The sequence below is a fragment of the Alligator mississippiensis genome, chromosome 4, assembly GCF_030867095.1.
Source record: "Alligator mississippiensis isolate rAllMis1 chromosome 4, rAllMis1, whole genome shotgun sequence".
Classification (NCBI taxonomy): domain Eukaryota; kingdom Metazoa; phylum Chordata; order Crocodylia; family Alligatoridae; genus Alligator; species Alligator mississippiensis.
In genome coordinates, this window is record NC_081827.1 from 193,127,715 (window position 1) to 193,242,365 (window position 114,651).

Here is a 114,651-nt window from a genome sequence, read left to right on the forward strand (position 1 = left end):
CTGGATGGAATGAATAGCAAAGAAGCCAGAAGCTGGTATGCATGGAAGAAAGGCAGTCAGTGAAGATGTAAATTGAGGAGTCAGTGGGTGAGAGACAGGCTTGGGGGAAGAGGAATGAATGTAGCTGGTAAATAGTGGAGAGGTACCTGGGGAGTCAGATGTTTGGATTTATGATGTGTTATAACCTGCCTATGTCTATATTTAGTTCATGATTTTTTATATCCAGGAGGTTGATGAAGTGAAGTTCCTAGGCTTGTCTGTGAAAAGTATTTTGTAAATTCCTTTCGGGGATTAGAACTGAGAGTGGAGAGAGAGTGGTTTTCTTGTGAGAAATGTGCCCCCACATTTCCTGTCTTTGAATGCACACCAGAAATCGATTCTTCTGGTGTGCCGTTGTTGTTTGGTCTCTCCTACATATTTTCCATCAGGGCATGTGGTGCATTGGGTGAGATACATCTACACCTCCAGAAAAGTAATGTAGGATCCAGGAATGCTGATGGTTCAGTTGTGGGGTGTAGTAATTGTGGGGGTGATGGAGATATGTTGGCAGGTTTTACATTTCATGTCATGGCATGGTCTAGATCCATGTAATGTGTTTTGGGCCATGGGAAGTTTGCTTGCTTCTGGTGATGAGGTTAGCCAGGTTCGTTGCTTGTTTGCAGGCTAGCATGGGTAGTTCTGGGAAGATCTCTTTGAGAATCTGGTCTCCTTCTTGTATAGGTTGCAGTTGTTTGAGGATTTTTTGTATGGGTTCGAGGAAGGGGTGATATGTTATAACCAGTAGTGTGCAACTCGTGGGGGTTTTCCTTCTGTACTGCAGCAATCTTCATGTGGTATCCAGGTGGCTCTTTTAAATGTGTGATCTATCTTCCTGGAGGAGTGTCCTTGTAGAGTGAAAGCCTTTTTGAGATTAGTGAGGTGGCAATCCCAAGTGTTCTCCTCAATGGAAACTCAGTAGTATCTGAGGGCTTGGCTTTATATCACAGCTTTTCTTAGTGTGTTTAGGGTGATGGCTGGTTCTGTGTGTTGCTGCCATGCACTGCAGCGGGGGGCGGGAGGGGGCCTTAGAAGGCCGTCAGGTGGGTACTTGTGACGCTTGGAGTGGAATTAATTAGGCGGATGCTTACCGGTTACAAAGCAAGATTATTTACTCACGCTGTCAAGGTGGTGAACAACGGAGGTCAGAGGTACTTGGTTAGTTACAGCTTAAGAGTTCGTAGGTCGGTCTGCGTAAGTGTTCGGAAATGGTTGGGCAGAAATGGTCGGGCCGGCAGTCGTTGATTTACGTCTGAGATTGGGTCGAGACGGGGGGGAACTGACAAGTGATCAAATTGTCAGTTAGTCTGACACGTATGTTCAAAGGTCTCCAAGGTGTGTACGGAGGTCTCCCCTTCTTCATCTTTGCAGAAGTGTATGTGGGTTTTATTTGTGTAATAGCCAATTGGTTTTCGCCACATCATAAATTTAATTAGAATCACCAATTATATAGCGGTTTTCGCTAGGGTGTTATTTTAGGGCTACTCCCTGTATTACTCTGACCAGTTATAATGATTTATGTAAAGCACAGAAGGTTAAAGTTTAATTTCTGTTAGTGGCGCAGCAATAAATTTATTTGTTGGCATGCATAGCAAAGGAGGCTGTTACTATCATTTTGTTAACCCTTAGTTAACCTAGTGCAAAATAAAACTGCTTTAAATAGTATCTCTTGCTTGTGGCATGGGCACTTACTTAATTGGGTTGTGACACTGTGCAGATATGCATGTTGGTCTGTGGGCTTCTGGTATAACATGGTTTGGATTTTACCATTCTGGATACTGATCATTGTTTCTAAAAGGGAGATGTTGGTGCTGGAGTATTCAAGAGATAGTTGGATGGAGGGGTGATGATAGTTGAATTTGATGGAACTCAATCAGAGATTGCAGGTTTTCAGTCTAAATGATGAAGATGTCATCAATATATCTTAAGTATAGCAAGGGTTTGATGGTGCAGTCCTTGAGAAATTCTTCTTCCAGGTGGCTCATAAGAAGTTTGGCAGACTATGGGGCCATTTTGGTCCCTTGAACCTATACAAACCTATATGAAACCTACACGAAAATTCCCTCAAACCTATATGAAAAATCCTCAAACAATTGCAACCCATGCTAGACGGAGACCCAATTCTTAAAGAGATCTTCCCAGAACTATCCATCCTAGCCTTCAAACAAGCACCAAACCTCACTAACCTCATCATCAGAAGCAAACTTCCTACAACACAAAACGCATTGAATGGATCCAGACCATGCCATGAAAAGAAATGCAAAACCTGCCAACATATCTCCACCACCCCCACAATTACTGCACCCTACAACAAGACCATCAACATTCCTGGATCTTACATTACATTTCTGGAGGTGCAGCTGTATCTCATCCAATGCACCAAAAGCCCTGATAGAAAATACATAGGAAAGACCAAACAACAACTGCGCACCAGAATGAATGCACACCAGAAATCTATTAAAGACAAAAATACCCAATTACCTGTGGGGGCACATTTCTCACAAGAAAACCACTCTCTCTCCACTCTCTCAGTTCTAATCTTCAAAGGGAATTTACAATACACTTTTCACAGATGAGCCTAGGAACTTAATTTCATTCGACCTCCTGGATACAAAACATCATGGACTAAATATAGACATTGGATTTATGACACACTATAACCTGCCTAACATCTGACTCCCTGGGTACCTCTCCACTATTTACCAGCTACATTCATTCTTCTTCCTCCCCGCTTCCCCCAAGTCTGTCTCTCACCCACTGACTCCTCAATTTACATCTTCACTGACTGCCTGTCTTGCATGCATACCAGCTTCTGGCTTCTTTGCTATTCATTCCATCCAGGAAGAGTGCACACCAACTGCAGATGCTTCCTCAGCCTGACAAAGGGTATTTAAATCCAAAAGCTTGCTAAAAAGAATTTTTCCAACTATATGAGTTGGTCTAATAAAAGATTTACCCAAGGAACCCTGTATGCCTATGTCCTTAGACCAGCATGACTACAACCTACACCTCTATTTACTGCTGTAATTTAAATTCCAGTGCTTATGATAATCTTTAAATAGTTGAGAGAAAAATCTATTGGGAAGTTGTAAATAAAAGTAACAGCAGTTTTGGCATGAAAGGGGTAATGTAGCATAAGGCCAAGTTAAACAGCACAGATGTGTATATGTGTATACACAGTATATGTAGATGTGATCTGTAACTGAGTGCAGCTGACACTTGCATTAAAATGTTATGATTTTGTATTTTGAAGTATCTATTATTATGCAATTTTTCCAGCACCGAAAGAAATGTTCCTTGGCTGACCTAGCTGGGAAACCATTCTGCCCGATATAATTATTAGTGGTAATCATCATCATGGAAATACTGTGTGTGAACTGCATCTTTAAAGTAACAATTTGATACACCCACTATCATCCCTGCAGGGACTTTTTTTTAAACTTATTTTTGCCACCCACCAATTTTCAGTGATATATCTGGATAAGGAGAAGTGACTGCTGCACTATTCAGTAGCAACAGGCCTTAAGAGCATCAGCGATGAAATTCTCAAGGGTCTTTATGTCCTGGATGGAAATGGAATCATTACTGTATTTTTGAACTACTGCTAACGTCATTGACACCCACCTACAGTCAGTCCACTAGAAATATAAGTAGAGAGATCAGACTGTTCACAAATTACAGACAGACTAACCAGGAACAGGGCAAGTCAGAGACAAACTCATTGGTAAGTTTCATTTAAGGAGCGGGTGAAGGAGAGTGAATGTGTGTGTTGCATCAGTTTTTTATTTATTCCTATATATAATTGTTGTTTAGTATATCTTCTGCATTTAGCTTCCTTCTTCCAGTCTTTAAAATTTAACTAGCTGGGCTTCAAATTATATTCCTTCATATTCCAAATGGTACAAAAAGACATATCACTGTCACTAAACATTTGGCTATTTAGAGGATTTTTTATATTGGAAGTCCAGAGCTAATCCTCCCTTTAAAGAAGTGATCTAGTGTCCTGATAACAGATTGCAGTGGTTGAAGCTTTGTTCCTCAAGGTGTGTTATAGCTAAGATGAACAAGAACAAACCCCACTCCAACCTAGTAGCTCCTCCTTGCCCTCCATTGATTATTTTTTATTTAAAATAATTTATTTGGATTAACATTTGCTTCATTTCTGAGTAGTGAAAGTTAAGTATGATTCATGAATCTGTTTGGTTTTTTTACCTCCCTATGTGCAGCCTGCTCCTCTCTTCAATATGTGGAAAACAGTATTCCTGATTTTCTTCACTATGTTGACTCTGCGGGGCTTGGTAAAGGGGGCTCCTCTGAGACCAGAAGAAAAGTGGAAACCTTTGGACAACCCCAGGAACAGAGATCTGGTAAGGAAGCATTGCAGAATACACTGGAGAAAAGCCTAAGCTTTGTTTGCCTTTCACGTATTTATGTGCTTCTTTATAAGAATTACTAATTTCCCTTTTATAGTTAAAAAAAAAAAAAAAAAAATGTAAAGTGAAGTGGGCCCATACTTCTGGGCTAATAATTCTGTACTTTGTACAGATCAAAATTATCAGCTACTTGAACATACTACAATTTAAACTCACTTTTTATCTAAGGAAACATTTTCAGTGTAATACACTGTACATTATATTCTCTATATTAATCTAAAGTAAACATTAATTTTACAAGAGCTGTATTTTAATTTATAAAAATACAGTTTATGTTATCAAATAAAATAGCATGATTTGGTATTTTTCTTCTAATCCTGAATTTATGTATTTTGTGGACACAATACTGTTTGAGTTAAATGATGAACAATGGCATTGACTGTACTCATAAAGATCTGAAAGCCAACTAATTTACATCTAAGAATATTCAATTATTAAGGAGCAAAAGTTCTGTTAAACGGATTTGAGCTGGCCCTTGTTCTGGTTGCTTAAGATGGATTTAATTATATGTAAAGCAAATTTTAGTTAGTATTTATTACAATGCATATATGGTCTCCTTCTAAACAAATGTAAAAATGGTTAATTATTAATCTATCTACTTCAGATAACTTTTAGGGAAAGGTTAAACAAAACTGTTCGGAAATCTGGGAGTACTTTAAATTGACTTTGGTGCAGGTGTCAGTGTGTGCCTTTTGTTAAAAAATAGTTGCAAATTTAGTAATCGGTTTCTTGAAAAAAACTGTAAGGAACACATCGGTTTGAAGGATTTCTAATACCGTAGTCTACTTAAATTTAAAAACTTGGACGCAAACAGTGTGAAAAAAGAACTAATAAAAAGTGGGTTACCTGTAAGAACAGTTTAAATTGACCAAATCCATAATGTGTTAGAGATCTGAGGCACTACTGAAGTGCTTTGAAACAGTCTGATATCATTTTCCTAATATGGGAACCAAAAACTGTTAAATATAATTGACTAGTACTTTGTGTCCAAAATATGCACGCTGTGGATATACACGACTGAGGGTATTGGGAATGGGAAGAGCCTTGTTCCTCCAGTTTATCACTGGCTGGTGGGTTGGTCTTTTTTTTTAACAGGTGTGTGCATCACAAGACACAAAAGGCCCAAAGGTCTGATTACACTTGCTCATAATGGAAGTGCCTTATTCCTCAAGTAGTTCCATTAATTTTAATGTCAGAATTTGGCAGGAATTGCTGCCTATTTAGCATGTCTCTGCAGAAGGGCCAAGAGTAAGTGCACTGAGTGACTAAACTGCTATAAGGTGAAGCTCTTCCAGTTCAGGACTGAAGCAAATGATTGGGGTAGAGTAGAAAAGCCTGAACTGCCAGTGTGACCATGTTGGACCTGCTTGCAGATAAAATGGAGGATTTCATTCTACGTTTTCTCCATTCTTATCTAGCTCCTTCTACAACCATCATATTTACTCAGTCTTATTGGAAATTATTAATTTGGAGGTGTGTGGGGGCTATCCTTTTTCTAAATGGAAATTGTGTTCAGTTTTTCAGAACACTCCAAGCTTATTTTTCTGGGAGAGATCTCAGGAAGTTTCCAGGAACTTTCTCTTTGAACAATGATGGATCAAAGCCTGTTACTTTCTACTCGGATCCCATTGCTTCTGCATTTGCAGATTATGAAGAAAGGAAAAATTCTTTCCCAAAGTATCTCAGAGGCTGAAAGAAACTGCTTAAAAAGGTAACTATTAAAACCAAATAAACAAGACTAAAAACAAAATCCCAGTGGTGTTTTCAGTTGCACGTGATTACAGATTTGGATTCAGGTAATTTCCATATCTAAGTGAAGTATAACAAAATTTTTTTTTTGGTTAGAGATAAATGGCATTGTAACCCTTGGTCAAGATTGATTTAAGTGTATTTAGGTAGACACTTCTGTGGCTTTACTTACTTACTAGAATAAAAGGAGTATCTTTGATGAGAAGAAATATGAAGTCAGCTGTGTGTATAGTATTTCTGTTTGCCCTTAGATTTCATATGCTTTTCCAGTTTAAAAAAAAAAAAAAAAAGCTGGAAGATTACTGACTAGTAAAATGGGGGGAGGGCGAAGTGTTGCGAAAACAATTATAAACCTAGCACAACCTACACTTCAAACTGACGTCAAATACCTCCCATGATCTAAGCACAGTAAGAAAAAAAGTCTAGATATAAAAATAGGAAAATATTATAGTAATAGACATTATTTTGTCATCTTAAGTATTTTTCTTATTTCTGCAATTACATTCTAAAGTTGCGGAAAAAGGTTAATACATATTTCACTATATCAGATATTAGCAACCTTTTACTAAGAGCGTGCAACAGATTCTAGCCCAGCTGCTCACCCCCTGCTGCAGTTCCAGCTGCCCCTGCCCTGTGTGGAGAGCTACTCTCTCACCCCGCAATGCAGCCTCCAGTGAAAAATGTGCCACTGCAAAGCATGGCACACTGCAATTTGGAGTGGCTAATTTAGTGGTGATAGTAAGCAGAGACTGCAGTGGAGGCAAGAGAGCATCCCTCTGCGCAGAGCAGGGAGACAGAGGTGGGAGCATGGGATCAGCCTGCTGTTTGTAAAAGCGAGTGAATGGGGTACTTGGGACTGCTAGGAGCAGCAGGTGATTGGTGCACTGTTAGTAAAACATCAGTCCAATCCAATCTTTTCACAAGTTGGATCCCACATTTGTACTTAACTATTGCTTAACTTAAGAAATCTCAGAGTAGCTGGAGATACTGCAGGTACCTTTAAAGAAGCTTTTGCAGGCTGGCAATATGAGCATTTAAAAAACAAAACAAAACACTTTTAATGTTTACATTTCCTGCGTTCAATTAGTTCTTTAAATTTCATAATCTTTCCACTCTGTCAGTCTTGAGGGCACATACAAGGTGCAGAGAACAGCAGAAGCAGTACCTTTCCAGCATATGTGCGGGCAGGATACTGGGCATCACAGAGAGATACTTCACAGGAGTCGCTTGCCTAATGTTCTGCATGTTCAGAGCATAGAGTAAAACAGTGGCAGATCCCAGGGAGGAGTGGCCACAAGCAAAGGAAAACCAATCCAGTCACAGTGGCTCTACTGCCACTCCATGGCTTCAGGACAGGACGAATCTGTCCCTTACTTTTACCCCTACAACAAAGATTGTGTTCCCATTAAAGAAAAAGAATGTTAACTGCTTTCTTAACAGAGAATATGCTAATAACTTTTTATTAAGTCACAAATTTAAAGTCCATTAAGGTCTGTAAAAGTCAGCAGGACTATGAATGTCAGTTGGCATCATTGGCCTTAGGATAATGCTCCACGGGAATTTACATATTTTTGCTTTACTATGCTTAGTCTTACTATACTTTTTTCTTTTAGGTGATTACTTGGACTTCAGGTGAACTTGAAGAATACTTGGCAAAATATGACTACCTTGGGCTTTTTAACTATTATCTGACTTTTTCAGCATACCAGATTTACATACACAAGTCTCACATCTGGCTGTAACTGCCACACTTTCTTATTTTTAGCTAGTAGGGGACATAGGACCAAAGTTTGTCTTACAGAATTTTACTTGTTCAAATGTAAATAAATGAAAAGTTCAGTCCAACTAGTGTTTGCAACTGATCTCAAATACCTTTGTCAAGGAATGTAAATAAATGTTATCTTTATTATAACTAAGTTCTAGAAAACTTTTCCTGAATGGAATTCTAGTGAGAATATTTCCTCACAATTCTTTATATTGTGTTTGGTGGAACTTTTAACAAAACTGAGCTTCAATTGTTACAGAAACTTACAGAAACCTGCCTGTCTGTTCTGTGATGGTACAGAACCTCCCACAATAGGTCCTGGTTCAGGACTGGGGTCACTATAATACAAATAATGAACAAACTTTGACACACAAAAACAAAGATATACTAATCTAATGTGAGACTGGAAGGCAACTTGGGTCACAGTAACTATGAAATAATAGAAGTTAAACTTCTAAGGGGAGGAAGGAAGGAGAGCAGCAGAATAAGGACACTGCACTTCAGAAAAGCAGGCTTGAACAAATTCTGGGAACAGGGGGGTAGGATCTCCTGCAAGGCATGTCTGAGCGGATAGGAATCCAGGAGAGCTGGCTGTACTTTAAGAACGACTTTTTATAAGGGCACAGGAGCAAGCTATCCCAATGAGATGGAAGTGCACCAGGAGACCAGCCTGGCTAGACAGCAATCTGTTTAAGGGGTTGAAACACAAAAAGCATGAATGACGTGTGCCCCTGGCAGCTGCGGGGGGGCGGGGGGGGGGGGCACGGCAGCACTGGGAGAGTGGTGGCAGTAAGCAGGGGATTTTTGTAGGGGGTGCATGTGCACCCATGTGCACCCCCTACGCATCACCGCTGACAAAAGATAATCCTATAAAAAGTGGAAACTTGATCACAGTATTAGGGAAAGTTATAAGATTATCAGATATACATGCAGAGAGAAAATGAGGAAGGTTAAGGCACAATTTGAGATGCAACTGGTAAGGAACATCAATGGCAATAAAAAGAGATTCTATAAATATATGAAAAGTAAGAGGAAGACCAGAGAAACCAGAGGCTTCTTACAGAATGTGAAAGGCAATCTAGTTACAGGAGATGCAGAGAAGACTGAAGTTTTTAATGCTGCTTTTACTTCAGTCTTCATAAATAGGGGCAGCTACCAGATGATGGGTTCAGTTGGCAGCTAAGATAGGGAAGTTGACAAACAGCCTAGAGTAATAAAAGAACAGATTACAGGTTACTTAGAAAAGCTGAATGCTTTCAGATCATTAGGACCAGATAGGATGCATCCAAGGGTACTGAGGGAATTAGCTGAGGTAATTTCAGAGCTACTATCTTCTTTGAGAACTTGTGGAGGTTGAGTTAAGGTCCTGGATGATTAGAAAAGGGCAAGTATAACACTCATCTTTAAGAAAGGGAAGAGGGAGAATCTGGGGAATTACAGACCTGTCAGTTTGACGTTGGTATGTGGAAAGACAAGAGAGCAGGTTCTCAAGGAATCTCCTGTGAAGCCCCTAGAGGAGACCAAGATGATCAGGAGCAGCCAGCATGTATTCACCAAATAAAAGTCATGCTTGACCAACCTGATTTCCTTTTATAAGCTGATAGGTTCTATGAATGAAAGGACAGCAGTGGATGCAATACACTTTGACTTTAGCAAGACTTTTCACATTCCCATGACATTCTCATTAACAAGTTAAGGAAATACAAAGTAGACAAAAATAGTGTAAGGTGGATACATAACTGTCTGGACAATCATACTCAACAAGTAGTCATCAATGGCTCAATGTCTATTTGGGAGGAGGAATCAATGGGGTTCCTCAGCGAGCTGTCCTGGGTTTGGTATTGTTTAACATCTTCATTAACCACGTGGATAGTGGGACTGAGTGCACATTTAGCAAATCTGTGGATGATACCAAGTTGAGAAGATTTGCAGATACTCTGAAAGATAGGGCTAAAGAAGGCCTAGATAGACTGGAGAAATGGCCTGCAATCAGTTGGATGATATTCTAAAAGGACAAGTGCAAAGTCCTGCACGTGGGTCAGAATAACCACATGCACAAATACAGACTCAGGAATGACTGGCTAGGCTGCAGTACAGCAGAGAAGGGTACAGTACATGGCAAGATAAATATAAGCCCACGATGTGCTCTTGTTGCAAAAAAAAAGCTGACAGCATTCTGGGTTGTATTAACAAGAGTGTCACTGGGTAATCAGGGGAAGTGACTCTTCCACTCCATTCAGTACTGAGGAGACCTCACCTGGAGTACTGTGTCCAGTTTTGGGCCCCATGCTTCAAGAAGGATGTGGACAGTTTGGAAAGAGTCCAGTGCAAACCAGCAAAAATGATTAAGGGTCTAGGAGGCAAGACTTCTGAAGATAGGCAGAAAGAACTAGAGTAATTTAGTTTGGAAAAAAGAATATTGAGAAGGGATTTGATGAGTTTTCAAATACCTGGAGGGTGATAACGGAAAGAATGGAGATGGGCTTTTCTCTGTGGCTGAGGGGACAGTGCTAGGAGCAATGGCCTCAAACTTCAAGAGGGGTAATTTAAGTTGGAGACTTGGAGGGAATTTCTGACTATGAGGGTGGTAAAGCATTGGAACAAGCTACCTAGAGAAACTGTGGTTTTTCCATCCTTGGAAGTTTTTAAAAGCAGGTTAGACAGGCACTTGTCTGGGATGGTTTATTATCAAGGATGATCCTGCCTTGAGCAAAGGACTGAACTAAATGACCTTGTAAGCAGTGGCGACGTGTAGGGGGTGCATGGGGGTACATGTGCACCCACTTAGAGCGCTGGTGCACCCCCTCACAGCAGAGTTCCTTGCTTAGACGACAGGCAGGCCGGAGTGCTGGTGCCCCGCCTGAGAGCCCTGGCTGGGGAGTGGGGGTGCCAGAAGTGCCGCTGGCACTTCCAGGTGCGTCCCTGGCTCTTCTGGGCATCCCGCTGGCACTTCTGGGCAGCGTTCCCTCTTAGAGTCAGCTTAGAGGAAATGCTGCTTCCGGGTTGGTGCGTGTGACCAGCTGTGGGGGACCCCCCCGGTTGCTGACTGGCTGCTGGGGGGGCAAGTGCCCCCCTGACTCAGGAGGCACCAGTTGCCCATGCTTGTAAGGCCCCTTCCAAGCCTACTTTCCTATGATAAAAATGTTTAGGAAATGTATTGAGGTCATCCTGTCAGGAACTTTTGCATTTATGTTAGCAGTTACTTTTTACTAGGAGAGCAAGGAAGGCCTTATTTGTGCTTATCTCCAGGAACATGAAGAGCCCCATTAACTCCAGTTAAAAGATGAAATCCTGACCTCTTTGAACCATAGCCAAATCTTTTTGACTTAGAATCAGCATCTTAGCAGATGTGTGAAAGGGTAAGCACGTGCATAAGTCTTTGTAGAATCGAGGCCTGAGATTTTTGCCTTTGTTTTCAGAGTGGGAATTGAATAAGAAGGTAAGATTTCTATGACTGATTTAATATTGACATTGTGATTACTGTAGGCCACTGGTTTCAACGGATAGTTCTCACACACCTAAGCTAGCTGTTACTGGTTGAAGAGCTTTCATTTGATGAATTAGCACGTGGTAATAGTCTGGATGCAGCCAGACTGTGTAATGCAGCCCTGATTAATGAACAGGCAAGTAACTAGCATATTTCGAAGTGCCTGGATACACTGTCAGCTCAACATTTGGGATGCTGGAGAGGAGCAAGGAAAAACCCTGGTCATACACAGCGTGCCAGGCAAGATGGACCTACAGCAGGGGTAGGCAACCCCCAGCCTGGCTGCCGGAGTGAGAGACAGGCATTTTGCTTGGCACTCCCGCCTCGAGGTGGACGGTGGGGAAGGCCCCTTGCAGCTTTCCCACCGTCTGCCCCTGACACCAACATCTTACAAGTGGATGTTTTGGGCACTCTGCCCAAAGGTGTTGCCGACCCCTGACCTATGGCCTGACTCAGCAAATGATCCGTGTGCTCAGGGCCGTGACTTCGTCTTTGCTGCACCGGGCGGATGCTCTGGAGGTGGCCGCGGCTCTGGCCCCGCCAGGTCCTGGACACGGGGCTCCCGCCTCGAGATCCACCAGCTTGCTTTTTTTTTTCCTTTCTTTCTTTCTCCTCTTTTCTTTTCACCAAATTGTAAGAGGAACAGCAGGTGCCTGGCCTGGCCTGCAAGGAATCGGTGGTCAGACAGCTGCTAAATGTTAATGTACTGCTGAAATAGGAAAAATATAGACAGCATAAAATACTGCTGTCTTCTGTGCTTCTCACCCTCACTCGTTAGATGTTCAATTATGCATCTAGCTGCGGTGTTTGTGTGTGTGGCCCCCGCCCCCGCCCCCCAGGCCCTGGGCCCCGCGCGGAACCGTGGCGCGGCGGCGCCGGGCGCGGCCGGACCCGAGAGCGCGGGACCAGCGTCCGTCCCGCTCGGCGGCCCCCTGCGCCCGCGCCGGCGCCATGTCGGACTTCAGCCCCGAGCTGATCGACTACCTGGAGGGCAAGATCTCCTTCGAGGAGTTCGAGAGGCGCCGCGAGGAGCGGAAGAAGCGGCAGCGCAAGGTGAGGCCCGGGCCGGGGCGGGGGGCAGGCCTCAGGCGGCTCCGCGTCCCCTGCCCTCCCCGGCGCCCGGGTGCGGAGGAGCGGGGCTGCCTGAGCCGGGGGGCCGTGCGGGTCCAAGGGACCCAAGCTGCTGATGCCCGCCGGGGGAGGCGGGTGAGACCGTCTCCCTGAGGGGGCTGGGCCCCGGCGCCAAAGTCCGTAGTTAGGTCTCTGCTTAACTTCATGTTTGTTTTAATGAGCCGTGGAGTTGTCTGTGTCAGGAGAGACCAAGATACGACCCACTGGCTGGATCCGTCCTGCAGAATCATACGTTCTGATCCATGGGGCTCCCCACGGGTCTGGACATTTGGTGGCATGGCAAGCAATGCCAGTGTTAATTGCGGTGGCTTCCAGCAGTTAATGCTGCCACTGCTCATCCTGCCACCAAATTTCCAGACCCGTGGGGAGCCCCGCGGTCCAGATCCAGAGGACAGAGCATTGTCACTTCTTCTGCGCTTGAGATTTGTCAGTGGGAGGAGTGATGGCTACTGCAGCTCCAGGAGCCATAACGATGAGTGCTGCTGCTGCCAAATTCCAGCCTCATGGGGCAAATGATGAAACTTCAGTCTCCAGATCTGGCCCACGAACCATTCCTGTGCCTCTCTGGCCTGTGCATTGGGTACCATTGGGCTGTGCTCAATAACTCCAGACAGATTTGAGGGTCAGTGGAAGTGGAACTTGTTGGAGCAGCTTAGTTAAGTTGTGACTGTGATATGAAGACACCTGGCAGGCCCTGATCTACTTTTCTCTATCTTCTGCTATCAAGTGGACGTGTCTACACCAGCAGCCAACTGCGTCGTTGCTACTTTGCAGTCCTGTCACCGCATAGTTATTTTTAGCTGCTACTGTGCAGTAGCGTCCCCATCACAATTTTTGCCCAGTGACTCTGTCACTGTAACAACAAGCTATGGCGCAGTAGCTCGTTGTTACAACAACATAGTGTCTCACATAGACGTGCCCGGTGTGTATGTTTGGTACAAGGAAACAGGTGCGTGCAGGCCTCCTTGCAGTGAGCTGTAGAGTGCACAGCTTACTGAAAAACAATTTTTACGTAAGAGAAAGCATTAGACCCTGCCTGACCCTTATCATACTTCCCAGTCTCTGCTTGTACTGGACTGTTTGCAGAGGTAGAATACATTATAAGTGAGGCATTATCAAAGAGGGCTGAGCTCAGGTTGTTTTAGGATGTACCTTAACTTTGTATTTCTTTGTTTTCAGAGATTTGAGGGCATTTTTAAACTCTGTTTTGGCAATGTGTGAAATAGCACGTTAATACTTTAATGCTGTATTAATATTTTCTCCCCTTACCAGCGACTTAGCATTCAAGCGAATAGCTATTTCAGATAAGGGAGGCAAACTTCTGTGAAAGGATTCATGATGTTTGCTTATAATTTTGTTGTTTTTTTTTGTGTGTGTGTGGGGGGGGGGGTCTTGGAGTTGGCATCATATAATCTTATTTCAGTGTGTTTGAAAGGAAGTTGGATACTTCAGGACTCATCAGTCAAGACAAAATTAGGACCAGAGTAAGCAGTAACAATATGACTCTGTTAGCAAAAATCAAAGTATATTATAACCAATGAACATTGGTACCAATTCCATTAAAGCTTTACCACCTCTAATACAAAAACATTGGAATCCAAATGAATCTAAATACCAGTCAGAACCATAGATAATAATTAAAATAGATCAGTGTTCTATTGCAAGCCTTGTGAATAATATTGTTGATTTCTGCAGGATGAAGAAAATTCACCTACTGAGGACAATACAGAAAACCTTGATGCTCCATCTTCATCTAGAAAAGGATCTAGTAAATCCCAGTGTCTCAATGATACAGAAGGTATGTGCCAGTGTGTTCATCTAAGTGAAGAAATTAGAAAAAAAATCTGTCTCTGGTTATTATAACCAATACTTTGCTGGGACTCTTCACTCTTTGATACTGTCTGTAACAAATAGCTGTTGCACTGAAATATAGAGTATAGGTCTGTTCTTATTGATATTAAGAACAGCACAAGCTCAAAAGGGTTCAGAAGGGCCACCTGCATGATCGAAAGTCTGGGGGACAGGCCCTGTGAGGAGAGACTTCAGGATCTGGGACTGTTCAGCCTGAGCAAAAGGCTGAGAGGCAATTTGATAGCTGCCTACAAATGTGTCAGGGGAGAACACCAGGACCTGGGTGAACAACTTTTCAGAAAAGCCCCACCCCGGGAAGACATGGACCAGTGAACACAAGCTAGTCGAGGAAAAGTTTTGGCTGGACATAAGGAAAAACTTCTTTTCTGTACGGATAACTAGAATCTGGAACACTTCCAGCAGAGATGGTGCAGTCCCCATCTCTGGCAGTCTTTAAGAGGAGGCTGGACAAATACCTTGTTAAGCTTGTTTGAGCCCAATTGCCTCCTGCCCATGACAGGAGGCCAGACTTGATGATCTTATAGGTCCCTTCCAGTCCTTCTTTCTATGATTCTATGATATTAAGGCTTGTCATCCCAGAAGAGCTTTATGTTTGTTCTGTGCCTCCAGCGGAAAAGGATCTGTTAGTTGCATGAAAAAGGTTTTTTCTTCTTGGCAACTTAAATACGGGTTTTCATATCTCCTGGAGTTCCAGAGCTGTGGAAGTAGGAAAAACTTCAAACTTTCAAATTTGTCTCAAGTGTTTCAGCTTTCTTCCCTTTCTGAGAGACCTTTGTTTTCTTGGAAGTTTCAGGTTTGTCCAGAGTTTCTGACTCTCTAGTATAGCAATGTTTGATTTATTTTCTGTGCCCTCTGAAAGAAGTACTATAACTGAGGGGCCTGGTTTGCTCAGTTTCCCTCTAACCTGCTAAAGGGGAGACTTTTTTTTGTTCCTTTCTCAAGGACAGTCTCTTTCCCAGTGAGACCTTCCTTTTCTCAACAGTTCTGGCTACTAGCTTATTTACTGGTTCTCCTGCAGAAACTGCCTGGCAAAGGAAGGGTAGTATTAGCATCAGCTCCTTCAGATACACTGATAGTAGATATAAGAAATATGGCTTCTAGGATAGTAAAAGACAGCAGGTCCATAAAAGCAGAAAGAATACCTGCCAGTTCTGCCTTTCTAGCCAGTCCTAGTATTAACAGCCCCAGCTTCTCAGGTACTGGAATTTAGGCTGACACTTGGACCTTGCAGCCTGCTTCTGGCTCCATCCCATTGCAGACTATGCTTCTGAGGCTGCCAGAGGGCACCTTGTGTGATTTCAATATGAGGGCCTTGTCACATGTTACACTTTAGTATGTGTTAACTGCAAGGAGAAAATAATTGTTGCGTAGTAAAGTTCAGACTTCTGGTGAGGAATATCTCCGGATTGCATTACCTAACCCAAGTTCAGCTAATGTCCAGCTGCTTCACAGAGAAAATACAAACAGGAAACTCTGGGGTGATGCCAAAGTTGGTACTGACAAACAGCTGTTTTTCACTCCCAACTCTCCCACCATTGTAGACTGGATTCAAGACTCCTGTATGGTGTGGGGCTAGAACCAACAAATAGCTCTTTGTTGCTCCCAGCTCCTGTAGCACACTGGAGTCTTCAATGGCTTCAATGCTTAGGATGTGTTTAATTTAGGTCATTGTAATTCACAGTAATGCATAGTAACTCTGACTCATAGTAATGCTTACTGTGATCTAAATCAGTAGTGCTCAACCTTTTTCCCCAGCAGGCTGGATGGGTAGTACCTGGTTCTCCTGTGGGCCAGATCTGAGCTGTGGTTCCAATCCAGTGCCTTGGGCCTGTGGGTCAGTGGGGCCCTATCTAGCCCCATAGAAGTGGCGGGGGGGGGCAGCCTAGCCTAGCCTAGGCTCACAGGTGAGGGAAAGGGGCTTCATTTGGCCCTGAGTGTGGGAGTGCGTAAAGGGAATATGACTCTGACCTGTGGGAGGGGGCCCACATGACCTGGCTATGGGAGGGGCGTGGCTTGGCCCAAACCCAGCCCCAGGGCTTCACCCAGCTCCACAGAGAGGAACGGGGTATGACACGACCCCAACCTGGCTTTGCTGTGGAGAATAATGGATGTCACCTGGCCCTGCAAGGGGGTGTGTGGTAGGGCTGTGTGACACTTCAGTTGCTGATTTGATTTGGCAGAGATTCAGCCTGATTCGGCTGTCGAATCTCCAGATCAAATCAGGAGACCCTTTAAGAGATTTCGGAGAGATTTGACAATTCGGACATAGACACAGCTTTATGTTTTTTCTACTACAAGGTACCAGGCGGCTCGTGAACGCTGAGATGTTGGGGTGGATAGAGCATTCCACAGGAGCGCGGCGGGGTCCTCAGCGATGGACCTGGAAGTGGACCAGAAGCACTTCCCCAGCTCAGTGACTGGTGCTTCCTGGGCCTGGGTGGGGTGGGGCGTGGTTCAGTCCCCCGCGTACATGGTGGCAGACCCGGGAGTATTTCTTGTCCACTTCCGGGTCCGCCACCGAGCATGCGGGGGACCCCCCCCTCCTCACCGTACTCCTTTTGGATGCTCCATCTGCTTCATCATCTCACTGTTTACAAGTCATGCCTGGTACCTCGAGGCTTGTAGAAAAAACGTTTAAAGCTATGTCTATGGCCGAATAGCTGATTCTCCGAATTGGCATCGAATCTTCAGATTCAGATTTGGCTGAATCGAATCGGGACAGTGATCCGAATCAACAAACCGAATCACTGTCTCCCAATTTGGGCCGAATCTGAATTGAATACGGCCCGCTTTGCACACCCCTAGTATGTGGGCCGTCCCTGCAGGGAAAAAGGGGGTGTGGCTCAGGTCAGAGGGGTGCGGTGTGGCTCTGACCATGTGTGCAGGGCTTGGGGTTTGGAAATCTGGCAGGAGGGAGGGTGACTGTATTTATGGTCACTGCTTCCACTGACAAATTTCCTGACCCAAGGCCAGCCCCGCGGGCCGAATTCTAAGGCTCTGCAGGCCTCATTTGGTCCACAGGCTGGAGGTTGAGCATTCCTGATCTAGATAAAATACATGGTAAATGGTAACTTTCAACAAGGCCCTCATTCTTTGGGTCAATAGAGAGTAAATCTTGACCTCTGAATCTGGGCACTGGCCCTCTGCTCCCTTCATCTGCAGAGTATCTGCAAAGATTGTTTTCAGGGTGGATGTCCACCTTTCCCATGCATCTGACATGGTATGGTGCCAGATGGGATGGGGCATAATACTGTATTCGTCAACACCCAAATGTGCCATTATATTAACATCTGCCAGGGGTATTGCACAGAACCTTCATCTCAGAAGTGCAAATCCCAAACCCTACGGAGCTTTGAGGTCCAAATCCAGGAAGAAAGATTATTTTTCTTCTTCATCTGGGACCTCTCATTGCATAAACCTCATCAAGCAGTCTTTGGGTGGCTGTAATTACAAGACATCAGAGCAGACTCGATTAATCGATTAGTCGATTAATTGAGTCTGCTGGAGCGTGCTAATTAGCATGCTCCAGCCAGCTTCTGCATCTCATATATCAGTGTCCCCATGCTTCAAAATGGCGGAGGGAGCAGTTTAAAACTCATCAAACAAGCTTTAGTTAAAGCGCCCATGCCACCATTTTGAAGCACGGGGACACTGATTCACAAGATGCTGTGGGTGTTTTAATTAGAGTGGATCTTGGAGCCACTCTCATTGAAGTGCCCCCCCTCACACTACCAAAGAGCAGTCACTAGAATCACATCCTCCAAAGTGCAATCACTAGAATCGCATTCAAAGTTCATAAGAAGACAATTGGGACAGGTTTTCTTTCTTGATGAATGTTACACAACATTACACAGTGGACTTCACCTCTGAGCCATTGCAATCTTCAGTGGATCAATTTGAACAAGAGGACTAAGAGAAAGAGGAAATGGAAGAATTTTCTGCACACTTCAATGAAAAGAGAATTTCTCCCCGTTCCTTTGGGTTGGTTAATATTAAAGTTGGACTAGAAATAGCCAGAGAGGCTCAAAAGCCTGGCAGGTATGTAATATCTGCTGTATCATGGCTGTCCACTTGGTAGCCTGCAGGCCACAACTGGCCCTCAAGGGTTTAACCTGCAGCCCTGGGTTTATGGTTCAGGTGCCACTCCCACCACTTCTCCATCTGTTGCCACCAGAGTCTCTGAGCTTTCCCTCCTTCCTCTGGCTTCTGCTTCCTGCTCCTACACTTGGGGGTAAGGTAGAGGAGCGGGGCAGCAGGGGCAAGGAACCCACAACACAGTGGCTCAGGGGGACCTGGGAACCCTGTGTAGTGTGGGGTGCCATCACAGTACAGTGGGGTCACACCTGCCATGTGACTTGATGGGGGAGGGCATTCAGAACATGGGGATACTAGTGCAGTGTAAAGCCCTGTGCTATAGCACATAAATTGAAGTAATATGATCTTATAACACTGAGGCTTCTGGCATGGAGTAATCATTTCTTAAGAAATTAGCCAGCCATACATTAATGCAATTAAAGGCATGATAAAACAAAGAATAAGACACAAAAGTTATTACACAAAATATGTATAATAACTTTATGGCTGGTTCGTATTGCTCCATTAGTTGAACTTGTGGCTGGGCTGATTGGGGCTTCCAACTTTCAGAGCATATGGGAACTCTTGACTCCAGTGTGCTCCTGAGGCTGAGCGTGCCAAAAAGCTGATTGCTGTTCCAGCCACAGGGGTACATCAGAGTCCTTGATTCCAATGTGTCCCAACATCTGAGTCCCACCAGCTGATTGGGGCTCCCAGGTGTGGGAGCTTGCTACTTGCCTCTGTAGGGGAAGCCTAGGATCAGGAACCTGAGTTCCTCTAGCACTAGCAGTATTGCATGATGGGATCTGATACTCAGTCCCACAATCATGCCCTGTGGCATGGCAGGAAGTGTGATTGTGCAGATCACACATCAGATCCCATCATGCCTTTAATTGCATGTCAGAGGCTTGAAAGATGTTTCCATGGACACAAACAAGTCAGTTTTTTCCATCTGAAAGTCTTAGTAGGTCAAGCACTGGAAATGTATTTATATTATGGGTTGGGCCTGCTTCTGTTTAGCCTTTTGATTCGTACTTGTTTCTCTCAAATCTCCCAACATCTTTCATTTCCTGAAGCTATCAGGTGAGATGTCCCTTTTTTGCATATTCTTTAAAGATAATCTACAAAATGTGAATTGCGTTCTACACATAGGTGGGTTCATAGATGGTATATGTGGGAATGAGCAGCTTTTTAAAAGCTTGTGTAAATTATCAGATTTCTGTGCATCAAATCCTAAATGCCTGCTGTGGACTTGTAGCACAGATACTTAAAAATGATCGTCACAGCATTTTGTTTTGTCCTTAAAACACTACCCGTGCAAAGGATTTGGGGATTGATTCACAAGAGATTCTGAGGTTTGAATTTATAGGTGATAGGATAGGTACTTATTGAGTCATAATTGGTTGGAAAATCATAATCCAAATTACCAGTAATTGGTTTCTGTATTCTAGTTCAGTGTAATTATGAGCCCATTAATTATCCACTTCAGCTTGAGGGTTTACTTCATCTATCCATTTTGCGGTGGAACATGCATTAATCTTTGTTCTTGTTATGGCTTCAGAAAAAATATTGAGTAATGATCTTTCTGTTTTTTTTGGTTTCTGATTGCTGCTATTTCAAATAACTCTGGAAATGTCTTGGAAAGGTATCCTCAGCTTCTTTGATGAAGGACAAGGGAAAAGTTTTAAAACCAGGAGCAGCTTAGAAAAAGAAAACTTTAAAAGAAGAGTCCTCTAAGAAATTTGTGGCATAGATGGGTCAGGTTGCCTAATAATTTGGGGGAGAAACATAATTCTTAATTTCAGTAAACTGAAAGATTAATATTCTTTTTTTTCTCTAATTTATGTTTATTCTCAGGAAATTATCTAAGTGATGAACTGTACTTAACACTTAGATTGTACTCAACAAGAAGGTGGCTATGATATATGGGTATCAATAATTTGATTTTTTTAGAAACTAGAAAATAGTTGTATAAAGAAGTTTAGTGCCTTGCAGTAGGACCCTTTAGTGTTTGTTTTAGGGGCGCACCAATAAAGATTTTTTGGGCTGATACTGATTGCCAGTTATTGACCAGCCATATCAGCCGATACCGATCTGATTGCTGATATGCAACCCAGCATCATGGACAGCAGCATCTGCCTGGTAAGTCTGTTGGGAGGAAGGAACATGGGGAGGAAGAGGTGTGCGGGGGAGCAGATTGAGGTCCCTGAGGTGAGGGAAGGAGGGGCTGGGGCAGGGGCAGGCACAGGCGCTATCCAGCCTGGGTGGGGCAGGGTGGAGCGTAAAATGGAGCTGGAGGCTCATCCAGGGGGGGTGGCTCCTGCTGCTGCGTGCACCCATGGGAAGGCATGGGGGGCCTGTGCATGTGGCAAGGGTGGGTTGGCCACTGTGTGCTTGTGGCCAGGGCTGCTCCAGCCTTTTCCCGGCAGCTGTACTTGGGCCAGGTGGGGTGGGCAGCGACGGCACTGAGAGGGGAGGCTACGGTGAAATTTGGGGTGGTTCTAGCCCCCCTCTCCCCCATAGTCCCCTTTCCTAGCACCGCTGCCAGCCACTCTGCCCTGCCCTGCCCGAGCACAACCACGGGGAAGAGGCTGGAGTAGTCCCAGTCCCGAGCGTGCAGTGGGCAGCCTGCCCTCACCCCATGCACAATTTTGGGAGGCACATATCCCCCCTGCCTCCCTTGGTGCGCGCAGTGGCGGGAACCACCCCTCCCCACCTACACTCCCCCCTGCCCCCCGATGAGCTGCCAGCTCTGTCCTGTGGCCCACCCCAGCTGGGCAGCCCCTGCCCCAGCCCCAGCCTGAGCCCCACTCCCCCTCTCAATGCTGGGGCGGAGGGGCTCAATCTGCCCCTCCCCCTTCTTCCCAACAGACTTACCAGCCAGATGTTGTTCTCCAAGATGCCAGGCTGCATTCCTAGCCCCATGCATACTGCAGCTGCGTACATACACACAGCATTTATCAGCAATGTTATTGGCCACATCAACCAAAAAAAGCTGATTGCCAATGTAAATTTTCCTTTTATTGGTGCCAATACAATATGGAACAATGTATTGATGCACTTCTAGTTTCTTCACAAGGGCTTTGTTTAGCTCAGATTTTGTGCCTGCCTATATCAAATATGAGTTTGATCTAAGATGTTCTTCACCTTTAAATCTAAATGATGGAGAATAGAAGTAAAAGTGATGAAATGGTACGTGATTTTTTTTTTTGTTTTATTTTGGGTTTTTTATTTTGGGTTGGACTTTTTTGTAGTATACTGAAACACTTTGTCTTGTGCTCTTGGGAGGAACTCTAGTTTTGTGTTTAAGAGGTTAAACAAATGGCTAGTTGAGTTTTCTCTGGGCTTGAACATAAACACACAGAGACTCATCAAAATGTCTTGTAAATCTTTGTGGTTTTCTTCAACCAGGCGAAACATCAGATGGGGTGAGTAAGTCTGTCCATCGGGTCTTTGCTTCCATGCTTGGAGAAAATGAGGACGAAGAAGAGGAGGAGGAGGAGGAGGAAGAGGAGGAGGAAGAAGAAGAAGAAGAGGAGGAGGAGGAAGACGATGAAGAAACCTCTGAACAACCCTCAGCTGGAGATGTTTTTGCATTGGAGATGGTGTTAAACAGGGAGAACAAGAAAATGATGAAAGCAAGTATTTTGATGCAAGAATATTCACATAGTTGATGTCACTGAAACTCTCTTTTGTGGCTTTGTTTTAGAGACATGAAGTAAAATTTTAAAACTAAATTCTATCAGTGATTTCTCCCAGTTCCTAATAAATGTTTTTGTTTACATGTCTTTATATTTTGGAAGATCACTGCAGATCCCTAGTCTTTGTTGGGCACCTGCCTATGAAGCAGAATAATTTTTAGTTTTCTGTAACAGGCTTTTAGACCAATTTTTTTGATACGTGGTAGTCAGGTTTACTCTGCAAATTACTAAAATTAGGAATAATTTAGACAGACATTTGTGCTTGATGTGTTTTTCATTTGGGCATAATTAAAACATCTATAGATATGGTCTGATCTTTCAATTTAGGAGAAAAGACCTCGCAGTAAACTTCCTCGAGCCCTGAGAGGCCTCATGGGAGAAGCCAACATTAGGTTTGCTCGAGGAGAACGTGAGGAAGCTATACTGATGTGTATGGAAATCATAAGACAAGGTACTATGATGTTTCTTTGGCATGTCAGGCTTTAAAATGCCATCCATTTAAATACAGACAAATTATATGAAATTATATTATTTGCAAAGGGGACAGTATAAAAATGTGGGTTTTTTTTTACTTACTAGACTGCAATATCAGTAGTTGAGTTCGGCATACCACTAGTATGGTGTTTTGGGAATACTCCTATCCCAACATGAAGTGAGCTCTATTACTATTTGTAAAAAAGAAACCAAGCCTGTGATCCTGCAAAAACTTGTGCTGTGGATTAGTCTTGTACTTTATTCAGTTGATTTCGTAGGACTGAGGTCTGAGTGGCTTTGTAGACATAATTTGTTGCAGGGATAAACCACTACCTAATCTGATAGCAATGTTCAGTTAGTCTATTTAATTACATAGAATCATAGAAAATTTGGGTTGGAAAGGACCTTAGGAGGTCAATTAGTCCAACCCCCTGCTCAAAGCAGGACCCATTCCCAACTACATCATCCCAGCCAAACTTTGTCTAGCTGGGTCTTAAATACTTCCAAAGATGGAGATACCACCACCTCTCTGGGTAACCTGTTCCAGTGTTTTAGTACCCTTCTAGTGAGAAAATTCTTCCTGATATCTAACCTAAACTTCACTTACTGTAACTTGAGACAATTGCTCCTTTTTCCATCATCTGCCACCACTGAGAACAGTGTAGCTTCATCCTCTTTCGAACTCCCCATCAGGTAGTTGAAGGCTGCTATTAAATCCCCCCTCAGTCTTCTCTTCTCTAGACTAAATAAGACCAGTTCCCTCAGTCTTTCCTCGTAAGTCATGTCCCCCAGCATCTTCACCATTTTTGTTGCCTTCCTCTGAATTCTCTCCAATTTGTCCACATCCTTCCTGTAGTGGGGTCCCAAAACTGAACATAGTACTCCAGATGTGTGGCCTCACCAGTGCTGAATAGAGGAGAATACTCACTTCCTGTGACCTCCCTACATGCAGAGAAAACTGTTGTTTCTTTTTCATTTTAACAAGATCATTTTTATGTTTGATGTAATTATCATGCACTTCATCTGCAGAAGTACAAAATGTCTGATTTCAAGATGGTTTAAAAAATGCCTAATGATTGTTTTTTTGCCTTTTAATAGCTCCTCTTGCTTATGAGCCATTTTCTACTCTTGCCATGATCTATGAAGACCAAGGTGACATGGAGAAATCATTGCAGTTTGAATTGATTGCAGCTCACTTAAACCCTAGTGACACCGAAGAGTGGGTTAGACTAGCAGAAATGTCACTAGAACAGGACAATATTAAACAGGCCATTTTTTGCTATACAAAAGGTAATGGTGTGAGTATTTTATTACTTCTTTCAAAAAAAATCAAATTTGTCGATGCCTAGTGGCTCCAAAAGCTAATGTGGTTATGGTGTGCCAGTTTCTGTAGCTAAACACTATAGAAGAAGTGATGGGGCCAGCATTGCGTCCACCTATCTTTGTACTCGCCAGCCTAAGTACCCATTTATAGCTGGGTTAGCTGGAGATGATCTTCATCACAAGCCTGAAGCAAAGTTTGATCTCCTGTGTATTGAGCTGGACCACAATGCCTTAACTGAGGGCTGTCTAAGTGGCAGCCCATGGACCACCTGCAACTTGTGAGGGGTTAATCTGTGCCCCTTCCCCACCCCTTTTGGCTTCCACCCTACTGTTGCTCCCCCTATTGCTCTGGCTGCAGCCAGGTTGTCTGGGCTTTCCTTTTGGCTTCAGCTTACTTCACCTGCCCAAGAGGGCAAGGCAGTGAGCCTGTGTCCTGGTGCAACAGGAAAACTCATAGCTGGTGAGTTTGGAGGGCAGGTTGCCTGTGCAAATGTACAATAGAACAGCTGCTGCTGTGCTCAGTTGTGGGGGGCTGTCTATCCCTCTGCGTAGTGGAGCAGTTGAGGGGAGTGCCCAGTGGAGTGGTGGGACGGGGGAGCTGTCCACACATGCGGTGGTTGCTCACACATGCCATGCAGCCGGGGGAATGCCTGGAGGAGGGCAGCCTTGGCTCGCACTTTCGTGGCCCACAGGTGTGCAGCCCCCTTTGGTGCATCTGATGCAGGGTGCCTTCCCTAGCAGCTGAGAGGTTGGACAGTTCTACTGTAATCATTCTACTTGGACCCCCTCAGCAATTTTCCTTTCTTACCAAGATAATAATCCAATGACAATCTTTTGCTTCACATTAGTGTCTAATTTGGCTTTCTTTAGCATCTAATTTTGCTTTTGCTTCACACTAGTGTCTAATTTGACTAATCTTCTCTGAGATTTGTAGTAACTTTGTTTAAAACTGATGTAATTTTTCTCTTTCCACAGTCTCCGTCTTCCTTTGTAGGACTTTTTCTTACTAAAAGTATGTGTGTGCGTGCACATGTGTGTAATAGTATATCTGTTTTAAAAGAAAAATATCAACTATTGATGAACAAGCAACCCCCATTACCTGTGTTTTTGGAATAGGTGATAAACATATTAGATATTTTTCCATTAGTAACAGATGCACATTCTGCATAAGTGTGGATTTATACTGTTACAGAAACTTTCCTCCACCTGTAAATGTTTACTATAATTCTTTCTTCTGAGAAGACATTTACAAAGGCTTTATTACTATCATTCAGGTCAAACAAACATAGAGAACCTAGTTTTGCCTTATTCAAAGTCAGTTATATCATAGAGAGCTTTGTCTTTGTTGCAGCTCTGAAGTATGATGCTACCAATGTACGTTATCTGTGGGAAAGGTCAAGCTTATACGAACAGATGGGGGAACATAAAATGGCAATGGATGGCTATAGACGCATCTTAAATCTCCTGTCCCCTTTTGATGGAGAACGTTTTATGCAGCTTGCCAGAGACATGGCAAAGTAAGTTACCTTTTCTAGTAGTATGTTTTGATTTCCCAAATTTAAAAGAAAATTGCTTAATTTAAGCTTACTCCTTTTGTCTGAGCAAGAAGAAACATTGGAAGCATCTTATTGCAACTTCTAAAATTTTTAGAATAATGCTATTTCTAAAGAGCCTAATTTGTAGAGGAGTTGTAATCTTCTATGCATGTACTGGCTGTTATGTATCTTTTAAATGATCTGTTTTATTGGAAAGTTATTTCACAGATATCATGCTTGATGCATCATCTGGAGACATTGAAGTTTTGTAGAATGAAAAGAATAAAATGCAAACCTTGTTTGCTGATGTAAAAAACGTGTGTCCATACATACATACATACAAACATTAGAATCTTTTTATTCAACAAATCTCTTCCCTGTTTGGATCCAAAGGGATCTCTGTTTGCTTTATTAGGGGGAAATAAGTTTGTGCTCATTAATAGCAATCAGTAGTTTATTCTTTTAATTTTCAGTTCAGCATGATATTTCTTAATTGAATTATCTGTATTTCTAAAGTTGTATTTTGTAAGTAAATTGCCCTGCACTTTCTGCAGTAACATTAGACAAATGGAAATCTTTTCTTTCTCTGCTGATGGATGCAGTTCTCTCCCCTAGAAGTGGGATTTAGAGAGAAAAGGATGATGCCTAAAATACAAGTGGAAAACAGAAGAACTAGGTTTTCTTTTTTGACAGGGTTCTCCTTGTGTGACCTTCTACAAGTCACTTAACTTCCCTATTAACAGATCCCTTTAGTTAAATGGGAAAGTTATAATGGGCCTATCGCTCAGGGCTTAAGTGACGTTAATTAATTAATAATGAATTGAAAAAGCCCTCTGAAAGTCTTGGATGGGACATACAGTATAAAGCAAAGTAGTCAAGTTTTAACAATAGCATTGGGGTTTTAACTGAAAACATGTTAATACAATAAAGGCTGGTAACTAAAAACAAAAGCAGGGAGTAATTAATAAAAAAATAAATGTTACTTACTATATAGCAGAAAAGACGGTGATGAAATTGGTTGTATTGCAATAAATAATCATGAGCGGGAGAAAATATGTTCCCTTTCCTTTACATTCAGAAAGAAATTGATCTGTTCGAATAAAAATGCACAGGCGCTAGAAAAGAAGACTGATGGAAATCGTGAAAGAATGTATTCACAGTACTTAGTTGCTTAGTGGGCTTCTCATAGGTAGCACAGTTGTCACTAGTATTTGGTACTTCCTGTCCATATTTTCACAGGAGTTATTATGAAGCCAATGATGTCACCTCTGCTATTGAGATCATAGAAGAAGCCTTTACTAAACACCAGAGCCTTGTCTCCATGGAAGATGTTAATATAGCTGCTGAACTATATATCTCCTGCAAACAGTATGACAAAGCATTGGCGGTATGAGCATTAAATCTGACTTAACAATTCTGTGAACTTTAGGATAGTTTATGTTTTTATATTTTTTAAGCATAGTATTCCCAGTTTGTGGCAGTGATGGATCAGTTGCCTTTGCCTGATCAGTGTTGGCAGTTTTGCCAGCAATTGACACTAACATCAAAAGCTTTATTTATTAAATCAGAGACCTGTGGGAGGCACATGCTGTTTCAAGAGAATGGGTTTGCAAATGGTTTTCTTCTTATCAGGTGCACTGCTGATAAAGCCAGCTAGTTAGGCTCTGTGTCCACCACATTTATTCATTTAATTTAAAGCCAGAATTAATGCTTTTAAGTCATCCATTGTTAGATTATCACTAGATACCCCTAGTTAAGTAAAGTGACTTATGCTTCTTACATATTCCAGAATGGTATCCAGTCTTGATGGAGAACCTACTGTTTACCTTCATAGTTATTTCAGTAGTTACTGCAAATGAAAAAGAAAAGAAAAAAATGCTGTTTTCTGTTTCCAGCCATTCTTGTTATGTCTTTCTCTGTTAAAGAGCCTACTAGTCTAGCACATGGGATTTTTCTCCCTGTGGAGTTCCTTACACACTATACATGCACATGCTTACTTTGCAGTAAACCTCCCTAATACTGAGTAAATTTGCTATCTGCAAGTGCAAGTAGCGAATTTACTCGGCATTAGTAACAGTGCCGTAGTGCTTGTGTAGATGCCTGACTGGGAGCAAAATCTGCTCCCAGTCAGCCATCCACCAGGGGGTGGGAGATAGCTCTCTGCCCCCAGGAGCTGCCTACTGCCAGGGTGGGCTCTGCCACAAAGTCCAGGCAGGGAATATGTCCCCCGCCGTGGCAGCAGGGAGCTCCAGGTGACCCTTATCTCCCAGCCTGAGCTATACGGAAAATCTTAAATCTCCTGTCCCCTTTTGATGGAGCACCGTGGGGCTCAGACTGGGAGATAAGGGTCTCCCAAGAGTGGCCCCGCAATCTCAGGGCTGGGCTGGGAGATGAGCATCTCTCAGCAGTGGCCCTGTGACTGTGTAGCCGGCACTGGGAGCTCCCTGCTGGGGAAAAAGCTCCCTAGCCTGTTCTCCCCCAGCTTCATGTTTGAAGAGATGGGTGGGGAAAAAGCTGCATGTCTGGGTGGGGACAATGTCCCCCTGCCCTGGCAGTAGGGAGCTTCCAGCTCCTGCTCCCTGATTGTGGAGTGGGGGTTGGGGAGCTTGTTTCCAGCCCCTGCCCCATGATTGCAGAGTGGGGATTGGGAACACGCTCCCCAGCCCCCACTCTGGGATTGCAGAGCAGGGGCTGGGAGCTCCTTGCATGGGAAAAGTTCCCCGCTCAGCCTGGAGATGGTTGGCACCTGCCCCTGACTGGGAAGCACGTGCAGCCTGGAGGTGGTTGACAATTATCCTGTTTTGGGCAGCCCCCTGCTAGCTCTGGGCCTGCACATGCAGACTGCCCCATGCAGCCCAGGACTGTCCGGCAACTGTTCTGGTCAGGGGCAGGTCCCAGCCCCATGCCCTGATCAGGTGATCGAAGCATGGGGCTTGGAAAGAGCTGCAGGGGTGAGTTAGGTCCCAGGCCTTTTCCCTGATCCATCAGTGGGGCAGTTAGCAGCTAGCTTGCAAATGGGACCTGCCCCTCCCCTGTAGCTCTTTCCAAGCTGTGATTTAACTTGAACCAGAAGGGGGTCTGGGACAGACATTTCAGAAACTGGTTTGACCCAAATCACTTAAGTCTGATACTACAGTCAATCAGGTTTTTCTTAAACCAGTTTCAACCATTTTAAAACTGGTTTATGTGCAGTGAATGTATGTTCTGTTACAGGTTTAAACCAGTTTCTGATTACTTAAATTGGTTTGTGTGTAACTTCTGTCCCTAGCCCTGTTGGTACACCCTGCACTCTTTTTTTCCCCTTGATTATGTAACTGCATTTGGTCATATTAAAACTCCGTTCACTTGAATGACCTCATCTTACCATCTGTTTCTTTGTCTTCTTTGTTATCCATTCACCCAGATTCTATCAGCCATAATTAAAAAAAAAAAATTACTTCCATATCATTGAACATTTGTAGTATCCAGTCCCATTCTAATCCTATGAAAAAGCACACTGAAAGCTCCATTCAGTGATGATTCCTTGTGGAACAATGTCTTTTGAGGTTTGTTGGTTAGCCATTTCTGATTTATTTAACTTGTGTTTTATGGGTATTGAGAAGTCAACTTGGTGCTGCTTGATATTTTGTTTGAAAAATGAGTGCAATTTTAAAATCAGAAATACTAAGTCAATATACAGATTTGAATCTTTGATAGTGAAGGAAACTGTATTCTTCCTTCAAGGAAACTGTATTCTTCCTTCAAGATTACATTACAGACTTTATTAACCCCACAAAACACAAAATTGTAGCCCAAGGAATACTTTCTAGGACTATGTAGAGAGCTTAGTTGGCTATATGGTCCTTTTGGCAGATGACCTTAAAAGAAGTTAATATGTACTAAATACTATTCTAAATGTTGCCACTCTGAGAGAAGTTGGTCTGCACCTCCAAAAGATTGAAGGGTGGGTAGCTAGGTTTACTAGGCAGTGTTTGTATCGAGATGTGGTCCAGACAGTGGAAGCTTACCTGGTATTACCTTTCTTTTAAATTCCTTTGCCAGGAACTGTGTTTGGAAGCTGTTTAGCTAAAACAGTTGCTGCATGGGGTTGGTTTTATTTTAACAGGATATGAATTTTTTCCATTTTTAGGTTATTACAGATTTTTCAGGAATAGTTCTTGAAAAGAAAGCTACGGAAAAAGGATCTTCTGAGGAGAATAAAGGTAAAAGTCTAGGATGTGGCTAGTGAGATGCTCCTAGATTCATAAATTCATAGAAGTAGGGTCGGAAGGGACCTTGCAGATCATCAAGTCCGACCCCCTGCCCTGGGCAAGAGAGAAAACCAGGCTCAAATGACCCTGGCCAGGTAGACATCAAGTCTCCTCTTAAAGACCCCCAGGGTAGGAGCCAGCACCACTTCCCTTGGAAGTTGGTTCCAGATCCTAGCCGCCCTGACTGTGAAGTAGTGCCTTCGGATGTCTAGTCTAAACCTACTCTCTAACAATTTGTGGCCATTATTCCTTGTTACCCTGGGGGGCGCTAGGGGGAACAGGGTCTCTCCCAGACCCTGCTGGTCCCCCCCGGTGAGTTTATAGATGGCCACCAGGTCCCCTCTCAGCCTTCTCTTGCGAAGGCTGAACAGGTTAAAGTCCCGAAGCCTCTCTTTGTAGGGTCTGCCCTGCTGTCCCCGGAATGCAGGTGGCCCTCCTCTGGACCCTCTCAATGCTGTCCACATCCCTCCTTGCGGTGCCCAGAACTGAACACAGTACTCCAGCTGCAGCCTGACCAGTGTCGCATAGAGGGGGAGGATCACTTCCTTGGCCCTGCTTGAGATGCATCTGTGGATGCAAGACAAGGTACGGTTAGCCCTACTGACCGTGACCTCACATTGTCGGCTCATGTTCATCTTGGAGTTAGTAATGACTCCAAGATCTCTTTCTGCCTCTGTGCTTTCGAGAAGGGAGTTTCCCAGCTTATAAGTGTGCTGCTGGTTCCCACAGCCCAAGTGCAGCACCTTGCACTTGTCAGTATTGAAACCCATCCTGTTTTCATTAGCCCACCCCTATAACCTGTCCAGGTCATGCTGTAATCTGTCCTTCCCTTCTAGCGTGCCCACCTCACCCCAAATCTTGGTATCATCAGCAAATTTAAACAGGCTGCTTTTTACCCAGTCACCCAAGTCACTAATAAAGAAATTGAACAGTGCGGGCCCAAGGACCAAGCCCTGGGGGACTCCACTGCCCACTTCCCTCCAGGTCAAAAAAGACCCATCCACCACTACCCTCTGAGTACGACCCTTCAGCCAATTTGCAATTCATCTGACTGTGTAGGCATCAATGCCGCAATCACCTAGTTTTTTGATGAGAATGGGGGTGGAGACCGTGTCAACGGCCTTGCTGAAGTCCAGAAAGACTTCATCCACCACGACACCTACGTCCAATGCTTTTGTGACCTGATCATAGAAGGGAATCGGGTTGGTCTGACAGGACCTGCCCCTAATGAAACTGCTGGTTGCCCTTGAGCATCATCCCTGCTGCTGGCACATCACAGATGTGCTCCTTGATGATCTTCTCAAAGAGTTTCCCCAGGATTGAAGTAAGACTTTAACTATAGTTAAAGGATCCGGACAACCTATAGTTGCCCGAGTCCTTCTGTTAGTGTAATTCCTGTTTTTTGTAATGTGTATCACACTTTGTCTTCAATACAGTGATGCCTCTTACAGATTTTTCTAAAGTTGTACATCATCTACCCAACGTACAATAAACTACTCAGGTTTTCAGTTAGATATGGTGGCTTGGACTACTGCCTATGGTATAACACAACAGAGACCAATTAAATTGTTAAAATTCCACTGAGTTTTGAGATCAGACCATTTATTTTTCTTAGATAAGTAGTTTTTGAAAACCCCCTCATCAGCTTGTTGGCATACTGACTCTAGAATCTCAGTCTCTGAACCAAAAGAAACAAACCCATGGGTTTGGGCTTTTTGTTTTTTAAACCTATGTTTTTGTTGTATGTTCAAGTATTTTTGTTTATACAGATCCAGAAATAATCGTTTGAAAGCATGGAATGCTTGAAACAAGCATTCTTTGGGAAAGCTTCCTCCTTGTGAAAGTAATTTCTCAGTTCAGTCAGATGCACTGTAAAAGGGCGTTGTCTAGTTTTAGAAATTAGCTCAATGCTATAGTATTTCCCCAGACTCTGTTATGTGGTTAATGGATGAGCAGTCAAATACAAAACCCAGTGGAAATATAGGACTTGATCCTGTGCTCCTTTTCTAGGAAAAGTTCTGTTGGCTTTGGCCTCTACACCATGGTTTTCAACCTGTGGTTTGCAGACCCCTGGAGTCCGCAGACTACATCTAAGGGGTTTGCAAAAGATGACTATGATTAATCAAAAGTCTGTGAATATCTACACTTACAATTCAAAGGGTTCACATCTCCACTCAATTTTTTTAGGGGTCTGCAAATGAAAAAAGGTTGAAAACCATTGCTCTACACCATAGATAAGATATAAGTTAACAGTAAAGCAAAAATCTCTCTGATCGGGATTATTTTTTTAGGGATAGATACTGTCTTCAGCCTTTCTGCTGCTAAACAATTTCTGACCTGCAAAACTTACAAGCCAAGAAATAAAAGTACATATTACTGCATGCTGCTATGTGTGATTAATGTTATTCTACTAACTAAGAAAAACCTAGATAGTCCTTTAGGAGCTTACTCCTATTTTCCCACCCCTGTTTTTTTCTTTTTAAGTGTCTCTGTGTCCTATCCTTTGAAAAGATGGCTAGCTTTCAGCAGTTTGCAACAGAAACGTGCTATTGAAGTACAGAAACTAAATAAAATAATTTTGGTTTCACTGAAAACTGCAAAAGAACTTAATCTATATTTTTTCACATTTGACAAGAAACAAACACAGTGGCTGTTGTGAAAATCCAAGAAAGCCAAGTGGAAGTGATGGACTATCAAGACGTGCCACCTGAATCCAGTGCTGCCTGTGAGCAATGTAATTCTGAATCTACTTTAAATCTGTATCCTGATCAATATCATTGTATCAAGTCTGGGATAAGCAGCGGTTTTGGAGAGAAGGAAATGTGGGACTTGGTCTAGAAAAGGTCTATGGTCTGTTCATTTCAATTAAAGAACATTGCATCCAAACTCTAAAAACACTACATTTCCAAAGATGGTCCACTTTGAAATTTTGTTCTTTTATACTTTTCAAGTATATATCAGAAATTACCTAAGAAGTATGTATTACACATGGCATAGCACATATTGATTCACTGTGGACATGGACTAATTCTTCCAAGTGTTATTTATAGTAATTGGCTATAATGTTGTGTGTGGTTACTTGTTAAGTAAAAGGAAGGTGGTGATAGACCTAAGGAATATGGAATACTTTTAGTGGTAAGGCATTTCAATTAAGGCTGTCTTGCATGTTAATAATGGAGGATTCCTTGACAGTGTGTTCACAAGAAACTCCTTGAATTCTTAGCAAAGTTTTTGGGGGGGCATTTTAATAAGATTTAGTATTTAATTAGCAAGTTTAACTCCTTTGTCATAAAAAGTGCACTCGACATTCTCTATTCATTGTATGTTTTGTTAGTACAGTTTAGATTTTTGCTGTGTATTAAAGGCAGAGAGTAGGGTCCTTGCTCCATGGGGCTTTAGATCCTCAGTCTAATGTAGAGAAGTAGCTTGTTCATGTCTATTTATGTGTCAGTAAAGAGTTGGGGATACTGGTGGCTAAATCAATATTAGAAGGTTTTATAAAGGAAGTGTTCACAGGAGGAGAGGCAAGGCACTGGGGATTTAATTCTCTGTGAAGAAGAATGTCTTTTTACCAACGTGTTGATTACCATCAACTACTTTAAGTCCACAGAAAGTGATGGCACTTATGCACCTGATGCTGCAAAATATTAGTTCATGGAGAGTTGTTTCAATAATCAGAGAAGGCATCAGGAGAATCTTGAGGGCCTGATCCAACACATACTAAAGTCAAGGACAAGGAGAATCTTCCTTTTTATTTGTCTGGAGCTGAATCAGATGCTAGGGAGAACTGAACTGAGGATGTGTGATGTCTTAGTTCAGAGCCCACAGCTGTTAATAATATCATTGTCTTTTTGTAGCTCCAGAGAAAGTTAGCTGCCTTATCCCTGATGGAGTTCCTATAGATATTACAGTGAAGCTGATGATCTGCTTGGTTCACCTGAGCATTCTAGAGCCACTCAATGTAAGTATAATCTAACAACAGCTACATTGGAGGCAGCTATGGAACATCAAGCAAAATTGTTTTTCTTACCATTGTATAGCTACAGAATTTGATTTAATAGAAGGTTTTCTACTGTCTCACTTTCCTCCAAAAATGGGCACAATCCTAAGAGAGTCATTACAACAGCATTGTAGGGGGGATTTCTCCCATGGAAGTAAACTTTTTATTACATGGAATTAAATAACTGGAGGTAGCTTGATGTGTGTTTTTTATTAGTAGCAATATAATTTTTCCCCTATAAATATTAACCAATAAAGCTAATCAAGCCAAATTAATTGTCCTGCTAAGGAGGGGAGAGATTATATCCTTTACAGGATGAGTAAACTGCAGCCTGTATGCTGGTCCCCATTGAAAGTTGCCAGCAAAAGTGTTAGAGGCTTGGACTGATTCTTTTTAACTGTGAAACAATACTTTCTCTGAATCGATGCTTCAGTCATAATGATGATACAAGACTTTTTTTTTCTTTGAGAAAAATAATTTCTCTCACCCCTCCTCATGGAGCCTTTCACTAGGATAATTAAATTTGAAGTTTGCTTTTTACCTACTAGAGTAGGGTAGCTTAGTCCTATCAGGAATTCTGAAAATCTTTAGGATTTTTGTCACTTTACAGTCAGGTTTTAAGGAATATTGTATTTCAGAGTGGAGTGTGTGTGATATTAGACGTTAACTGGACTGTTTGTTAGCCAGTTCCTATATGAAATGGGTTGCAATGCATATGTGTTTGGCATAACTATTTAATTTCTACTTGTTTTATGGGAAAGCCTCTCTTGACTACTCTAGCAGAGCAAAATCCAGAGGAGATGGGGGATTTATACCTAGATGTTGCAGAAGCATTTCTGGATGTTGGAGAATACAATTCAGCATTGCCTCTCTTGAGTGCCCTAGTCTGTTCTGAAAGATATAACTTGGCTGTAGTCTGGCTTCGGCATGCAGGTAACAACATGGCAAAACTACTTAATACTGAAAGGTAGCATCCATCATATGATAGTGTGTAATAAAATTCTGGTTAAAGTTCTGTATTTAATAGGTAAGAGCATTAGATTTAATGACCTGGTATTGGGAGGTCTTGTGCAATGTTGAGTGTACTTATCTCCCATTGACATTTTAGGCCATTAATGAAGGATCTCTGAACATAAGATATAGAGGCCATGTGATAAATTATAAATGTTGCCATGCTGTAGTTACAATCAGAGAATATCACATTTATTCTTGTAGTACGAGGTTTTCTGGCATGATTGGTGTCCCTTAGCCAGTCTAAAAAACTTTGAAATGCCTTCATTGTAGTGAAGTTAGTCTTCCTAGATATGAATGTCAGTGATTCAGCTTTCATTTTACATATTAATCCCCAATAGGTGTTGAGTTTTTTATGATGCTGCCGATACAGTGACTTACATTGTTAGGGCATAATATGAGGGTGGTACACGTTTCTATTTTAGTAACAAATGCTCAAAATCGTTCTAATTATAAGTACATGTACATTTTTGCTACAGAACTAATTTCATATGTATTATAATAGTTATGGTCTCTACACCATGTAACCATATCTAATTCATTATTTTTAGAGTGCTTAAAAGCCTTGGGTTATGTAGAACGGGCTGCAGAGAGCTACGCCAAAGTTGTAGATCTTGCTCCCTTGCATTTGGATGCAAGAATTTCACTTTCTACACTTCAGCAGCAGCTTGGCCGGCCTGAGAAAGCTCTCGAGGCCCTGGAACCAATGTATGATCCAGATACGCTGGCACAGGATGCTAATGCTGCCCAGCAGGTAGGTGAAATGCCGCATGATATGATTATCATCTTTTGTGTTGGATCCTTTGTCCACAGTTCTGGGGTTCATGGTTCTGTAAAGAATGTATTGCTAAATATACTAGCAATGCTGGTTAAAGATACCTTCCTGGCAGTACTGGAGTCTGGGTACCCCAAGGGGAGCAGTGGTGAAAGGTTTCCTATGGGGCTTCAGAGAGAGCATTATAAGAAAAAGAGTGTAGCTACTGTATTCACTCATATGCACCTTCCCCCCACCCTGCCCTATATCAGCCCTTCAATATTGGGGTGCACTTAAGTGGAGAAGCTGATTCTATGCACTTGAATTAAAGGACGCAATAGGGAGCTTTAATGACTACTGGGGGTATCCTCCTTTCCCAGCTTGAGAGGAAGGGGCCGAGTGTCACAGTTTTAAACCTTTCACAACCTCTGCCAAATGGGCAGCAGCTTTTGACTACTCATCCAAAAGCTACTGCTGAATCGGCAGAAGCTATGAGAGGGTTAAAACCAGCACTGGGCAAGATTCAGCCTTTGTGGAATTCAGCCATGTGGTAAGAATTTAGCCTTGCACCTGGAAAAAAATTTTTTGGTCTTTTTTTCATTCTGCCTTTCCAAAACCAGGTGCATGTAGTACGTGAGAAAATGTGATACTCTCTGTATCCATTTAATCCCCACTGCCAATATCTTAGTTTTGAAAGCAAGCCATGGAATTAATTTAAAATTTGATTAATGATGTTCCATGTTTTCTAGGAATTAAAGCTGCTGCTCCATCGTTCAACACTGTTGTATTCCCAAGGCAAAATGTATGGTTATGTAGACACTTTACTTACCATGCTAGCGATGCTCTTAAAGGTAAGTTAACTCATACTGCTTAAACCAAAGAACAAACTAACTTGAAAACTTCACAAGGAAATTACATGGAGATAGGAAAACAGTAAGATGAATATTAGTAAACTGAAGCTTTGTATACATTAAATAGCATGTTTAATAGACATACAGTTATGTTACTGAATAGCGTGCCTGAATCTTTCAAAGGCGTTCAGCATCTAGAGCTTCCATCAAAGCCATGTGAGCCTTTGGATTCTCGGTACCTTTAAAAGCTAGGATGTAAATGTTCCTTATTCTGCTCTGTTCTGTGTAAGACTAACAACTCCCATTTTATGCCTTAAGCTCTGGGCTTGATGTTCATTGCTGGGACTTGTTTTTATTGGTAGTTACCTAGAGTCTCGCATATTTTCAAATTTAATTTTAAAAAATTCCACCAGTTGTAATGTGATGGACTACAGGATTGTTCTGTTCGATTTCAGAATATACAAATTAAAAACAGAACATCACATCACTTTGGGTACACATAGCTACTGTAAATTATGGAAAGGTCTTTCTGTAAATGCCCACTTATAAATAAGATCATTCAAAGTGAATTTATGTCAATAACTTTCCTTGAAATCTTCTGCTGTTTTGTCTGTTTACTTAAAAATAATTTTTGTTTTGGAAAAAATGTTTACATTTGGAAGTATAGTGTTGCAACTCTGGCTGTTTGTTTGTTTGTTTTCTATTTTTTGTAATTCAGATTTCCATTTTCTCCAAACTGTTATACAGCAAAGCAAACTGTCAAGATATTATTTCTAAAACCTTGGTACTAGTACCATGACATCCCTTTTGTTATGCCACTAGAGAAGGACTTGTGTTTTTACTCTAAATAGACCAGTAAAAGTCTTCATAATATTCAGAAAGTGTTTATCCTTGTTTTAGATAATCCAGTGTACACTGGCGCATGAAACACTGCTAAATATAACACTGTTTATGAAAACTGTCAAGTATGCTTTTGCTTCCTGTAGTGTAACTGAGCAAGATGTGTGATTCACGGAGTCAAAAACATTACGATATTGGTCTTCATAATTGTTTCCAGGTAGCAATGAACAGAGCTCAAGTGTGTTTAATATCTAGTTCCAAATCTGGGGAGCGACACCTTTATCTTATTAAGGTATCAAGGGATAAAATATCAGACAATGATGACCAAGAGACAGCAAACTGTGATGCCAAAGGTAATAAAATCTGTTAAAAATAAATTAATTCATAGTAACTCTTTACCTACCAAAGACACTGAGTTTGTTTCAGACAGATCCATGGTATTCATAGTAATACCATTTTACTAGTAATACCAGAATACAATTCTGTTCTTTAGAAAAAATGTTATAGATTTGACATTTTTTGTTCCATATTGAATCAAAAGTTAGACTATGTTTTATGTTGTTTGCCTGCTTCAGCATAGTCAGTTGCTTGGTGATTATGGTATTTGTCTAGAATGTGGGAGACCCAGATTCAAGCCCCTGCTCTTTCATGTGGGGCAGAGTTAGCACTTGGGTCTCCTTCATCCACGTTTCATATCTTAACTACTGGGCCATTGGCTTTTTTAGGACAGGTGGGTTTGTGGGCATGTGTATTTCTTTTTCCCTGGCTCAGCTTTACTGATAGCCAGATCACCTCCCCCACACAAACTAATTCATACATTGCCTAAGTTAAGTCCTGATCCTACAGACTTTACTCAAATGAGTGGTCCCACCAAAATCAAAGAAATTATTGCCTAAGTCACTTGCAAGTTGCTACCATGAAAAAGTACACTTATAAACGAGTTGCTTTCATTTAGCACGACATGGTGCAGGCACCAGGCCTGTATTAATATTCTGTGGAAAAAAACATTTCCACTCATTTCAAAGCAAGTTAATTGAACCTGATGAACGAGTTGTTCAAACAGTGCTGCTTAGGAAGAAGTCTGCAGGTACACCACTATTTATCAGCTGCACAAACTACTGTGTTTTTCCAAAATTTCCAAATTATGACTAGCCCAGATCAGGTAGTTCTTTCGCAGGTGAATGAGATGGCCTTTAGTGTATGTGTACATGTTTGCATAGTACTGATCCAGCTTGAATTATTTAAATTCCCTGTAACTATGAAGTGTTTACTCTGTGATTGTTTATTAAAATTTGAACTCTATAAATTGTGTTGTTTTAAAAGAATTAAAATCCACTTAATATTATTTTCCCTTAATATAAAAACAATTAAAAAAACCCCCTCTGGGTTGAAATTTAAACAGAATCTATAGTCTTCAGCTCTATTTTCTGTGCCTGTTTGACTTTCTTACTATTTTAGCCATATTTGCTGTACTCACAAGTGTCCTGACAAAAGACGATTGGTGGAACCTTCTCCTGAAAGCCATTTACTCCTTGTGTGACCTCTCCCGATACAAGGAAGCAGAGCTGTTGGTGGATTCTTCACTGGAGTATTATTCATTCTATGATGACAGGCAAAAGCGTAAAGAGCTGGAGTACTTTGGTCTTTCAGCTGCAATTCTGGACAAGAATTTCCGCAAGGCTTATAATTATATCAGGTAAGAATCACTAGTGTAGTTGACGCAACCATATATTCTGTAATGATTTCCATTGAAGCTTTATGTATACTTCTAAGAGCATTTGTAGCTATTAGAACAGTGATCTTCAGAATTACATGCAAGCTGATTTTTTTTTCTAAGGCCCCCAGAACACAGGACCCTTAAGATGTGATTAGCCAGTCAGTCATGTCTTAATTTGTTCCCAGGCCACATGTTCGATCAATAAATGGCATAATAAAAAGAAAGTTATTACACAAAAAATGTATAATAATTGTAGCAGTTTCATATCATGCCAGCATAGTGCACCCCCACAGCTAGGAGCCCCATCAGCTGATGGGGCTCCCTGCCAGGGTGGGGGTTCAGTATGCTGGCAGGTGCCAGACATGACGGGATATGATGCTTGATCCTGCAATCAGTCCTTCTGCCATGCACATGTGGCATAGCTGGAAGTATGATTATGGTGATGCCGTATCAGATCCCATGGCGCTTTTACTTGCATGTCTGCCAGGGGCCTGAGAGGACCAGAATATCTATTGATTTCCACTTAAGCAAATAAGTCTGTGAAATTAAAGAGCTTTTTTGGCAGTTTTTAATTGCCAAAAAAACCCCTGTCTGCTTTATGGCACTTTTCTGCAGTGAACCATCTGGTCATCTTGCTATATGTTAGGAATGTATTATAGGTTATGTGCCTTACTAACGTTATTCAAATGAGTTGTCCCATCAAAGCAAAATAAATTACTCTAATAAGTGAGGACTGCTTGGCTCTTTGAATAATTTGTCAATTGATTTTAGACTTGTCTTTCACATGGTACTTTCAAATAAACTGTAGATCTCTTCTTTTCATTACAGGCTATTTACTTAGTGATTTATTGCATACTATAGATACACAACACAATATGTGATTTCCTTCCTTTTAGAATAATGGTAATGGAAAATGTCAATAAACCTCAGCTCTGGAACATCTTCAATCAAGTCACCATGCAGTCTCAGGATGTACGACACCATCGCTTTTGTCTTAGGCTAATGTTGAAAAATCCAGAAAATCATGCACTGTGTGTCCTAAATGGGCACAATGCATTTGTATCTGGCAGTTTCAAGCATGCTCTTGGTGAGTCATTATTTTATTTAACTAATAAAAAGTACAACGTTCTGAAATATTTTATATGTTATGTTATACTCCCAAATTCCTTTACATCAACTTTCTCACAGTTTTATATATTTTCAACATAGCGGGAATATGTCCTTTTGAATAAGAGAAAAATCCCCTTTTTCAGAGATCCCTAATATTTGCTTTGTGCTGCAATTAATGAACTATACAGTTCTTGGCACTAATACATAGTATCTCACTCATTTTAATTGGTTGGTAAAGGAATCGGGGCATAAGCGGATAGGCCAATTCATGAAAATATGTATCAGCAATTCAAGGAGTATCTGTGTAATAGTTACCGACTTGTATTTTGGGCTGGGAGAGCTGTTTTTCCTTTATTTTAATGAGGAAAAAATGTGGGTTTTACTTATGAATGGTCAATTTATTATTAGAACAGTATGATAAATCATTTCCTGATAACCATGAAGTATCAAAGAGATGGCATATCTGAAGTGTTAAATATTTCTTCTAAGGAAAGTTGCAGGATTAATTTAGAAGAGATACATTTTCAAAGAATAATTATTAAATATTTTATAAAGCCTCTAGGAAAATAGTTAAAATAATTAATCAGGGAATTGGCATCTTGCTAGCCTCTTTAGACAGATTAGGGCTGAGGAAATTAATATTTTCCCAACAAGTACACAAAATTGAAAGTGAATAAATTAGTTGGCCATTAGCTCATCCCCAGATTGGGAAAAAAAAAGCAGGGAGTGCCATATTTTCTTGCATACCACACACCCTAGAATGCACACACCGTGTTTTGGGAAGGCAGAATGAAGAAAAAATAAATGTCCAGTCATGGCTGAATGCTGAATGCAGATTGCAGGGGATCCTGGCTGCAGTAGCTGTACCTGGGAGAGAGTTAACATTGCAACTCTGATTCTAAAGGGTGAACTCTACTCCCTCCCCCTCTGAGGCTGGTGGACAAGCATGGCAGCTGTCTTGCATCTCCATGCTTCTAGTACAGTAAAGAAAAAATCAGTTTCCCTGCTTAAGGCATGCACCACACCTTTGGAAGGCTGATTTTTTGGAAAAAAAGTCTGTGTGGGGCACACAAATAAATATGGTAGGTAGGTCCTTAGCTGTGATAGGCCCACTGATGTTGAAGCGTCAGCGTTTTATACCAGCTCGGAGACCCTGGATCTCAAAAAAGAATATACACAAGATTGTGGTAACATAAAAAAATTAAAAGTTTCTTAATAATCTTTTGAGAGATGCCTACTTCGCATTACACTCAATTTTGCCACCTAAGCTACAATGGGCACACCGACACGAGACGCTACTTTGCCATACTGGTGAGCTATGGTGACATAGTGTCAGTGGGCACAAATTGGGATGCCAACGCTACTACACAGTAGCAATGAGTTACTGCTCAGTAGGGTCAGAAACAACCCATGTGCCCCCTGGACTGTGCAGTAATGGTGGTTACTGCGCAGGCATTAAATACTTTCTAAAGCAACTACTAAATGACTGAGCAGTAACAACTGTGCGGTCAGGGGCATGTGTAGATGTGCCCAATTCTAACAAAAAAAACCCCATTTTGTCTGTGTTTGAGACTATTCTGTTTAAATTCTGACTTTTCTTGGGGCAGTAGAGGAGGGTGCTGAAAACATAAAAGCTGTAGCATCTGGTGTTCTCCTTTCATGTTTTATTGTGGTTGTATTCAATTTTCATTCCCTTATGCTGGTTCCCTTTTTCAGTTCAAACTTCCAAAAAAATTTGATACAGTGAAATGCTTTTAGAGAAAGACTGTCTCAAATCATTTACTCCTGCTTTTAGGACAGTATGTGCAAGCCTTTCGTACCAATCCTGATGAGCCTCTGTACAGCCTTTGCATAGGCTTAACTTTTATCCATATGGCATCTCAGAAATATGTCTTAAAAAGACATGCTCTTCTAGTACAGGTAAGTTTGGGGGAAGCGGGGTTGCTGTTGTTATGATTGCATTTGTCTGTAGTATTTATTGTTCATTAGCTCTCTTACTCCATTCAGATAGTTAAAGCTGAAACAAATGATCAGAGCTGACTGAATAATATAAAAAGGGATTTAGGTTAGGATTTTAAAAAATATCCATGTAATTTTGGAGTACATGTCCCAAGACAAGTCTGCTGCTGCTCCAGTTCTGTAAGTAAAAGCAATTTTGCTCTGGTTTGTAGAATCCTTAATTATTTCCATGTATTAGGCAGCTGCCATGTACTTAAGAAAATATTAGTTCCATTGGCTGTAGTGTTGATGTTTATGCAGCTGAAACATTGTCCTGGAAAGGCATTATTCACTGTTCCACTTGTAGAAAGGGTCACCCTCTTGAATAGATAGCAGGAACAATGTCATGTGACATGGGTAACTAGCCATGTAACATAAATGATATATTGTTGGAGCAAATACTTAACAAATAGGCATATGTTGAAAATTGTGTCCAGAATGTTTAGTGAATCCCTACAATGGTAACTGCATAGGAAGATCATCATTTAGGACCCGTGGGGTGTTTATATACATTCTCCAGGAGTGGGGGGAGAAAGGCGCTTTAATTACAGTGGCTGTAAGAGCTCTAAAGTGCCCGGAGCGTCATGTGTATCAGTGTCCCCATGCTTAAAAATGGCGATGGGGGCACTTTAACTAAAGCTCATTGAATGAGCTTTTGTTAAAGCACACCTGCTGCCATTTTTCAGCACAGGGACACTGATGCATGTAACACTAGAGTCTGCTGGAACGTGGTAATTACCATGCTCCACCAGACTCGATTAATCGAGGCTGCTTCGATGCGCTGTAATTACAGTGTGTCGGAGCAGCCTTCCTGGACATGTATAGACACCCCTGAATGCTTCACTAACAAAAAAATAAAAATAGAATCTAATGAATAGTTAGACCAGTTCTGGAAACCAGTTAACGTCTAAGAATGAGGATCAAAGATTTTCACTGATTCTTACAGTTAGTTCTGAGTATTTTTAAAAGTTGGTACTTAAAGCTATGGGGAGTGTTACTCACTGAGCACTCTCTAGTGAATCACTGAAGGATTGATTTGCAGGATGCTGACTGAGTGCCCTCAGTGTCCATTGAAACAAGGTTGGACTCTGTGAACAGTTTTGCTTTGATCTGTAAAATTCTGACTGAGAAACCCTGAATTTTTGCTCTGAAGGCTTTAGGGACTCTTGTCCAGTGGTTTTTAAATGCTCATATTTTTGATATTATGGAATGTTTTTGCTCTGTCATATAGACATGCAAATTTGTACAGACACTGTGTAGATAATCTTTCTGCATTAGATCATGTAATGGACAGGTTATCTGTAAAATTATTTATTTTTTAAATAAAAGGTATTTAAAAAAAATGCTCTTAGAAAAGAGCAACTAAACTCATTTGGTTGGTTGTTTTTGATCTGATCAGTCAAATTTTTCTGTTCATGTTTTTCTTAGGATCCTCGTGTAGATACACATAATTATCTTGTATGCTACATTGTGAAGGAATTGTTCTTTTCCCTCTAACTTTTTCTGAGCTGTTGTAACTATTTATGGTCATTCTTGGCTTGGTGTGGTCTGATTCAGAAAGTAGGCCAAAGATGGAACCCTGTGATCCTCTTTCTGGATTGCTGTTCCAGCACAACGCACTGTAACCATTTTCCCTTTTAGCTAGTCCCTTCACCTTCTGCACTTGCCAGAGCTGGGCCCAGACCATGATAGGTCTGATGGTTTTGGGTTAGTGGCCTCCAATATTTATAATTTCTTCCCTGGAAATTGAGGATTTTTAAAATTTCCTCTCCTCTCCAAGTGAGGCAGCTATGTTCAGATTTGGGGTGGAAAGCTGGCCAGTTAAGAGGCTTGCTTTTGTTTAGAAACACTGAATGCTTACAGTTCCCATTGATTTCAGTAGGAGTTGCAGGCACTTGCTCTAAAATCAGCTCACTTATTTAGATACCAAACTATGGCCTAATTTTAATATTTTTAGCTACTGCATAACTCTGTCTTTCCTAGCTGCTGACATTCTCCTTTTACAACGTATTTGGAAAATGTCCTATTTGTGTCATCCTCTGGTCCTGCAGTTTTGTGTATCTGCTTTTCTCAGTTCTTTTTCACCCACATTGAAGGTTTCTTTTAATCTTAGTTTGTCCTGAGTCTGTCTGTTCAGTGGTTCATTCAGACATGATGTAGGGGTGCTCCAAATTATCATGATGAGCTGGTGTGTTGGAGCTAATTGCTCATGTTGAAGGAACTATCTTTGTTTCTAGAGGCAATATTGGTAATCAAAGGCTGTTAGTTACAGCCAAGTCAGCACATTCATAAGTGATAACAAAATGAACCATAACTCTGTTTCCACTGTGCAGTAGTTCCCTTTCGAATTCTCCCTTTTTTCCTTAATCCCATTTGATTTTTTTTTCCTGAGGACTCCTTTTATCTAAAAAGACCATATGGATTTCAGTCTCAAATGGCTATACTCAGTATCTTATTTTTACTTTAATCTCTAGGAGGTGACTCTCGTCCCAGTGGCCTTCTTTATAGCAGTGAACAAACATTAGCTAATGAATACTCACAGTGTCCTCATATGGTGAAAGGCTCAAGAGAAGCTAAATGGCTTTCCTAGGTTGGTACTGTGTGTTGGTGGCAGAGGTTGGATTAGTTCCCAGTCCTGTGTTCTTTTTTCTCAATCTGTGTGGGTAATGCTGGTTTCTTCCACATTGCCCCATCACTGTGACGTGTTCCACTACAGGCCATTCTGGCTCACTGGGGCAGTAGAGGGGGAGGGCTGCACTGTATCTTTAACTTCAGCATGGGGATATGATTTGGTTAGCACCATGCTCCAGCCACCTTTACCTCCAGTTTGTTCCTGATATCAGTTGGATAGGAGGCTGGATGGACTTCAGGGCCATGGTAAAAGGGAAACAGTGAGTATAAACTCACCGCCCTTGCCTGGGGTTGAACCCAGATCCTGACAGCTGAACTACATGGCTTAGTGTTGTATTTGTAGTAATAGTCTGTCGGGCAGCTCAGATTGAGTATTGTTCCCTTTCTAGTTGTTCTCCTTTAGTAAGGTTTTTGGTTGTAGCTGTGTTGGTCTAAGGACGTAGGCAGGCAAGGTTATTTGAGTAGATGTGTTATCTTTTATTAGACCAACTGAGTAGTTGGAAAAAAGTTCTTAGCAAGCTTTTGAGTGCAGTCACCCTTCTTAAGGCATAGGAAGTCTCTGCTGTTCTGAGACTCCAAGGAATGAGAGAAGCTAAAAATGTTTTAGTTTCTCTCATTCCTTGGAGTCTCAGAACAGCAGAGACTTCCTATGACCAAAGAAGAGTGATTGCGCCTGAAAGCTTGCTAAGAACGTCTTTCCTTTTATAGTGAACTGAGCTAGAATTCACTGCATATAGACCAGGGGTAGGCAGCCCTCGGCACGGGTGCCAGAGCATGGCATGCAAAGGCATTTTGCTTGGCATGTGCACTTCAGGGTGGACAGTTGCGGAGGGGGCCAGGGCTGCACTGCCACAACAAGGATCAGGCCCCTTGCAGCTCCCCCAGTGTCCACCCCTGGCACGCCAGTATCTTACAGGCTGAGGTTGCGGGTTTTTGACACTGTCCAAAAATGTTACGAACCCCTGGTATAGACTGTGTTTAGTTTAAAAGGGTGTAAAACAGAGAAATAAGGAACTAAAGTAACAAATTAAAGAACAACAAGTCTACTGAAGTTATAGAGGGGTTAGTGTAGTAGAAGGAATTACTATTCTAGGTTTGATTTCTAGTTGCGCACCAGACTGGTTCTCTGGCAGAACTCCCTCTGGCCTCAGTAGCGTTAAGATTGGACCCTCCTACTATTTAGCCTCTGAGTTACCCAGACCTTTAGCTCCATCTTCCCTTTTATTCATTTTTCTGATTTGTCATTTGGCAAACGTATGCTGGGAATTGGTCATTGCTGAAGGTTGCTGGTGTTCCGGGAGCTTTTACAAGGCTCTGAGGAGGAATGTGTTTGCATTCCAGGAATAGTCCTATGTTCTTCTGTGTGGACTGCAGCCAGGATTGGTTGAATCAAAACGGTGTTTCTTTACTGCTAAACAACAAAGTAAGAGTGAGTTGTAAAAAGGGCAAGGGTTGAAAGACACCTCCCCCCACCAGTGAACACAGGGTGATGTTTTAAAGCATGATAGATGTAAATAATACTATTTCAGAACAGCTAGCCACAATTTAGCACAAGTCCTCTCACCATGTGAACCTTCTGGAGGCTATGAAAATATGGCTCTGGCTCTCCCGTGGTATGAAACAATGAGTTGTTTTTCCCTGTGGCCTCAAGTGAGCTGATTCTTTATGGAAAAAACACTTTCTGCAAAGAGAGAAAACCAAAACCTTATGCTGTTTCTTTGTAATGTGTGTGTGCAGGGATTCTCTTTCCTTCACCGTTATCTGGGCATCCGTGGACCTTGTCAAGAATCTTACTATAACCTTGGCCGTGGCCTTCATCAGCTCGGATTAGTGCATTTGGCAATCCACTACTACCAAAAGGCTCTTGAACTTCCTCCTGTTGTCTTAGAGGTACTGTACAGTCAAATACCTGAACCTTAGTCTCTACAAATCAGTTGGGTATTATCAGTAAGTAACCAGAAGTAAAATCTGTGCTCAAAATTATCAGTAATCCCTACTGTAAATTCACCGATGTTAGAAAAAGTTCCTTTTAGTTATCATCTGTTCTGTGTTTCTGGACATGTATAGTTTGAAGGCTCAAGACAATCTGTGGGTTTGGTTTTATTGTTACATTATTGGGAGTGGCAGCTACAAGAAAATGGTCAATGAAGAACTTTTCCGTATGAATATCAAGAAGTGATTTAAAATCCATTTCAAAGCAAGAATAATGGCATGTAAAATCTGACTGGCATTTTCTCTATTGCACAAATAAGAGGGTTTAACAAAAAATACAGATTTCCAGTGTAAATATATTGATGTAGTAGAAATGAAATGACCTGTATAATAAGGTAAAGAATTTGTGTGCATTAGTACACTGATTCTGTAGTGGTTTTCTGTTGTAATTTGCCATGGGTTTCTTTGCACTGTCTATATAGTGGATCAGATAGCAAAAGTGTCTGATCTAACAGACATTTATCTTAATTGTAGTGAGGCTTATTTAAAATAGTAATGGAAGAAAACATATGCTCTGCCATATGCTGGTGTTGTTCTCTAAGCTAGAGTTCTGGTGAGGGAGTGTTGGGGAGAGGGGGAAGAAACATGTCTGGTCATAAGGCAGTGATATTCAAGATTTACCCTGGGTTTATATCCAATGTACATGCAAATAATTTTTTTCAATTATTTCAGGGAATAGAAACTGATCAAACAGACTTGAAAAGAGATATTGCCTTCAACCTATCACTAATTTATCTGAGTAGTGGAAATACAACAGTAGCCCGAAAGATGCTATATACATATGGAGTCATGTGACAAGAGTTTGTGGCAGCTGTTCATGGTTAGGATGCAGCCTGCAAGAAAAACTGCCACTTTCATTTTCACCAGGATATTGAGGATGTCGGGCATTATGCAATGGTAAAAGATTAAGCTGAAAGAAGCTAAGTAAATATTTTTTCCTAAGCAGAACTAGACACGGTCTGGTCGGAGCTGCCACTTCGTAGGTATTTTGTTTCATAGACTTTTAGCTATTTTTTTCCAGTTTCTAAAATTGTGACAATAAAATGCACTGATTCAAGAAAAATACTATTGGCATTTCTGAGCAAATTCCAGATGTACTTGAAGTTGGTGGGAGCACTTATCATTAAGTTCTGCATTTTTCTCCATGGATTTTGATTCTGAAATCTACCGTTCCTGCTGGTATACAGCATTTTCTGCTGAATAAGGGACCAAAAAAAGCACTAATTATTTTTGGAGGAGACTTGTTTGTGTATTTAACCAGTTACTGTCCTTGTTGAAAAGCTATTCATTTGTTACAGTTAGTTTGCCACATACTATTCAGGATTGTTGTTCTTATGCAGGAGAGGGAAGAGAAATCAGCTTCCAAGGTAGAATGCTAACCCCAGCATATTAGGCAGTAGCTTTATACAGATTCCTGGGAGGATATTTCCAAAAAGAGGAGAGAACTGCAAATAAATCCAATTGCAAGACCTTTTTATTACTTGCATATTTTTTAGGTAATTCTTATTCTTTCTTTTATTCAGTGGTAACGTTGTCTGAGAAGTGACTTTTGCTTTAATGTTATGTGCCACATCTGTAACAGCATCCTATTTAGAAAGAGTATTGTATATTTTGTGTTAATAAACATTTTTAGTTTGTAAATAATACCTATCGTTTCAATAATTAAGTTATTCGTAGCAAAAATCACAGTCTGTTTAGTGGGTTAAAATTAGTAGTGTAGTAAGTAACAGACAGCCCCAGAGTTTCATTTTCCTGTAGTAAAAATGCAGTAGAAATGCTGCAAGTTCTGTAAAGTCCATTGCAGATTAAGAAGATAATTCCAATTTCACAGGTTTTCTCTTGTCTCGTAGAGAAATAGTTCTCAGAGCTGCTGGTTCTCTCTTTTAAAACTTGTCTCCAGTAAGAGTTATGTTGAGTCCTTGTAAGATTACAGCCCTAGATCTTGGCATGCAATTCTTTCCAGCACACCTGTATGATTAAACTTCAGCACTAACATGATTTCTATTAGATGACAAATCGAAATGTGTAGGGCTGGATCTTATATTGAATTTTAGTCAAAGTCATTACAGCTCTTGGGGAAAAAGGAACAAGTTTGCTGAATTCTCTACTTCTGGGAAATGCAATTATAGTTTGTTTATATTTGATCAGATGATACCTAGTTGCTAGACAAAAAGGTGGTAGATGCTATTGTTGACAGTTACTATCTGTTTGTTCCCTTCGTGGGGAGAATTCCAGTTGATTGTTCCACTGGGTGGCATGGCCTGCCGATCTGACAAAACCAAATGGACAACTATTAACTTATTTGTTTTCTAAATATTGTCCTTGCCCCGAAGCCTTTTACTCTGCTCTGATGGGGGCAGAATGCCCATTTGTTTATCTTTGTTTTATTTTTCATTTGTGCCTAAATATTTAATATTCTTTACCATTTCCTCTCAACTTTTTTCCCCTGATCTACATGGTATGATGCATCTCCTGCTTATTCCACAAATCAGAATAATCTTGTGATTACCTTGTGCTCCCCATTCTTTCCTTATGTATTTATTGTGTGGGCTCTCTGAGAGCTACTATCTTTTTATTCTGCTTACAGTCCCCCAGCACATGCTCCATGTTATACATGAGAGATATTTTTAACTTCTTCTTCTTTTCTGTTAAAGTGTCCCCCACACTCTCAGCCTAGATACTGGGTTGTAGTAACAGAATCATCTCTTGCATATCAAGGCAAGTGATTTATTCTGCTCTGTTCAGCAGTGGTGAGGCCTCACCTGTTTTGGGCCCCACATTTCAAGAACAATGTGAGCAGATTGGGAAGAATCCAGCAGAGAGTGACAGAAATGATTAGAGGCCTGGGAAGCATGACTTATGAGGGAAAGGGCTATTTAGTCTGGAGAAGAGAAGGCTGAGGGGGGATTTGATGTAAAAGTTTTCAAATACCAGAAGAGTGATTATAACGGGGATGGAGACGAAACTATCCTCTTGCTGTAGGGGACAGGACTAGAAGCAGTGGACTCAACTGCTGCAAAGGACATTTAGGTTGTGGATTATTAGAAAGAACTTTCTGACTGAGGGTGGTCAGGTATTGGAACAGGCTACCTAGAAATGTTGTGGACTTACCATCTCTGTACGTTTTCAAGAGGTTAGACAGATGATTAGCATGTTTCTGCCTTCAGCAGTTGTCTGCTGGACTAGACAACTTGGTCCTTTCAAGCCCTACTTCCCTATGATCCTAAATCTAACATCCTCCCCCCTTGCTTTCTTGGACATTAACCCGTCCCTCTCACGCAGGGTATGTGGTTGCTCAGTGTTCCCCCTTTTGCTATCCAGATGCTCCTCTCCCTTTGTTCTTTACAGCCCTGTATGTCCCGAAGAGTTGATTGGGGTGAACACAGCCAAAGCCCCTGGTCAAGCATGCCCTCCCAGATTAAATTGGCTGTAACAATTTTAGCAACTAATTAAACCAAATTGAAGTCATTCAAATAAACAGGGAAGAAATAATTGGGAGAGCCAATGCCCAGGACTCTTTAAAACATCTCTTTTGTTCATTTGTTTCGCCCCCTGCCACCACCTTTTTTTGATCTGTCAAAAACTTTTCCTTTAATTGAGATTTGAAAAGGACACTTTAAAGAAATGAGAAAGTCCTAAAGTACATCCTGCAGGTGCTATTCTGGCTAGAAGATTGGATTTGTAATCAATAATAGAAATTCAAGCTTTGACAGTTAAAAAATCCTTACATGTTAGACTTAGGATCATAGGATTTATGCTTGTAAGTACTCTCCAAAATATGATAGACCCTCAGTAGCAAAATAGAAATACTAGAAGAATTGGATTCTGTGGACCTTTGGATGGTGAAGATGACCTGATAAGGTTTTTGGAGTTTTTTCATAAATCATTGGACTTAAACTTGGCCAAAAAAAGAATCCTCTTTATACTGGAAAGGTTTATTGCATCACATGTGTACCATCTGAAATGCTGAACTCATGTCTGGAAGAACAATGGCAATATGAAATAGTGGAGGTACAGCTACTTTTTGATTTTTTTCTTTCCAAGTGTAAATTGAGTGTAAAGTACTCAGACAAAGTTTATTCCACATTGATCAGTGTTTAATAGAATGGTTGCTACACCATTTTTCCCTGCAAAGCTTAGGGTATATCTGAGGAAATAAATATATTGTTATGGATTACATGGGCCAAAATGCCTAATATCTATTGGTCAAAATTAAGGTTAATGGAGCCCACAACCATAATTCAGTTCACATGATACTGACTTCTACATGCCTAATAGTGTTAGAATTTAAAGATCTTTCTTCATTTAAAAACTAAAATGTATGGACATGCTAGAATTTTGTATCTCTATGCAACAATTAATTTGAAAACCATGAATTCAAAAACATTGTATTGCCATGCTGACCAGGAAAATTGATGCTGGCAATTCATGCCCCATTTATTACCGACTGAAAGTTTTATACTTAATGTACAGTACATATTTTGAATAAGTATTGTTGAGCATCCAAACCCAAGATTTTGTGCATCATTCAACAGGTGTTGGGAGAGCATAACAGAAAACTTATGTGGTTATGCCCTTAGTTGATTTAATCTTAAAGTTACTGGGATAAATATTATTTTTGTTAGAGAAAACCTTGCATAAATATTAAGTCTACAAGTTATTTGTCTCTCAAACATTTGTAGGTCCATTGCTGGTTGATACTGATGCACTACAGTCTCAAGAATTTAAAACCAAGCAGTTAAAACTTAACCTCTTGGCTGATGGTAAAATGTCTATAAAAAGTTGTCTCAGTTGAACAAAAGTTAATGGAAATGTTTTCAGGAAGGCTTCCCTCTGATTCTTATGGTGCTAGAAAAATAGCCTGATCTGGTTAAAGATAAGATTTCAATCAATTATTTCAGTTAAATGGCTGAAAAAGAAAAAAAAATTCCAGTCAAGAATATTTCACAAGAATGAAGGAAATAAAATGGCTTGTATTAAGCTATATTAACTAATTGGAGGAAAAATGGAGCCTTGTCATGAACTGATAACAGCACCAATAAAATAAATACATATCCTTATGTATTACTTATAACCTGTACAGTGGTAAATGTGAACTCTCAGCATTTGTTATAAAATGTGCATTAAGAGCAATAAATTCCAGAATTAAGCTCATCTGTACAATCTTAATTTGGTCTTTTTTCTTTCATGGTAGTCTATTCTTTTATAGCTTTAGTCAGTACATAAAGTGGATGGTAAACATGAGAAATTAGGTATGAAATAAGAAAGCACCAGACCACCTCAGTGAAAGCGTAAGAATTTTATTTAACTTGGATAGAAGCTTTTCTCTTAACCCCCCCCCCCCCCTCCCTCTGATGCCAAACCTGTCAAAATGGAATTCCTTTTGCTGGAACTTTAAAAAATCTGAGGCATCAATCTGAGGCAAATGCACTCCAGCATGGAAATCATTAGCCCTATCAGGTACTTGGCAATGTCTTATTATACAAGTAATTGGACAGGGAGGTTTGAGATGGGGAAGTACTTTTACTGCAGTCACTGCCAGCTCTACCTTCTGGGTGTCTTTTTTCAGTTTCTGGCAGAAAAATAATGTGCACTGTTAATAATTCTGGCCAGCCTCAATAATAAAGTTCACCCTATCATGTGGTTTGATGGACTTCATTAAATCCATGTTCTTATTTTACTTTTGTAAGCTGTCTCCTAGGTATTATTAAATCATCTGCTGTGGTCTAATTGTGCTCCTTCTGGTATTATAGAAGATCCCTGAAAAGTTGCTATCAAAAGATTCATCAAAGCCCACAGATCAAGGATAACATCTGAAAATGTCTAGTGCTGTGAAGGCATGCACACTAGCTCTACCACTGAGCACATTTTTAAGTCTTCCAACTATTGATGAAGTAAGTGAAGTCCATTTAGTAGAGGATTAGCCCTTGTTTTAAGTAGGTCCAGTGGAATCTCTAGCAAGTCTCATCCAAATTATCAACATAAATTGCAGCAATGTCAATGACAAATTGGTGTCTTGGAAATAACCAGGCAATGGTGGTAAGCTTTGAATTTTACTCTGAAGCGACATATTTAAATCTGCAATATCATATTTTTCTCAGTCTTGTCTGCTGTGTTGCAGCCTTTTAACTTTGCTTTAAAAGTCTGGGTGGGATTTCCATAGGATGCATGCTCCCTTTTATTTAGATATTTTGGGAAGCCCACTCAATACTGTATTTACTCAGAGCACAGAGCTTTTTCTCAAAAATCAGCCCGCCCCCAAAACAGGTGCATCTTAGACAGGAAAGCTGATTTGTCTTCATTGGAACAGAAACAGGGGAAATAGGCAGCCATGACAGCACAGCATCCACTTGCTTCAAGATGGCTGCTGCTTCTCTGTAATCCTGCAAGCACAAATGGGCAGTCTAGTGTTAACCCTCTCATGGCTGCTATTACCTGACCACTGTAGCTTGTGCCTAAATCAGCGAGTGGATGGCTGCATGCAGGCCACAGCACCTCGATGCAGCTTGTGTTGTGGGAACAATTTATTATTTACAGGGACATAGATACATGCATACATACATACATATTCTCTCTCTCTCTCTATATATAAAGGGCTTTGTCTGTCCATAACGCTTTTGGCCAACTGTGCATGTGCTGCTGAGAGGGCAGGTGGTGATTGGCTGTGCCAAGTTTGAGCTGCTGCTGGGGAAGTCTGTGGCGGTGAACACGCCCTAGCTGCCGGAGCAGCAGGGCTCCCCATGCCTCTGTCTGAGGGCAAAGGGGGAGGGGGTCACGGTGGCGGTGCGCCCCCTGCCACCAGTCCCCAGTGCCCCACAGAAAAACCAGCAGGGAAGGGGAGATGGGAGGGAGGGGAGTGGGGTAGGGTGAGGCAAAGTGGGGTCATGGTGGCAGCTGTTGTCAGGCCTGGGTGGCAGGGAAGGAAGGAAGGGAGGGAGGGAAGTGAGGAAGGGAGGGGGGGGCACAGTGGTGGCGCCCCCACCACCTGGCCCTGACAACACACTCCAACGCACAACTGGACGCTAAACATCAAGGGCTATAGGTTGTACAGGAGGAATAGAACGGGGAGGAAAGCTGGGGGTGTGGCGCTCTACGCCAAAGAGCAATACACATCAACAAACAGCACTGGGTTTGAGGAGGGGCAGACTGAAGTGCTTCGAGTCAGAATACAAGGGGGTCGGGGGGAGAGGGACTTAACGGTGGGGGTCTACTACAAACACCCAACCAGGGGGAAGAGCTGGACCAGGAATTCTCAGGTCAGCTCGCAGAAGCAGTTAAGTCAAGGGACGTGGTCATCATGGGTGACCTAAACTATCCGGACATCTGCTGGGAAGAGCAGTCAGCCAGGTGTGACCGTTCACATAGGTTCCTAGCCGAGTTATAGGACCTCCATCTAACCCAGGAGGTGCACAGCCCCACCAGGGGAAATGCCTTGTTGGACCTGGTCCTGGCCACAGGTGACGACCTGGTGAGGGGACTGCGGGTGCTCGACCACCTGGGCGATAGCGATCATCGCCTACTGGAATTCACCATCCAGCGCAGGGTGTCAAAGGCCTGCAGCAAGGTACCAGCCCTGTACTTCAGGAGGACGAATTTCACTGAGGTAAGGAGACTAGTTGGGGAGGCAATGAGGTCCCAGAGGGGAGGGGAATCCAAGAAGAGTGGTTGTTCCTTAAGGAGATGATCCTCCAAGCCCAAAGAGTGACAATCCCCATGCAGATCGAAGGGGGCAAGAGTGCTCAAAAGCCCCCAGGAATGTCTCAAAGCTAAAAAGGAGGCATACACCCAATGGAAGGGAGGGGCCATCACCAAGGAAGATTATACTTCCATTGCTCGAGACTCTAGGGGGGCTGTTAGGAAGGCGGAGATGGAACTGGAACTGGCGACCCGGATCAAAGATAACAAGAAGTCCTTTTTTAAATACATTGGGGGTATAAAGAAGGTACCGGATAACGTGGGACCTCTGCGCTAGGAAATCTGGTGGTCTCACCAGATGACAAAGCTAACCTCTTTAACAGATTTTTTGCTTCCATTTTTCTGAGCAGGGACAGGGACATTCCCCCCCTACTGGGATCCCGGACAGACCCAAGGGAGGCGCAGCCAGGCCCAGGGTCAGTGAGCACCTAGTCAGGGAACTTCTGGTGGGACTAGACGTGTTCAAATCAGCAGGTCCTGACAATCTCCACCCCAGAGTGCTGAGGGAATTAGCAGAGACCCCTGCCATTGCGGGACCCCTGGCGCAGCTTTACAAGCACTCGTGCTCTGGTGAGGTGCCAGAGGAGGCCAGTGTGGTCCCCATTTTCAAAGAAGTGAGGAAAGAGGACCCAAGAAACCATAGGCCCGTTAGTCTTACCTCGGTCCTGAGAAAACTCTTTGAGAAAATTATCCAGGAGCACATCTGCAAGGGTCCAGCAGAGGAGATCATGCTTAGGGGCAACCAACATGGGTTCATTAGAGGCAGGTCCTTTCAGACCAACCTGGTGGCCTTCTACGACCAGGTCAGAAAATCCTTGGACGCAGGTGTCACGGTAGACGTAGTCTTTCTGGACTTTAGGAAGGCCTTGGACACTGTCTCTCACCCCACTCATAAAAAAATTAGGCGATTATGGTGTTGATACCTACACAGTCAGATGGGTCGCAAATTGGCTGGAGGGCCACACCCAGAGTGATTGTGGACGGGTCATTTTCGACCCGGAGGGATGTGGGCAGTGAGGTTCCCCAGGCCTCGGTCCTCGGGCCTGCAGTGTTCAACATCTTCATCAGACTTGGATGTGGGGGTGAAAAGCACCTTGTTCAAATGCGCAGATGACACTAAGATTTGGGGAGAAGTGGGCAAGCTGGAGGACAGGGAAAGGCTGCAACTAGATCTAGACAGGTTACAGGGGTGGGTGGATGAGAACAAGATGGGTTTCAATACTGACAAATGCAAGGTATCGCACCTGGGAGGAAGAACCAGCAGCATACCTACAGGCTGGGGAACTCCCTTCTCATCAGCACAGAGGCAGAAAAGAATCTTGGAGTCATTATTGATTCCCAGATGAACATGGGCCACCAATGTGAGTACGTGGTCAGGAAGGCTAACCGCACCTTGGCATGCATCCACAGATGAATCACGAGCGGGTCCAAGGAGGTGATCTTCCCCCTCTGTGCGACACTGGTCAGGCTGCAGTTGGAGTATTGCATCCAGTTCTGGGTGCCGTACTTCAGGAGGGATGTGGCCAGCATCGAGAGGGTCCAGAGGACGGCCACTCACATGATCAGGGGGCAGCAAGGCAGGCCCTACAAGGAGAGGCTATGAGACCTGAACCTGTTCAGCCTCCACAAGAGAAGGCTGACAGGGGATCTGGAGGCCATCTATAAACTGGCCAAGGGGGATCCAGAAGGCAATGGGAGAGTCCCTGTTCCCCCAAGCACTACTGGGAGTAACAAGGAATAACGGCCATAAATTGACTGAGAGTAGATTCAGGCTAGATGTCAGGAGGCACTACTTCACAGTCAGGGCAGCTAGGATCTGGAACCAACTTCCAAGAGAAATGGTGCTTGCTCCTACCCTGAGGGTCTTCAAAAGGAGGCTAGACAACCATTTAGCCGGGGTCATTTGACCCCAGCATTCTTTCCTGCCATGGCAGGGGGTTGGACTTGATGATCTGCTCAGGTCCCTTCCAACCCTACCGACTATGAAACTATGACAATAGCTGGAGGGGAGCAGGGGCACTGCTGTGAGGCAGAGGTGGGTATGGGGGAGGGAGCCCCCGCGCTGGAATACATACATACACACATATATACACGTGTGTGTGTGTGTGTGTGTGTGTATATATATATATATATATATATATATATATATATATATATATATATATATAAACTGCTTACAGTAAAGAAGTAAGTTTTGCTACGGTGCTTACAAGGGTCTGGGGTTTAACCTTGTGTGATAGAGAAGTCCTCCTGGAAACAGTGGCCAAGAAGTGTGGTATCCTAGGAGACAAGTCTAGGTGAGACAGCAGGAATGGGCTTGTCTGCATTGCACAGAGTGGGTCCTGGGACGCCATACTTCCTGGGGGCTCTTATGTTTCCAGGATTCATTCCCGTTACACAGTTGGCCATGACTCTGGAAAAGTCTCTATATTCTGCTTTCCAAAACACAAGGCATGTGTTTTATTTGGGGGGTGTGGTATGCAAAAAAAAAAAAAACCCCAACAGTCAGCAGCTAATTTGGGAAATGCTCTCATCTGCAGCTACTCTTCCATTGTACTGATGGGAGCTCTCTTAGGAAAAAAACCTCTTATATTGTAGTTTCCTGAGCCTTTTTTCACGACCAAGTGAGATTTACAATAGTAGGTAAATAATGGCCCATACTCTGTAGACAATTTTGAAAGTGAAAAGGATGAAAATAAATACAAACAATATTTACAATTACATTTTGCCTTATGATTCCCATGACTAAATCATAACTCAGGACAAGGGGCTCTCACATTTCAAGTTACAAGCAGTAATAGGAGGCCTGAAGCATAGAACAGAATGACCCAAGTTGCAACTTTTTATAGAAAATTAAAGAAAATTTAATGGCTATTGAAACTACAGGGTTGGATTACACTTATATCTACACACAGCAACTGTACATACAGCACTCCAGAGACCTGTAGCTGAAAAGAAACAGCACGAAGCTTGACAAGGAAAATGTACTAAACAAATGGATCAGCAACAACTGCTGAAAGAAACTGGATGCTAGAATCTGGCACAGTTTCTCCCCACCCAGTGAACCATTTCTACTTGTGCCTTTTGCTGGGCTTCTGAGAAAAGAGCATTTTCTACCCTTTACAGAGAAAGGTCACAGTGATTTATAATTAAAAATGAATTTTCTAATGAAATAGATCTAACTTATAGAAAAAGATAAGGCAGCAAGCAATATTCCTTGGTTGGTTTCAGGCTAAGACTGCTTTATAGTCTGGTGCTATGAGAAGCAGGAGTTAGTTGCAGCTTTGCTATTGATGTATTGCTACAAGGTGGATAAGCAAGATTGATCTCAATTTATCCAATTAAATACAGGGAGGAGATGTGAATTGTATGGCATCTCTTCACCTTAATGGCATCTAGGGAGGGGAAGAGTCAAAGTGGTATTAACGAGATTTTAGGGTTTTTTGAGGCAGTCCACTTGAAGTTAACAAGCATCATTCTTTAACTTAAGTGGAGCAAGCTATTGTCATTTAAAGTCCATGTGGTACAAGTGCAGGTTTATAAGCAGGCTGGGGTAGCATTAACTAGGCACCAACTATGCTTGGCCCCGACCTGATCCTTCAGGAAGGCAAAGTCTCTCAATGCAGGCTCTGCAGAAACAAAAGAACACCACATGGTCAGATGCCGGCAGCACTGTGATAGTTTGTAAGAAGTTAGGGCTATCACAGCATGCATCTTGTTACGCTGGGTTATGCTGTAAAGTCCAGCCAGAGGAGTAGAATGGTTGTCAGTGATTATCAGCTGAGCAGTGAAACAAAGGAGCCATCCAAAGCAGAAGACAGAATTCAGAATAGGTGGTAAGTTAGGATTTAAACCTTCTTTCCTTTGAGATATAAAAATTAAGACTTTTTTTTGTCCAAAGTGGGACGGGCTGAATCAGTTACGTTAATCACACTGGTCCTGATTACATAACATGCTCCCCTCCCATGCACCTTGCAGACAGGTAGGGTTCTGTAATGGGATGACAACTCTGTTTCCTCACTGCCTAGACTCAGAGCTGCTGTTGGCAGCAGTAAAGAGTCATTTTTATCAGCTGAGAACTGATCCCACGAATCAAACACCCAACAATGGACACATGCCTGCCTTGGCTCAGGAAGTTTTACTATAGCTAACCCATGAATGTTACAGACCATTCCAAAGAGGCTAAATCCCCTTGAGAGCGTTCTGGGTTCTCAATTAAAGTATTGCTAACACCTGCTTGCATCACAAACCCAGGCCTAATTCTAAGCTGCCAAAACTCAAACGAAGGCTGGGAGATAAAGCTTCCTATACAGCTGCTTTAGAGAGAGGAATATCTTTGCTATAAATAGCTTTTGCTAATCTTAGTTCCATCATTTTAAAATAGGGGAAAATGGTAATTTGGGTCTCAAACAATGAGATGTCTCAGTAGTACTGGATAGCCGAGACAAGTTAATCAGAAGTGAAATATATGATTTAAATATAACACTATTAAGTATACAAAAACCTGTCTGTGCACTGGTGCACTAACTAGCAAGTCAATATGTATTTTAATTGCAGGGCCCCCTTCAAATGCAGAGGTGACAAGGCCTCTGTTTATGTTCATTCAAAAAGTCTTCTCCATAAATATGCAGTTACTTGTATGTTAAGGTGCTTTAGGTTTAGGATTACCCTGAGTACATCTGCTGCCAGAATGTGATGTTCTGGCTAGAAACTATGCTGTTCACAGGTGGTAGATTAGGCTGGATCAGATGGGTCAGATGACATCACTTTCTGTTCAGCTCAAACTGATACTTCCTGGCAATTAGTTTGAGCTGCTGTTTGGTCTCCCAGCGATTCAGGGAGGCTTGGCTAGGAAGTTTCATTGCTTCTTCCTTCTCTGCCTGTTAAAAGGATACAACATGCAAGCAGAGTTATTCCCCAGAAAAGAACCATTCTGCATGTCCAACAGAGATATTTCAAAAGCTCAAGGTATGTCTTTAGAGCCAGCTTAAATAGTAATGCAGGGATAGCTCCATTTGTAACAAGTCTCTTAGATCTCTACATAAATGAGGTTTTGTATTTTTTTTCCAAAAAGGAGTCTGTTAAAAAAAACGGAGGGCAAGGGACTGTATAGTTGTGGAGAAAGAAGTCCAAAAGGGAGGCACTGATTTTCATTAGCGTTATTAGGGAAAAGAGCACCAGACAGAAATATAGCATCTATGGCAGAGTGGAGAAACAAGTCCCTTGTAGTTCCTTTCCTGTTCCCAACATATCCCCATGTGGATGTATGTTACCTACTAAATAAGGCATGCTACTTGCATCCATAAGCAAGAGGTCAGTGAACAAGCTACACATTTGAATGAGGCTGACTTTGACCATTTGTTTTTCTTGTGGTAATGAGATGCTTGATGGAATAACAGGGAGCTTAAAAAACCAAAATTCTGTTAGCCAGCTTTAACACAATCAAAAAAGGAAACTTATTCTAATTTGGCTCTTTTTTCCATTAGAGGTGGGGAAGTTCTTTTTGTTTGGAAATAACAACTCTCTTGGTCTACAACAGGACATAGTGGGGTAGAATCCTTTTAAATTCTCCAGAAAATATCTATACAGATTAGGTATATCCAAACACAGGAGTGTTGGTTTTTGTCTGACATAAGTAACTGCCACTGCAGAGAGGGCAGCTGCTATTACTTTTCCTAAGCTATTACCAGTACTTGCCTCTCTGTAGGGAACACTTGTTCCTCGTAATTATTAGTACCATTGTTTCCCAGCCACATCTACTGTCTAATTCTCTTCAAGCTGCTCTGCCTTGAAGAGATGCAATTTACTTATTTACCTCCTTTCCATAACTATTTTCATTAGGGATCTTCAGCTGATGGTTTTTTACTGGCTCTAGCTGCAGTCTGTCAAACTTAAATTTGAACCAGCGATGAGCTTCCTCCAGGTTAGCTGTGATCTGAGAAAGAAAACCATAATAGTAACTAGAGTCAGAAAGACAACCAGTAGCAAGATCAAGTTTTGAGCTCCATATTGGAGGCAGAATTCCAGCTCTGACCCCTGTATATGTAAGTACATATCACAACACTTGGACAGCTTTTCCTCTTGGTCCTGTATCACTGAAGGGGATGGTACAGTTGTACATTATGCTGCTGTTATGCCCTTACTAAGTTACTAATGAGACTCTTGCTGGGACTGGCAAAGAAAAAGACAGGGCTAAGAAGGAGGAAAAAGCATCTAAAACAAGGTGGAGAAGAGAAGAAAATAGAGGCCAAATACAGAAAACCTCTGAGGAATGATTTGAGAACCAGGCCCTCGAATGGAAATGTTCTGATACAAGAAACATTAACAAAAAAAAGATGAATACTATAATATTCTTATAGTCCCTGTTGTACCTCTTGAATTATGAAGGCCTTTTGCTCTGAACAGACCTATAAACAAATGCTATAAAATAGTGCAGAGTAGTGGCTAGTATGCCACAGGTTAAGCACTGATCCTCACCAAGTGCTGTTCTGATCCTCCCCTCCCCACCCAGAACACCTGATGGAGTTTGTGTCCTAGGGCATTGGCAAGTGGGGGACAGGACAGGGGCAGGATGCTCTTGCAAGAGGTGTCACCACCAAAAGCCAGCTTAATTCTTCTCTGGCTCTTCAACGATTGCAGTTTTATATGGCAAGCAAGGATCCAAAGCCCATTTTTGGATGGTAGCTGCAGGACCAGGGGAGGTTAAAGCTGTCTCTTGGTGGTGACACCTGACATTTCCTCTTGCAGGAGTGCTTCCCTTTGAGTGCCTGGGGCTCACATGCCACACACAGTAGATGTCTGTGCCACTTATGGCCCATGTGCCGTGAACTGTGGGGACCTTAGCTACCTACAGGAGGTATCCTTTTGTAAAACAAACATCAGTGCAACAATGTTTCACTTGATCTGAATCTGATTCCATCTTCAAGAAGATGTGATTTGGTGTGACATCATTCAAAATGACATAACAGCAGCTCACAGAGGAAGTCCGTTAACAAATTAATAGATTTACATTGATATCAGCCGCTGAACCAGGTGAAACCTCAAGCTGTCGTAAGACCTTCCTGTTACCAGATGGCCTGTGCAGGATACTAAGAACTCTAAACTGAAAAATGTCTTCTGCTATGGGGTAACTGATATATAGGACAGAGGTTCTCAATCTTTTAAGACTTGAGGCATGTCTTTTGAGACTGAAGGCGTCCCTTGGAACTGCCAGCTCTAGTTTTCACTCTTTCTTTTGCCTACAGAAAAATAGGCAAAGAACTCTGATTACCACTATGGATTTCTATTGGAAATCTCTAGGCTTATTTTATGAATCATGTTTGTAAATTAATAGTACTAACATTGTGTGGCATCTTGTAACACCCTTGAAAGGATCTCAAGGCACCCCAGGGCTATGTGGCACCCTGGATGAGAATCAGTCATACAGGTTGAAATTAAATGGGGATGCATCTTTATTTCCACCTAACAAAAATCCCACCTCTTAAGATGTAGAGAGCCCTATCCACCATGGATGACAACTCAGAGGCCAATTCCATCAGAAAGCGTAGCTTCTTTCTTGGCATTGTACTTGCCTGTTCTGACTCTACGCTGGCTTCTTTCAGTTTCTGCTCAGTTTCCTCTTTGCATTTCTTCAGGTGTTTGACTGTTTCTTCCAGGCTCTACACAAGGAGAAAAGTGTCACAGAGATGCCTCCCTTTATTCTTCTGAAGTAGGGCATAAAAATATCCAACTCGTGTAATAAAAAAGCCAGGGCTCCAGATTGGAAATCTGAATTAAAAAAAAAAATCTTTCCCTTTGTCCTTCCCTGCAAGTCAGATCCTAAACTGCACAGCAAACTACCATCCATGCTCCAACAGGCAGGTGTAGGGAAAGATTCTAACAGCACACTTTAGAGTAGGAAGTCACCAGTACTTAGCCTCCATCTGTAGGAGTCTAATAAGTAAGCATTCAGTTCTGGAATGGGACATCATTTTCCACATCTACAAGCATCTTACCTGACATTGGTCCTCTAGCTGCTGTCGCAGTTTCCGCTCTAATTCCAAGTGGGTCTCCAGCTGTCTGTTTTGTGTTTCTACTTCATACTGGTTGTTGGCTAACATCTGCATCTCACTCTGCAAACCTGTTAACTCTGTCATAAATTTCTGGATGCTCTGTGACTAGAGACAGCACAATAATGAGTTTTCAGTGACCCTCATGCAGATTCTAATCCATGTAAAAGCGAGTTAATTGAATACTACCTGTTCATAATTTTTCTTTTGATACTGCTGTTTGATCACCTCCATTTGCCTCAGCTCAGATTCAATCTCCTGAAAATGTTAAAAAACTACATGAGAATCTCAGGAAATCCATGTTATGGCTTACAATAATTCCAGACAGCATGAACCACCTTCATCTTATTTGTTATCTGGAACAGAACTTGGGATGCTCCAAACTTCCATCCTCACTGCAAGAGTGAAGTTTGAAGCAACCCACACTTGAGTGTGGGGAAGATGGAGGGACCGGCACAGTCAGCAGAGTTGCAATGTGGCCCAGTACAGAGGATCTTCTTTAAGGCAGAGAGGACGGACAGGTACCAGCACTAATGTGTGTTCTAACAACTGACCTTCATGAAGGTAAAGAAAGAAATTCCACAACCAGAAGCTGCTTAGTTTCCGCTCCCACCTGACTCTGACAAAGATGCATTCTCCAGCCTATTTGATTGTAAAAGGAGATAATGCTGCCATGGTGTCACTAGATAGCTACTGAATGACTTCATAACAACACATTTAATACAGAAAGAAAAGGAACAAAGGTCAAGCATTACCCAGTTTTACTGACAGGTATTAATTTCTGCTGAGTTCCCTAATTGAAAGTTATCTCTACTTTTTCCATACTGGCAGACAGGCCTTTAATCAATGGGGTCAGACTGAGACCTACTTGGTAGAGTAAGAAAACATAAAAATACTATTTCAGTGGGACAAAGCACCCACACAAACCTTTATCCTTTCTGTGTTCTGGGCGTTGTTGGCCTTGGAGGCCAAAAGGTGTCTGATTTGAGCTTTCTGGCTCTTCAGCTTCTCCCTGTAATTGTCCAGGGATTTTTCCAACTCCGTTACCTTCTGCCGCAGCTCCTTGTTCGTCCGAGACACTACAGCAGATTTGGAGGAGGCTTCATCAAGAGCTTTCTTCAGCTAAAGGGCACAGAGAAGAAAGATGTTTGTGCTTGCTGTCAAAGACAGAGTAATCAGAGGGATGGATTTCTTACCACCATTAGAAAGAGTGTCCTGAAAGGACACTTCAGCTATAGGAAACTAAGGATGTCTATATACGTGCTCTGGCATGGGGGCATGAGGGTGATTTAATTAGAGCAGCCGCTCTAATTAAAGTGCCTGCAGTGTCATGTGTATTCAGCATCCTGCACTTCTAAATTGCAGTGAGGGTGCTTTAACTAAAGCTCATTTGACTAATTGAGTCTGCTCAGACATATTCATAGATTCATAGATGTTAGGGTCGGAAGGGACCTCAATAGATCGAGTCCGACCCCCTGCATAAGCAGGAAAGAGTGCTGGGTCTAGATGACCCCAGCTAGATACTCATCTAACCTCCTCTTGAAGACCCCCAGGGTAGGGGAGAGCACCACCTCCCCTGGGAGCCTGTTCCAGACCTTGGCCACTCGAACTGTGAAGTTCTTCCTAATGTCCAATCTAAATCTGCTCTCTGCTAGCTTGTGGCCATTGTTTCCTGTAACCCCTGGGGGCGCCTTGGTGAATAAATACTCACCAATTCCCTTCTGTGCCCCCGTGATGAACTTAAAGGCAGCCACAAGGTTGCCTCTCAACCTTCTCTTGCGGAGGCTGAAAAGGTCCAGTTTCTCTAGTCTCTCCTCGTAGGGCTTGGTCTGCAGGCCCTTGACCATATGAGTTGCCCTTCTCTGGACCCTCTCCAGGTTATCTGCATCCTTCTTGAAGTGTGGCGCCCAGAATTGCACGCAGTACTCCAACTGCGGTCTGACCAGCGCCCAATAGAGGGGAAGTATCACCTCCCTGGACCTATTCGTCATGCATCTGCTGATGCACAATAAAGTGCCATTGGCTTTTCTGATGGCTTCGTCACACTGCCGGCTCATGTTCATCTTGGAGTCCACTAGGACTCCAAGATCCCTTTCCACCTCTGTGCCACCCAGCAGATCATTCCCTAGGCTGTAGGTGTGCTGGACATTTTTCCTCCCTAGGTGCAGCACTTTGCATTTCTCCTTGTTTAACTGCATTCTGTTGTTTTCTGCTCACTTGTCCAACCTATCCAGGTCTGCCTGCAGCTGTTCCCTGCCCTCTGGCGTGTCCACTTCTCCCCATAGCTTTGTGTCATCTGCAAACTTGGACAGAGTACATTTGACTCCCTCGTCCAAGTCGCTGATGAAGACATTAAAGAGTATCGGTCCAAGGACCGAGCCCTGCGGGCGGGACCCCACTGCCCACACCCTTCCAGGTCGAGACCGACCCATCCACCACGACTCTTTGGATGCGACCCTCTAGCCAATTCGCCACCCACCGGACTGTGCAGTCATCCACATCACAGCCTCTTAGCTTGTTCACCAGTATGGGGTGGGATACCGTATCGAAGGCCTTCCTGAAGTCTAAGTATACGACATCCACCCCTCCTCCTGTGTCCAGGCGTTTCGTAACCTGGTCACAGAAAGGGACTAGATTGGTCAGGCACGATCTGCCCGCCACAAACCCGTGCTGGTTTCCCCTCAGCATAATTTGCCCTGCTGGGCTCTCACAAATGTGAGCCTTGATAATTTTTTCAAAGACTTTGCCAAGGATGGAGGTTAGACTGACTGGCCTATAGTTGCCCGGGTCCTCCTTCCTCCCCTTTTTGAAAATGGGGACCACGTTAGCCCTTTTCCAGTCCTCCGGGACTTGGCCCGTGCGCCACGAGCGTTCGAATATTCCTGCCAGTGGCTCTGCAATGATGTCGGCCAGTGCCTTCAGCACCCTCGGATGGAGCCCATCCGGGCCTGCCGACTTAAAGGCATCCAGTTCTTCCAAATGACTCTGCACCACCTCAGGATCTACGTATGGAAGTCTGGCACCTTGCTGCTGCCTCTCTACAACCCCAGTGAGAGACTTGTCATGCCCCTCACTTAGGAACACTGAGGCAAAGAACTCGTTGAGTTCAGCCTTGTCCCCCCTATCTGTCACCAATTGTTTCTGCCCATTTAGCAGTGGTCCTATTCCTCCCTGGGCCTTCCTTTTACTCCCAATATATCTAAAAAACAATTTCTTGTTGTCTTTTACTTGGGTTGCCATCCTCAGCTCCATGGTAGCTTTGGCCCGTCTAACTGCCTCCCTACAAGCACGAGCAGAGGAGGTATATTCATCTTTAGTGATCTCACCCTGTTTCCACTTTTTATGTGCTCCCCTTTTGGCCCTTAGGCTGCCCTATATGCTAATTAGCATGTAACAGACCAGAGGTCTGTCACATGTATAGGTACCCTAAGGTATCTAGTAAACTAGATCCCTTTTGTGTTCATAAGCAATGCATGGTTTGAACTCTGGGCTCCTGAATACTTCTGTGATCAAAGAACATTTCCTTCTACAACCTAGCCCTCCAAGTCCAAAGCAGCACAGATGGTTTACTGCCTCTACTCTTCTCCACAAAAAATCCTGATGTCACAAGGATTGTACAATAAATTGAAGTTGCTGCTGTCTGCAGGGTATATGCTGTGTGATAGCCTTGCAGTCCTTTCTGGATACCATATCCTAACTGTTCATGTATGACTCCAGCTCAAGAGGGGTAAAACAAAAGATGATATCTCTACTTATGCCACAACCACCAGAGTATTTTTTCATTTCAGGATAACATGATCGTACAGAAAAACAGGCAAGTGGTATCGTGAATCGCTTTTGTTTCCTTATTTGACGATCTGAAGTTGTAAAGCAGGGATATTCTCTGGAATCTAGTCACTGGGAAAATCTTACAATTCTCTCTCACCTCAATTGATTCTCTGTGGACTGCCTTCTTGGTAGCTTCTCGCTCAGTCTGAAATTGCTTCCTCAAAGACTCCAAGCGTTCAGAATACAACTTTTCCCCAGTCTTGGCTTCCTCAATCAGCTGCTGCCTTTGAGAGAGAGAAAGTAGATCACAACAAGTGGATTAATACATGTTAGAAGTAGGAACACGTGGTCCAAAAAGAAAACTGTAGGAAAGACGCATGGTTCAACATTCTTTCCCTTGACATGCATGTGCCTTATTTTAGCATGTTAACAATTATGCAACCCTTAGACTTTACTTTGGTTTTGAAGCATAGCAATCTGTGGAAATACTCAACCTGCATGTTGAGCATGCCTATTTCCCCAGCATCAATACTGATGAAAAGGCCAATGATAAAAAGAGTTTCTCTTTGCTTTAGGGAAGCTTTCTCAGTGCTAGTAGGTGAGACAAGAAGAATGAGAACAAGGTACACTGGTACTTCATGTAAAAGAAAGTTATGCCTACCAATGGCAGGCAGTTTGTAATCTCCAGTTTAGCCCTTCCACATGACAAAAAAGAAGAAGCTACCCTCTTTGCCAATATAACTGGTGGCACTGCAAGGCTGTCCATGGGGAATGTCCCACATGGGCAGCCCTCAATAGTGTTGTGGCCTTTCATTTGGGGCTACTTCACACCATCCCTCATGAGGAAATTCTAGGCTCCATCTCCAGGATTCTAACATGGAAGAAAAGCCTGAAGAAGCAACTGCATCAGTAGGAAAACAGCACATTCACGTGGCTTTACTGCTGGATTCATGAAACAATATCAAGGATGTTGCTCGTACTGATAGCCCCGCCCGCAGCTGCCTCTGCTGTGCTCTGCCTGGGGCTGAGTCCTGCCCGAGGCAGAGCATGCTGTGCTCCCAGCCTCCGCCACCAGCAAGCACATCTTCTGAGCAGGACTCCTGCTGCTCCCACTGCTCAGGGAACTGCTGAGCTCCCCCAGCCTCCAGCAACTCAGGAAAGGGCAGGAAAGCACCTGCTGGCAGCAACAACAGAAGCCCCTGCAAGAGGGGAGGGAGGACAGAGAGCCAAGCCTGGTCTCTGTCCCACACCTGCCTGGCAGGGCTGCAGCAGAGCCTGCACTGGCTCCTGCTGCTGTTGCTTCTCTCTCACCTGCCTGCTCGGCAGGGCTGCACTAAGTGCGGGCTGCCTCTGCCTGCCCGTCACAGCTTTGTGAGCTGCTGACCTCCTTGACACCTCTCCTCCCCCCTCCATTCACACACTCCCCTGCCTGGCACAAGCAGGACTGGAGTGATCTGCAGGAAGAACCCCACTCCCCTCAACACTGCAGCTTCCCCTCTACCTGCAGCCCAGAGCACTGCAGCAGGGACAGGAGAAGTTGCTGGAGGCTGGGGGAGCCCAGAAGTTCCCTGGTCAGTGGCAGCGGCAGCTGCTTTGCTGCAGCACTCCTGGCAGCAGGTAGGGAGAAGAAGCTGCAGCACTGAGGGGAACAGGGCTCTGCCTGCTGCTTGCTCTGGTCTGGGGGAGTGTGTATGGATGGAGGGGGAAGTTGGGGGCATGAAGAAGCTTGGCAGTTCACAAAGCCCTGATGGGCAAGCAGGGACAGACAGGAGGGGGAAGCAGCAGCAGGAGCAGCATGTACTTGGTGCAGCCCTGCTGGGCAGGCAGGTGAGAGAAGCAACAGCAGCAGGAGCCAGTGCAGGCTCTGCTGCAGCCCTGCCAGGCAGATGTGGGACAGAGACTAAGAGAGCTGGTAGTGCCAGGCTTGGCTCACTGCTCCCCTCCCCTGTTGCAGGGACTTCTGTTGTTGCTGCTGGTTCTGTTGGTGGTGGCAGCTGCTTTCCTGCCCTTCACAGCATGCTGCAAGCCAGGCAGGCAGTGCTAAGCAGGACTTCCAGTCACAAGATGGTGACCAGGGAGTAGGGCACCTGTCAAGGGGTGGGGTGTGGCCTCACCAAAACTTGTTAAGCGGCCCTCCACCTGAATAATTGCCCACCCCTGTTATAAGCCGTGCTGTTAGACTTGAGAAGACAGTCTTCCTAAGCTGTGATGCCTCAAACCTATTCCTACCTGCAAATGATCAGCTTTTGACGCTCAATTTCTTTGCAGTCCAATTCACCCTGGGTCTGGGTCAGCTTGCTCTGAAGGGTACTGTTGGTTTGCAAAGTTTGTTCCAAACTAAGGGCAAGTTTCTTGTTGTCAACTCTTGCAACTTCTAGTGCTTTACGAAGTGGCCCCACCTGAAGGGTAAAGAAAGTTCCAACTCCAGATTTACATGAATGAACACCCCTACATAGCAAAATGTGGGGGTGTTCATTCTCTCTCACCACTGCCCCATTAAAAGTGAAGGATGTGTATCCTACTCAGTGTTAGTCTATGGGGAGAGGAACTCGAATCACCAGCTGCAGCCTGAACAACAATTAAGTCATTAAGTAAAGGCTGTAAACATATTTATTTGCCTGATGCAGACCCTTAATTCATACACTGTTCTGTTTCAAGGTTCCACATTGTGGCAAATATCCTTTTACACATAGACATGGGGCAGGATTTGCTTCAAAGCTTCTTAATAGTAGTACTCTTAAATCACAAGCGATTAGCATGGAGTGATTAGTAACTGCCAGCACGCACACTTACCCCATAGTAAATGATAGCTAAATGATGATAATCAAGCACTCAACGAAAAAGGGGTGCGAATTAGCTTTCATTTACCACAAGGTAACATTGTGGGAATAGGCAGTTACTGAATAGCTGAGGCACAGTAAAAGTCCTGTTGCCCTGCAGTAAATTGCATGTCTATGCATGCATGTTCTGTATCCAGTTGAGACAGTCAGATGTTTATCAATCTCAAGGCACCCTTGTATAGAAAGGGGGCTTTACTTGGCTCCTTCATCTCCTGTAAAATCATTCCTCCAGTGTTTTGTCTTTTTTTTGTCTTAATGAGTTAGTAGAACACATGCCCCCACAGTCTACTTTCCAAGAGAGCATGAAATCTACTTACTATGACTGGAAAAACTTGGTCTCTACCTGGTTATTGTGCTGGGTTTCTATGAAAACCAGTTTGGCCTGGCACTGCTCCAGTTCTGCTTCTAAGCTCTGTATTTTCTGTTGGCTTTGGGTTCTGCAAATGAAAGCAGTGACAGATTAAAGAAAAGGCAAGCAACTAACACCAAAGCCACCTTTCACTTTCTTCCTCCCAGAGGAAAGCTATTAATTTCTTTTTTTTTGTTAGAAAACTAAATAGGACTAATATTAAAATTTTGTTTATTTGCTCCTAACAATTTGTTTTGTTTCTGATGATAATGGAACTAGCTCCAACCAGTAGTGTCATATCACTTGCCATATTCCCAAGCATCATATAAAGATGAGACATGTTAAAAGAGGTAATTTGGTTATTAATCAATTGGGTCCTGGCATCTGCAATCAGCACCATCCATTGCAACCAAAACCCCTCCAGAGTTGACTAGATGTATAATAGAGTAATTAGTCCACTAGTACTAAGTAGAGCTTGTTGCTATGCCTCCTTTCTTCTTTGTAGTATTACAAGAAGCTACAGGAATTCTGAAACTAGGTTTTGGTTCAGTAAAAACTCACTTATCAATCTTGTATAGTTTTCTTGCCTGAACCTCAGAAAAAAGGCAGTGATTAAGTTATTTCTTCTCTTGATCCTGTTGTTTCTTTGCTATAGCAACATAGAAAACCAGAAGGACTTCAGTTACCTATCTTTCCTGAGGCTGGTGATCTCGGAATCCTTGCGTCCCAGCTCGGTCTGTACCTTCTCCAGAGCTTCCTGCATCTTGCTATGAGAAACCAACACGTTCTCCAGTATGCTTGTCACTTTGTCATTATCCTCCTTTGCTTCCTTTAATTGGTGCTGTAAATTTGCCACCTAAGTACAGGACAGCAAGCAAAAGCTGGGGGAAAATATTTAACTCAAAAAAGACTACTTTGGTCATACTCTGCTCCCTCAAGCTCTGGAAATATTTGGTCTCCTTCAGTCTACATTTGGAGGCACCCTGACAGGAAAAAAAAAATTCTCTGGATTTCTTTCCACTTCTCACCCTTCTCTCTATCATAAAAAAATATTTGTTCATCAGAACGACTTGCCATTCTGGCTAAGAATGACACACTAATCAATTAGTCGAACATGGAGGTATTTTTTGGCTTTCAGTTCCTGTTGACCTAAGGAATGAGAGCATGACATGAAATCTAATAGCATGCTGTAGTGTTGTCCAGTTTTAAGTCAAACATTTAGTGGGTTGCATTTTGTCTGGAGATCAGTGGCGATGTGTAGGAGGTGCAAGAGGGTGAATGTGCACCCCCTGACCGGCCAAGCTCATCACTTAGGCAGCGGGCAGGGGGGGCCCGTGGGAGTGCTGGTGCCCCCCCTGCAAGTGCTGGCTAGGGTGTGGAGCACTGTTGGACTCCCAGAAGTGGCTGCAGCTACTCCTGGAAGCAGCCACAGCAATTGGCCACAAGGGGCACCCTCATCCCCGCTCCGCCAGGGCCAACGAGATCGGCCATGGGGGATCCCCACCCCCAAGCTGCTGACTGGTTGCTGCAGTGGCACGTGACCCCACTAAGGCGGCACCAATTGCCCATGCTGGAGACTGTCCCATACTATTAGTCAAAGATTTAAAATTGGAGGCTGCCCTGTCTCATGCCTACTCTACACTGGTATCAGCTCCACCAATTGCAAGATAACACCTGACTTACATTGAGAGAAGAGAATCAGGTCCTAACTGTTAAAACCAAATCTTCTATGGATTAGCCCTCGTGTACTTTCCTCAATATCTCCTTGCTACTGACATAGTCTATCTACTTTACCAACAGCTGTCAACCAAAAACGCAGCAATGCAACAGAAATATTGCAGAGGATTCCATAACACCTTGAGACCAGCAGAGGGTATTCTATATACATTCCAGATCAACAGTGGGGTTTGTTCAAGTAGAAACCAAAGGTTAATTAGACATATTAAAACTTACAAATACTGTGCTGGAGCCTGAGCAAGGCTATATAGCACAGGCTGCCACATTTGTAACATTTTTTTAAATTCCTGCTTCCTTGCCTTATGTCTCTCTCTCTCTTCCATGGCTTCCATCTGTCCCTTGATCTTCTGACACTCTCGTAAGGCTTCATCTCGGGATTTGACTGCCAGAGCGAAGTCATCTTCCTTATGTTCAAAAACAGTCTGTGCCTTTACAAACCAGAAAGAATAGAGCAAATTCTGCTTTTCCAAATCACAGGACTTTGTTCTGCTAGCTTACAATTTAAGGCAGTGATGGGGAAAACATTCACCAGCTAAATAGTTCAGATACCGAGATCAAGAGACCTTGATTATTAATTTAAAACAAGATTTATTTTTAAATACAAGCACTCAAAAAAGTTGGCAGTTCATTTTTCAACCATTCATCCAACCTTAGAAAGGGAGAAAAAGAGGGAAATTAAAGCTCCAGCTCTAGTTTAGGTGATCGTAGTTTCCTTCAGATTAATTAAACTTTTGACTTCACCAAATGGAAATCCAATATTTCCCCAGACTACAAATAATAACAAGAACTACAGACATCAATGTTAAAGAGAGAGCTCTGTGTTGTCTCCTGAATCCACTGACAGGATTCTTTCCTTGATTTTACTTTGGAAGAGTTTTTTCTAGCTTAATATATTCTTACATTATTAGTATTTAGTTACAGTTTCTCACTATATAGGGCATCCCCTCTTCAAAAATGTCTTCATTTTAGTGCATATATCAGACTAATACTTGCATTTAATACAAGGTGGTTAATGCTGACAAAGAAAAAGATTTTACCAAATCTTTCTCTGTTACCCAAAAAGAATAACAACCCCCCCCCCCCCTTTTAATAACTTCCTCTGAGAAACTGGCTATAAAATATAGCATAATCTTTCATTCCTTAAATTTTGTTTATATATATATATATATATATATATATTTAAATTCTTTTGCTTAAGCAAAATCAAGGAAGATTTACTCTGTGCCATCCAGAGCAAGATTTTTTTTCCTGTTTCATGCCTTGAAACTAGTAAGTCAAGCTTAAGCCTCTGAGTTGGTTTCCTATGACTGGATCTAGCACCGAGGTAGTATCCTCAAATGAAGCAATCCTTTGTCTTTTTCCCATTTTAAATCCAAGTTTAAGTTCCCATTTTTGCCTCCAAATGAAGAAAAAATTCCAAAGTATGAAGCACATGGCACTAGTTAGAAGGTGGTCTGACCTTTAGCATCAATGGTCCAGAAAGCAGGACAACTAGATAAAGCCAAATCTAGAATTCCCCAAAAAATCTTGATATTTTTTTCTTACTTAACCAGTTTAATTGACCTTTCCTCTTTCTGCGCAAGAAACAGTGAAAAAAGCCTTTTGTTCATAGAATTTTCCAATTTGCCCTCATTTTAGCTAAATCTATCCATGCTCCCAAAACTGCCAATTTTTTCAGCTTCTAGGTTGTTTCTTGGTCTTCACTCACCATCTGAAAGTCATCTTCATTGAGTTGTGCAGACCAGTCAGTTTTTAATAGTCTTGGAGTGATTATGTCTATTTTACCCTCCAATCTTTCCTCCATGCTCTTAATAGCTTTTAACAGAGTTCTCAGATTGATTCTTGGACAGTCTCCACATTCAGAAGCACACTTCCTTGAATGTACACGTGGGATGAAATGAACCCGGTGTGAAGGAGGATGAAGAGTGGAAGCATGCCCACCAAATTCCACAGCTCCTTCTCCAAAACAGCACATATCTGGCCTAACATACTGTGAGGGCCTTGCAGGGGACTTTCCTCTCTTTGGTGGCATTTCTGCTACAAAATTAATCCATCCAAGGAGGACAGAGGGAGAAATTAACAAAAACACCCCTCAAAATATCTACCCGTTAGATCAGCAGCAAAGGCCACATTCATGGATATTACTTGTTCTGGCCTGAATTATTTACTGGAAGATCTTGTGCTGTAAGGAGTACCCTATGAAAGCAGTCTTGAAGAACCATTTACTATTTTTATAAATTTTCTTTCCTGATACATTCCTGTAGCACTTTATCCGGGGAAGCCAAATCACTGTGTTTTCATCACAGCCTTGCTACCAGTGCAATATCGCCAGGACGGTATTGGAACTATGCATGATGTCACTATGCTCTTATCATTCTAATTTAACCACATTGTGACCTCAATACATAGAATATAGCAGCAAAGTTATTTGCTATCTAGAACTTCTTGTGGTATTTTGTGGGGCAGCAGTCTAATGGTTCTGTTTTATGACTCTTCCCGTGACTTGACCATGGAAGTTCTCATGGCCATTTCCTCCTATTTGTAAAATGGGAATATTAATGTTAAGTTGTAAGTTATTTTCCCAAAGTTTGAAGGTACTCAGAGTGGGAATCTGAATTGCAGATACCATAGTACCTGAATGCCTTATGCTCTTACACTGCTGACTAAAATAGGTCTATTTCTTGGATAACAAGTAAGGTATAACTGATAATAATCAGAGGTGCACTGATACATTGGCTCGTATCGTATCAGCACTGATAAAAGGAAAACTGACATTATTGGCAATTAGCTTTTTTCTGGCTGATGTGGCTGATAACGTTGCCAATAAATGCTGCATGCATGCACGGGGCCAGGAATGCAGCCTGGCAACTTGGAGAGCAGCATCCAGCCGGTAAGTCTGTTGGAAAGAAGGGGTGTGGAGGGAGGGGAGCAGATTGAGGCCCCCACAGTGGGAGTGGGGCTGGGCCAGGCGTTGCCCAGTCAGGGCAGAGCAGGGCACAGGAGCCACATGCAGCTCATCCGTGAGATGAGGGCGGTAGCTCCCCCCACTACGCGCGCTCCCAGGGGAGGCATGGGGGGGCATGTGCTCTCCGGATCTGCACGTGGGGTGAGGGCAGGCTGCTGCTGCAGGCTGGGGCCAGAGCCAGGCTTTTCCCCCAGACAAGCTTCTCACGGCTCCGTCCTGCACCCTGCCCCACCCTAGCTTGGCAGCACCTACCCTTGCCCCAACCCCGCTCCCTCCCTCACCATGGGGGCCTCAATCTGTGCCCTACCACGCACCTTCCCTTCTGCTTTGCAACAGACTTACCAGCTGGATGCTACTCTCCAAGCTGTCAGGCTTGCATATCAGCAATTGGATTGGTATTGGCTGATATAGCCCATTAATAAATCGGCCATCGGTATTGGCCCAAAAATCTTTATTGGTGCACCCCCAATAACAATGAATATAAAATTATTCTTCCTAAAATGGTAAAACATCCACATAAGAAATCTTTAGTTACTAAATTTTTTAGGCTTGGCTAAAATTGGGGGGAAAAAAGCCCAGATCCACCTCCTAAACTCACTTTTCAGCCAGGTACTCTAATCCTTGCTGAACTGTCCATCAGCCAGTGAACTAAGATCAGCTTGCTTGTCTTTTGGAACTTAATCTCCAGAGTCTAGGTAAGAAGTTATTTTCCTTGGCAAGTTGGCCACCTGTTAGAGTAAGACTACATAACATTATGATTTGATTTTTTTTCACCCTGTATTAATGCTTCTTTTATTATTTTAGAATTTTTAGTACTGCATTATTTTTAAGCAGCAGTTCATATGCTTTATTTTTATTGTCTTAGCATTTATCTGTTGTCTGTATTTCAGTATTGGAATTGCTATTAAAATTTATTTGAACTCCTCCTTTGAACACAGTTTTATTGGGGCAGGCTTTTTGAAGTTTTCTTGGTCCCTGGAACCTCTGTGGGGTAAACACCTCATAGTGAGAGCTAAACATGAAAATCCTGCAACCCCACAGACGTGGCATGATCCAGCTTGAACACACACATTTACCCTTCAGGAAACAGATTTTTTTTGGTTTGGCACCTGCTTTAGCTGAACTTCAATCCTTTGCATGTTAATCCTGACAGAATTAAGTTCTGTGTTCACCTGAAAATTATAATAGAAGTTTAATGCTAAAATTAACTGGTGCTTTGATATTACTGGGGGAAGTAATGAGTTTGATTTCTCTAGGTACAGTTTGACTTAGGGTTGAGATGTGAGGCATGATCTGAATTTTGTACCTGAGTATATTTGGTCTCCAATGCTGTATTCAGCTTGCGAAGCTGGCTATTCTCTAAGTGTGCATCTGCAAGAGATTGCAATTCTTTTTCCAGCTCCTGGACTTTGGTCTAGAGGAAAAGCAGAGATAGTTGGCAAACATTTTCCTGAACTTTTTTAGTATGTGAAGAGAGAGAATGGGTTTATGAAGGCCACAGAAGCAGAGATGGATTTTATGAAAGCTAAAAAAATTTGCACTAAGCGAAGTCCCACCCCACCAGAAATAACAAGAGTGCCCTCATTTTATCTTCACACACAAGCAAAACTGAAACACCAGAATTCATTTTAATTCGAAGCTCAATATAGTATTTTGGTTAGTCACTTGTGATTATCTCCAGTTGTAAGGGACTCTAAACAGAACTGCTACTTTCTCATTATTTTTAAACAACCACCATTCTCTCCACTTGCTACCCTCTTTTTTTTTTTCTTTTCACAAGCACACCAAAAATCCTTGCACTGGTTTCTCAGATTTTATTACATCCATGACAACTCACTGAATCTCAATTTCACCACCATTTCTATTGCCTGTTTACTTTACTTTGTTTTCCATCTATGCTTACCACCATTAGCCGCATCTAGACAAGTGAGGATATGAGGTATGTGGCACCATAGACAAGTCTGCAGCACCACACATATAGGTGTTCCCCATGCTGCTACCTTTCAGGAGGGGACTGGGGGGCTTTTGACCCTCCCCCCCACCAGTTGCTGGTTCCAGCCTCCCCTACCCCACCCAGGGTAACCTGCTGTGTGCCAGAGCATGTGTGGCACAGGTGCTTCCTGGGCGCAAGTTGCAGCAGCACACAAGGTGTGTATCACTGCTACTTGCCTCCAGGGAAACAAACACCTGCGCTCATCTGGACACAGCCACTGTCTATTCCCTTTCTATTGTATCCTTTAGAATAAACTGCATAGCTAAAACATCATATTTTCAGGCTTCTACAGTTATTTTCATATATCCAGTGGCTTGTTTACCAGGAACCTACATAGACATTATATGAAGTACAAAGTTTTACCTATCAGCAAAAAAAGTTATGACTGAAATCAAAGGCAGTTTTAAATACAAAACTACTTAAAATTTATTGCTAACAGTGCAAAATAAAATACAAGAACTTTGTTCCAAATGAAATAGTGAAAAGCTTTGATTAAACAATCCCGAAAGATGTGCTCCTACTATGAACAGACCAAATAAAAGGTAGTGAGATACCTGAAGCTTTCCTTTGTCGTAGGCAAGTTTATTCTTACTATCAGTCAGTTCTGCTAGAATCTGTTCTACCTGCTGCTGGGCATGCTGGGAAAAGAAGAGCATAGGTCACCATCTCCTAAGAAAAACAAGCCAAAAAAGGAACCTGGGCTTCAGCGTTTTGCCTCTACCTGATTTCTATTCTTTTTTCTCTCTTGATGAATTACTGTAATGTTCTTGCTCATCTAAGTTGTTCAAATTTTTCATATGAAACAAACAGTAAAGGTCATCCAAGTGATGCAACAGAGCAGAAGAAAGATGTATTTACATCTCCTTGGGTCTAAGCCACCCTAGCCTATAGGTAAAAGCAGAAACAGACTTAGCCATACAGATGGCCCCAGGATTACAGAACATACCATGGCTCTTAGGTAGCGAAAAAGTGGATAGACAGATGTTCTGGCAAGAAAGAAGGGAGGTGTAAAAGGAATTTGCAGGACACTAAGAGAACAGAGACAGCAGGGGAAAAATGGTTTAGAAATGAAAGCAGGTAGAAAGAAATGAAGAAGTGAAAAGAATAACTGAGATGCTCTGGTTTTAAGTTTCTGACTGGTATTTACTGGGCCTACTCAGTGAACTTAGACAGCTCACTGGTAAAAACACTGCAGCTAGTCTAAAGTAATAGTCCTACCAATACTAGCACTGTTTGGATGAGCAGTGCTATAGCAATAATAGGAGATAACTGAAAAAAAATAACAGGGATTAAGTCTCAAAGTGTAAACAGCTCATACAAAAATATTAAACATACTTCCATTTTATAGTGTATATAGGCAAAAGTTCCATCCATACTAAAAACAGAATAGCATCACAGAATAATCATGTCACATCTTGATACCTTCAGGCTGTGAGGTCATTTTACTTGATTCTAAATCCCACATGGATGTTAAACCTTCTTACTTGAACAAATTCAAAGGGAAACTTATAAAAGAATAGTGACATGTCTTTTCTTCCTCAGTTTCTTAGTTTCTTACATTTTGCATCTCTTACATTTCAGTGATTTCCAAACTAGAGAAACATAAGATGGCCAGAGAACAGCTTAATCACTGGTATAGTTACATGCTAGTCAGGACAACAGGAGTTACCCTATCTTATACTTAGTGACCTACTTAAATTGTGGTGAGACAAAGGGCTTTTGCAGCGCATAAAATTGATTTCATGGGTATTTTGTGTCAGCTCCACTCCTCGCTGCCAATTAGCAGAGGGGCCCTGGCGGCCCTGTCTCTTGCAGCAAGTTGGCCAAGAGACAAAAACCACATAATTAAATGGCAAATTCCATGGAAATATCATAAATCTAAGTATTGGATTTAAATCTAAATCTTTGTATTCTAGTTAGCATTCTTTGGGGTCAATTCCATGGGAAATCATGCCATTTTTTGTGGAGATCGCCGTTTTTCGTGGTTTCTGCAAAAATCACAAAACTGTCACAACCCAAAGTTGTGAGTTTTTGTTTGTGTGCGCTTCGGCGCTGCTAAATTATGTTCCCGCTAAATTGCAGCTTCCTTGCATGGTGGAGTTCTCTGCTGCAGAAGAGAACCCCGGTGCAACGGAGAATTTCCCGCCAATTTGTAGCTTTCTTTGCATGGTGCATTTCTCGTGCATCTCAGAAATGCGCAGTGCAAAGGAGTTCCCGCCATTTGTATGAAGATTCGTGCCACGTCATTGGCCAATTCTAATACATGCACATGTGGCGGCTAGCGATTGGCTTGCTAGCCATATAAAGAGCTTGGGTGGTTTCCGCCCAAGTTGGAGAACTCCGAGGAGACCCCCACAAGGGAAAACTCCACGAACACCAGGAGGAGGAGACTTTGCGCCGTGTGAAGATCTCTAAGCGCTGCGGATCCTCACGGACCCAACGCGTTTCTTAAGAAGGCAACAGAGGTCTAAACAGCCTCTGGCCTCTCCCCGTCGTCGAGCGCAATCCTAGATGTATCCCTTTCCTATATACTCAAGATCCGAACCCACGGAGCTTTAATAACTCCGGGGCCAGAGAGCCGAACCAAACCCACGGAGCTTCGACAACTCCGTGGGAAAGAAATTGCCGAACCCGCGGAGCCTTAACAACTCCGGGGCCAAAGAACTGAATTTGTCTTAGTCCTCCAACGAGGATTTAAGCGGAGCTGCACCTGGAAACTGTCCAGCCTACACCGCGACCATCTTGGGTGTAAGTAAATAATCTTTAAATCAACCATTACGCCTCTGTGACTAATTCTAGCCCGTGCGTGCCTTGCCGCTGTACGGTCTCCTCCGGCCCCGCGTGCCCGGGCTGCTGGCCACAGCCCGTGTGTGCAAAGACAGGCCCGGCTCGCCCCCGGCCTGCACAAAAACCACAATTTAAGTAGGTCCCTACTTATACCTAAGGGTGACGGTAGTCAGCTAACAGGAAAAGCAGTTTACCTGCTGGTGTTCCAGTGCAGCTAAATGGCCCATTAACCTCATGTTTTCTTCCTCTAATGTCTGCAATGTGGATCTCATAGCACCCATTTCCAACTGTAAAACAAGGGAAAATACAACTTCAATCATGCTGCTTTAAGGTTTCTGCTTGGACACAACATGATCTGTGAACCAAACTTCAATCACAAAGCTACAGATTATACACAGCCTCTCCCCACTACATCCAGAGTTGTTTGCTTTTACCTTCCTTTCAGCAGTTGCAATTTAGTCTTCCCAGCCTTTCATTTATCCAGGCTATGCAGATTTGAAAGAGCTACATAGATAAGATGCTAGAGCTCAACAATCAGCTGTGACTAAAATTTATGTTTATGGTAACAGGTAAGGCCCAACCAAGAATGTTGGCCCTTGTGTTCTTGACCAATTGAGAACGTTGGCATGTGTGAAGCTTTGTACAAAAAGTAATGTGGTCCCTGCCCAAAACACTTTACAATCTAAATAGAGAAGACAGACCCAGTCTAGGAAAACTATAAAACCTACAGAGTGAACAGTGTGATGGTGCCAAATGTCATAGTAGTTCCATTAATGTTTTGGTTTTGGACTAAACTTACTTAGAAGAAATAAAATAAATGGAAACTGGAAGGGGACTGGGTATGAGGAAGATGGGCAGTATGGAATGAGCGGTTAGGTGAAGAGATTGTGGAGGAGGGAAAGCGCTGGAATGAACAGCCAGTCAGCACAGGACAAGGAAAGTCCAGACAAAACTGCTGAGTCTTCCGAATGTCTAAAGATCCTGGTTTTAGCTGCTCCTGCAGCTGCTCTTATTTGATAGGATGTAGTTTTTGGTTGGTTTCTTGCTTCAGGTTTTCCTCCAAAGCCACAAGGCAGAAGGGTGCAGATATACCAAGAGGCAACACCTGTGTTCTGATTTGGGGTGTCCTCCCTAAGTCCAGGGGGAGGCTGGGGGTAAGGGCAGTCCAGCTGGGTTCCATTTTTATCTACTTCTTTTCACAAAGTAGTACTCCCTGCTTTGGCTGCTTCTGCAGTTGCTCTTACTGGCTGAAGTACTTGGCTGGTTCCTTTCTGGAGGTTCCTTGGTGGGGAAAGCTACCCTGCAAAGTGCTGGGTCCTAGGTGGACGTGGCTGCTAGTGTCTGTAGGCGGTCGCCACTCATTGCTGCAGGCAATCCCTGCTCGCTGCCACAGACACCGCTGGCTGCAGACAGTCCTTGCTTGCCACCCGCCCCCACCATCAACATGGCTGCCAGTGTCTGCAGGTGGTCCCCGCTTGCTGCCATGGTGCCCCCCAGTCTTGGGAGGCACCAGTCATTCCTGCTGCTATTGTTTAATGCCTGCCCATGCACAAACCACTCATGGTTCAGGTCTCTCTTGCAATTTTCAATGTGTTGCTGACATTAGAACTAGCAGGAGACTTTCATTACAGACTCAGGGAAGACAAAACTGTTTATACTACCCATACAACAGAAGGAACAGAATCAGAAGTCAGAGATGCTATGTGTGCTGCATGGTACCTTGTTCTCGGTTAATTCAATTTCCAGCTGGTTCCTCCCCTGTATTACTTCATTTGCTGTTTTTTCTATCTGCCAGATGGAATTAAAAGATCATTTTTAAATCAGTCAAAAAACCTCTCTAGTGTACTCAACCTAAAGACATATATGTATTTCTATTAGAGAATAGTAGCACAGCATCTCAGACAGAAAGGTTACAGACCAATTCTGAAAAAATTAAAATTAGAAGACCATATAGCTCTGCTATCTTCTTTCTCTTAATCACCACGCAAGCAGGATGCACTTTCCTCAATTTTCTTCCCCAACAGATTAAGCTACTATCTTGCATACGTTACTGTCTGTGTTCTTATTGTGTATATGATGTAGACCAGCACTGGTGATGTATTCAAGGACACTGAAATGTCACAATGGTAGAAGACCATACAGTATAGGAATGCCAAAGGTGCATCTTGTGATACATCTTTAAAATGAAAAACCAACAATATATCCACTGTACTTCCTGCTGATGGCTTTCCTTTTCCATCTGGAGAGATGCTCTCTCTCTCAGTGCTGTTTCTAGTTCACCTCGTAGTCTAGCAATAGTAGATTCTAGCTGTTCTTTTTGTGTGGTTGTTGTCTGCTCGGCTACACTTGCTTTCTGTTTGCAGGTGGCATGCTCAGAGTGCAGGGTCTCCCTGTACAAACAAGATGTGAAATAAATGAATTAGAGTTTTGTCCCTTGCATGCTTAGGCCATTATGAATAGAAGATGGACTTCATATTAACGTAAGACTTCTCCATCAAGATTAGCTTGACTGTGTTCCTAAGTCCAAATCAGTTCCAGTCAATAGGAAATAGAGAATACTTGGGAGGAGGCTTGGGGAGACCCAAGAAACAGGATACAAAGAGGACTACTGAATGAGGAAAGAACAGGACAGCGACTACTGATCAGAAGTATCTTCACCCACAGCTCTCTCTGAAGTTGAGCTTTTTCCTTCTGCACACTTTGCAACTCCTCCATAATGTTGGCACGAGCAGCATCTAGCAGCAAGTCCTGTTCTTGCAGTTTCTGAGTCATTTTCTCCTGTTCTGCCTGAAGAGGGAAAGGAAACACTGGTGTGGAAGCCTGGGGATTGTGCAGGAAACGAGAACAAAGCCAGACTGACAGAGGGTACAAAGCTGCTATTTAAATAAAGTTTGCTTATCCCAGTGGTTACAAGATTTCTGTTCCATCTTTTTATAACTGAACATGGCCTTTCCCTTAGAGAAAGTATCTAAACAGCACTTGCCTTTCCTAGGCAGGGATTTCAGTATCTCTTTGATCTAGGTCAGGTTCTCAAGGATTTCCACTCAGTCATTCTTCATCTTCAGTCTTCTCTTTAGTTACAACCCACTCTTTCTTCTAGCACTGGCTGCTCCCTCAGAATGGTATTATAATAGTTAGATGTTGTTGCTTTTTATAGTGTTTCTCCCCCTTCCTTTAAAAAATAATTTCTGCATAACTCAGGCAAAGTGGACAGTGAGTTACATCTACATGTTAGCCTCCTGTGTGGTGCTAGTGGAATTATTTAGATAATTGCCCATAATCACCTTTCTTCTTAACAAATACCTCAGCTTGTTGCTTTTGTGCATTTGGGGGTGCTTTGTGAATAGTCAATTTAATGGTTTTATTGGAGAACAACTGCACTTCCTGTCTCCTGCACTAGCACAAGAACATTTCTGATGTGTTGCTTAAGGGAGCTCTTCCCTAGGTCCTGAAAGAGGGAATTTTTTATAGTAGTAGCAATAGCAAAGGTGAAACTAAAATGGCCACAGGCAGATGTGTACAAAGAGAAAGGGAAAAGATAAAGTAGTGGGCCCAGTTGTATTTTCATACATTTTTTTTAAAACTAGACTGGACCATTGTTCTCATCTAGTATCACCTCTTGCATAATGCAGGCATCTTGGTATTAATGTCTGCTTCAAATTCAGTAGTCACTAAAAGCATATCTTTTGGAAAGTTATCCAACCTTAAGTCTTAAAATTTTTCAGGAATTACCATCACAGTTAACCCCCGCCCCCATCTTAATTTCCCATTTTAATTTGTCTAGTTTCAGCCTATACCCACTGAATCTTATTATACCTTTTCCAGCTGGATTAGATTAGCCGTTTCCCATGTCTCGGACTGAGGCTGCTATGGTATTAGCAGCCCTAAAACTGAGTAACTCTTCCCATTTTCAAGGCTTCTAACAGTGAGCTCTGGGGGGCTCCTTCCTATTAGTAGATTTGAAAATAAAGGCAGTAGCTTGGGTGCTACTACTACTACACTACTGAATACTGTGTACTTAATATTTATTGTTGACATGAGAGTATGAACATAACCTTTTTCAGGCCTAAAGATATGCCACTTAACTGTTGGCCATGGTATCTAAGGATCACATTCACTCTTTTAATCATAGTGCTGCACTGGAAACTCACATTCAGTTGATTATCCCTGAGTTTTTCAGAAGAATCATTGTTTCTAGGATAGTCATCTATCCAGGGTGTACAATTTACATTGTTTTCTTTGGTATATGACCTTACATTGGGCCATATTGAAATGTATATTATGTGCTTGCGTGCAGCATACCAAGCAATATATTTGCCACAACTGCAGTTTTTGTCAGCTGTGCAATACCAGAAATTATCTTAGGGTTTTCTTCCCAGCTTTTGATAAAAATACAAAGAGTGACAATGTTTGGTGCTGTTCCTTTGTCTGCACAAAAACCCTTATACACAAATCAAGAGAGAGTAGACATAACCTTATAAATATTAAGCAGAGTATCTTTTAGAAAGCTACAGAAATGTTATTTAAAGGAAGTCCAAAAGAGGAACCTTTTAATAGCTAATTTAAAAAAAAAATTGATGCATATCCCTTAAATGCATATATTCGAGACCTATCAAATGATGACAGTGAAGCCTTCATTTTTGAGAAAGTCCCATGAGTTAGCACATAGTTAAGAATGTTTGTACCACTCTAGTGACCTAAACTGACTGACAAAAAAATAGTTATAGATGCCAGAGCGAGAACAGCATAATTCTTCACTGAAGAAAAAGTAATTTTCAAGCTTCAGGAACTGTGTGGGGAGACAGTGTATAAGAATAAATTTCAAAAGGGGAAACCCTCTTAGAGAAATGAACAAGCTGATTAAAGTCTGGATTTAACAAATTAAACACCATGCTCTAATAGTACCGGGGAACCCATTTAAAAGGTTCATGAGGAAACACTACTGCAGCCCTGGTAAAGGGCCCTTTAAGTTTGTGTGACTGTGCTAATTCCAGCTCACCCTTTTCTGGAGCTATAAAGGTTGGGGAAGCTGAAGAAAAGAGTCAGTCCTAGCTTGGCAACAGAAGAAGTAGGAGCTTCCAGACTAGGGGAACAGGAACATCTCTAAGTGAGAAGCTCCACAGAAGGTCTATAGAGTTTGGAAGAACTCTGGATTACAAACTGAAGAGAAGGAACTTGAGAAAAGGGATCGGATCTATGAGTGTGAGAGGACTGAGGTAGACAATGGACCAGGGAATTGTGCACACTATGGGAGGTGTTAGACTTGAAAGGCTATTCTCAAAAGGAAGCCCCTACTTCCTTTGACAGAAAGCTATTGTTAGTGTTATCCAGTATAACCTGTGGTAGTGCTGAAGCATGCCAACTCCTGAGAGCAAGTAACTATGCTAAGAGAAGATGTAAAGCACCAACACCGGCTAGAACTTTTTCAGTACTATGTAGACTGAGCAGGGAGAACTCACATTCCTGTCTATTATACAACCTTACTTGAATGTTAATTTTTTGAGAGTGCTGGCTATTAAATAGGATGGTGGATTTTATAAGGCTTACACTTCATCAGGGTTTCTTACTGAGTGTTCAAAACCAGTTCAGATTAGTGAGTAGAATTCATTATTTATAAAATATTTTTTCCAACTCCTACAGGGTACTAGCTTATTGTTACCGTCTTCTCTCCACCCTATCCTTCCTGACCCAGTTTCTTGTTCTGTAAATGTGATTCACACTAGCTATTTTTATAGCTTAACATTGAACAGTATACCTTAAGCATAGCTTGATGGTCTGAAACAAGTTTAACATTCTCCATGGAAACACTTCGGAGTGTAGCACTCAGCTCTGAACACTGTTGGTTTAACTGATCATTAAGGGTCTAGGAAAGAGAAGGAAAAAAAGAACATACATTTTATTTCAAGGCTGAATCTTAACCAAAAGAGATAATTGTGATCAACTATATTAAATTAATTTTAACAAGAAGATAGAAATGCAGGCCAAGATAGGGGAGCACAGGTTATAAGTAATTAAGTAAGATAAATGCACTCAAGTCAACTGAGCCTGCTAACAAAATTAAACTCCATGCAGAGGAAAGCAGCATATGTGAGAGGTCTCAACCTTTTAGTAAAGTCAAATAAATCTTATAAACAAGCTAAGGAAGTCTGGTCTATATGTAACTACCATCATGTGACTGACTATACAACTGGCTGGAAAAACCATATCTTAATATTCACTATCAAGCTGGGAGACAATTCCAGTCCTGCTCAATTTTTCATTGAGGACTTGGAGAGCAGAACAGAGATGATGCTCATGAAAGCTGTAGCTGATACTGTGCTTGTGGGAGCGGGGGTTGCAAACACTTTGAAGGACAAAGTCAGCATTCAAAATGATTTTGACAAGCTGGATGAATGGGATAAAAATAATCTGTCTTTTTAGATTTTAATGATAGTCAAGTGTTACACTCAAGAACAAAGAAATCATTGTGCGAATGCGAACTGTAAATAACTGGCTAGCATGCTGCACGTCTCAGGGTACGTGGATCACAAATACAAGGAAACAACGTGTTACCCCAAAAGTGGGGAAAGTTTGTTCTCTCTGGCCACGGCAGAAAAGATCAGAAGACATTTACTTTAAATTTGTAACAAAGATAATTTTAGTTTGACATCAAAAAAAGCTTTCTAACCACTGGACTAATGAAATACCAGAATGGACTATTTATGGGTACTTGTGGATTTTGCTGGAATTTTTTAACGACTAGATTAGAGACTGAGGAATACATGATCTGACTTCTACAAAATGGATTAGACTATATATCAGTGTCCTTTTTCCAGCTCTACGTTCCTATAATTCTATTTTTAGTTCTGTTACAAAAAAGCACTATGTAATATTTTTGCTTTTGCAAAGAGCTTTTCACTATTTCTGTGATTTCTCGAGCTATACATCTGCTGTAAAATACTGACACTGACAAGCTCCATTCACATTGCTTCAAGTGCACTTTTTCTGTAGGGTGGAAATGAAGAACACTTGATGATTCTACCACATTTTTACTGCATACAAAATGCCCCCAAATATAATATTCACCTTGTTTTTTGAAAAGCAAACATTTTCCAGTTATGGCTGCATAGAGCAGGGGCAGTGCCTAATCTGACTCCCCTTCCGTTTCCTATATAGCTAAAGCTGAATCCCTAGTTGCTACTGAAGACCAGTCTTCATGTGTGGACCTATGTTTTGAAAACAGCTAGAGAGGCTGTGAAACAAAGACCACAAGCAGCTACCAGACACCAAAATAAACTTAAGAAAGGTTAGTTTGATTAGTGAAAAATCAAGATCTCTGAAAAAGGAGATGACTCTTAACACCTATAAAGTGAAAAAAAAAGAAGCCTTTAAATCCACTGATTCTCTCAGATGCCTGAAACCCTGGCAGAAAATAAGCTTCTCTGCCTAATACTTGCACTTGGATTTTTAGGAGCCTGATTTTGAGGGGGTGGGGAAGGTGCATGTTGTATATGAGGAAAATATAGTATTGCTTATAACGGAGAAGCAATTAACAATCAAGGATCCTCTGTAAAGCTGTAACTTTTATTATGATGATGTAGCCTTCATCATATAACAGGCCACAGAACCACCTAAAATTAGCCCACAGCTTTTCTGAGCAATAGTATCTCTTGTTGGAAAGACCCAGTTTTTTGTTTTTTTATAATCTTACAACAGAGGGTTCACCTCCCATTTCAGCCCTTAACTAAGAAGTGAAGAAGCTTAGGACTAACAGCACCAATACTTCATTAACAATCAAGTTTAATCATCAAAGCAGCTACAAGATGGGCACTTATGTTTGAGTAATGACATTAAGTTGGTGGCAAGAAAGCTGAAGTGGAGATGTGGGACATCAAATGACAACAGCAAGGCATTAGATTTAGCACGTGTTTTGTGGGAAGAATGGATGATATATTGATCAGCATCAGGTCTAGGCCAGGAGGCATACTGAAAAAATCTCCTGTGACAAGTTATAGACTCTTTCCCTATACTTCTGCTCAAGAATCCAGGAAACAAAGCTATTTTCGTTACCTGTACTTTTTCAGCTGTCTCTCGCAGGACAGTTATTTCAGAATGCAACTGCATATTCTCCTTGTGCTCTCTGCTGAAAGAGACCTGTGCACTCTAAAGGGAAGCATACAACAAATTTCTCCCTGAGCAAAGGTTAACAGACGGTGATTTTGCCATCCAATCTGAAATTTCAGTTTATGTAATGCTTTTCTCTCACTTTTATTTAATAGCTCCTCCTAGTGCTGTCACAGGACTACCTTAGTGGAGTCATGTTGGCACTTTATACATAAACTTTCACTACGAATTTAACCATATCAAAGTCACCCAAGATTGATGCTTAAGTTGAATTCTGTAGATGTGCTTTTGTTACTTGGGTAGCCAAGCACATCTTTGTGCCCCTTTTCCTTTGGTACTGGTAACTTTGGCATAATCCTTGACCCTAAACTCTCCTCCTGCCATACTTTCTACATCTGCTAGGTCAAGGCTTATTACCACCATACAACACTGCATGTATGTACAAAGCCTAGACTTCACCTTCCTTGAAATCTATCTGGTTTCAACAACAGGTCTTTGGCTCTCTATATAAGAAGACATGGGCAAAGGGCTCACTTCTTTGGATAACACCTAGCATAACCACGGTACAAACCAGTAAGTAGATGGGTTGAATGCAGCCACACTTGGAAATCTGCAGTCAATTCTGGATGTTCCATTCATTTCATAATGGTAAAAACATGCACAATTTAGCAGGCTACTAGTAGAAACTCTAATTGGGTATCAGAAGCAGTCCAAAAGGCAGGGGGGGGTGGGGGATAAAGAAACTGACCACTTGGAAGCCTCTGGGTGTCTGTTTGGATTTGTTCTTGTAAAAAATACCACCAATCTGGCTCATTTTTTAACAGTGATTGTGCAGAAAAAGAATAACAGAGGGTCTGCAAGACGGGATGTATATTGGCATTTTGCTGCTTTCCTTAAGGGAAAAAAAGAAGTCATACTTTTTCCCCCATGAACATAGCTTACAACTTACTTTTGCTTCTTCAGTCAGGTGGGAAATGATGCAATTTTTGGATTCTAGAACAGAGCAAAACCAAAGCAGAGCCATGAAACTCGTTATAAAACAAAATGGCATTTTTATTTTTTAATTGTTTACTTAGTCACTTCATATGGCCAAAATCTGCATGACTTCTACTACTTCTGATAATACTGAAAGATCTAACCTTTCAGGTTAACAGGATTATAATTATTAGAGCATATTCTTCCTTCCTGGTAACCACAGGCAAGACTCTTATTTCCTAACTTTTAAAATACATAAAGTTTACAACTGCCTGTCACCTGCACATCCAAATATTTTAGTTACATATACAAACTGAGTTAACTTTATAAACTGCCATTAACATTTTGTACAGACATGTGCTCAGTGTATGTACAATCTAACTTGCAATAACTGCTGCACAGAGTTTCTATATACATGTTTGTGTGTCCCAATGTCAAAATAAAATCCCTAGCTTAGAGCAAATGTAAACCCAAGGGACAAAAAGCATGTTTTGCTTTGTTTTTAATTCTATTTGAATGAACCTAATGGCATACCTTGCCCTTCAATATTGCACTACTCTTAGGTAAGATGCTGAAGAGACGTCTCAACAAAAGTTGTGGGGATAGGAGGGGAAACCACACACTGAAAATATGATCTGGAAAGGACAATCAAAAGGTCTTCCAAATAAAAGCAGAAACCCTGAATTGGAAGGATGATTTCATGTTTGTTTTCTGCATCTCTCTCTCCCCCAGAGGTAAATAAATCCCCTTAAATACTCCAAAGTATAATACTTTGTTTTTATTAATGCTGCAGCACTTATTTCTACTTCAGCCTTTGGGGAAAGGGTCAAAGTGCATAGTGACCAGTAGTATCTTCAGTACCCCCAAAAAATCTCATGGTTTCCCTTGTTTCTCACTTGGCAGGACACACGTTTTCTTAGTTTTCTGGGATGTTTGTTTTAGTTTTTTTCTGAGGAAAAGGGTTTTTTTTTCCAATAGTGAGAAGCTCTTTCACACCCAGTGGACCATATTTGAATAGCATGGCAAGATTCTCTTCTTGATATAGCTTACTAGTAGATGTTGGAACCCTTCCATGAACAGTGGGTTAACTGACTCTGTGAGGCAGAGGTATTCAGGATGAAATACAATAACCATAAGAGTGGTTCTCTGCCAGAAGGAGTTAGAATCTGGGACAGACAGATAACAAGGGAAGGTTCCTTGGGGGTCCCCCGGTCTTGAATTCTGCAGTGTTACAGTGAATGACCTGTTCTGGAAGAAATAGAGGTAAGGATTCCTTCCCCCTGAACCCCTTCCGTTTAAAAAGAGGCCAGGAAAAATGCCCCTTGTTTTTTAAAGATATAGCCTTTGTTTGGGTCGCTTACACCTGTAAGCGTCACGCTTCCATAAAACAGAGTCAAGATCAGAACAACTAGATTTTCACTCAGTTTGTTCTGAGAGATTGCTTATGTTCCTTACCAAATTTCTCCCCTGTACGGTGCTTCTCATAAATTCCCCATTACTAACTAGCAGCTTTAGTCAATGTTCCAAAAGACTAAACACCAGTTCAAAAAGTAACTCCAGTGCTTACTCAATAGTTTAAGTCTGAGAGACTTGAGCTGATGAAATCCACTAAGAAAACTGCCATTCTGTTTTATTTTCCTGATTATTACTTCAGTCAGGAAAAGATTTACATACAAGCTAAAGCCTGACGAAGGGTTTTTGAACCCGAAAGCTTGCTTAATAACTATTCTCCAACCATTTGGGTTGGTCTAATAAAAGATATCAAATTCACCCAAGGAACCTTGTCTGCCACTTCAAGACCTAAGCATTTCAATAAGCAGAGTTTCATTCCCAAGACCTAAGCATTTCAATAAGCAGAGTTTCATTCCCATTAGCTATAGGAGGACCTATTAGCTCTAAAAATAATGCACCTCAATCATTTGAGTTCCTTCTCCCTGGGTGCAGTGGAGGAGTGGTAGGACTAATTTGGTTGTAGTTGTGACTTTGCTGTCATACCCAACTCAGCTTTCAACTGTGTACACTCCTGCTCCAGTTGTATAGTTCTCTCTTTCTCCTCCTGTAGCTTCTCTCGGGCCAGCTGGACCTCCTGGTGCAGACCATGGCAGTCCTGCTGCAACAGCTGCACCTGTAGAAAAAGAATCATTTTTCCCTCCCTCCCTCCTCATTCCCTTCTGCACCCCACCCCTTTGCCATGGGATAGGGAGGTTTTCATTAAAAAAATCCATATGAGCCTAAGGAGACTTCAGATCAAGAGCTTAGCTTAGAGGAAGAGTGGAAAATATAGTTGGACTGTTTCAGACCTTCAAACCTAACTGTTTCAGACTGTTTCAAGCCTTCTATTTTAGAACAGAGTCATTCAGGGCTGATACTTCCTAACACAAGGTTGTAGGAAAGTTTCCAATTAAAATTGTGACATTATTTCTAATGTCAAGAATATATATATTTAGAGCAAAGGGATCAACATTACTGAGGATCACAGAAAGGTGGGATTTATACCAAACAGTTAGGATGATTCATGTTGATACCTCACCTGGCCTCATCTCTCACTTATAAAAATATATTGGGTCAACTAGATACATTAAATCTTGAATGATCAAAACCAAATCTGTGCCTCACTTGTTTCACTCTAAGCAACTCTGCTCAGTCTTTATTTTCATGTATAAGTGGATGTCTACAGGAATCAGGAAAACCCACAAAATCTGAGAATGGAAGCAGGAAAAAAAGAAAATGAGGTTTTTATGAGCAGTATGAACAATTCCAGGTGCAGCAAAAGGAAATGTAAAGAATCTGCTTAATTTAGTTTTCCTTTGAGACCCCCAAACTAGTTTTTCCAGGAGTAGCAAAAGATAATTTCCATATTCTTCTTCTTGACAGTCTATTTAAGCATACGTACACCTTGGAACTTGTGTTGCATGTGGGGTTTCTTCTTTTACTAGTTATGTTGCAGTGGGTCTGTGTGGTCTTTTGTTGCTTGTTTGTTTTGTTTTTCATTGTTTAAAATGCATGCAAAATACTTTTTTATCTGCACTTTCCCTTCCTTTCATAAGGGTTATTACTACAAATCCACTCAATAATGGAAAAGCACCTTTGCTATTATGTTATTCTCAAAAGGTTTAAGAATCCTATAGAATATTCTCAGAATCATTGTTTTCTCATACAACACTATGCCAAGTCCAAGTCATTTTTAATGTTCCACTCTTGCTGTTCAAGATGCGTGTAACCTGTTCTCAGTATTCTATGTATACCTCTTTTTATAAAAAAGACACAAACCTTGTTTAAAAAAAAACTAAGAAAGTATGGCAAACTAGTTATAGCAAATATATTTCTCTTGATAAAGTATCATGAACATCTGTGCATATTTTTTCATTATTATTAAAAAGCCAATATGGACAAAAGCCTTCCCACTGCTGTTCTGCCTCTGCAGATCGGTACTTTTTAAAGATTTTGTTGGTCTTCAACTTCTCATATCTTAATAAGTTACCTTTTTTCTCAGCTAAATGACTGCAAAGATTTTCCACAATCCAGCACCTTACAGCTCCTTGTTGCTGGGTGGAAAAAGTCTCCTTCAAAGAGGGAAAGAAAAAGGTGCTGTGCTTCTCCAACCTGTTTCCGTTCTGCCTCCACAGTCCTTTCCATATCCTGCACATGACGCAGCATGGTTACTTGGGATTTCTCCAAGGACTGCCGTTGACTTGCCTCCTTAGACAGCTGCTCCTTTAGCTACAAGAGACCAAACATAGGCTGTGTCACTGAACACAGTCTCAAGTAAAGCAAAACTAATATTATTGAAGCAGATGGAGTTCCAATACAGCAAGCAGGCATATTTTTAGTAATACCAGAACTGGTAAAGATGCTGCAGAGCATTTAATGGAAGTGGTGCTCTAGGGAGAAATACTGAACAATCCAACTGTATCTTCTACTTCAATTGTCATATTCATGTCAATATTTATTTCCCTCCAAGGGCTAGAAGGACCTCTTCCTGGACTGACTCAAAATTTATTTCAGAATCTGCTGGGAAGGATCACTGCAGAGAGCAAACTTTCCTTTCATTTCAGGCTCACTGAAGCTACACCATGCTCAAATTTTGGGTCTGAAGTCTTTGCAAGGCAGTGTACTACTACTGGGCTCTTCCTTGCTAAAAAGAAAGCCGTCCTTTTAAAAAAGAACTAACCCAAACCCTCTTCCCAAAAACCTGTTTTTAATGAATCTCCATAATAGGATCAATTGTATTAACTCAGTCAGTATATACAGAGAACTTAGTGGAATCATTTACCACAGCAGCTTTTTTTAATCAAACTTCTCACTTATAAGTGTCCAAAAGGAGTCATGTATATCCTACACATGTGTTTCCATGCTTGGGACTACAAGGATACTAAGAATGTTCCTCTTATTGCTCCAGGAAGCTCAGATAGAATAGGTAAATTCTTTTAGCGCCTGACTCAGCAGAAACAGTTGTCTTTGAGTTACTGAGGGCCTGTAACAGGAAGCCAGAAGGCTCCTGTTCCTTTAAAAGGAAAGAGTACCAGGCTGAGCTGAATCTGGGAGGACTCAGCTAGGAAGTAAGCCAGCTGGTAATGAAATGGCTGCCAGTAGACAAACCAGGGTGCATGACACTAGGAGAGGTTAATTACAGGAAAGTAACTCATGCTGGGGAAGGAGGCAGAGCAGTAAGGGCAGTCAGCTGGGAAACAGGGGCCTGAATATGGCTTCTAGCAGGAAAAGCAGGGGTAGTGGGGAAACTCCTGAGAGTGCCTACAGGGTCACATGACTGAATGGGGAGAGGCTTAAGAGAGCCTCTTAATGCCTGTACCTGAGAGTAAGCAGGCAGTTTGGCCCTGCCAGCTACACAGTGAAAAGCTCCTGCGAGAGACTGTGCTGACTTCTGTGATGCCTGACAATGCCAGTAAGATACCAAATGTTTACTACAATTGGGATAGGACTCAAGACAGGGGGAAGCTTGGCAGATGGCCAGTCAGCTTGGACTGTTGTTAGAGCCTGAGTACTTATATGTTTTGTTAGATAAGGTTCTTTGGGTAAATGTGATATCTGTTATTAGGCCAATTAAACAGTTGGAAAAAATTGTTTTCCACAAGTTTTGAGGTACAAACACCCTTCTTCAGGCCTAGGGAGAATCTACTGGATTAACCAGCACCTCATTTGCCTATGGCCTTAAACCAACACCCCTATGTGTTTTGTTTGAGTTTGAACAGTGGCTCGAGTTTGGGACTAGTAGAAGCAAGAGCAGGTCCCAGTAAAGCCAAAGATGCATGGAGTTAGAGCTTGAGTGGGCCCAGAGTCAAGAAAGAGGCAGACATGGGGCTAGGAGGGCCCAGAATTGAGAGGGGGCAGACATGGGGCTAGGCTAAAGGGACTTGCCAGAATGGAGAGGCAGAGACCAGAAAGGCTGAGGCAGTAGAGGCCTGAGGTGGCCTGGGGTTTGGGGCAAAGTGCCCACCTAAGCCATGACTGGTAATGCCTGTGGGGCATGGCTGTAAGGGAAGCTCAGAGGCTGTGATTAGCCCTTAAGGCTATAAGTAGAGATGCAAGCACTCATGCGTGAGACCTTGCTTAGGAAGTACTGGGGCAGCTTCCTCTTCTAAAGACATAACGACATCAAGGCTTGGCAGATGAGCTCAAGAGGAGATTGCTCAAAAGAAGCAGAGAGGACAAGAGCTGAGAAGGTGCTCTAGGGGCATTACAGCCACCCCTGGGGTAGAACCCTGTTACAGGGCCTATAGTAAGAGCTTGCTTCACACGTCTAAGAATAAAGATGCTCTCTTGACACTAACTTCTTTACAGGAAACAAACTGTTTCATGTATTCAGACTGGGGCTCAGCTACATGTTACTCAGGGATGTCAAAATACTGAGTGCTTCACACTTCATCTAGTGCAGTGAGGGCCAACCTTTTTGGCAGATATGCCATGAATTAGCTCTGCACCCTCCCTGAATACACTCTGCTCCCCTTCTTCTACCCAGCAGAACTTCCTGCTATGCCTTCTGTTCCTTACTCTGTACTGCTTACCTGATCTTCTGCTCTGCCTTCTGCCTCCTACCTTATTTGCTGCTAATCCCTTCCCTGATCTGGTGTACGCCACACTCAAGATGCCTATGCCACTTTGTGGCACTCCTACTGCAGGTTGATCATCCCTGGTCTAGTGTAGCCAGGAGCAGATACTTCTGCTTCTGTAAACTAAATGGGAATTGGGAACAAAGCAGGAAGTGGTGAAGGCTGAATATAACTTTGATTATTTGAAGGAAATTCTACGTTCTTCAGATGTCATCCTCCAGTAAGTACAACACAAGTATCTAAATGTATTATTCATAACCAGGGGTGTAGGTTGTAGCCGTGTTGGTCTAAGGACATGGGCAGACAAGGTTTCTTGGGTGAATTTGATATCTTTTATTAGACCAACCCAAATAACTATTCTCCAACTATTTGGGTTGGTCTAATAAAAGATATCAAATTCACCCAAGGAACCTTGTCTGCCTTATTCATAACCAGGGTCGTATGTAACTTGAAACAAACTGCACCCCCATTCTACATTAAGGAGTTATAGTACAGATCCTCTTTTTTTTTTTTTTTTTTTTTTAAGAAAGAGAGAAAGCAGAAAAACAACTTATTAGCTAAGTAAGTGATTTTTGTTTGTTTGTTTGGGGTTTTTTTCCCATCGTTGTTGGCAGGGGACATAACCTACGAACATAGTAGATCTACCTATTTTTCTGATTTGAGTGCAAGAGACCTACACTTCCACAAATCAAGTTTTGTTTACATAAAAACAACAGAGTAAAGAAATGCTCCAGTTCTGTCAATCAACCAAGTGCCTGACTTGGCCACAAAGGAAGTTCACATATGTTCACTGTGTCTTCATGAAAAACGGGTAGTGGGGAGTATAGGATCCAGAGATACAACTATGGAACAAGCTGGGTTCCACCAAGAGGAGGCACAGCAAAAGACTGATGACTGAGACAGTTCTGCTCTGTTACCTGGTCTTGGGGGTACAAGTAATCTAAGTAGTGATTAATCTAACTAACTATTGTAAGTTTGCAACTTTAAGGTAGTGATGTATTTTCCTAAAATTCTCTCAAAAAGCTAACTTCTAACTATGACTGTGTGTGGACCATGTCCTTCACTTAACCTACAACTACTAACAGCAGTAGGTTTGACAGCTATGAATGTGGGGAACAGCTTGGTTTTCTGGCATCTGTTAGGAACTCAATTTTCTAAAAGGAAAGAACTTGTTTGATATAGTGAAGGGCTTCCCCTGCCCACCACACATCCTTTCTGTGCCCTGAAGATGACAGCCACTGAAGTTTGCCTATTATTAGGATGACTGTATGCCCTGACTTGGCTGGGAGATTCCCAGAGTCCACAGGCTGGTGGTTGGTCAAAAGTCCTAGGCCAGAGTCTCGCGGAGAGTCAGAACGGTATGGTGCACTAGGCAAACTGCTCCTGTGCAGGAGCAAGGATGTGCCACTCATGGGCAGGGTGGCACCCGCTCCAGTCTGCCCAACCTGTTCCTGCACACCATACTGCTCCGCCTCCCTGCCAGACTCCATGGTGGGACTTTTTTGATCAACTGGTCAGGACAAGCCTAAAGAATCTGGGAGTATCTTGGCCAAATCAAGACATATGGTTACTCTACCTATTGCATCCTTCTGGCGAAAACCTGACCAGGATACCTCTTAGCATTTCTGGCTGCTTATTTGGCTAGAAGGGTTATTAAACAACTAAGATGCATCTTCTGTTTCCTTACAGGTGTGAGCTTCTGGGAGGCAAGCTATATTTCATCTAAGGCTTCATGTTTCAACAATACTTCTTTACTGGGTTTATAACAAGACATCTCCTTCTACTACTACCTCATTAGCTAGCAAACAAGTCATTAGTTCCATATCCTGAATGCAAAAATGTCTTCTCTATAACCATAAGAGGACTGAAAGCTATGAATACCCTTGCTTTCATAGCATGGAATCCAGCTCTTGTTCAGCAGCTGGACTCTTTTCTGTTACACATGAAGGATGTTACAGATGCAGTTCTAAGAACGTTCACAAGTTTCCGTTTCAGGTGTTGACATTCTATTCCACATTTGGAGGTACTCTTACACAGATCACCATTCAAATTTTTTCCCAGCAGTGCTCAACAACTGCACTCTTCCCAGCCTTTTCTTGCCCTTACCTCCTGAAGTCTAAGATTCATTTTCTGTTTTGTTGTCCTCAGTTGTTCTACTGCAATTGCTGCATCTGTCTGAAAAGACGAGAGAAACCATTTCTGCAGTCAGTCATCAGTATGCCAAACCTGACTGCGCAAAAATCTCTTATTATTGTCTTGCATCATATACTATACCAAGACTAGATTGCCAATTACAGTCTGGGTCAAGAGTGCTAAAATGATGAGTGCTTTATGCACTGTTCATGACCTATTATTTGAGACCATCAAGATGTTAGGATGAACATAATGCATCTTATTCCCCTTTCACTTAATTGTGGTGAAGCTGTACAATCCAGAAAATATAGGCAAAGATTAAACTACTAGCAAAATGAGAGGAGCACTTAAGACTCCAATGAGGAGGACCCTGCGCTTTAGAGGGGTAAGAAATAAATTTTCCTGTCCAGGTTTGGTTACCTCCAGGACAGTGGTTTTCAACCTTATCTTTTCTACTTGCAGACCCCTAAAAATTTTGAATGGAAATATGGACCCTACTGGAAGTTTTAAATGGGGTACAGACTCCTTTGAATGGTAAGTGTGAGTATTCACATACTTTTGATCAGTCATCTTTCATGGATCCCTAGGGGTCTGCAGACTACAGGATGACAGCCAATACTCCATGATCACCTCTCCTCATCTGAGGATCTCTAGCTGTCTTGGACAAAAGACCAGAACCTGCCAAAGCATTTCTAATGAAGCATGTGCAATTTGGAGTCTGTCAAAGCATAGAATAAGCACCTTTTTGGTTGTTTTTGTTTTTAAAAGACTGGCTACTAGTATTGGCATCGATTGGAGATGTAATCCTTGAAGACTAGCTGCATCTCCGAGCACAGGATTTGCATTTGCAACCATTGTTCTGTACCTTGGTTGCTGTTGCCATCTCGAGTGCGGAGCTCAGTCTCTGTACGTCTTTCTTGGCCTTTTCTTCGGCCTCCTGTGCCTTGCTGAGCCGCTGGCGCGACATCAGTAACTCGAGCTGTATGGCCTTCAGTTCCTGCAGGTGCTCCTCCTGCACCGCGCTCAAGCGCTGCTCTAGGTGGGCTGAGAGAGAGAAAAGCAGGAACGGCAGGGCTGTGAAGCAGGAAGGCTGCCAGCAGGCAGCAGGGTGGGCCTGGCCCTGTCCCTGTCCCCCCACACCTGCATGCTGCGGGTTCAGCTCCTTTTCCGTCTGTAGCCGGAAGACGTTGAGCTTCAGGGTCTGGACGACGCTCTCCAGCCGGCACATGCGGTTCACCAGCGCCTCGCAGCGCTTCCACAGCACGTCGCTCTCCCCCGCGAAAGCGGCGCGGGCCCGCACGGGGCTAATGGCGGCGCGGCCCCCAGGGGCGTCCGCAGCCCGGACCGGGACGGGCTGGAGGCTGAGGGAAGAGACCGCGGCGGCGCGTGGGTGAGGCCGGCGCCCCCCGGGGCAAGGAGAGCACCTCCCCCGCCCCCCAGCCCGGCCCAGCCCAGCCCAGCCCAGCCCCCACCTCCGCCCGTCGGCGCCGAGCGCCTGCAGGTCTCGCACGAGCGCGCCCGTTTCATCCTCGGCTGCCCGCAGGCGCTGCTGCAGCACGGCGAAGGCTTCGGGCGCGGTGGCCCCGACGCTCGTGGGAGCAACGGGCGCCCGCGCCATCGCTGCCGGGGCCCGCCTTGCCCTCTGCCTCGCCCGGCGGCGCCGTCTCCATGGAGCCCGAGCGCGCTTCAAACCGGCCCGCGCCCAGCCGCGGCCGTCCTGCGCCTGCGCGGCAGCCCGGCCCCCCTCCCCCCCGCCGCGCCTGCGCACTGTCCCGAGGGCGTCGTCGGCGCTAGCGGCGCGAGTCGCTGACTCTTGTCGTGGAGCCGCAGGCAGCGGGGGCAGAGCCTGACTGGCGTTCCCGCGCTCACTGAGTCGGGTTGTTCCTGGCCACCGCCCCGGGGTCGTGCTGTGCACGTCGCTGGGAGGTCGAGGTCGGGTCGGGTCGGGTCCAGGCGCCTGTCAGCCTCCGGCCGTTTACTCTGCGGGCCGTGGTGCAGTTATGCACGCTCAGGCCCCCTTTGTCCCTGCCCCAGAGGTCTGCGCCTCTGGCATACCCCTGTGTGGGTCAAACCAGGGTGGGGTTGATTTAAATCAAATTGATTTTAAATCATGATTTAAGTCGCAGGTCAGGATGGAGGCCTCGATTTGATCATTGTTTTCTACAAAAAAGTGAATTCCTGCTTGATATTTTTTATTCATGTGACTTCTTGAAACTTTGCACGTTTAGAGAAAGGTAAGGGCTTGACTGTGCCTACACAAGCTTGCAGAGAGACAAGAGGGCTGATGTGGGGGTGGAGGGTGTCAACAGGTCTGTTACCTCATCTCTGTATACTGCTGTTACCAAGGATGCTGTCTCTGGAGAGAAACTCTCCCTGTGCTTGAACAAGGGTGTTTGTGCCCAAAAGCTTGCAAACAACAATTTTTTCCAACTATTTAGTTGATCTAATAGAAGATATCACATCTACCCAAAGAACCTCATCTGCCTATGATCTCTGGAGATGCAAATCCATGGTTTGAGAACTGAAACAGCATTTAATGGGATCTCCTAGACTGAGCACTGAGTCCCATTGGGTAGAGTGGTTTATTTACTAATCTTAACTAATCTATAAAGTAGCCTCTGGGAACCTTGTAAGATTGGGCCTATAATATAGTCCATGGCCTGTTATGACCTTTTTATAAAACTTCTAAAAAGGTTACATGAGTATATTTCTCAAATAGTATATAATTAGAAGTTATAATCACTATTCCATGATGATATATTTGAGCTTTAACGTACCTTAAATTAAAACTACCTTTATATAAATTTTATATTTTTTTAAAAAGCATCTTAAAAAAACACAATTACATAAATCTGATTTTTGATGTTAAAAAAAATGTACATTTTTATCTATCAGGTCAGAGTCATCCATCCTGGTCAGCTGGTTGAGGATCATTGGGCCAGATTAGGGCCACATTCTGCTGGCCAGCACTCAGGGCTGGGCTGGTGGGATGCCATGGGCAGGGCATGTCCTGGGCTGGCCCCCTGCACTGTGTGTGGCACGAACCTCATGGCAAGACTGCCTCGTGCAGTGCGCCCTGTACTTCACTGAACTAGCCCTGTGCACTGGCTCTGGTGTGCATGGGTGGCCTGGGGCCCCATCTGGACCAGCCCCAGAGCCACCAGGCAGGGCTGATTTGGCACAGATGTCACATGCAGTGTGCACCCAAGGAGTCCACCCTCCTCCTCTCCCCACCCCAACCTGTGATCAGCCCATGTGCCAGACCTGCCGCATGTGGCCTGCTGGGTCAGTCCAGATGTGGCCCGCAGGGCATGTGTTGGTCCCCCCTGACCTATATGCCTGGTTTGATGGGGTATATTGTCAACCAAACTAAAATAAACTGCAAACCAAAATCCCCAGAACAATGTTACCACTAAGACATTTCAAAACAAAACAACAAATGCTTTCATGTACTAGATTTTTGGGTTTTTTTGTTTTGTAGTTTGATTCAGCCAAAACTACTTCAGCTGGTGTGGGCCATAATTCAAGGATGGTGTTTGGAAAATGGCCTCAGTTGCGTGTCGAGTGGGGCACTGAGTAGTGACCCCAACCCAGACACGCTCGGGAATGCCAAGTGTGAGAGAGGAGAAAAAAGCGCGGCAAGTAGTAGGTGAAGAAAATTCATAAATTTACTTACAAACCAACAAGATGATTAACGAGTTGAATACTATTTACAGTGGCAGGTAGACACGGAGGACGTGGTACAGGTAGAAAAACGAACAACTGATGGGTAGCGGCGAGTAACAAGCAAGGTGTAATCGTGAAGGTCGACTGCAGCCGAAAATTCTATCGGTACAAGTACGATGCCTAGTTGGGCAACACACAAGGCGTTCCGGATAGCGCGTGGTCTAGCTATAAGCTGAGGTAGCCTATGCTAGGAATCTAGCTAGAGGCCTAGGGGTCTGTCCAAACAAGACAAGTGATCAGGGTGTCTTCCTGAGTTCGGGAGCGTCTGGGGACCTCGCGCCGAGGTGCTCAACCCCCTTTATAGACTCCCTAGCCAATCAGGGTCCCCCTTTGATGGAACATTCTGGAGGCCTCAGCATGCTGGTCCAGCCAGTCATGCTCTAGGGGTAACTCCTGATTGGTTAGGCTACTAGCGATCACGCACTGTCCGCATGATAGTGCAGGTTAAGGTCTCATTCCTTCGCCACTGCATCACCGAATACCACTCACTGGTAGTCGTGTCACTTAATGTAAGTGATTACAATCTGGTGGAGTCACATCACCTCCTGACAGCTGGAACTTGACCTTCAGTCACTCACATATTAGGAAAGTGCCTCAGTGGGCTGTTGACTATTGTGAGGTGGGTTTCAATCTTTGATTGGGGCCCATGTCACTTTTCCTATTAATAAATATTTATAGTGTTGGAGAGAGACTGACTGTTATTTTAGTAGTTGTGGGAGTGAGAAATGAGGGATAAAGTCTATTCTCAAGCCGGCATCTAAACCTGGGTCCCTCCCCCTTCTTCAAGGAGTACTGTAATGTGTAGGATAGTGGGTGTTCTGATGTCTCTCTTTTTTTCCATAGAGAGGACTTAGGTCCCTAGGAGAGTGTGCCTGGCTAAGGATCTTTAAGCAGAGGGAGGTGCTTGTTGTGCTATAGAGGAGGAGTGTTCAACCCCCAGCCCACTGGCCCAGTCTAACCCACAGAGTCATATCATCTAGTCCACAGGTCTCCCCACAGGTCCAGAAATTTTGTGGCAGGGGAGTGGTGGCAGCATTACTTGCTATTCTTCTATTGCCAAATTTCTAGATCTGTAGGGAGTCACATGGGCTGGATAACATGGCTCTGTACGTGGGATTGGAGTGGCACATGACCAGATTAGGTCCAGCATATGATCAGGCCAGCGGACCAGCTTCATGTGAGATCCAGTCTGCAGACTGATGCTTGTGCCACTCACCCAGCTTGGAGGGCCAGAAGGTTGGGTGCCACTGCTATAGACCAGTGATTCTCAACCTTTTTAAGACTCAAGGCCCTCCTTCCATAACTTTTTTTGTGAATTAAGCAGCACCTCATTAAAAAACTAATTTATTTATTACAGCAGAGCTGTCAAACCTCTGAGTAGCTGAGGACCGTATTTTGTATGGGCTGCATGTAGTACAGGCCACATGATACTCCATGAAGCATGTCACCCTCCACCCTTTACCTACACATACCCCCTGTGCAGTGGATGCCTCCCCTGCTGTATCGTGTCTGTGTCCCACACACCGCATTGTGCCAGAAAGATTCCTCTGTGTCGTGCTATGCAGGCCCCCCAAGTCTGCCCAAGCCACCTGGATGCAGGCTGCCTTGGCCCTGCTTGCAGGGTGGGGAAGGCAGCAGAATCCAGAGATTTCAGTAGCAGCGGCAACTGAAGCAGTGGAGGGAGCAGTGCCCAGACCAGGAGCCTGGAGGCCACAAGTTAACCCTTTGGGGTCTTATGAGAGCTGCCAGTTGAACAGTGCTATATTATAGTATTTGTCTCCTTGCAGAGGGTCCAAGGAGGACCCTGAGTCTGCCCTTATGTGGAAGCAGGGGGTCCCCCCCAGAAGGGAACCTGAGAGTAGGGGCCCCCAGAAATTCCCCTTCTGATATCTGTGTGAAGCATCATAGCCCAGTAAGGGCTGGAGGGTTCTCCTGTGTCCTTACAAAGATAGCGGTAGCAGCTGAACGGAAGGAAAAGCAGGAGCCCTGACTTGTAAGCTCCTGCTCTCTCCATATTGGAGACCACCTGGGGTTCGACTGTATAACCAGATGTCCAGCACAGGTGGTAGGGAGAGAGAATGGTGGGAAGACAGTGCAGGCTGCTGCACCGCTGGGTAAGTAAAGCAGGTGTTGATGAAGCTGATGAAGTGTTTATCGTTCCTGACTGGGGCATGGCGAAGCTAGCAGACAGTAATTCATCGGGTCAGAAGAATGGGGAGTGGCTGATTACCTAGAAGGAATTGTGTTGTGTGGTTCACATCTTTTAGAAAGCAGGAACTTTCTTATGCGAGCAGACCTAGCCCTTAATGAATTAAGAGTACTTTGATTGTTCCGTTAAATTAATTTGACTGATTGATTTCTTTAATGATCAATGAATGACAGACATTTTCTTGATTTAATTAATTATGGTTATTCGATTGCCTAATGAAATTAATTGGATGGACTGATTTCCTTAATGATCAAGGAATTGTGGACTTTTTTATCTCATTGGTTATTATTATTTGATGGATTAACAATATTAATTGGGTGGATTGATTTTCTTAAGGATTAATGAATGACAGACATTTTTGGTATTCACTAATTATCATTTATTTATGATCAACCAATTAGGCGGAAACTTAGGTAGACTGACCATTGATCTGAATTGATACCATTTTCTCTGAAATCACATTAACAACATCTAGCAAACTAACATAGGGGTGGCACCACTTTGTGGGAAGGAAGTTAGACGATGTCATAATACTTGGTTGACGTGTGGAAGAGGAGGCAAAGCCCCACGTAGTGCCACCATAAACTCCAATTGTCGACCAGAAACCCTCCCAGCAGTATCCAAGGTCAAGGTGTGGCAGGAAAAGAGAGGGTCAGTTTCAGTAAGTGGGACATGTTGGGGGTCAAACTGTCCATCGTAAAAGTCAGCATTTCAGGAGCCTGAACTCTTGTTTATTGTGGCACAGTCATACCTGCAACGCTGTTCACATCTTATTTGCTTATCTCCTCACACTTCCTGTGTCAACCTTCAGAAGATCTCCCAGTATCCTAGGATGATGTAGCACCCTACTTGGTAATTACTGGTATAGATAAGCATCTACCTCTATCCAAGCACACCAGGCATCTCCCTGTTTGACTGGTTTTTGAGGGTCCCTAGTTTCCCTGAGCATTGGATGGGCAACCTGGGCACTCAACTCTGGGCTAAGAAGTCTACAGTAGACATTAAGATACCTAGCAGTTGTAACATTTAGCACTGCAGTGTCTAGGTACCTTTTGGGGGTGTACTTGGTTGGTCTAATAAAAGGTATCATTTTGGAACCAAGAGTTCTAGTTTTTTGTATGTCTAGGTACCTTTTGAGAACACATTGGACTGGTCAGTTATGGTGCTAGACAGTGCAATACTTGAGAAACCAAACTGGAAGCAGTGGAGTCACCTGAATAGTGAGAAGCAGAATTTAACTGGTGTCCGCACGGAGCTGCACAAAGATGGTCATACTGCTTTTAGTGTGGCAGCTAGCATGGGTGGAGAGAACACAGCACGTTTCGTTATGTGGCTCTGCCTGGTGCCATAATGAAGTAGTATAGACATATCATGGGGTCTTTAACTTCCTAATTTGTGTCAGTTCACAACACCCTCCATTTTACTTTCTGTAAACATTATTGAAATATTTGGATTAAATGCATTCATAGAGGTGGAAAATTATATTTATCAGGATTTAATTAATAAAAATAGATGTCTCTAGATAGCAGCAGAGAGCAGGCGGGGTCATGAAACAAGTATAGAAATGAGAGCTCCAATCATTTTGTCTGAATGTACAGCAGAAAGTTGATTATCCAGAATAATGTTACTATTGTTCTGAATAATTATATTTTCTAGATAAGCAAACACTGTAGTATGAAGTGCTGAAAACTATATTTTAACTACTGTGTACAGCAAATATTAGAAACAGGAAGACAGTATGGTTCTGTGTAATTTTTAAAATCCTGAAGTACTAGTAAATAACACACAGTTGTCTTGCTAACAAACAAAACCAAACTTCTGGTTGATACCTTTTGTTAATACAAAACCTCCCAGTTAAGTGACTTTCCACATAATCAACTCTCCACCATAAATTTATTGTTTTCAATTAGAATTTTAGAAATGTGGCAAAAACCACTTACAGATTCAATGACTGTTGTTGACTATTTAATGACTGTTGTTGAGACAAGTATGAAAGGATATTTGCTATCTCTAGCATAAAATACAGAAATGGTATTTACTAGAAAAAATATTCTAATTTTTGGGTTAATATTTTCAAGTGAAGATTATCTAAATATTGCTGATGAGTTCATCTGTAACTTCTTAGCTGATGCTGCTTAAAGATTTTTGATCTTAACAGACTATTGAGTGGATTCGTGTTTATATGAAAGAATGTTGAAAATATTTAAATGATTTATTTTTGTACTGAATTGCACATTCAACTTCAGTTATTAATATGTCAAATCTTTATAACAAGTTTTCCTGAAACATCTCTGTCATCCAAGAAGCGTGATTTCTGATTTGTGTCATGAAAAGATGAAGTAAATAGACTTACAACTCCAATTCTTTGGTCCAAATTTTTTCTTGTATATCACATGTTCCCCCAACCATAATATGCCCTCTATTTTGGGAAGTCCCCAAGAAGGGGGAAAAAAATTACCTTGGAATATGAGTAAGTACCGGAGGTCAGGGTTTCATAGTTTCATAGTTGGTAGGGTTGGAAGGGACCTGAGGAGATCATCAAGTCCAACCCCCTGCCATGGTAAGAAAAAGTACTGGGGTCAAACAATCCCAGCGAGGTGTTCATCTAACCTCCTCTTAAAGACCCCCAGGGTAGGAGCCAGCACCGCTTCGCTTGGAAGTTGGTTCCAGATCCTAGCCGCCCTGACAGTGAAGTAGTGCCTCCTGATGTCTAGTCTGAATCTACCCTCTGCCAGCTTGTGACCGTTATTTCTAGTCACTCCTGGTAGTGCTATTTCTAGTCACCCCAATGCCTGCTGGTCCCCCCTGACTAGTTTGCAACAGGCCACTAGATCCCCCCTCAGCCTTCTCTTGTGGAGGCTGAACAGGTTCAGGTCCCTTAGCCTCTCCTCGTAGGGCCTGCCCTGCTGCCCCCTGATAATGCAGGTGGCCCTCCTTTGGATCCTCTCAATGCTGTCCACATCTCTCCTGGCCCAGAACTGGATGCAGTACTCCAGCTGCGGCCTGACCAGTGCCGCATAGAAGGGGAGGATCACCTCCTTGGACCTGCTCGAGATGCATCTGTGGATGCATGACAAGGTGTGGTTGGGCTTCCTGACCGCGTCCCCACACTGTCAGCCCATTTTCATTTTGGCATCAATAATGATTCCAAGATCCTTTTCTGCCTCTGCACTGACAAGAAGGGAGTTCCCCAGCCTGTAGGTATGCTGCTGGTTCTTCCTTCCCAGGTGCAGCACCTTGCACTTGTCAGTGTTGAAACCCATCCTGTTCTCATCTGCCCACCCTGTAACCTGTCTAGGTCCATCTGCAGCCTATTCCTCCTTTCTAGCATGCCCACATCCCCCCACATCTTAGTGTCGTCAGCAAATTTGAATAGGGTGCTTTTTACCTCCTCGTCCAAGTCACTGATGAAGATGTTGAACAGCGTGGGTCCGAGGGCTGAGCCCTGGGGTACTTCCCTGCCCACATCCCTCCAGGTCGAAAATGACCCATCCACCACCACTCTCTGGGTGTGGCCCTCCAGCCAGTTAGCGACCCATTTGACTGTGTAGGTGTCGACGCTACAGTCTCCTAGTTTTTTAATGAGAATGGGGTGAGAGACCCCAATGCTGCCACCATTGTGCTCTGCCTCCCCTCCTCCCATGTTTCCAGACCTATTGAGAGCCCTTTTCCTCACATATAATATGAACCCCAATTTTCCCCAGGTGTTTTTTGGCAGAAAAGGTGAAGGTGTATACAAGATAATAGGGTAAACAACTCCAGTTCTGTCTTTGTACATTTTGGAGGGTTTCTTGTTTTGTTTTGGGGTTGTTTTTCTTTTTTTTTTTTTTTTGGGGGGGGGGGGTTAGCTGGCAAATCTTTTTTAATTTAATTCCTCTTTCCCTTTCCTTTTCCTCCCTCACCACCACACTTTCCTGACACCCCCACATGCCTGTGGCCCACCTTTTTGTACTTACTTTACATTTAAAAACAAAACAAAACACCATAGGTCTGCCTTTGTTTAATACTATTTCCATTCCACACAACAGAAACTGGTTAAGAAGCAGTAATCCTTTTCAGCATATATTTTTGGCACTAAGCCCTATGCTTGTGTTCTTTTCTATTTAGAATTAATAGGCTAAGAAGAAAGAGGTATTAAACTTGCAGATTTCTTCATAACACTTTTTGCTGCTTAAGTAATTCTGCTCTTTCTTAGATGTTGATTAAAATTAACAACAAAACTCATTTATTGATTTTTGCCACTGAAATTGTAGTCTCTCAGAAGAGAAAAGACTGCAGTTCTTTTCACGTGGGCACTTTCCTTACATTGATTTCAGTTTTTCAAAATGAAACCAGAATTAAGCAGCTGCTATGAAGTACTAGCTTATATATATACTTATCTATTAAAATCAACTGCTGGCGTTTTATTTAATGTGTATGCGACTTCTTAAATACAGCTAGTTTGAATCAAACTGTTCCTAGTTACAGATATTAATTCTGAGTACCTCCACTGAAGTCAGTTAATTACTCCAGCGAAATTCCAGTGTGTATCTTGCAAAGCTAAAACAGGGGGACAAAGAGGATTGCCTTTTTGTTTTGTGACTATACATACAGGCAGGAATGAGGAGACTATAATCAGTACTTGAAGTACTTGGGGCACAAAGAGGTATTATTGAACAGCACTCGGGATGGTGAAAGCTTCCTACCACACACTGTTTTAGGATGGATATACTTTTTCTACTAAACAGTTATTCCAAGGCTTTTTTGAAGAACAGAACATTGAACTTTTCAGAAATTAAAAAGCATTTGATAAATAAATGCAGAAATTTAGTTTCATAGTTGTTAGGGGCTGGAAGGGACCTTACAGATCATTAGGCCCAGCCCCCCTGCACTTGGGCAGGAAGGACTGCTGGGATCAGATGACCCCAGCAAGATGGGTGTCAAGACTTTTTTGAAGATCGTCAGGGTGGATGACTACCACCTCTGGGGGGACCCTGTTCCAAACCCTTGGTACTTAACTTGTAAATAAGTTTTTCCTTACGTCTAGCCTGAAGCAATCCTCAATCAGCTTGTGCCCTTTGTTTCTTGTCCTCCCCTGGGAGGCCTTGGTGATCAGATGCTCCCCTAGGCCCTTGATATAGGCTACCACCAAGTCCCCTCTGAGTCTTCTCTTCTCCAGGCTGAACAGTCCCAAGTCTTTCAGTGTCTTCTTGTACAACCTGGTCTCTAGGCCTCTAATCATGCGCATGGCCCTCCTTTGGACTCTCTCAAGCTTCTCCACATCCTTCCTGAACTGCAGCGCCCAGAACTGGACACAGAACTGCAACTGCAGTCTCACCAAGGTCAAGTAGAGAGGGAGGATGACATCCTTAGCCTTGCTTGAGATGTCTTGTTAGATGCATGCCAGTGTTTGATTACCTCTGCCAGCTATGGCATCACATTGGTGGCTCATGTTCATTTTGTTGTCTATCACAACACTCAGGTCTCATTCAGAAGCACATATTGAATACATAAAAAAATGTAAGGAAAAGAAAATAATGGTAAACTCCAAGAATTTTGAGCAGAAGACAGGTCAGGATAGCAACTTCTAGACTAACTTGTTCAGAGAGGCATGAGCTTTTGTAAGCTACAGCCTATTTCATTAGATGTTATGAATAGACTTACAGAGAGCAGAGGTACTATATAAAAAGAAATCAGGAGTTTTAAATGAGAGATTCCATGATCTAGGATGAATATAAGAGATGGCTTTAAGTGTGATTTGCAAAAGCACTCTAACCCAGCTGTGCTCAAATGAAAGTCAGTAGGAAGGTTTCTAATTACTTCAGTGGGAACAGAGATCAGTGCTTAAGACCTTTGATAATTCTAGCCTACATATGTAGAACAACAATGTGGCATGTACAAAAACTGAATGTGAGACTCAACCAGGTGCCAGGGACAGAGGGTCGACTTCACTGATAGAGGGTTGTGACCAGCATACTCTAGGATGCTGACAGAAGCACAGACACACCAACTACTCACTTTATAGTAGTAACAATTTTGCTTTTCTTTGTTGGGGGCACTGCCACCTACTTTAATGAGAAGTAATGACAAATAGCAAGAGGGTTTTGATACCTCTTGAGATTAGACTCTAGCCCTGACTTCACATGGTTCTGCTTCATTACTTTAACTGTGTCCTAACTTAAGCACAGTTTTATTTAGAATAATTTTGACATTATTGATTCCTGTTGGGGGAATGAATTATAACCTTTCTGTTAACAGGAGAACAAGAACTGTGACTCAGTGCAGGGTAGAGACAAACTTAGCATTAGTCAAAAATAGATCAGTGGGAAGAGGGAATTGTTTGTTGCTGGTATAGCCCATGGAGTGATGGGGGGAGAGGTGAATCCCAGGGGTCTGCACAACGAACACCGCACACACTGGGGGAGGTTTGTCATGGGGTTGGCATAACCTGCGGAGTCAGGTAGGGGTATCCTAGGAGTCCATGCTATGGAGTTAGGGAGCTGCATGCCTGCAGCAGTCTGTGCAATGATAGGGAGATACCAGGGAGCGGGGGTACCACTGCAGCATGCGTTTTGTACAGCAGTGGTTCTCAACCTTTTCTGTATTGAGGCCCATTTGTAAACATTGATGGCCAGTCCCGACCCAGTGCCCCTCACTCCTGACCTGCTATCTCCCACCCCCAGGCCCTAGTCCCCAAGTATGTGGGGCATGGGGGGCCTCCAGGTAGTCCCTCACAGGCTGGAACTCTGATGGCCTGCAAGGGAAAACCCACAGTTTCCCACATTTTTCCCCTTTAAAGGAGAATCCATTTTAAAGTTTATCCACAACCCTTTCATGTATTCTTGCAACCAACTTTTGGGTCACGACCCACAGGTTGAGAAACACTGCTGTACAGCATGTGGCTCAGGCCAGACACCAGCATTTTTTGTGGCTCTTGGCTGCGCCAAAGTTAGATGGCCCTGACTCAGGATGTGAGGGGATTTAAAGACCAAAAAGAAAGTGAAGAGGAGGCCAGGAGGTGGCAAGGTATGGACTGTAAAGTAAAACACCAAGGAGAAACTGCATAAACAAAATTAACTAAAGTTTTGCAAATTAATGGCTTTCATACTTGAGCTATCTTCTTATCAAATTATTTTGATTCGATACCTTGAATAGGACTATGCTTAGCTGTAATCACACACAATAGAACTGCTTATATGAGAGTTGTGGACATAGAAAAAACAACTAGTATATGTAGGTCAGATTGAAACTAGTGTTCGGAAATGCCTTTGTGAGCTGAGATTGGGTGGCAATCTTTGACAAAAGGTGTCTAACTCAGAAGACATAATATTAAAACTTTGTGGAAATCACAGTCAGATCAAACAGTATTCCTAATCTAGTTTGTACTGAAAGAGCTGATTCATCTGAACTTGTTAGTCATATTCTTTATCTGCCTCTTAGAAGTTGCAATATAGTCAAAAGAGACAACATCAAGAGTAACTTCATACAAAAACTTCAGGTATAAAACGCATAAGTCAACCTGTCTGCAGCATATTTTCTGTGGTAAACTTCTCAAAAGAAGAATTTGATCAAAGCATTAAACACTAAAAAGTAGAAATGAAAGTTTAAAGTACTTTGCAGACCTAAATATCAATGTCTGATGGTTGGCCTCCTGCAGAGAGGGAGGAAATACATGAGACAGAGACACTGATAAAGGGACTAATTTTCTTTCCCTCAAAATTAGTGTTCTGTCACGTGCAAAATTTATTACTTGCATGTGCGTTCAATGGAGTCCTCACTGTTACGCATACATAATGATGTATAAAATTGCAAGTTGAAATGAGATTAAAACATGTTTTAAATTGGACTATAAAAATGGAGATGTGCCCTTTACATGCAACTTATCCTTCACTCTCTCTTTTCACTTTCTACATCTGTTTTTTGTTGTTTTTGCTATGGCATTTTTTAGTTCTCTGACATGCCTTGATTTTTTTGCTGTATTCAGGATAGCTACAATTTTTTTAATAGAGATTTAAAAAAATTCCAAAGCTGCTCTATCAGGATGTTGTTTTTTAAGTGGGTTGTCCAGTCTAGTGTTACATTTTTCAAAGAATGAAGCATTCACAGTCCAATATATCTTTCTCTGCATAGATGTGGTCCTTATTTTCCTTTTACTATAATGACTAACCAGTTTCTTTCCTGAGACCTGGCACCTTGAGGTCAGTGATGTAGTGTCCAGACAGATTATATAAGTCATCACTGCTTTCAGTGCCCCTCTGCTGTCTACATTGGACAGTTAGGGGGATCTCTGTGTGTAAAAATGGATGGACACCAATGCCATCAACTCCAGACAGACAGAAACCTGTAGCAGAGCACTTTACCCTCCTGCTCTGGGCACTCCATTGCTGACCTCGAGGTAGCTGTTCTTAGGCAGCAAACCTTTGAAAAACAATTTGAATGTGAAATTGCAGAACAAAAAATCATCCACAGACTGGATTGTGTTAAGTATGGTTTAAACAGGGACTATGGATTCTTATCCTATTACCTGGATTAGCATTGGGACCCCTTTGTTCCTATGGGTTTATTGCTTTCTTGTTTGGCTCTCTCAACCCTGCTTCTCTCTCCTCCACTCTTTCTACTTTTGTATTCAAATCCCTCTCTCCATTTTATACAGTGGTCTTTGCACATCCTTTCACAGCATCTGATGAAGTGAGGTTCAACTCATGAAAGCCTGTGCTGTATAGATGTCCCTAATCTAGTTAATTGGTTCGGTATAAATCTACTCTGCCTTCTGCTTGATTCCAGATGGCTAACTACGTCTCTCTGGTCAATATAAGTGCATATCCTTTTTCATTCTGAGGCTGTGCACTTACACAGGGTACACTGCATAAAAAAGAAGAAGCAGTGGAAGTACAGAGTGAAGTGGGCTAAGTGACAGTGTAAAAATATGATCTTAGAGCATCTCATAACTGAGAAAATGCACAAAAGGAAGCTTTTACTTTCTCACACATTACTTATTAGCCACCACAGGGCACTAAAGACTAGAACAGTGGTCCTTAAACTCATTGGATTCAAGCCCCCCTCAATAACTTTTGTGAATTGAACAGCATCCAATTTCAAAAACTAATTTATACATGACAGTGCTTACCTCCTTGCAGAAGGGTCAGGCAGTGGGGTAGAAGTTTGGCCAGGTAGGGACAAGCCTGAGCCTGTGCTGATCTACTCATCTCTTCACATGTTTCAACACCCTTCAAAGGATTTGGTGGCACCCTGGTTGAGAATCACTGGACTTTGGGAGGGGAGAAGGGTCAAATAAACTGTTCTGTGGAACATTAGGACTGCTGTATTCTACCTGCTGGCTCAAAGGCAAACTGTTGTTTTGACCACCCAAGTAAATAGAAATGTAGAACTTTTGGTTGGGGGTGACTTTCTGAAGTGACTTTATAATCTAGAGGTGTTACTGAAGTGCTAAATTCCCTTTAACAGAAATGTGTCTTTTCTAAAATGCTAGCGTATTAATGCATTTATAGAAAACAGTGGAGTTAGTTTACATTTGATTGAAAAGGTTACCATTTTAAACTAATAAGCAGATGCCAATGTAAAATGCTACCATTCTGATTCATTTGGCACTAGTGTAAATAACTGCAAAAGGCAGTGTAGAATTAGGCCTTTGACAGCTAATTCTGATGGAGGCATGGAACAATAACAGTTTTAGTTGCTGTCTTTCCTTTTCTGCCTCTCTTTCTACTTTCCAGGTGAGTATTTATTATTAGAATCATTTACATGAAAATGTCTCAGCCGGGCTGAACCGACTCAAGGTGATTCAGAAATTACTCGTTCGTCAGGGCGGGCTGGTGAATAGAGAGGCTGACAAGGCTTAATGGTTGCAAAAAACTTTACTTACGTCGCGGGTGGCTGCGACGGAAACGGTTCGGTCGTCTGGACAACAATGTGAGTTGCTCCAGCTGGCGAGGCCAATGCCAGTAAATTCGTCCGTAATTCAAGCCGGCGGGAAAAGGGTACGTCTGGGACTGCGTTCGGCGACGGGAAGAAGGATCGATAGGTGATCAGTCTATCGATCAGCTAGCTGCAAGTCAGATCTCTAAGAGGCACTCTGCAGCGTGCTCAAAGCTCTTCGACTTGGGCGGAAGTCGCGCTAGTTTTTAAACGGCCAGCAAGCCAATTACCGGCCGCCACGTGTGAATAATTTAGCACTAGCCAATTGCGGGGCACGAATTTGCATCCGAATGGCGGGAACTCTTTGCACCGTGCACCTCCGTGCTGCAAAGAGAAAATGCATCCTGCAAAAGCAGCTGCAAAAGTGGCGGGAACTCTCTCCTGCACACGGGTTCTTTATGCAGCAAAAACCCTCGCTGTGCAAGAGGCTCTTGTGTGTCAAGAAAATTCCATAGTGCCAAGGCACCAAACTCATTGGGTTATGACATGCCCCCTTGCCGACGGCACAACTGGAACTTTCGACACATAAGCACATTATACGGATTCACTGACTTGGCAAAGCCTTCGCAACCAATATATATATATATATATATATATATATATAAATACATAAACAAATAATTTTGAACACATAACAACAACTGCTGATCATCGTCTGATTGGAGAACATTCCGCTTCGGTCCGTCTTCTCCTGTAACAGACAATGTCAGTAAACATTTAACAAATGAAAATAGTGCCATGACAAGTCCTGAGCAAATGGGTTCTTTGTCCTCTCAGTGCCTCCCTCGCAACTATCACTTTCTGGAATCAGGTGGTTGTGGATTACCGCTTTTGCTGGGATCAAACCTGTGAAGAAAACAAAATAACAAGACAAAACACAACGAGAAAGAATCATAATTGGTTTCACTGTAAGGATACTGGGTGAACGTCGGAACGGCGAGTCATCCAGTTGTGATGAATGATAATAGGGGGACAATCAGGCTTCTCTTCCAGTTGGACAGAATAGGTATTGGGATATTGTCCCGGCCGTTGAACTGTCCCTTTGTGAACTTGTGGATGAGACTGATGAGGGTGAGGTATTGAAATCCACACCAACTCGTCAGGTTGGAACTTGGGCTCCCAAGGTGGGGGTTTCTGGACATTAGCTTCGTCCCATAACGGCTTAGCAGTGTTTAGTGAAATAAGGACATCGTGATTAAATTTAGTCCAATTTTTAAACGTCCCTCCTCCTCTAAGGCGAAGCTGCTCCTTGTATAGACCTATGTGTCTCTCCACAACGCCGTTGGACTGCAGGTGGTATGGCAGATGAAGATGCCATGCCACATTATGAAGACGAGCAAATTTATCCAAAGCATTAGAGTTAAACGGAGGTCCTCCATCAGACTGAATTTCATGAGGGGGTTGCCAGGTGGCAAACACAGCAGTTAAGGCAGCAATAACAGCAGTGGCATTGCTTTTTCGCAAGGGAATAACCTGTAACTGTCTGGTCCCCAAATCAACCACAACTAGTCCTTTATTTGGCGGTTTAGACCCTGGGAGGGGTCCCAGTAAATCTACCTGCCAAACTTTTCCTGCCTGAAATTGTGAAGAATCGAAAGCTCCGATCTGATGCTTGGTTTTATGACACTTTTCTTTAGCACATGTTTCACAGGCCTGAGCTACCTTTTCCCAATCCCGCCTGGCTCCATATGAGGCCGGTTCTGTAATGGTTCGGCACCAACGTTGATGACAAGCCCGTGGTCCCGGGTGACCCCAATTTTCATGAAGCCACGCGAGGAATGGATTTGCTTCAGGATCAGTGGTAGATGTGACAGGCAAAGCTATGTCGGTCCGGAGTGGATCCTCCAAGAGCTTATCAATTACCTCATGCACTGGGTCAGTATCTGGACGATGGGACTTAGTGTGCCTAATCAATGGAAGGCGTACAAATCTAGTTAACGTCCTCCAGATGTCTCGCCAATCACCCAAGTTCTCGGTGGGAAAAGCTATGCCCGTAAGAATTTTGTAGATATACTGCGAATCAATCGCGATGATCGGAACTGGGAGTGTATCATTATGATACATCAAACAATGTTCCAGTACCTTCAGGAATCCTAATAATTCACATTTTTGGGACGAATTATCATCTGGGTCGGCTTGGAAAATTCCCTTATCATGACAAGCTTTACAGTAATACCCATAGGCTCCTTCGTGTCGGGAGGTTCCGTCCGAGGCCATCCACGCTGGGGCTGAAGTTCCATACAGCGTAGGAACCTTTTCCTCATCTTCTGGGCTTGGATCAGGTACCGTGTCTTCCAATCTCCAACAATGCCAATTATAATGGTGGGTTAGTACTAGCGTATTCCAGGTCTTAGATTCCCCTTGAAAGTGTGGGTCGATTCTTCCCGCGTCCAGCAAGGGTAACAATGTGGCACCAGGAGCGCATAATGTCCCATGCCCCCTTGCTAACGGCTCCATCAGTTGTTCAGCTAGGAGAATCTTTCCCATAGCTCCATATCGATGTTGCGCCACTTGAAGCGTCTTGTGGGCCGTGTATACTAACTCATTGCGGGGATTGTGCACGACAGCCCACACGTGGTTGGTGGTGAATCCAAGGGTTACGGTCA

At 42.8% G+C, this 114,651-nt stretch overlaps 3 protein-coding genes and 1 long non-coding RNA gene across 11 annotated transcripts; 3 read left to right on the forward strand and 1 right to left on the reverse strand.

The window, feature by feature from the left end:
• The first annotated feature begins 4,270 nt into the window (after positions 1-4,270).
• On the forward strand, positions 4,271-6,230 carry C4H2orf66 (chromosome 4 C2orf66 homolog). The gene is made up of 2 exons (XM_019491982.2): positions 4,271-4,403; positions 5,986-6,230. The coding sequence occupies exons 1-2, from the start codon at positions 4,281-4,283 to the stop codon at positions 6,160-6,162; spliced, it is 300 nt and encodes a 99-aa protein (XP_019347527.2). The 5' UTR covers positions 4,271-4,280; the 3' UTR covers positions 6,163-6,230.
• A 6,122-nt stretch (positions 6,231-12,352) lies between these two features.
• GTF3C3 (general transcription factor IIIC subunit 3) lies at positions 12,353-48,380 on the forward strand. Of its 2 annotated transcripts, none has more exons than XM_014594329.3 (19): positions 12,353-12,523; positions 14,297-14,399; positions 21,959-22,185; positions 22,576-22,699; positions 23,821-24,012; positions 25,397-25,562; positions 26,820-26,967; positions 29,710-29,782; positions 32,466-32,564; positions 33,688-33,791; positions 34,592-34,763; positions 35,393-35,595; positions 36,345-36,446; positions 37,504-37,639; positions 38,745-38,982; positions 39,900-40,090; positions 41,909-42,033; positions 46,480-46,632; positions 47,407-48,380. In XM_014594329.3, the coding sequence occupies exons 1-19, from the start codon at positions 12,422-12,424 to the stop codon at positions 47,527-47,529; spliced, it is 2,781 nt and encodes a 926-aa protein (XP_014449815.1). In that variant the 5' UTR covers positions 12,353-12,421; the 3' UTR covers positions 47,530-48,380. The 2 variants fall into 2 exon arrangements, with proteins under 2 accessions (XP_014449815.1, XP_006269227.1); XM_006269165.4 differs by having other exon boundaries at positions 32,466-32,555.
• An 8,889-nt stretch (positions 48,381-57,269) lies between these two features.
• CCDC150 (coiled-coil domain containing 150) lies at positions 57,270-97,900 on the reverse strand. Of its 7 annotated transcripts, XR_002091712.2 has the most exons (27): positions 97,668-97,899; positions 97,336-97,556; positions 97,061-97,239; positions 96,169-96,237; positions 91,598-91,714; positions 89,990-90,119; positions 87,969-88,012; positions 86,966-87,058; positions 84,672-84,779; positions 81,579-81,703; positions 81,129-81,306; positions 80,636-80,704; positions 79,111-79,203; positions 76,684-76,767; positions 75,443-75,550; positions 71,471-71,599; positions 70,121-70,290; positions 69,429-69,522; positions 68,475-68,644; positions 66,403-66,529; positions 63,405-63,599; positions 62,667-62,735; positions 62,424-62,585; positions 62,001-62,087; positions 60,245-60,364; positions 59,098-59,309; positions 57,270-58,058 (listed from the first exon to the last, which is right to left on the reverse strand). XR_002091712.2 is itself a non-coding variant. In XM_019492250.2 (26 exons), exons 1-26 carry the CDS (start codon positions 97,811-97,813, stop codon positions 59,193-59,195), a joined length of 3,084 nt encoding a protein of 1,027 aa, XP_019347795.1. In that variant the 5' UTR covers positions 97,814-97,900; the 3' UTR covers positions 57,270-59,192. The 7 variants fall into 7 exon arrangements, 6 of the variants coding, with proteins under 6 accessions (XP_019347795.1, XP_019347792.1, XP_019347794.1 ...); XM_019492250.2 differs by having other exon boundaries at positions 57,270-59,309; positions 63,525-63,599; positions 97,668-97,900; XM_019492247.2 differs by having other exon boundaries at positions 57,270-59,309.
• LOC132250380 (uncharacterized) lies at positions 92,680-97,067 on the forward strand. The gene is made up of 3 exons (XR_009462076.1): positions 92,680-92,897; positions 95,752-96,580; positions 96,658-97,067. It is a non-coding gene; the product is annotated as an uncharacterized LOC132250380 (long non-coding RNA).
• Positions 97,901-114,651: the final 16,751 nt, after the last annotated feature.

What these genes read in the sequence shown, in the direction of transcription:
- CCDC150 (XM_019492247.2), bottom strand. Translation starts at nt 97,813, where the DNA reads ATGGCGCGGGCGCCCGTTGCTCCCACGAGCGTCGGGGCCACCGCGCCC. An exon ending in AGATGGCAACAGCAACCAAG is followed by an intron (nt 96,238 to 97,060) that starts GTACAGAACAAT and finishes TCGTCTTTTCAG; the next exon opens with ACAGATGCAGCAATTGCAGT. An exon ending in TGAATCTTAGACTTCAGGAG is followed by an intron (nt 91,715 to 96,168) that starts GTAAGGGCAAGA and finishes GGTCTCTTGTAG; the next exon opens with CTAAAGGAGCAGCTGTCTAA.
- C4H2orf66 (XM_019491982.2), top strand. Translation starts at nt 4,281, where the DNA reads ATGTGGAAAACAGTATTCCTGATTTTCTTCACTATGTTGACTCTGCGG. An exon ending in ACCCCAGGAACAGAGATCTG is followed by an intron (nt 4,404 to 5,985) that starts GTAAGGAAGCAT and finishes AATTGTGTTCAG; the next exon opens with TTTTTCAGAACACTCCAAGC.
- GTF3C3 (XM_014594329.3), top strand. Translation starts at nt 12,422, where the DNA reads ATGTCGGACTTCAGCCCCGAGCTGATCGACTACCTGGAGGGCAAGATC. An exon ending in TATGGAAATCATAAGACAAG is followed by an intron (nt 22,700 to 23,820) that starts GTACTATGATGT and finishes GCCTTTTAATAG; the next exon opens with CTCCTCTTGCTTATGAGCCA. An exon ending in AAGGCTTATAATTATATCAG is followed by an intron (nt 38,983 to 39,899) that starts GTAAGAATCACT and finishes CCTTCCTTTTAG; the next exon opens with AATAATGGTAATGGAAAATG.